The 142,977-nt window shown below is 46.3% G+C and overlaps 2 protein-coding genes and 2 long non-coding RNA genes across 14 annotated transcripts; all 4 read right to left on the minus strand.

Moving 5' to 3' along the window:
- Nucleotides 1-18,712: 18,712 nt before the first annotated feature.
- Nucleotides 18,713-37,455, minus strand: LOC137485457 (uncharacterized). 3 transcript variants are annotated; one of them, XR_011005314.1, is made up of 3 exons: nt 37,257-37,455; nt 35,923-36,076; nt 18,713-20,163 (listed from the first exon to the last, which is right to left on the minus strand). It is a non-coding gene; the product is annotated as an uncharacterized lncRNA (long non-coding RNA). The 3 variants fall into 3 exon arrangements; XR_011005316.1 differs by lacking the exon at nt 18,713-20,163 and adding an exon at nt 31,427-31,471; XR_011005315.1 differs by lacking the exon at nt 18,713-20,163 and adding an exon at nt 31,693-32,616.
- An 8,049-nt stretch (nt 37,456-45,504) lies between these two features.
- On the minus strand, nt 45,505-56,078 carry KCNJ2 (potassium inwardly rectifying channel subfamily J member 2). 2 transcript variants are annotated; one of them, XM_068209995.1, is made up of 2 exons: nt 55,631-56,078; nt 45,505-50,881 (listed from the first exon to the last, which is right to left on the minus strand). In XM_068209995.1, exon 2 carries the CDS (start codon nt 50,663-50,665, stop codon nt 49,382-49,384), a length of 1,284 nt encoding a protein of 427 aa, XP_068066096.1. In that variant the 5' UTR covers nt 50,666-50,881; nt 55,631-56,078; the 3' UTR covers nt 45,505-49,381. The 2 variants fall into 2 exon arrangements, with proteins under 2 accessions (XP_068066096.1, XP_068066097.1); XM_068209996.1 differs by having other exon boundaries at nt 55,451-56,078.
- Nucleotides 56,079-56,839: 761 nt separating this feature from the next.
- LOC137485462 (uncharacterized) lies at nt 56,840-58,201 on the minus strand. The gene is made up of 2 exons (XR_011005321.1): nt 57,688-58,201; nt 56,840-57,210 (listed from the first exon to the last, which is right to left on the minus strand). It is a non-coding gene; the product is annotated as an uncharacterized lncRNA (long non-coding RNA).
- Nucleotides 58,202-73,185: 14,984 nt separating this feature from the next.
- On the minus strand, nt 73,186-110,736 carry KCNJ16 (potassium inwardly rectifying channel subfamily J member 16). Of its 8 annotated transcripts, none has more exons than XM_068209982.1 (3): nt 110,600-110,704; nt 95,142-95,249; nt 73,186-76,430 (listed from the first exon to the last, which is right to left on the minus strand). In XM_068209982.1, exon 3 carries the CDS (start codon nt 76,373-76,375, stop codon nt 75,098-75,100), a length of 1,278 nt encoding a protein of 425 aa, XP_068066083.1. In that variant the 5' UTR covers nt 76,376-76,430; nt 95,142-95,249; nt 110,600-110,704; the 3' UTR covers nt 73,186-75,097. The 8 variants fall into 8 exon arrangements, 6 of the variants coding, with proteins under 6 accessions (XP_068066083.1, XP_068066084.1, XP_068066082.1 ...); XR_011005317.1 differs by lacking the exon at nt 73,186-76,430 and adding an exon at nt 82,206-82,412; XM_068209983.1 differs by lacking the exon at nt 95,142-95,249 and having other exon boundaries at nt 110,600-110,736.
- Between the last annotated feature and the right edge of the window lie 32,241 nt (nt 110,737-142,977).

Genomic DNA, 142,977 nt, shown 5'->3' on the forward strand with positions numbered 1-142,977 from the left:
TAATTCCTGCACACTCATCACACTCACATCACACTCACATCAAACACTCGTCACACTCACTCGTCACACCCCCTGCAGCCCTGGCATCCCGTTTTGGGAGCAGATGCAGGTGGAATAAACGTGGATCCTTTGTGATTCCTGCCCAAGGAGGTTATTTACAGCCTTGTAACCTGCCTGGTCACCAACACCCTCCAACAGCCACTTGGACATGGTGTTTTCATGAAGCATTTATAGCAGAGCAACTGCAATTAAAGATTCATAAATCCTATTGCATTACAGCATAGCCAGAGCAGGAACTGACCCTGGGTCAGCTTTCCTTTCTCTTTTCTTCCTTTCTGAGGACAATAACGAGCTGGAACCAGCTATCAGTTGAAAGTGTACATGCTGCTTGTTCAGGGGTTTGTCCCAGAGATTTTGGTGTTGATGGAGGAATTTTTTGGGACATTTGTTGAAGGGGGAAGGGCCTGAAAATTAAACTACAAGCTACAAGTTGGTTTGGGGAGATCTCCCAGGCACGTTTTCACCCTGACTCATTTCTTCCAGGTAGAAATGCACTTCAGACAGCTCACCTGAGAGAGGTTGGGGGTGCAAGGAGCTGAGCCCTGGTTTCCCAAAATACGGCACCCATCCCGACACTGCTTCTGGGCTGTCTCCAAACCCTCATCTGAAGGATTTCCAGGCTTCTTTCTGTTCTGGAGGGACATCACATCTCAACCAAGGAATTGTTGAACTCATTCATCCATGTCCAGTCAGGGAATTTCACTGGAAAGGGCATTGAAAGCAAGGAGTGAGTTTGGAGATCTGAAATGATCCGGTGAAATGATGGCATTGGAAGTATCAAAAAGAACTTGTCATGACTGGGTACATCCAGATTTGCAGAGCATTTGGGAATGAAGTCGTGTATAAAGAGTGCCCATGGGATTGTTTTTTTTCCCAAGATTTGCAAGCACTTTAAGAAAAACAGAATTTACCCTTTCTGCTACAAATTAGTCCAAGCCACCCAGGCTTAGCCCAGCTTGAGCTCTGCTCTTTGGGAAGGAGGAGGGAGGGATTGACCCCTTTGTCTGCTACAACTTCACCAATTGTTACACAAAATCCTTCAAATTACACCTGGAAATTCCCATTTACTCATGCAGGGAGTGAACAGACTTAAAACCATTTCAGCACTTCAGTGTTTCAGCATAACCATGTTTTGGCTCAGAGGAAAGTCCTGATCAATCCATAGATGTATTTTTCTCTAATTTTTCAGCCCTGGAGTATTTTTTCCCCTCTCTGGAAGCTATGAGCATACTCAGGCTGTGCAGCACACCCACAAATTCTCATTTTCAGAGGGAGGTTGATGATTTCCGGAGCAGTGACAGAAATGTGTGGCTCACAGATGAGCTTTGATATATTTGATGAACTTCAGCACAGCTGGCACAACGTTCTGCCTCTCCAAGGCTGGGGAGAGGAGGCTTTGCTGGAGCAGAAGGGCAGTGGAAGCTGGGACAAGGTTTGGGATTGAGATTTCAGATAGCAATTATTTGGGACCTTGGTCTTGTGTGAAAATGCTCCTGTGAATCTCACGCAAAAACTGCCCCCTCCCCATGAATATTAAACCCTCTGTGCAAAAACCCTTCCTCCTCCTCTCCACACTTGGATTTCCCAGGGTTTCAGGGCTGAGGGAGGTGAGTTGCTCAGCCCCAGCTCTGGAACCCCCTCCCCAGGCTGCAGCATCCACATTTTGCCCACTAAATTTCAGCACTGATCATTTCACTGCTGTCTGTGCCCGGGCTGGCTCTCCCCAGGGAGCAGCAAGAACATTTTGACTTGTGACAGATGCTTCCTTCACAAGGATATTTTCCAGGCTGACTTTTTCCCAGCCCTCATAAAAGTAGGTTTTTTGGTTTTTTCATTTGAAACGAGTTGTTTGAACTGGTGGGGGCTGCTGGAGGCGGCTGGGGCATCCTTTAAAATATGTCTTGTGATTAAAAATAAATAGAATTCCAAAGTAATTAATGTGTGTTATTGGATGTACACGGATGATTACATTATAGAACTGGTTATCAAAGGATTACAGTTAAGAGGTTTAATATTCTCCAGCTGATCCTGGAGCAAATTAATCTGCTCTGACCTTTACTGTTCTTCGTTATGTCACCAGAGTATCATTTGAGCTACATCATCCCTTACCCCTCTCAGGAAAGCTAAAGAAGGAAAGAATTTCAGAAATTTGGCTTTTAGGGGAAAGATTATCAGAGCAAAGCTTTGCTGCTTCAACATAAATGATCAGCTGAGAGAAATACATCAGAATGGCAAACTTTGCAATCTGATTGGTGTAAGAACAAAAAAAAAAGGTAAAAAATCCATTCACTGCACCAGGTCCACCACAGGATAAATCAGGAGCTGTGGGTGCCATGTTCTGTGTTAAGTGTCCTGTCCCTACAAACAAAGCAAAATCTGAGGCCAGCCCTTGGAATCCATCAGGTTTAATCCCCCGATGTCCAGATGAAATCCCCCCAATGAAGAATTTCTGCATCCCAGTGCAATCTCCCAGCCATGAGGTCATTCCCAGCAGAGTGGATTAAAGCCACGCTCCTTCAGTCCCACAGATTCCAGCTCCACAGATAAGGAGAGCTGCACCACCACAGATTTCTGAGCTTTTTGTCTGACTCAGCAGAGAACAAAAGGCTGAGCCAATTAAGCCACTGACATCTGCTTTTTCTGTGCTTCTGCTTGTGTCCATGTAAAGGAATTTTCATAGCTCTCCTCCACTGCTGTCAGAAGAGCAAATTTGTCATGGATCAGGGCTGGAAGGATGGACTTTCCTGCTAGAAGCCTGGAAAGGCACCGGTCAAACACGGCGTCAAACACACCCTGACAAGGGCAGGCACCCCAGGGATCTGTAAAATCAGGGGAACATCCAGGAAAATCTCCTGGAAACAGGGCCTGGGCCAGCTCTGAGAAATCCATACTCTTTGTGGAGAAGTCACAGGTGCACAAACCCCAACCAATTCCAAGGAGGTGCAGGAGGAGGGAATTTCCTGCTTCATCCCTTCCATGGCATGTTGAATTTCCTTCTGTTCCTTCCTGGGTTCTCCACCTCCTGATTAGGCATTGTTTTGGGTGGAAAAGCTGATTTTTCAAGAGGTTTTTGCAACTTCAGTCACTCAGTTTAGGATCAGTGCCATTCCACCCCCTCCCTGGAAAATGAAGGTCTTTAAAGGAAAACCCTTATCCATCTGCCACCGTTTTCACATTTCCAGCTAGATTTTCCACCAGAGCAGCTCCCACTTTTCACTACACCAAATTCCAGTTCTCCTTTGCTTCAGTTTTCCTCCTGGCTCTGGATTTGGCTTTCATTAGATAAAAGGACACAGCCTTCCCATCTCAGAACAAATTGCTCCTCTGAATTTCTCATTCCTGAGGAAGGTAATATTCATGTTTCCTAGGAAACTTAGAGCACTGCTCCCTGCAAACATCATCTTGGCGTATTTGAGGAATTAAGCTTTCTCTTCCACCACAGCAAAAAAAAAAAAAAAATCTATCAATTTTTTTTTTCTCTGTATGATCTTCCCAGAAAGGGAATTAGACCCTCATTGTTCCCTTGGACCTGCTGAGCCCTCAATTCAAAATTAGTGCAGATATTTGAATTTGTAAATTGCAGATATTTTGATTTGAAATTGTTGTAGATATTTGAATTTGAAATTATTGCAGAGATTGCAATTCAAAATTGTTGCAGATATTGTAATGTGATATTATTGCAGATATTTGAATTTGAAAGTATTGCAGATATTTCAGTTTGAAATTCCTGCAGATATTTCAATTTGAAATTATTCCCTACTGCAGAAAGCACCTTCCTGGTGGCACTGAGGAGTTGTGTCACCCCCAAAGCTCTGGAGGAATTTTTGCTGAAGTAGGAAATGCAAAATATTGATGTAATCCATATCCTGATGAATATTCTCCCAAGGAAAGCCTGAGCCTGGAATTCAGGGCAACGCTCCTCAGCCTTCACCTTCCCAACTGGAGATTGGGTTTGGGTGGTCCAGGGAGCTTCTTTGGCCACTTGAGAGCTAAAGAGCCTCTTCAGAGGGTGATTTATCCCCCCAGCCTGAATGAAACATCCCTTTCTCTCCTAACTCGCTCCAGAAAAAGGCTGGAACCACCTGGGACACAACATCCAACTCTCAAATATCTAATATTTAATAAAACCTTCATGGATGTCCTCAAAGGGAGGTCACACGTCTGGGAGGACCTCAGCCCTCACAGACATGGATTTATAACCCAGAAATTCTGTTCATTTTCCGTTTTTTCCTTTCTCTGTTTATGTGGGAGTTGTCAGTCCCGTTAAATCCAAGTGTTTGCATTTCAAAATAGAGAATTCCCAGCATTTATTCCAGGACACATGGAATGAGGTGTGCAGAACTCCAAAGGGGAAGGCTGTGCTCTGTGAAAATCACAGGATTTGGGAAGACATCCTAATGTAGGATCCTCCAGTGCTGCAAGAATGTTGAAGAAATGAGGATTTTCTGCAGATTCCACTCTTGATTTGTCCAAAAGAAACCAATTCTCAAGTTCCACCATGTTCCCACTCCCAAGTTCCACCAGGTTCCCATTCCCAGGTTCCACCATGTCCCAAGTTCTACCAGGTTCCCATTCCCAGGTTCCACCATGTCCCAAGTTCTACCATGTTTCTATTCCCAAGTTCCACCACTTTCCCACTCCCAAGTTCCACTATGTTCCTACTCCCAAGTTCCACCATTCCCAAGTTCCAGCATGTTCCCATTCCCAAGTTCCACCATGTTCTCATTCCCAGGTTCCACCATTCCCAAGTTCCACCAGGTTCCCATTCCCAAGTTCCACCATGTTCCCATTCCCAGGTTACACCATTCCCAAGTTCCACCATGTTCCCACTCCCACGTTCCACCACATTCCTATTCCCAAGTTCCACCATGTCCCCGTTCCTATTCCCAGGTTCCACCATTTTCCCATTCCCAAGTTCCATCACATTCCCATTCCCAGGTTCCACTATGTTCCTATTTCCAAGTTCCACCATTCCCAAGTTCCATCACGTTCCCATTCCCAGGTTCCACCATGTTCCCAGGTTCCACCATTCCCAAGTTCCACCATGTTCCCACTCCCAAGTTCCACCACGTTCCTATTCCCAAGTTCCACCATGTCCCTGTTCCTATTCCCAGGTTCCACCATGTTCCTATTCCCAGGTTCCACCATTTTCCCATTCCCAAGTTCCATCACATTCCCATTCCCAGGTTCCACTATGTTCCTATTCCCAAGTTCCACCATTCCCAAGTTCAACCATGCTTTCATTCCCAGGTTCCACCATGTTCCCATTCCTAAATTCTACCACTCCCAAGTTCCACCATGTTCCCATTCCCAAGTTCCACCATGTTCCCACTCCCAGGTTCCACCATGTTCCCATTCCCAGGTTCCACCATGTTCCCATTCCCGGGTTTGACCATGTTCTCATTCCTCTTTGTGGGTAAAACTCCCTAGGCTCTCCTGAGGATCGAGGGAGATTCAGGATGTGGGAGACCCTCGTGGTCTTTGCTGACTCCCCAAATCACAAAATCCTTGGAGTTCTTAAGGTACAAAATGGGAATTTTCCACATTTTCTGCACCGATTTCCCATGTACTTCATGGATTTGTGGGTCTTTCCCCAAAATCTTGCTGAAATTTCTGGAGCTGGTGATGCTTTACTCACATCCTGCTCTTCGTGGGGGCAGAACAGGGGCTACACAAAAATTCTAGTGGGGGAAAAAATCCCTTTTAATAATTTTTATCAAAAAAAAAAAAAAAAAAAAGAGAGAAGGAAAATTTGCTTTTTCTGGGATTATCCTGCTCCTGCTGAGAACCAGAAGCAGGATTGGTGTTCCCCAGTGTTTCCAGTGCCAGGCTCCGACTGGGAGCTGGGCTTTGCTCCTTTGGGTGCTGCCCACGCTCATCAAAGTTAATTAAGGACAAGATAATCTCCAGCAGACAATGGGGGCTCTGTTCCTGCAGATCTCGGGATAAATACTTTATTCCTGAAACCAGAGCTCCCAAACTGATTTGCCTTACAGGAGTAACTTTCCCTTATAATTAATTGATTGATTACTTAGTTAATTACTCGGTGACGTGGTCACCCAGGTGTTTTACGGGATTGGTGAGGTTGATAATGATCTCATTGAGTGTTTGGAGCTGCTGGAATCCCTGCTCCTAACAGGAGATGTTCATTTCTTTGGAATTTCCCCCACCTTGTTCTCATCCTTCTTTTAGCCAAGAATTTTATTTTGTATTTTTTTGGTGATGATTTAAATAAATAAATAAATAAATAAAATGTTGTGTAAAACAGGTGAGTTTTGCAGGTTTTCCAGCATTTCCTTCCTTCCCTGGGGCTCCATCAGGACAGCTCCTCCTCCTCCTCCAGGGAAATTTAAGGTCTGAAAATTCTGTGAATGAACTAATTAATTGGTGCTTGAAATTTTTCATTAATAACTGTGCTCCATCTAGATGTTTGTTCATGGTGTCTAAATAAAAAATAGTTCATTATAGCACCTAATTAATTCAAAATCTAGTCCAACATTTCTTAGAAAAGTTGCAGGTATTAAGGCATTTTCTCCTAAAAATGATTTGGGTATTTTTTGCTTCTCGCTAACATTTCCATAAGAAAAATATCATTAGAATAAACATTTAGCTCATAAAAGTTTCAGTTTGGATTTTGAATAGGTTTCATTCCCTCTGAGCAGCTCAGGTTTTGACAATTCATTTCAGAGGAGCAACAGAACCTGCCCATTTTGAAGCAAAAAATTTACAAAAATTGTGGTTTGAGTTGAGCATTTAATCTTCTTAACCAAATAAAAGGATTTTTTGCCATGAATATCAACTACAGCACTTCTAGAAATTGATTCACAGGCCCAAATTTAAATGTCTATCTTTAAAAATTATTTTTTAAAAATCCATCAAAAGGAAGAATTCACTCAGTTCCCTTTAATTTCATAGGAGCCGAACTAAAGGATGCCTTTTCTTCAGGGCTTCTTTTGCCCTGTGATCTTCAATTAAACCTTACCTTTGTTTTTTAACATGTCTGGCTCACAGTTAAAAGCAATAATGAATAAATCCTACCAAATCCATTTTCCAAAGTCTGATCTCAGAGCAAAAATTTAAGGAATTATATGAAAATCAAGGAATTTTCAGGAATTTTTGTGTCAAGTTTTTCAGGGCTTCCCTCTGGGTTTTAGCAGAACATTTCCCTTTCACTTTTAAATAATCTCCACTCCGAATCACAACACAGAAGGACATGGAAAAAGGAGCTGGTCGAAGAGCAAGGAAGGTTTATTTCATGGATGAGCAGCTCTCATTTTCATCCCTAAAATGAAATATAAACTTCTTGTATCTCTTTTCTTCCCTGCTTTAAGTGCCCTGCATTCACCTGGCCACTCAATACCTTCGGTTTCATCTTTCCAACACAAAAGTCCTTTTTTTTTTTTTTTCCCTCCTCTTTTCTCTTCCTTCTCCTCCCATTCAACTCCAGCGGCGTTTGGAAGAGTGGAAAAATTAATTGATTTTCCTTAATGATGTCTCAGTGAGCAGATCAGGTGAACTGTGGGCAGCAGCTGCACTTTAATTTGGGAGCGTGCAATTGAAAATTAGGCACTCATTGGGTTACTGCACCTGAGCTGGAGATTGGCCCCCTGCCTGAGTTGGTTTAGAAAGAGAAGACTCATTAAAAAATACAGAGAAATTCTAATATCCATGTGGATGTGAAGGAAAGGAGAATGGAGAGCATCCTGGTTTGTTTGGAAAATAATATGGAAGTTAGTACTTAAGGAAGTTCCAGAAAAGTTGGGTTTAGAGATAATGAAATGTCATTTTTGCACTTGGTGGTGTTAAACCCAGCCTCAGTGTTCTGGAATTGTCTCAAGAACCAGAAGTGAAACAGAAACATGGAGGAAAAAGCATAAATTTTAAATTACTGCAGAGTAATTAATAATCCAAAGTGCCAGGAAAGTATCAAAGTATTAACATGAAGAGCATTTGGAACATTTTTAATTTAAAAAGACAATTTCAACCCAATGAGAGCCTTGATTTTATTTTTACCTTAAAGCTGACAGTGTGTGTGAATATTATTGTTTTGTTTTGTATTGTTTCTTCTCATACTCCATGTTAAACTTGAGTCATTTCACTTCCAGGATCTGCTCAGATCCTCTTAGAAAACAACAAAAACCACATTTTAGGTGTTCCAAAAATAGAGAAGTGGAACCAGTGTTTGGCCCATTGGATTTTTCCATTTGAAATCATCGATATTTTGCAATCTGGATGAAGCTGGGGATGTTTGTACTCTGAAATGTCAGCCAGCATCTCCCAATTTCACATACTTGTCATCATTTTACAGCTTCAGGTTCACATTACAAACTGGCAGCGATGCTTTTCAGGTCATCTAAATATTCCTTTTTGTTTTTTTTTCCCCTCTCTCCTTTCACCTAAATTCTTAAATTTCAAAGGAAATCCAGAGGGAAATTGGGATTTCAGGGAAATCTTTTACCTTGGTGTTGCTGCTGGGTTTCTAAATCAGGTACAGCTCTGGAACCACAGGGCACTGAGGGGGAAAAAAAGGCACAAAAATTATCTGAAAATCATGGAATGGTTTGGGCTGGAAGGGACCTTAAAACCCATCCTTAAATCCATGGGCAGGGACACCTTCCACTATCCCAGGGTGCTCCAACCTGGCCTTGGACACTTCCAGGATTGGGGCAGCCACAGCGTCTGTGGGAGTCTGGAATTCCAGTGCCCCACCATCCTCATGGATTCACCTGGATGAAAGAACCCAGGGTTTGAGTTGTGGTTTAAACTCTGGAGTGAAGAGTAGCCAATACATTTGTTTGGAAAAGGTGGGAGAAAAATCTCCATATGGCTCCCATGTGATCCTGTATCCAAAGAAAAATCTCTTCTCCAAGAACTGGATGTTGCCTTCAAACTCAAGGTTTCCTCTGTATTTTGAAAATGTATTTTATGGATATCAGAGCAAACACTGTGCTCTGACACAATTCCAGCATCTCCCGGTGCAGGAGGAACTTCCACTTGGGCTCCCCAGACACTTGCACACCCCAAATGCACAAAAACCCTGCACCCAGAGCCTCAAAACTTTTCAAAATGTTTTCTCTTCTGGAAAACACGACCAAGGGTTGGGTTCCTGCAATGAAAGCACTTAAAGTCAAACAACACCACAAACTAGAGCCCTACAAACCACTAATTCCATTTATTCCTCTCCTCCTGGAGCTTCTCTGGGAGGGCAGGATGGAGAAAAAAAAGGGAAAATTCCCCACATTCTAAGTGCCCACGAGAGCAGAGGGGGAAAGCTAACGCAGGTCACCTCTCCTGTCCTCTGGCAGAGCAAATCCATTCTCCTTTCTGTATTTACTGCCTGAGCTAATAGAAAAGCTTTCCCTGCCCAAATCCAAAGATTTTGCTGCCCAGTACTCCGAAAGTGAGAGGATTTATCACTTGTGCCACCCTGGATTAGCGGGAAGAGCCGCGCACGCCGCCACCGTGGACATTCCTGGCACGGGTGGACAGCAGAGGTTCCATCCACGAGCCAGGAGCAGGAAGGAGAAGTTTTGTGAGCTTGGTTTGATGCCTTGAGAAGGCTGACCTGGAGCAGAGGCTGGACAGAGCTAAAGAATAAAGCAGGGATTTATTCAAAGGATCTCCATGGATCCACCTTGGGCAGCACAAGAGCCCAGCCAGGGCTGAACCCAAGATGAACCAAAATGGTCCCAAAATGCACGAGCGCTCCCGGGGGCTCTCACTTTTACAAGTTCTGCTCCACTGGCACATTGGAGTTCATTGTCCCATTCCAGCTCCAGCCCATGCAGTCCCATCCTGCTTGTTTTTCTCTCTCCAGCCCACGTTGTTTGTGCTCTTGGGCCTGAGGTTTGGATCATTTGTCCTTGGTGCCCAGCTGGAGAAGGAATTGTTTTGTCTCCCTGCTCTGTGCAGAGAGCTCAGCATCCCCTCATATGAAGCCCAGACCCACACACTAAAGCAGCACAGAATCTGGAAAATAGAAAAGCCAAAACCTGAGGCATCAGGTTTGGGACAGCTCAGCTGAGCAGCTGGCAGCTTTTTTCCTGCCAAGGAGGGGAAATCAGGGACTCGGCAGAATCCCTGCTTTTATCAGACTGTCAGAGTGAAAGGGCTCACTCCTTGCTTTGAGTTTGGTTTTTGGAGGACTTTTTGGGCCCTAGTGTCAGTTGGCATTTCAATAATGCCAATTCTTCCCCAACACCACCCTTGATGCCCTAATTCCTTCTCCAGCTGGGCACCAAGGACAAATGATCCAAACCTCAGGCCCAAGAGCACAAACAACGTGGGCTGAAGAGGGAAAAACAAGCAGGATGGGACTGCATGGGCTGGAGCTGGAATGGGACAATGAACTCCAATGTGCCAGTGGAGCAGAACTCGTAAAAGTGAGAGCCCCCGGGAGCGCTCGTGCATTTTGGGACCATTTTGGTTCATCTTGGGTGCAGCCCTGGCTGGGCTCTTGTGCTGCCCAAGGTGGATCCATGGAGGAGATCCTTTTAATGAATCCCTGCTTTATACTTTAGCTCTGTCCAGCCTCTGCTCCAGGTCAGCCTTCTCAAGGCAGCTGCCCCAGGAGCTGCAGTTCAGGACAGAATTGCAAAATCTTCATTGCTGTTCTTCCCTCTGAGGCCTGATTTCTCAGGGCATTGAGTCACCCCTGAAAACTCAGCCAGAGGTGGTTCATTCCAGGTGAGCACAGGGAGGAATTACCCCAGCAGGAGGGAAAAAAAGGATTGACAAAACCCCATCTGTCCCCATCCCTGAGGAGCAATTCCCAGCTCATCCCTCACTCTGCCTGCCCACGGATTATTCAGCCTTTGAACATAAGAACTCCACAGAAGGAATATTTTCAAAGGATTTCACAGCCAGGGATTCCGGATTAAATGGAACATTCTCCTGCTTTTACCAAAAAGTTCATCCCGTGCCAGACACAATTCCAAGAGAGACGGGAACACAGGGATGGGTTTTTACCTCAGAGCAACAACCAGAGCAGTGTGAGTTAGACTAAGACCAATCAGACTAAAACACTGATTTCTGTACTAGGATTTAGGGTCTCTCTGAGGTAAAAAACCCATTTCCATACATCAAAGAAGGAGGTGTAGGAACCTTCATCCTCATAAAAATGGGGTCAGGAAGATCCAGCGTTATCCAAGGTCAGAGTTTTTTAGACCTTCAATTATTTTTCAGTTTCAAGAGAACCTGTTGCCATCTCCTGTACATAATAAAAGGTCAGCTTAGGTATTAATATCAATAGAAAATAAGGTATAAACCAGTTTGGTTTTTTTTGTTTTTGTTTTTGGTTGTTTTTTTTTTTTTTTTTTTTTTTTTTGGTTTTTTTTTGTTGCAGACACTCTTTTTGTGGTGCCAGGAGTCTGATGTAAGGAGAAATGTAATTCAGATGGTGTCACCAAGGCAGTCTGTGCCACCCCAAGGGATCCATGTGTGTTTATATCGTTCCTTTCAGGCTGTAGATCCTCCCTGCAAGGAGTAAAGAAAATATTCCCAGAGAGGGAGAGGTGAAAAATAGAAATTGAAAATCAGTGTGGCTGAGCAAACTCTTTGCTGAGGGCCAGCCGAGGGGGCACCAAGGAAAGGGGTGTATGAAGATAAAAGATGCTGGGGGAAAACCATTCACAAAGTTGTTGAAAACCACAAAAACCTGGATCTTTGCCATTGGGAATGATGCACAAACTTGATTCTTCCCTGCACTACAAATATCGTACAAATTAATGGATGAAGGTGATGGGATTGCAGGGATAAACTCTTGGTAATGTCCAATTATTGCAAGAAAACTGGGGGCTGAACCAGGAAAAGATGTCCTGGCCATGGGGCTTGCCTTTGTTCCCAGTTTTTCAGTGGAAATGGTGTCTCTGAGCTTCCCTGTCCTTACAGCTTGGAAGGGCCCCTCTGCTCCAGCTGCCTGAATTTTGGAGAGCAACTTTGCAAGCCTGAACTTCCTGCCTTGTGGTTCCTGCAAACCCTTCCCAGCCATTCCAGCTGATCCTGCACGGCCTGGGACAGCTCCAGGGGAGCTTGCAGCCACAGAGAGCAGAGTTTGGTGACTCCACCACTGCCAGCATCTCCAGGATGGGCAATAAAACACAAAATCCAGCCCTGAGCTCCAGAGCAGGGTCTGGCTGCTCACCCCTGTGCCTCTGAACTGCTTTTGGAAGCCCTGCCCTGCCCAGTGCAAGGGAAATTATCCTAATGAGACACTTTGAAAGAGTCCCCAGGGAGCTGCTGGATCCTGAGCCTTCCCTAGGTCACTGTGAAACAATTTCACACGTAATTCAGATTGCCCAAAGCGTGATGAGCTCATAGAAACTCTGACACAGCTTTGTGTTCTCCCCAGTCTAGGTCACTTTTGGGGCTGGATGAAAGGCAGATGATGAACCTCCTGTTATTTTTAAAGTCACCCTTGTAGGTATTTTATTCTTCTCATCTCAGACCTGCACCCTCTGAACAAACAGAAGTAGATCTGCTCTTTTCTTTATTCCACTTTCAGATGATGATGAATTAAGCAAGTTCTGCTTGTCAGCTCTGTTTATTGAGATGGACCAAACCCAGAACCCAAACAAAACCAAACCAGAGGAAGTTCAGATTTGCAGCCAGACCTTTTACCTGTTTTCCCTTTCAAAGGACCCAGATCCAAATTTTAGGAACATTTCCATCAGGTTTTGATCTATTTTTAATCACTAAGACTCCCAGCCTCTAGCTCAGAAGGAGATAAAGCACAGATAGAAAGATCTGGCTGCTCATCCACAATCTTATTTCCAGAGTTGTGCAACCAAGGCAGCTTTTATGACCAAAGAGGTATAAATTAGCCAGAAACAGGCACAGGAAGGGGGATACAGCACCAGGAAGATGAATTTAGCACCAGGAAGATGGATATGACACCTTCAGCCATCATTTTCTGTCTCTGACCCATCCCATGACTCTTTCCCAGTAACTTTGCCCTAATCTCCAAGAGCAGAAACAGTGGGAATGTTTTTCCCTCAAGGGCTGTCTCATGCTCTGGGATTTTTTGCAGCCCTCAACATGTATTTAGAATTCCAATTTGGCACAACTGAGGCCACAAAATTAGAGAGCCAATGATATAAAGTGAGGATTGTTGGTCATGGGGATCTCTCACAGAGGGAAACAGGGACAAAGTGTGCAACTTGTGATGGATATTTTTCCAGGGCTGTTCATGATTTAATGTTTTGAAGGTTGAATTTTCATCAAAATCTCAAAAACCAGAAAATTTCAGCAAGGTCTGTGAACAGCTTGGGGCTTGGGGAGGTTTGGAGTCCTCATGACTGAAGGTGTCCAAGGCCTGGAGGTGGCACTCAGTGCTCTGGGCTGGGGACAAGGTGGGCATTGGGCACAGCTTGGACCTGATGACCTTGGAGGGCATTTCCAACCCCAGTGATTCTGGAATTCTGTGATTCCCACCCCGGAGAATCCCCAGACTGCATCCGTGGCCTGGTGGTTTGGTCTGATACTGAGCTTACAGGACCCAACTTCACACTGATCACCAGTGGCATCAAAACATGAGGTGAGGAAGAATAAAATCCAAAAGAACTGGTGATTCCTTCTCTCCCCTCTCCCAGTTCCACGCTTGGCATTTTTCCAAGATCCAAAGCCAAAAGGTGTGCTGGGCTGGTGTGATGACCTCACCTGCACAATTTTCAGGCACAGGAAAATCCAGTTATCCAGCACTGCCTTTCATGTTCTTTTTTTCCCCAGTAACTTAATCCATAGGAAAAATAGCCATGCTCTAGGCACCAATGGGATGGGCGTGGGGAAACATGGAAAAAAAAATCACCTTTTTGTCAGGTAGTGACTCTGATCAGCCAACAAACCAACCCAAATTCTGCCAGGTTGCACCTGCACACAAATTCAGGGTTTGTGTTTTTGTGGTCATGTTCCAGCTTTTTTATTCCCTTCTTTTTGTTGAATATTTTGGTATTTGAGGGAATTATTTCAATTCCAGTGGGGTAATAGGACTAAAAAGATAAGTAAACCTAGCCCAGGGTGAGTATTTTTGCTCTCTAGAGGATGCTCTGGCTCCCAATTTTGGGCAGACTCCATCCCAGACCAGGCTGGTCAAACACCAGGGCCCTGATGCCCTTTTGGGAAGTTTCTCTTGAGAACTGATTTTAGGAAAATCCTGTCTGCTCCCTGATTTTCCAATGGCATCATAAAAACTTTGGGGACAATGACACCTTGCCTCTTTGTAAAAACCGGTTCCATGCTCAGAGGGAGACTTTTGGATCTTCTGGAGAAGAATTCCACCCAAAACCAACTGTGGATCACAACATCCACGATCACAGCACTGATAGAGAAATCCCAAACCTCTCCCAAAAATCCCCTGAACCCCTCCCACTCCACCTCACAACTGAGAGCAGAGCTGGGTAGGAGAGGCTTTTGTTTTAAATTCATCTCGGAATGGATGTTTTGGTGAACTTGTCTGTTTTATAACAAATATTTCCCCCCTAAAATTATGGAATTGTCTGTTTCATTTCAAGCTCTTTCTTCACCCCAGGCTCCAGAAAGAGCAATGGTTTTTTAATGTGGAAATTTCTTGCACAGGTTCCTTCCTCCCTTGAGCCAAATCCCATTTTTCTGTTTCTTAAAGATTTATTTATTGATCCTTTTTTGGCCCACCTGATGAGTTACACAACCACATATCACAGAGGGGATGTAACCAGCAGTTTAAAAACCTTACAAAAAGGGTCTGGAAGCAGCCAAAGCAGCTTTATCAGCATCGCTCTGATTTATTTAGCACATCCAATGATTTACTGTGGCCTTTGCTTTATGCTCAAAGCATTTTTTCATTTTTTTTTTCAGCTTCCTTGGTATCTTCTGAAAAGTCGACACATGCAGCTGCTATTGTTTTCTATTCTCATCTTTTCAAACTTTCAGGGTTTAAATAATCTCTAATAAATAAAACACTTGCAGTTGAAAAATGGGAAGGAAAGTTTTTTTTCTTTCCAGCTACTCCTGACCATAAGGCACATTAAAGGCTTGGGGTTTTTTTTCTGCTTTCTGCTTCTGTTTGGTTTGTAATCAAGAAACTACTTGAATGAGAGAATAAATATAAATAATAATATAAATATAAATACAAATATACATATACATATGCATATACATATACATATACTCTATGAAATATAAGTATCTAGAATTATAAATATAACTATAAATATAAATAAAACTGCACAATAAATATAATAAATAAAAATAAATAAATATACATATGCATATGCATCTCTACACATATATACCTATATATTAATATATATAAATATATATTTATATAAATTATATATATATATATAAAAATACATCCAATCGGGATCTTTTATTACTTCCAAACCTAAACTTCCTTGAAGTTCCTGGCAGACCCCATAATTTTTTTCCCTTTTCCACACTAAATTTCCATTCTCAGCTCAAACTGGAAGCGCTGAACTGGCAGAAGGAGTGAACGTTTTAACCCCCATGAGATTTCCTGTCAAGTTTTGGCAGTCTGGAGAAACCTAAGCTCAAGATATTTAGGGAAGGTCCCTAAATTAATCTTTTCATGCCTCTGTCATCCATCAGTGGGACGGACTGTGAAGCTCTGTCCTTCATAAAGGCGTTGCCCGGGGCGTTTTTGGGGTCGGGGGAATTCCTTTGGTGTCACTGGGGAGCTAACCCTGCCAGCAGCTGCACAGATGGTGAAGGAGCAGATCCTCCTTTGCCTGGAAAAGCTGGAATTTTAACAGCTCTTTTTTTTATTAAGGATCCTCTGATTTTCACAAATCCTCCTGTGAGCCAGGGAAGGGTGGCTGAGCACGGTGGGGATGGGGCACAGCTTGGATTTGATGATCCTGGAGGGTTTTTCCACCATTAATGGTTCTGTGAGGTTGGGTCAGTCCTGGCTGAAAGGTGGGAAATCAAATTTGAGAGCTGGGAATGATTCCTTTAAAACATTGTCAAAGTCCAGGTGAAGAGGAAATCAAATTTGAGAAGTGGGAACAATTCCTTAAAATCATTGCCAAAGTCCAGGTGAAGTCACAGAGTTCTGGACTCCTCCTGAGTGCCACAACCACCAGGGCCTCGTTCCTTGTCCCTTGTGAGGAAGAGCTCCTGGCTCACCTCTCCTGGGACAGATTTTCCAGGGCTGGGATTCTTAAAAATGCTCTCTTGTGGCACCTCCACAAGGTTTTCCCAACAAGTCCTTCTCCATCACAAAAACCTTGCTCCTCATGGAGCATTTTGTGGTCTTGTGAAGGTTTCAGAGCCCTCTCCAAAGATTAAATTCTAAGATAAATTCTAAATTAAACGATAAATTCTCAAAGATTAAATTCACCCCGTTCCTAAAATGCTTCCTGTGCCAGGCATGGACTGAGCAGTTTGCAGGGAAAAACTGTTCCAAGTTTTTTCCTTTTTGTCCTCAAGTGCATCTCTAATCAATTTTCTAATTGATAAATGCACTGGATAAGTCCCACCCCTCCCATTTCCAAAGACATAAACAAGTCACAGACCATCCTGGGATGGAATCCCAACCAAAATCCTGAAATCCAGCACATTAGCTCATATTCAATACACTCCTAGAATCCCTCTGCTTTCTGTTTAATTGAAGTGTGACACACAAAGCAAAAGATGTTAATTGAATTTTATAGCTCCCAGAAGCTGCCAGGTTGTTCGGAGATAATTTTTACTGAGGGGAAAATTTATCTTCCCAGGCTTTATTTCTTTTTGGGTTGGAAGCACTGAAAAAACCCTTGCTTGGAGAGACACCACATTTATTTATTGGCTTTGCTTTCTTGCAGCTAATGGCTGGTTTATTTTGCAGAAAACAAGTCTAGCTTTGCTCTTAATGACACTTTCAGTAAAAATCTCATAAAATGAGGAAAAAAAAACCTGTTCAACCTCTGAACTTTAGCCTTATCTCAGATTTAATCTCGATTTGAAATGAGGCCTGACTCCTGACCTCTCTCAGCTGAACCTCCCATCACCTGCCAGGGCTCTTTGGTGAAACCCAGCTTTTATTTCTGCTTTATTTGATTTACAGTAATCCCTTCTAGGAAAGGCTGCTCTGAACTGGGGCTTGGCTGTGCCTGATCAATTAAGACAGAAAAAGAGTTGATTAGAGCTGCTCTGATAGTGGGGCCTATCACAAACCATTCTGCACCCACCTGGGCTGCTCAGGAGAGCTTTTTTTACACACTGGCTATTGGTCAGCACCTACAGATGAAGACATTGGAGAGGTAATTGCTTCTCCTGCAAGGCCCTGCAATAAATTTAAAACGTGGCAGCACTAAAAGTGGGATCCTCAGTAAACACATTTCACTGCCCCAGAGGTTTGGGGCTTATCAAAAACACTTATCTGGCAAAATCTGGGCCTGGAAGGTGCCATTTCACAGGTCCCTTTCTAATGTTTGTGTCACCAGCTTCAACCTCAGCTGGCAAAAAAGTATTAAATTAAAAAAAAAAATAGGGATTTGAGGCTTTGAGGCAATTTTGTTTATTTTCTTCATGCCACTGTGGTGGGTAGTTCAGGCCCCAGTCTGTGCATTGGGAGATAAATTTGAAAACTATTATACTTATTTCTAGCTATAAATATGCACTTATGTCCTCTCTAATTATATCAGTAATTTCTTGCAAATTATCGAGGAGCAGCACTTCTTGATTTCTTGTAGATTGGTTAATTTTGGATCCACCTGCAAGGAAAAACAAAGCCAGAAATGGCACTGATAACAGAGTTCACCATTTCCTGTCTAGTGAACACCTGTCTCCGTGTTTTCCAGGAAAAGACAGAAGGTTCCTTGGCAGGTCAATTAGAGGAGCTAATTGCATTTTTATTAATGGGCCTGCTAGATTTTATTAGTAGTGGAGTTACCAGGCCTGCAGCAGCCCAGGGCCTGTTTCTGCTTCTTGTTGTGCTCTGAGGGTTGGTGTTCATCAGAGGGACGAGGTGAATTTAATGAAATAAAGACTGTAGTCAGGATGGAACCTCTGGAACTCTGCATGGTTTGATTAAAAATGATTTGATAAGGAATCCTCTCTGTTGGGCACTAGTTTCACTAATTTAATACAGAATGTGGGAAGGAAAAAGAGAAAATTAAAAAGAAAAGCAGATAAGAGAATAACACAGAATTATAAAATTGCTGAAGAGACCGTGGGCAGGGACATCTTCAGCTGTCCCAGGTGGCTCAAAGCCCCAGTGTCCTGGCTTTGGACACTTCCAGGGATCCAGGGGCAGCTACAGCTGCTCTGGGAATCTGTTTCAGGGCCTCCCTACCCTCACAGGGATGAATTTCTTCCTAAAATATCTGTCTGTGCAGCAGCAACCACATCTCCCAGCATCTCTGCTCCCAGAAAAACTTCAAGACCCCTCGGAAGGGGACCTGACTTGACTCTTCTGTGGAGCTTCCCTGCTGCCAAAGCCAGCAGCTGGCAGAGCTGTGGGTTTTAACTGCATTCTCCTCATCCTCATGACAAGGAAATAGAGCTCCTCTTATCCCCAGCACACTCCTACCTAATTGAGAAGGATCTGCTGAGGTCTCCTGGGAGAAACCTGCAATCTGAGGTTGCTCCTGGCCAGTATTTGCATTAAAATCCACAATTGTTGCCTGTATTTTATGCAGAAATCTCACTTAATGTGCTTGAAGAAGAAACCCAGCCATTTCTACACAGAACATTTGCTTATTGATTATTTTGCTACGCATTTGTTGACGCCACAATTCCGTCTTCCACGGGAGAAAGAGGAAGAACAAAGGAAAAACAACACATCGAGTCTGAGGGGAGAATTCCTGATTCTGCTTGGGAATGGGAGCTGAGCAAGCAGAAAACAAAACCTTCTGTAGAAATACATCCCAGATGTAGCTCCAAATCATTAATCAGCAAAACTCAGTAGGATTTGATAGAGAAGATTTGTTAAGGGATCCTGTCTGTTGGACACAAGTTTCACTAATCCAGGGCCCTCGTGAGCAATTCCTATTTTTGAATTAATGAATAATGTGCACAATGTTTGATAAGCTGCCTCCACCAAGCCACACAAGCACAGAATGTACAATCCTAATTAGCTGCTTTGCCCAGCTACTTAAAATGTTTTGCACATGCCAGCAAATGTAAATACACAATTAGGACATGCTTAGTTAAAAGGCAAAGCAAGATAAAGTACAACTATTATTAGCCAGAACAAAAATCTTCATGATCTTCATCATAGCCAGGGCTAATTAGGTTGGTAAAATGTGCAAATGAGCTCAGCTGATTGTTTAGGGTTTGAAAAGCAGTGCCAGGCTGGGAAGTCCAGCACTGAGTGTGTTGAGGGGTGGGTTTGTGATTATTGTTTCTGGGAGCTGCTGTCTGCACAACTGTGAAAATAATCAGCATTAGGAGGTTGTGTTAACAGGAATTGGGAAAGCAGTCACAGGAGATCTTCATGGCAGATGAACCCCAAAAAATGTCAATGGTATCAGCTGGTTTGTGTGGCTGGGTGTCTTTCTACTTATATTTGGGGAGTAAATAAAATTCAGCTCGTTGTCAGCTTGGTTTAATGAATTAAGTTTGAGGGGGAAAATGGGAAATGTGTTTTTTCTTTCTCTCTTTGAGCATTTGCCCATTTCCTATCTCAAAACCCTGCATTTCCCAGTGCTCCAGATTGTCTGGGATTAGGAAATGCTTCATGAGATAGTGCCAGAGAAGATAAAGAGGAACTTTCTTCCAGGGAATTTGAAGCATCCTGCACTGCTGTGGATGTTTTGCTTTCAGGTTGGAGATGATTCCCCTCAAACTGAAACACAAGGTCTGCTACAGCAGCCTGACAACTTCTTTGCTGTCAAACACACACCAGGAGCTAATTAAAAGAGAGGCTCTTTAATTTCCACTGCAAATGTTTCAGTGTTTATCTGAAGGCTGCTTTTGCAGCTCCAATTGGTCCTGCTTCTCCCAGGAATGTGCACCCAAAATTTGTCCACCTAAATTCTTCAACTAACTGTGGACACCTGGTGGGGTTGGTCAGCGTGACACCAAAGTCACCAGCAGAACCCTGATCCAAGACTCTGCTGGTTCTCTCTGTGCAACTTGGTGGCCTTTTGGGTCTGTCCCTGTGAGGGCCATCAGCAGCTGGGATTCCTGGAGGAAGAAGCAGGAATGTTGTGTAAATAAATAAGTGGAGGCAAAGCAGAGACCACCACTCGTCCCCACAGTGAAAGCACTGGGGATTACCTTTCAAGCAAATTCATATTTACAGTCATGGCATTGTTAAAGCTATCTTTAATTACAGAAAATAAAATACTAATAAAGCTTAATTAGTGTTTCCTCTCTCCCTCCCTTTCTTCACGTCCTCGTGTGAATTTTAATTGCGGCTTCTTTCCCACCCCCCTCCAAATCCAAGGAGGCTCCAGCAAAGCCAGAGAGGAGCAGTTGGGAGTAGTCTGATCCCAGTCCAGATAGGCTGGGTTTGCCTCATTAAGCTTGCCTGCAAGCCTAACAAGCTGATTAAAGCTGAGCCCATTCTCAATTTACAGGCACTCGGCGTCTGTGGGATATGAGACACCAAAAAAGCCGCCTGTGTCCCTGATCCTTTAACTGCATGTCAGAGCGGCGTGATGAGCGAGGTTTCATCTTTCTCGAGGTGTTGCCAGGTGCTAATTAGCCTCGGGACCTTGTACAAAGGGAGAAAGTACAGGAAAAGATTTCAATGGAGAGTGGTTTCTTGCCCACCGTGTAGAACTCAGCCCTGCAGGAGTCTGTGGAATTTATTCCCATTTTGTGCTTTTTCCAGGCATGGACTCTGCACTTATTAACAGAAGTACCTGTTGCTGATTGAGTGGATATTTTAGCAGGCTGAATTTCCACATTCCCTCTCCAGAGCTGTGTATAACATCCCCAAAGCAGAGGGAAGACAGAGCAATGTTTAAACCCCCTCTGTTTTTTGGCTCAGTTAAGGAAAACTTCCATCCTGGACCTGATAACTGGTTTATTAGAGCACTCTAAAACAATAAGAGAGCACAGCAAGTTCCCCAGTCCCAGGGGAAAGTGGGCAGGGCTGGAGCAAGCCACAGCTTCTCGTGTCCCAGCTTCCATTCAGTCCCGGTGTCGTAATGGAAAGCGGTGGGAATGTCCTTGATTCCCCGATAGCCTCAGCCCTACGTGCTCCAGCCTTTCTAATAAAGGCCTTTGGGAAAATGCGTGTGGATTTGGCCTAGGCAGACACCCCGTTTTTATTTGTTTTTTTTCTGTTTTGCTGTTCCATTGGCGGCGAGGGAAGGAAGTGGTGGGAGAGCGGAGTCGGTGCCTGGCCACAGGGGCCCGGCCACTCACAGCATTCCCAGACTCCCTGGGATGGTCATACCCTTGGCAGGCTGCTGGATGCTGTGGGCTCACCTAAAAGTGCTTCTGGCTGCTGTCAAAGCCTTCCCAACATGCAGAGAGTCTTGTTTGTGGATAGCCAACCCTTCTTTTATCCCATTTCCGACTGTTCCGTTACCCCGGGCGCTCTTGGAACTGCGTAATCACCATCAATTCCTTCTTTGGGGGGATTGCATCCAAAGCTTTTGGGATTTTTCAGGTCATGTGTGCCAGACCTCAAAGTGACCTTAGCTAACAATCCCTTGTTTCTCTTCCTCTTTCATGTACTTACTTTCCAGGATCAATCTCTTTCCAACAATAATATTAATGTTGGCAGCCTGTCCCACTCTGGTGTGTGTCTGGAGCAGAGAGGAGAAGGACAAAGCTCCCTGTCTTTAAAACTTGAAAGCACTCCTCTTCCAGCCACACTTGGGGCCTTTTCTTTGCATTTGTTTTATTTCTAAGCTGAAGATTGAGGGTTTTGTTGTAAGAGAATCCTGTGCCCAGCACCAGTGACTGGTGCAGAATCCATCAGGGCTTTGCTGGGTTTGTTCCCATCACTTTTGATGTTCCTCACACATGAAGGGGGATTTATAGAGCTTGTTCCCATCACCTTCTGATATTCCTGACAAAAAGGGCAATTCAGAACCAGGAGCATTAATACACAATGACTTTGTTTCAACTTTTATTTGTCCAGTGCATTCTGTGTTAAAAAATAAATCACAAAATAAGTAAAGTGCAGAATAATGCACAGACAGGGGAGCAGAGTGGGACAGAAATGGGAGGAGAGGCTGGTCCTGGAATGCTGTGCTCTGTTCTGATGGCTGCAGCCAGAAGCAGCAGCTGGAAGCGACTGATTATAAAATTATAGCAAGAAATTAGATGGACCCATTTAATAGCAGGGAGAAATTCCTGCAGGAGTGAGGAGACCTTTTATCACCTCAGAGCAAGGCTGGATGCATTTCCAGACGATATTCCAGGCTCAAAGCCTGGACTCCACGAGCTACGAATGGAGCAAAGGGACCAAGCTAAGTGAAAGTTCACCTCTCACCTTAAACTTTCCTGAATCAGGAATAGAGAATTATTTCTTGGAATGAACAAGCTCGATGATAATTTTACAGACCTGCCTGGACTGCAGGGTGAGTGTGACATTACCCCAAAATTTATTTCCAGTGAAAAGAGGCAGCCAAGCTCTGTTTGCACACAGGGGTTCTGACAAGACCCTGCAGGGCAAGAGGTGCAGCTTTGTGCCTCGTTCAGTAGGAATTTATCCTGCAGTGAAAAGGGAAAGGATGTGGGCTCTAAACCCCACTGGGGGAGAAGATTCCCTGTTAGTAACAGCACCTTGTGTATTCACTGTGCACAACAAACGATGAACAAGACCATCAAAGAATTTGTTTCCGTTCAAGAGAGAGGGGGAAATGTGGGAAATGGATTTGTAGAGAATTCTCAAAGCCTGACAGAAGGCTCACACAGTCTGCATCTATATGCAAACCTTGAGACAAGAAATACTAACTTAGAAATACATAGAATAAGACAAACATTGGTGAGAGAGAAATGGAGCCAGAAACAAGATTCAAAGGATGGCCTTGCAAATAAGACTGGGTACTTTGGGGAAATAGAACTATGAAAGAGGCATTGTAGTGGGACCCACGAAGGGTAATTTCAGATGATTGGCTTTAAAGCCTTTACAACATAGCGTAGCAAAAATGAATAAGCCAAGAAACGCTTATAATATATTGCAACTAAAAAATAGTCAGCTTCTGATTGTGATGTCGTGAATTATAACATCTGTGTTGTCTCACCTTTCACATGAGACTGAAAATGGAATAAAAGTTTTTAAAACACCTCTTAGTTTGAGAGTTTTTGACATCTCTAAGTCAAAAACCCCCATAATCCACCACCCTGGTCCCTTTTCCCCATCACCAAACCCTTCCAAACCTCGCTGGACACGATCCCCGCTCCTCGGGAAGCATGGGTCCCATCGTGCCCAGGATGGAGAGCGCTGCTGTCGCTTGTCACCATCCCCGTTTTGGTGATTTAACAACAGGAACTGCTCCGTGCCGGCTGTGATGGCAGAGATAAGAGCGGGGCAGGGCGGGCAGCAGAGGCGATGTTCCGTTTGCAGAGGGCAGGGCAGGGCAGGAAGGGTGAGACAGAAGCGTTAGCGCTCCATTCTCTTATCTGACAGCTGGAATTGGGCTTTTCTTTTCGTTTTCCCCATTGACAAACACTGCTCTTCATTTTTCCCGTTGACAAACACTGCTCTTCATTTTTCCCGTTGACAAACACTGCTTTTCTTGCTCTTCCCCTCTCGGGAAAAGCTGATTGCCATCCTCCTTCCCTCCCTCTCCACCCAAACACCGCACGGCGCAGATGTTCCAGCTGCCACCAGCCCCAGCGCTGCCCAGGCTTCTCCAACATCATCCAGGCTCTGCATCCCGACTTTTGGGGAGAAATCACCCTGTCTGGCCTTTTGCAAGTGTTTATCCCCATCACCTCAGCAAGCCTGAGCTTTTTTCCCTGCCCGTGGTGCTCTGCTTTCTGATGCTGCTGTACAGTAAAGGGCCTTATCCAAGCCGTGTTTATTTATGAGAGACTTTTATTTAGGAGGAAAAAAAGATACTTTTAAGACAAAACAGATTTTGAGGGCAGTAAATCACTCGGTGTCTTTCTATCTAGAGGTTGCTTATCCCCTGGTGTTAAATAAATGAGGTCTTTTAGCCTTTTCTAGCAACTGCCTTGTTCTGGGCTGCTGCTGCCCTCCCAATCCAAGGGATGCCTCACACCCAGCTGGGACTCGGCAGCAATTTCAGTTTGGCTGGACCTTGAAATTAGCCCCTACCCTCGTGATTGAGTTGTCAGCATCTGCTGAGGGATCATTTATTGTGCTGTCCCTTCCCATTCAGACAGGAAAGCCTCACACAATAAGTTCACCTCGTGGAAAAGGTCATGCCCAGAGTTCACAGAACACTGTCTGTATCCCTTTATTTACTGCTTATGCCCACCCCGTAAGCCACAAGACAGGGGAAGACAGTTAAAAATACTCTGCTTTGGCACATTCCCCCTGATTTGGCAGAATTTGGGCTGAGGCTTTTGTATTTATGTGAAAAAGCAGGACAAAGCTCAGCTGGATTTCCCTGAGAGCCCCGAAACAGAATCAGTGCAGGATTTATAGCTCTGCATGCAGCCCATAAATCAGTTGAGGGGAACTTTAAACCCAACCCAGGTTTGCCAGGACAGCCTGGCAGCCCCAGACTGATTCACAGAGCCTTGTGCCCTGTTCCTGCCCTGCCACTGGTTTTCCACATCCCATCCTTTTGCCTCCATAGCTGCAACACCTCCTGTTTCCCTGTGTACTGTCCCCAGCGTCCCACATCAGCGATGTCCTGGTGTAACCGCAGGCAGAGCCGTTATCACTCGCAGCAAACGGTTCTTTCCCCTCCATGTATTTTTATTTTTGAGTGTCAGATGTGGAAAACCCAACAGGATGATCACTCAGCGTGTACCTTGTGTCTGCTGCCTGCTGGGAAGTCACAGCAGAAATGACAAATGAGAGAGGGAGGAATTCAGCAAACACCAAATGGCTCAAAAGGCAGCGGGGCAAAGCAAGTCCAACCCTTGCTGTGGTTTTGCTGGTCTTGATAGAGCTGCAAAACCAAGAGACAAATACTCAGATGTTCCACTGGTTTGTCAGCAGGCAATTGGTAAAAATCTTTTAGCACTTTTCCTTGAAGAATGATGATTTTTTTTTTCTTGCCACAGAACTCCTGTGGGCACGACGAGGCGTTCCCCAAAGAGCCCTGATGATCTCATCCCGGGAAACCTTTATCCCAAGCAGTGCTCCCTGCTCCCAGCACAATTGCTGGATGATTCTCCCTTTGCTCTGGCATCTACCAAGGTGTCTTGGTTTGAAAAGACAGGTATCTGCTAAAGAGGGAACATGGGACACTCAGAATTCCAGGTGCTCCATGCGGCGGTATTTGTTTTTTCCCCTGTATTCTGCTTGAAACAGCTTTTGAATCCAATGTGCAGCAATATCTGACAGCCACCAAAGGGGACTCACATCCTGGAGTGATGCCAGATCTCAGAATTACAGGAATTCTTCGTGTGCACAGTGTCCTTAGCAAAGCTGTGAGACCACAGGGATAATTTTCCTTCTTGTAAATTCAGCCCTAATCACAATTTTCCAAATTTGGAGTGGTCACAAAAGGCAAAAAGAGAAAGACATAAACTTTAAAATGACCTGGAGAAAAGAGATCAGAAGGGTACAGAAGTGTGAGAGGAAAAAAAAATAACGCTAAAAGGAAAAATAATGTTTGAAGGAAAAATAATGTTAAAAGGAAAAATAATGTTTAAAGGAAAAATATTAAAAGGGTGGGATACTGGTGGTCCAACAGCAGGATAAAAGGATGTAACCACATTGCAACACTCAGTGTAATATTTTAATTTTCACCTCATCTTCAAGCTGCCTCTGGTTTCAGTCACCATCCACCAGAAATACCCTGGAATTAACTCTGTTGTGGTATTTTCAGTAGTAGAAACACTTTCCTCTGAAATGAAGTCCTCCAAGAACAGCTCTGGTGATCCCATTCAGAGGAAGACAGATTTATTCCTGTGTTCACTGCTGTCAGTGGGATCTGCAGCTCCTGTCTTTATCCCAATTAATTTTGTCTCCTGGTGTTTACGCAGGTTTGTGTTGCAGGCACTGGAAGGTTCCACAATCCCTGCTTGGGGCAAGATAATTTCGTGTCCTTCTGAAGCCTCGGAAGGTACAGCAGGACCCCTGGAGCCCAGAGCACTCCCTGAACCACGTGTGAGAATGATGATCCCTCATTTGCCCTGCCCGGCAGTTTTCGTTTGCATTCCAAGCATGATTTGATGCAGGACTCTGGAATTTCTCATTAACTGGGCTACAACCATTTCTAGGAGTTTCTGAGGTGTTTTGCAAATATTTGCAGCTGGGGCATGTGGCAAAAAGGGGTTGAAGGGAGACGTAATTGATGTCTACTCAGTAACACTCATTCGTCAAAGGATAATTGTGCTAATCAAAATTTTAGCCATAAGTCATGTCCATCCCACAGATGGAGGCCCCATCCCAAGTGTCCAAGGCCAGGCTGGATGGGGCTTGGAGCCACCTGGGATGGTGGAAGGTGTCCCTGTGCAACTGGATAATCTTTAAAGTCCCATCCCACCTGAACAATTCCGCAATTCTCTCTCTGTATCCCCACAAATACTCATATTTGAACCAGCTATTCCTCACCTTCAGCTTGAGTGGTGAAACACAACAAACCCCACAAGAAAACCCATTCCCACCTGTTAATTTTGAAGCAGAGAAGCTTCCAGGAGGACTCAAATTGCGAACAAAGTTGTTTTCTCCTTGAGGAGTGAGGAGGTGAAACTTATCCCTTGCAGCTGCCTCAGTCAATTCCCTTGCAGGCACGTTCACCTGGCTCCTGCTGCAGCTCAGAGCTGGCACTGCCCCCCTGGCACTGCCTGGGATAAATTTGAGCCCAGCTCAGGGGGGACGAGCCCATCCCAGGCTTCTCTTGGAAAAGGGATGATGGCTCAGCCCTAAAGAAAAGAATCTGAATCACAATAGAGGCTGCTGGAGGGAGGGCTTTACAAAGCATTTGCTGTTTCTAATTTTGGTAAGGAAATAGGCAATTACTGCCTTAAAAAATTAAATGTCATGTCATTTCAAACTCTCTTTGTTTCTCATAAACATCTTGCAACTCGTGGCAGAGGTTGCTGGAAATCTCCCCTGATGGCAGTGCCATGTTGGCCAAGAGATGTTTGATTGGTGCTCCAGCCTTCTCTTCATGTGGGTTGGACTGGTCTGTAGTCAGATCATAAAATCATCTGCTCAATTTAGCTTCAAAATGTAAATTTGAGTGGATCAGTGTTCATTTTATAGCAGCTTTACCTCATCCATGCAGAGAGGCAGCTAAAACCAGGTTTGGCCAGCACTAAGTCACCATTTGCCAGCTGACTTCAGCAGAGGGAGCCTGGAATTTTGACATGTGTGTCCCCAGGCTTTGGCTGAGATCCAGCTCTACCTGCACCCCAGAGGGGCTGGGTGGGTCAGGGTGTACTCAGGTTTGCACACCCTGGGGTCTGAGTCACCTCCATGCTTCTCCAGGTTGGAATTTCTGAGGTAAAACATGATCTGTAGGCTGGGCTTAAATAACTGCACAGATATCTGGGCATCAGGCTGTCTAGAATTTGTCCCAGAAGGGTGAATTGATCCCTAACCCAGTTCCATGTGGACTTTCTGCCACTTCACGGGATCTGCAGTTACAGCTCCCTGGTGAGCTGGGAATGACACCCACTGGACACTGAGCACCAAAACCTGCAGTCAGATTTTCCCTAAAGGATGTCCCAAAGCCACTGCTGCTTTCCAGAGGGAATTCTAGGCTTAAATCCCAATTTTCTGATTGAACTCACTGGTCTCAAAGCCAAGCAGAAACTCCACCACTTTTACCTGTGCTGTTGGCCCAAACTCATAAAAGATCACTTCCTTGGAAGTTGATGTCTCATCAAAGGAATTCTGCCGTGACTGTTGTGCCTTTCATCCTGCAGAGTTCCAGTTTGGACAGTGACAGGGAATGCTTTATTCCTAGATCAGATCCTTTATTCCTAGAAATCTGTGAGGTTTGAAGACAGGGAATTGAAAGGCAAATGGGTGTCTCCCACCGTGCCGTGCTCCCGTGGGCTGGAGCTTCCTTAATTTTTAATGTTCATTGGAAAACTCCACCATGTGTCACTTTGACATCTCCATGGTTTTATCAGACCCTGGGAGAGTCAGCAGTGGTGGGACAGGGTCACCCAGATGGACACAGGCGTTTGTGCCAGAGCCCAGCTCAGCTGTCCCCGCTGATCCAGCCCGCCTGGGGCAGAGGGAATTCATTACAAAGCTTGGGAAGAAAAGTCAATAACAGGGTTGAAACATTCCCACAGGTTTCCCTTGAACGAGATCTCCCGGAGAACTTGTGCCGATGGTGAAATGCGGTGCCAGGTGAGATTTTATCAATAATTACAGGTGCCCAGACTTCAGCCAGCTCTTGGTAAGCTCCATGAGGTCATGGATGAATGGGCTCCAAGGAAAAAAAAAGCAACACAGATGATTTTCTCCAACAGATTCACTGTGATAAGCACATTCCAGTGACTCAGTGCAGAGCGAGGAGGTGCTGGATTTTTCACATCCATTAAAAAATCATGTAGCACAGAAAAATCCAATAATGCCTTTTTTTTTTTTGTCCACTGCTTGTATTTAAAATTAAATATAATTAATAGGAAATCTGTGGGCAGGGACTGTACATTACCCAAGAGTGCTCTGCCCATGAGGTCACACTTTGTAGTGTGACAGGAAAGAAAAAAAAATTAATAAAATTGCTCTTCCAGTCGGTTCTGAGGCAAGTCCTGAGTGACCAAATTCCCTGTCCTTTGAAACCAATCCAGATCACATTGGCTGGGTCCTGGTTCAGCGTGGAATTTGTTTTTCCCATCATGTGAGAGGGAGGAAACGTCCCGTCCAAGGAGGGCGATGTCAGCTCGGACGCAAACGCGCTCGGCACGGAGGCACGAGGAGAGGGCTCAGCAGCTTGAGAGCTTTCTGCACTGCCTCGTGCACAAAACCCTCTTGGAAGGACTCACAACAAACTGAAAGCTCACTGGAAACATCTCCCTTGTTTGTTTTGGCTTCCAGAGCTTTTCTAAGTGTAATTACCAGCAGTTGAGAAATGGAGAGGGTGAAAGAATCCTTGTGGTTCGTGCTCAGGGGCGGCGGCTCGGGAGACCTGTGTTGATTTCTAACCCTTGTCACGGTGTCACAGCAGGAAAAAGAGATTTAATTTATCTGCAGGTCAATTTGAACAAGCAGGGATGAGGGCTGCCCTGCAGCAGCAGCTCCTGGCACTGAGGTGAACCCTCTATGTCCTGCTGATTTAATAGAATTCAGGCAGACATATATATATAATTATACATCCATTTTTAAGGGTTTCCAGTGCTTATATATCAATATATAAACCTCTCTTGACAGCACCATGCTGCTTCAGAGGGGGAAAATCCCCCATTCCTGCACACAGCTGCACACCCCTTTAAACCAGCGGATGGGAATGGATTTGTGCCCTGCAAGGACCAACATCTTCATTAAGATCCCTGTTTGCTGGGCAGTGACAAATCTTTCCCTCAGAACTCGGTGATTAAGGTTTAATTTTATTCCGGATTATGGGCAGCTCCACTTGCAAAGCAGCCCTGGGCCAAGGTTGGGCACATATTGCCTGGAAATGAACGTTCCTCCCCAAAGTGCTTAAGCAGCTTTGGATAAGAAATGATGGTTTGGGGAAGATTAGGAGCATAAGAAAGATCTCCAGGCTAAGAGGACGTTCAGAGAAAGTGCCATCGTGGGTTCAGGAAGAAATGTTGAGGGCCTGAGGCTTCCAAATTGCTTGGGAGAGTTGGAGGAAGATGGTGGGAAAAGGATAGGTTGGTGAAGGTGGTGGATTTACAGATGGAGAAGACAGCCAAATTTATGGGGATGAGGTGGGGGTGTGTGTTTGTAAATCATCAGCAGGGAAATTCCCAGGCTTCAATTTGCTTAGAGAACCAAATCAGCATTTCTGGAGGTTTTATGATGTGTCAGCAACCAGGAGCATCACTTGAGATGAAGTTTAGGTGTCATCTTAAACACAGTGGGGAATAAAATCTGTCCTGCCCAGCCCAAGAGCTGAGTTTGGAAGGCAGACAGAGGGCTGAAGGAGAAGGAGAGGTAAAGGAGGAGAAGCCTCCCAGGCTTGGGATACAAATATTTGTCCTGATATGCAGGTCCCTGTTCCTGCAGATCCTCTCCCCTCTGCTTTCCCTCACAGGTACAGGTTTATTCTGCCAGAGAATGGTATTTAATACAAGCAGTGATGATTATTTGTTCTCAGACACATATGTTCTTCCCTCCCCTGAGAGCAGGGGGAGGAGGACAGCGATGAGAGCCGGCGAATGTTTCACCCTCGCTGCAGTGACAGCTTTGATTTGTGAAACAGCTTGGAATAAAACGCCGGTAATTTTTCATGGAAAAACCAGTGGACATAATTTTTGTGTGTCTCAAAGAGAACAGCAGAGAGCTGAAATGCCTGGACACACTATTGTGTGAGTGCCAAAATCCTGGATGGATATAAAACTCAGTGTTTTCAACCCAGAGAAATAACATTACAATCATCCCCGGTTAAGCAGATTCTGCTTGTTTATTGTTTTCCAGTATCTGCAGCTCTGCTCATCAATTTTTCACATTATTCCTTGGCTGTTTCCTCATGTTCTGTCTCTTTGCTGGTTTGATGTTTTGTTCTCTGGAGATTTCTTCCATAAATTTTTATTATTTCCTCCGAGAAATCTTTTTTTATGATTCCCAGTAAGAGCTGGGACTGTGATATGGTGGAGGAAGAGGAGAAAGCTGGGCAGTGGAAACTCCTTTAACTTAATGCCATGGAAAAACCCCTCTGGCTCCCTGTCAGCCAAAGAAGGTCAAAGGCAGTCCGAGCCGCAGCTGTGCCAATGGATCCTAAATCCAGTATTTAATATCGATCTCCAGCTTCATAAACACCACCCTGACAGTGCTGACAGCAGCCCTGACATCAGCGTGATGACACAGGGCACAAAAATGACTTCACACTGCCAGCTCTGCTCCCAGACAGCATGGGAACAGTGCTGGGAAAGAGCTTTTGTTTAATTAGTTATTGGTAATGAGTTTTGGTTAAAGGATGAGGTGGGACTGAGGGGAGCAAAGCTGGGCTGGCTCAGTGCTTGGGGCAGGGGATGTTTGACAGCGCTGGTGCAGGGCTTTAAAGCAGGGGTTTAAAGCAAACTTTGGGCTCACCTTGGCTGTGGGAGGAGGTTTTCCAGGCCCAGCCAACACCAGCCCATCACTCAGGTGGTGATCTTCAGCTTTGGAGGAGGTCTTTGGAGATTCATCTTCAGTTTTCAAAGAGATTTATGGAGATCTATTTGCAGGTTTGAAGGAGAGTTTTGGGAATCCATCTGTATGTGATCTGGAAGGGGAAGAGAAAGGTTCCCAAGGAGCAGAGTCAGAACCTTGGTGCTGCAATCACATGGAAAACCAGACTTAGACATTCCCAAAATTGCTGGGCACATCAACACCAGCAAATCACTCAGGTGATAAACAAAAATCTTCAGCTCTGGAGCTGACCTTCAGCTTTTGAGGAAGTTTTTGGAGATTCTTTTTCAGATTTAGAGAACATTTACAGAAATTTAGCTTCAGCTTTGAAGGAGATTTTGGAAATCCATCTGATGGTGATCTGGCTGAACCCAACCCTACACAGGGGAATAGGAAGGTTCCCAAGGAGCAGAGCTGGTGCCCTGGGGCTGAAATCACATGGAAAGCCAGAGTTAGACATTCCCAAAATTGCTGGGCACATCCCTCTGAAGATTGATGGACATGGGGTGTGCTGCCATCACTGCCCTGCCAGTGCTGAGCCTGTGGATGTCCTTTCTGAATTTGATTAAAATCTAGAACCACCACCATTAAATCATCCAAAGGCCAACAGAAATCTTTAGGAAAGGGGAATGTTCCAAGTGACCACAGTGGGATTCAGGGAAATGGTTCTGAGCTGACAAGAATTCACAGGGTAACGCCGTTTTTAATAAAATGAACGGGGCAGGGAGAGAACCATCCAGACTTGACAAAATTAATTTTTACCTACCTGAATGAGCCCCACCTTCACTCCATCCATGAAAATCTGTGCCCACAGAATGAAAATAAACCCAATCCAATGGGAGCAGCATGAGCCAGACTTTGGGATTGTGTAAATAAAGCACTGAGGTGACATCACGGGGGCAGCAGGGATTTATACCAGCTGAGGATCTGGCCCATGAAGTGGGAATAACTCCTTCTGCCCTATGATTTATGCTCTCCAGTTATTGACTGCTCCAAAATAAGCCTCTGTTATAAACAACCCAGGCAGCAAAGAAGGCAATTGTGCCTTAATGAGCCCATGGTTCAAAGCACTGCCCTGCCACATTGACCCTCCTATAGATCAGAAATTCTCCTTGATTTAATTACCTCACAGAACCCCAGACTAGACAGCTCCAAACCTCATTTATGCCCTGATCTTGTTATTTTTTTTTTATTTTGGTGTGCTTTATAGTGATTTATAATTCAGCCAAGGGACTCTTCAGGCAGCCGAGGAGAATTGTTTAGAGGGATTTGTGTGCAATTACGTTTTTCTGAAGGAAAGAAAAAGGGAAAAAAAACACATTTTGAGACACAAACGTCTTGTCTCCTTTCCCAAGCACAAATAAAAAGCATTTCTGCCTTTTTAAGTGTAAAGGACTAGAAACTTCAAGGGTAGAATTAAGGGAATTTAAATCAGAGGCGAGACACTGGAAATGTTCCCAATTGGAAGTCCCCAATCCAGTCGTGCACGCAGCTTTCAGCAGATATTACAGGATTGTTCCACCAGGATTATCTCAACTACCAGGGTATTTATTTTCCCCTTCCAATCTGTGGCACAGAGCAGTGGAAATAATCCAGCGTTCCCTTGCATTCACCAGTGCCTCGTCCCTCCTGTCTCAGGATGAGCCTCTCATTAGATGAGCCTCAAAACATTCCCAAAAATTAATCCCAAATTAATCAAATGACCAAGATTACATCTTGATTTCTTCTGGAGCAGTGCTGAACTGCAACCAAAGGTGCAGCAAACAGCCCTGGCTCCTCTCTGCTGCTTCCCTGGCACATGAGATTCCATCTCCCACTGGCAGGGAGGGATGGGACATAAAATTACAGATTGAAACGGAATCATGGAGCAGTTTGGGCTGGAAAGGACTTTAAAGCCCATCCAGTCCCACCCCTGAGACACCTTCCACTATCCAAACCTGGCCTTGGACATTCCAGGGATGGGGCAGCCACAGCTTCTCTGGAAGTTCTGCTGCAGAGAGCACCAGAGTTGGTCATGGATCCTGCGGAGGGCTGATTCAGGTCCAGAAAGGGACCAGGACTGGCTCTGCTAGGCTGGAGGTGGTGGCTGGGTTGAGCTGGGACCTTGCATCCACCTGCCCCAGGACAGAGCAGCTCTGGCATCTCCAATGCTGTCAGATGTCAGAGCAGCTCCACAGTTTGGTGGTTGTGTTTCACCCTTCACATTCTTGTTTTGTGACACAATAGGATCACTAAAACTGCCACATTATTCCCTTTCTTCCCCTCCCTCCCCCCTTGATTAGTAGAGACACTTATTACAGCTTTAATAGGGAGAAACAAGTTCCCTCTGTCCTTTTCCAGTCCTAAAAATACAAGAGTGTTTTTTTCCAGAGGAGCTGGTGATTGAGGTTTAAATGTTCAACCAGAATACATTAAAATGCTCTAAACATCAAGGAGAAAAAGGGAGCCCTGATACTCAGAGGAAAGTGGGGTGCTTGAGCTGAGTTACAGCACTGTAATTATTGGTACTGTCAGAGCTTCAAATCTAAATTATTTTTAGGCCCCTGTCCAATCCACAAAAAGATCTCTAAAATAATTGCAAAAAGACCTCACTTGAAGACTGTTTGTTTTGGAAAAATAGAAATCTTTGCTCCATTTCAGCATATTTCATCTTGGAGAGCAGTAATATTTTATTTGTGTTGAAAGAAGGCAGGGGCTTATTCAATATTAATAAATGGTTTACAGCACGGGTTAAAGTTCTTTTCTTATTCTGCCCTGCAACCCTGCCCAGGAGGCTCCACTCCTGGGGGAGAAGATGTTTCTGCTGAAGGGAGATGAAATTAAAAGGAAATAATATTCACTGGGTGTAAATCTGCCCAAATCGAGATGTTTTCTGCTCAATATTCTGCTATGTTTTGCACATTGGTGCTAATTAGTGGTGTCAGCTAATTAAGAGCAGAATGTTAATAGGACACCTGGCAGGGCAGTGTGCTCCTGGCCAGGACAAAGGGACCTGACCCATTCCTGGTCCAGGCTCTTGGTTTGGAACCCTCTGAGCCCCAGACAGAGCCTGGGAGTTGTGCCAAAGTCACTCCATGACATTAAAGACTCAGAGTCCAGCTGGCTGTGGTCAGAGACAAGAAAGGGATGGAAAAGAGGTACCAGGAGAGAAGGAAAAGGGAAAAACCAGATCCTAAACCAGGGGGATGCACTTTATTGGATGAGCTTTAAGGTCCCTTCCATCCCAAACCATTCCATGGTTCTGTGGCTTTCCCTTGGGGAGATTTGCAGCCTGCAGGTGACAGAAGGGATTGGATTTTGGCTACTCTTGAGGATGCACAGACCCCAAAAAAAGGATTTTCTGCCCTCTTGGTGTTTTTCTTTGCTTTGTTCAGTGGAACAAAGGGGAGAAGGGAAAATGTTTGAAGTCCTGGTGGCAGTGGCTGTGGCTCAGCTCTGGCACAACCCTTCAGGCTGTTCTTGCCCCTCTGGCTCCCTGGCTTTGTGCAGAGCTGTCCCAGCAGTCCTGAGCCACATTCAGGCCACCCCTCTGGCCCTGGGAGCTGCACAGTCCTGCCAGGTGCTCTCCCCAACCCCAGGGCTGGGCTGGAGCTGGATCCCACAGCACAGGTGGGATCTGCTGCAACCACCAGGGCTTTAGGAACCAAAACCCTGCAGGGCACAGAGCTCAGCTCGGACCTTCACAGACCCCCTGACCACCAGGGTGCTGCTAATTGTGGTCACCAATATCCCTGCATCCTTCCAGAGTGGCATTCAAATGGGTGGCAATCAATCAGTGACCCGGCTGAGGGACTGGCACCTGGAGAACCATCAGCAACACAGCCTCCAGGGACAAAACCCCGAAGGAAAACAGCTCTGTGGGAAGAGAAAAATGACCCCAGTAACAACAGCAGGGAGATGAAAGGGCTGCAGGCAAGTCCTGGGCATGATGTGCCCAGGTATGATGGGAATTGTGGCTGTGGGTGTCTCGAGGGGACAGGTTTGGAGCACAGGTGTCAGGAATTCCCTGTCCCTCTGCCGTGGGATTTGCACCTCTCCCGCCTGGGCACTGCCCTGGCACCACTCGCACCCGTGCTAAGCTCAGATGCCACTGGAGTGACTCTAAAACCCAACAAAATCTGCTTTTTTATACCACAAACAGGACAGAAGGAGCAAACCCCGTGGTGGTGGACACTATTGACCACGTGTCTGGGTTTTTGATTCATTATAAGTCAACAGGAGCCAGCAGAGTTTCAGAAAGTCAGATCAGTTTCGGTGTTGTTGCTTTAAACATTCCCCAGGCCCTGCTGCAGGACCCAGAGATGCTGAGGGGAGAAAGCTCCTTCCCTTCGATCTTTTACCTCAATATTTTTTTTTAAGTGCTGCTTTTCAGGGCTCCCAGGAGCTGGGGACTCCTCTGCAGGCAGCAGCTGAGCGGGGCTGTTTATTTATAAGAGTCACCCAGAGCCACACAAAAGGTTATGGCCATGGGCCAAATGTCTTTGACATCATAGCCTGTCATTAATGGCATAAATCCTCCGTGATTTCATTTCCCACTGAGCCAACCAGCATCTCTCCCAGATTATTTCAAAGGAAAAAAAAGTCTAAACATTTACCTTCAAACCCCAAACAGATCATATCGTTCCATTCTGCTTGCCCGATATTAAATATATTCTCTTGCACATGGCATTTTTATAGCAGGTTGTGACCACTCCTGGAGCTCGTTTCAGAAGGAGATAGGCTCAGAAAGAGAAATTTTCTTATTGTTCCCTAAGGGCAAAACCAAAAAGTGACATTTCATTCAACAAAACCTTTTCTAACCACTGCACTTTGCTGTTTTAATGTATTTTTGTCCCCGAGATCTCTCTCTGAAGGAGAGAAATATTTAAAAACTTGTTCTCTGTGCCACAGCCTCTTCAGTGTGAGAATATTTAATGTGGACAGGCTGGAAAAGTTTTCCTTTTCACCATTTTTGTTCCCTTTTTTCCATCATATCCATAATATGCACGTGGTTATGTGGCAAACATTAGGAAATCACTCTGAGCATGAAAGGTCTGAATATCCCTATAATACCTGAATATTTTAATTTAAATCCTTTGGGATTTTAAGTCTTCCTCGCCTTCTGCTGATGCACTGCTTGATAAAAAGCCAGGTGGAAAATATTTTGTAATAATATCAGATAATTTTGGACCAGTCATTGCTTGTTACTGAACTGGGCCTAAAATGCCCAGGAAAAGTTTTCCAAACTAGGGCTGGCACTAAGCCTGCTGGGATAAACCAGGAATTCTACACTTTTATGCAAAAGCAGACAGTCAGAGGGTTGGGTTTGCCCTCACTTTTTGGAATATTTGCTGAAATGGCTCCAGATTGGCCCGTTTGAGATGAAAAGAGCCTGGCAGGACTCCTGCCCCCAGGGGCAAATGTCCATAAAGTCAGGGAAGCTCCCACTTATCAGCTGGCCTGCGAGGAGAAGTTAATCATCTGCAATTACAGACGGGTCCTGAGATCCAGATGAGCTCAAAGAAAGCGAATTTAGGCTCAGCCCAAGCCCAGGTCAGGTCTGGGCATTAAAGGTGATTTGCTGCAAACTCCTGGAGCTGCCTTTGCTCAGCCCCTGAGGCTCCAGGTCCCAGGGACAGGAATCCCATGGAGCATCCAGTGCCAAGGAGGCTCCCCAGGCTGGAAGGATGAATGTGAATTTTCCCAGGGCAGGAAAGAACCCTCAGGGGCGAGAGAGAGAGAGAGAGAGAGAGAGAGAGAGAGAGAGAGAAAAGCAAAGTCCCCCCAGGCTCTTCTCTGAGCAGCCTCAGAGAAGAAAGGACAGAACAGGGCTGGACATGACAGCACAAAGGTCCCCTCTGAGCCACCACTCCTGCCTCCATCCCACCTCCACCCCACACCCCAGAGCCCTCACCGCCACCAAAGAACAGCAGAAGGACCTCCAGCATACCTGAGGAAATAAAAATTGGCCGTTTCCGCCTTTTTTTTGGAGCGGGCTGGAATCTCAGGAGGCACCAGCGAGCGAGCGCTCCCCGGCCGTGCTGACAGCGGGGCTGTGTCAGAGCTCTCCTGTGAGAGCCAGAGTTAAAATATTCCTGCAAAGCACCAGTAGCTTCATTCTTATGACTAACACATCCCAAAGGTGCCATAACATGCACGGAGGCAGGGAATTCTGGGGTGCTGGAAGGAGTACAGCGAGAGGAGGAGCTGCAGGCCAGAGGTTCTGAGGAAAGCCAGCGAGTTCTTTTTCCACAATTTATCATCCTGCTTTTACTCCGCTCCTCTGAGTGCACAGATGAAAAGTCCCACAACTCCAGCACGAACTGAGCCAGCCAAGAAAAAGAAAAGCAGCCTGCTCTGCTGCCCAGGGCAGATTATGGCTATTTGTTAATGTTTTTTGATACGTGGAGGAGACAAATTTCAAGGAAGGAATGTGGTCATCTCCTATCAGAGACAGAATCTGCACTGCTGGAACTGAGTGTGTCTCGTGCTGGGGGCAGGCAGGGGCTGGGGTGGAATGTGGGTGGTTTTTGGCACAAGTCACACAGTGCAGGGCTTCTTTCTGGGTAACTTGTGGGCTCTCACAGCACTGCTGGAAATAGTCACTGAACGGTTTGGGTTGGAAGGGACATGAAAGATGATCTTGTTTCACCCCCTGCCATGGACAGGGACACTTCCACTGTCCCAGGCTGCTCCATGCCCCATCCAGCCTGGCCTTGGGCACTGCCAGGGATCCAGGGGCAGCCACAGCTGCTCTGGGCACCTGTGCCAGGGCCTGCCCATCCTCACAGCCAGGAATTCCTGCCCAATATCCCATCCATCCCTGCCCTCTGGCACTGGAAGCCATTCCCTGTGTCCTGTCCCTCCATCCCTTGTCCCCAATCCCTCTCCAGCTCTCCTGGATCCCCTTTAGACCCTGGAATGCTGCAATAAAATCACCCAGGAGCCTTCCCCAGGCTGAGCAATCCCAACTCTCAGCCTTCCCTCACAGGAGAGGTTCTCCATCCCTCTGATCACCTTTGTGCCTGCTCTGGACTCTCTCCATGTCCTTCCTGTGCTGGGGGCAGAGCGGGGTGGGGTGAGCAGCAGGATCCCAAATGCTTGGGTCACAGATATTCCCTTGGATGATGAGCTGGGTGTCAGCAAAATTCCACGAGCCTTGAGAACAGATAAAGTCACCTGTAAAAAATGCTGGGCAGGTTCCTGCTGAGCACCCATCACCATCCAAACCAATGCAGTGCCATGAAAATGTCCATGGAGGGAAACCTGCCAGGCTTGGAGCATGTGAGGCTTTCAGGCACTACCTAATTAATTACACCTCAAACACATGCAAATGGTTTTAATGTGTAGCAAAACATCCAAATGAGAAAACACAACAGGAGTGTTTAATTCTTTCTGGAGCAGTGACATTGTCACTGATGGTGATGCCTTAGCTAAAACTAAGCTAAAACTTTTTTAGTTTTAGCTAAAAGCTAGCTAAAACTTAGCTAAAACTTTTTTTTAGTTTTAGCTTTTGTAGTTTTCAGATCCTGTACTGCATTAGGGCATGACTCTGAGCTCCATGCAGAGTGTTAGCGAGCTCTCCTCACATTTTGGGCTGACAGAACAACCCTTCCAGGCCTGAGACCCAAGGACATTCTGCCTCAGACCCCAAAAAGTATAAACAAAAATGAATCTGGGGGAAGCAAATGGGGGAATGTGACTTCATTACCTGAAGCTGTAATTGGACAATTAACCCCTGATATGCAAATAGACCAAACTTATATCTGCCCCAAAAACTCATGACCGTCGTCCATCTGGGGTGTAGCTTCTGTGTGAGAAATGAATTTATAGAAAATTCTCAAAGCCTCTCAAATTCTCACCTCTGCAAGGCTTTGCACTGCCCATGGTGCAGCTGTTGAAAGCCTTCAATAAAACCCCACTTTATTCTCTAACTCTGACCAATATCTGTTCTGGGTGCCCCTCCAAGGCATCAGTGGGGCGGCACGGCACGATTCCTACAGAGGACAAAGAGGAGGGACAAGACATGCAAGTGCTGCTCCCATTCCTTTTCCCTGCTCTCTCCCAGCGGTTCCATTTCTGCCTGCTGCGAGCACAGCCCCGAGCAGGAGGATGGCTCCCTGGGAAGGCCACTGGGGATGGAAGAGCTCTCATTATCCGCAGGAAAGCTGCGCCTCTGCCTCAGCCAGAGCTGTCACAACACGCTGAGCTCCAGGGATTCCTGGGGAAGCTGGGCTGACAGATCTCCTTCTGATTTGCATGGATTCATGAATCTCACACAGTCTTTTTGTCCAGAGGTTCTGAAGATGTTTAGTCAGTGCATACCTGGAGTTAATTCGACAGAAAATCTGGCAGACACAATGCCATGGGACAGGTGATGCCTCTTGGGGCTACCTAAAAACAGTGGCCAGACAGAATTAAGGGAATGAAAAGCAGTTTTATTTATTGAAGGGCCTTCAGTTACATTTAGGGCAGACAAAGCCCACCCAAAATGGATGAGTTGTCACAGGTTTTCACACTTTTATAAGTTTGGTCCATTTGAACACTGCGGGTTAATCTCCCAATTACAGCTTCAGCTAATGAAGTCATTGACCCCAAGTTTGCTGTCCCCAACTCACTTTTGTTTACATCTCTGGGGGCCTGAGGCAGTGAGGTGTCCTTGATTGCCAGGCCTGGAGAGGAATTGTTGTGTCTGCCCAAAATGAGGAAGCAGCAGCTCCCACTGGACATGGAATTTAGAGTTACACACTGAAGAACTGCAGGGTTACGAATAGATGAAAAATAGAAAAGCTGAAATCCTAAAGCATCACAGGCCCTGCAATCCTGGCAGCCCCGACCTGTTAAGCACCCAGGGCAGGGGCTGCAGCAGGATTTCATCACAGCACTTAATGAGCCATCAGTAAATGCCAGCACGCTCCAACTGCGGGGAAATGTTACAACTCTGAAGGTAAATACCAAAGCCAGCAGGGTCCTGAGATCACAGCCTGCTGTCACTGCGAGGAGGGAGGGGTGAGGAGGGCAGAAATGAGCTCCAGAGGGCACTGGGAGAAGGCCTTGGAGAATTAGAGATAAACGTTCTAATAGAGCTCCAGGACTGGCTCTAATTAGGATAAATCAAGGCTTCCCTAATTGCTTTTAATCCTCTGGTTTCTTGCTGACAGGAGTGACCATGCCCAGAACGTGGAGAAGAGGATCCATGGATATGGATCCATGGGGGGATCCACATCCTCTGTGTCCCACTGCCACTCCCAGACCCCAATTCCCACCTGGGATCAGAGCTGGGATGGGCCTAAAACAGAGGGAAAAGGGAGCCCAAGGACCCCCTGAGCCCCAGGAGCCCAAATCTGCACCAGAATAGCCTCTGCAAGGCAAAAGTTGGGACATTCTGCTCTCTCCCATGGAATTATTTGCTTCCCTTCTCCAGCTGTGCCACTGCAGTCCCCCAGATCCTGCAGACAGGGTTCCTTCCAATTATAATTTTGAAATGCAGAGTGTGAATTTGAGCTGCTCTGTACTTCTGTTTACTTTATTTTTCCTTTGAAGCTTTCCTTCTCTTTTTTTTTTCGTTCAGCTGAGGGGTTTTTATTAGAGCTCAGGCATCTCTTGCCAGACTCTCCTGCAGAAGGCAGGATGGAATTCCCTCTGTTTCCATCCCGGAGGAATCCTGAATCACCTGCAGCAACCAAAGCTTTCTTGCTTTAGGTGCAAACAGAGAAAAAGAACAACTTTTGATCTGCTTCCACCTTTCCAGCAGAAGTGAAGGCAGTGCAAGTATCAACGTGGGAAAGAGGGGGGAAAAAACAGGTTTTCTGGGCTGTCTTGAATTCTGTGAGTGCATGGGAAGGATCCCACAGAAGTCCAGGGAACTTTTCTCAGAGGTGACATTCATCCCTCCTGGGTGCAACAGCCACTGCCCCGTTCCAGAGCATTAAAAGGCTTCAGAAAAGAGCAGAGTATAGGAAAAAAGGCTTCAAAAAAGAGCAGAGAAATAACCCAGAGTTATTTCTCTGGGTAACCTCTGTGCCCCGGGGTGAGATGCAGCCCTGCCATAAAGACCCCGTGCTGCTCAGCTACAGAAATCCATCCTTTCCTATTCCCCATCAATTAAACACTGCTAATGAGCTCAGTGGAAGCAGGATCGTGGGGTTTGTGAGTCCTGGGCAGCAGCAGCAGCAGCCAGGTTTTTCTCAAATCTCAAGAATCAGGAGACTTCTGAGGTGGTGACCTCAAGGTGCTCTGGTTTGGTGTGCTCTTTGTTTAGAGCCCCAGGCCCAGCCAGGAGGTACCTTGCATGCGTAATTAATGTGCTGGTTTGCATATCAAATTACCTTCGTGCACAGCAGGATATTTGTAACAGAATTTTTGCAGGATATCTTGACCAAAAAAATGAGCAAAATAAAAAATCCTGGAAAGCAAGAGCTTACAAGTTCCCTCTTGCTTCCCAAGCAGCCAACACATCTCCAGCAGCAGGAGGGAGCAGGATTTACCTGATTTGCCTCCCTCCTGCTGCTGGGTACAAGGAATAACCAGAATTAGGCAAGGTTTGGTCATATGAGACCTAAAACTTAGTTTAGACCTCGGTTCCTGAGTTATCCTGAAATCTGTTGCAGCTGGGAGGTGGAAGAAGGAGGGGATCCAACCTCAACCCACCCTGACACAGCTCCCCAGCAGAGGATTCAGCAGGGACGTCACAATTTAATGAATATGTAGTTTGTACAAGGCTCAGTGGAGATTTTTAAAAATAAAACCTATTGTGGGTTGAAATCCAAGCCAGTAGGGAAAGGAAAGGCAAGGGCAGCATTTTTCTTTTTAAATCTTTTTATTTATGAATTTTAAAATGCATAAATTGCTGGAACAGGTGTGTTTGTCCTGCCCACCCAAAACTCCAAGCTGCATTTGCTTGCATGTGACACCCTGGTTTTGCATATTCAAACAAGCTGAAAACGTCAGTGTTGGATTATAATCTGTATTTTAGTGAAAAGTTTGGAAGGAGAAAAAAATACATCTTTTCAAGGCTTGTAAAGAATTTTTAAAAAAATAATTAATTTTTTTACAATATTTTTTATATTATTTTCTATAATTTTATTCTTGGCTTTTCTATAGTTTTATTCTTGACTTTTCTATAGTTTTATTCTTGACTTTTCTGTAATTTCATTCTTGAGTTTTCCATAGTTTTACTCGTGACTTTTCTATAATTTTAGTCTTGACTTTTCTATCATTTTATTCCTGACTTTTCTGTGATTCTCATTGTTTTCCCTTTTCTGCCCTGTTTGACAAAGCTGGCAGAAGAGGCACCGGCTGCTTCACGCAGAGATTTTGCGGTGTGATTTTATAGGTGTAGGACTTCAGTGGGTTCCAGTGAGGAACATGAATCATATCCCACACAAGCTCACCCCAACAATTCCACGAGCAGTGAAACGAGCACGCAGGCATGAACTGCACAAAGAGACTGCAGTTCATGCAAGATGTTCCCTGCTCAACCTCCAAAAACTACAAAACTTGAGGTTTATGTTGATGTTTGGGCTGTGAAAATTGTTAATGTCGTAGAGCTCTTTTGGCAATAGCATGGTGTCCATCGTGTTAGCAAGGATCCTGAGATATCCAGATTTGTAAAAATTGAATGTTAAATGGACAGCTTAGTCCCCTTATAGTTCACCAGTCCCTGAACAAATGCTAAAATATTTGCTTCGGAATTGTATGGATTATAACATCTGTATTGTCTTACCCTTCACATGAGACTGAAAATGGAATAAAAGATTTTTAAAACGCCTTTCAGTTGCCCCATCTCTGAGTCAGAAAATGGTTAAATCCTGTCGGAGTCCAGGCCATCCCTCTGGCTGCCCTGGCTGTCTCGAGACCCTGGCAGGGGGCTCGGGGACCGTGGCAAGGAGTCAGAAACATCTGTGGCTTTGATTTCAGCCCGTGGGAGAGGCTGCCAACTCTATATGAGGAATTACAAGCCAAAAGGGTTTGAGTAGTGTAATAGGTGAATTGACACAGGGTGGAAAAGCAGAATTTTGGGGTTTTTAGAACGTGATTCAGGGGTACAAGATGGAGGAATCTGGGCGTGCCCTAGCCTTTTCTTCCTTCTTCTTGTCTTCCATGTCTTGCTGTGATGGTGACACTTTTCTGTTGGTTTAGGATAGGGATACACTGCCCAACATAGATTTTAGGTATTGGTACAGGAACTGTGAACATGGTACACATAATTTTAAGTAAATAATGTGGGAGACGCTCAGGGCTCGGCAGAGACTGCCATGCCTTCTCTACTAGCCAGACCTCAGCAGGTCAGAGAGAGAATTTTATAGATAAGAAAAAACAAAAAAAAACAAACAAAAAAAACAAAACAAAAAAAAAAAACCAAAAAAAAAAAACCAAAAAAAACCAAAAACACCTTGAAAACTCGACCTCACGCATTCCAGACCTTTTCTTCGGCTGCCGGGCTGGGGAAAAAAGGACTTTCACACTGCTGGGGTCTTGCCAGTGACCCTGACAAAATCTGACACAGGAACACCCAGCAGCATCACTTCCACTTCCCCACGCTTTCTGTGGGCTTTTATTCCCTCTGCCTGGCTTGGGGCAGCACATCTGGAGCCTGCAGAGCATCTTCCTGCCCAGCTGGCTGCAGAGAGGAAGAAAACTTCAGTTATTGCCTTGCTGGCCACCAAAATCCTGTTGAATTGGTGCTGACTCCACCCGGGCGGAGCAGAGGAGGAGAGGCACTGACAGGAGAGGGTGCTCATGATTTAGGGAAGGGACAGGGAGTGGTCCCCAGCCTGTCCCTGCAGGGAATCCAGGGCAGGGCACTGAGCAGCTGTGTCCGAGGATGCCTTTCAGCAGCGGGGAGAAGAAGCAGATGCAGGCTGTGGCAGCTAATCTGTGCCTCTAAATCCAGCCCTGTAATTATGATGATAAGCTTTCCGAGACACTATTCGATTCGAAAAGTAAATTTGAATGTATAAATAGAGTCCTGCTCAGCGGGGTCAGGGCTCCAGCCGAGGCGTGGGTAAATAGCATTAGAGGCTGATAAAAGGGTTGGGAAATCAGCAGAGGGGGCAGAGCTGCGTTGAAATGTTCCCCTCAGCCGGGGCAGCAGCGTTTGATCCTCGCTGCATCAGCACTTGGCAGCTGAGTCATGGTTGTGCTGATGCCTCAGGTTTCAGCTTTTCTATTTTTCACATTCTGTGCTGCTTTAGTGTGTGGGTCTGGGCTTCATATGAGGGGATGCTGAGCTCTCTGCACAGAGCAGGGAGACAAAACAATTCCTTCTCCAGCTGGGCACCAAGGACAAATGATCCAAACCTCAGGCCCAAGAGCACAAACAACGTGGGCTGGAGAGAGAAAAACAAGCAGGATGGGACTTCACGGGCTGGAGCTGGAATGGGACAATGAACTCCAATGTGCCAATGGAGCAGAACTTGTAAAAGTGAGAGCCCCCGGGAGCGCTCGTGCATTTTGGGACCATTTTGGTTCACCTTGGGTGCAGCCCTGGCTGGGCTCTTGTGCTGCCCAAGGTGGATCCATGGAGATCCTTTTAATGAATCCCTGCTTTGTTCTGTAGCTCTGTCCAGCCTCTGCTCCAGCTCAGCCTTCACAAGGCATCAGTGCAGCCTCAGTATCTGCCCTGGAGGCCACACAAATCAGGATTTCATAGCTCTTTGTGGCTCCTCGAGGCTGCACTTCCCTGTGCTGTGTCTGTGCTGGTGGCAGCGGGCTCAGGGAAATGAGGGATGCAGGTTACACCCAGCCTATGTGGAACTGAGCGTTTCAATAAGGAGATGCTCCTGGCAGACACGAAACACAGGGATTTCAAGATGACTTTCCTGCTTAATTTTTGAATCCCTTGCTGATGCTCTGGGTGCTTTCATCCCTCCCCCATTCCCTGCTTTGGAGCTTTTCTTCCGTTTCCACTCCCAACAAGGAATGACCTCTGCAGTCCCAGGTGTGACCTCAAGAAAAGTCCTGGGGCAGATTTTCCTCCAGTCCAAGTCTCGCTTGTGTACTCCCCTGGGAAATAACGCTGGGATCACCTTTCCTCCTGCCTTTTATCGAGGCAGAGAACGAGCTGTCTGTTCCTCAAGCGCTCCAGACAATGCCTGTGCTCAGACAACCATAAACACAGCTCAATATCCCCCTCCAGACCCTTCTCCCTCCTCCTTTACACACGGGCTGCACACACCGAGCTCATCCTCAAGTGGTTTTTTTCTTTCATTTTTTTAATTATTTATTTAGAAATAATAAAATAAGACATAATATATAAAAATCTGTACAATCCACAATTTGTGCAGTACATTAGGAAGACTTCGATACAAAAAGGCTGCAAACAGGAAAATAGTCATGGACAACTGTGAGACGCCGAGATTGTTCGTCTTACAAGAGCTGCAGGCCAAAAAAAGTCCTTACAAAATCAGCTTCTGATGGGCTGTGGGGTGGTAACTATGCAGCACCTTCTACTCCACAATGTGTTGAGCAGCCAGAATTAAAGACATTACAGTACTTCTCAGTTTTACCTTGTAATCCATCATGAAAAAGAAAACCTCAAAGAGCAAATTAAATATCCGAACCCTTCGTCTTTGTCCGAGGGCTTCCGCCAACACAGAAGTGTTTTCACGGCTGGGAGAGTCATGAAATTAAATTAATTAAAGCCAGCTAATGAGTGAGGATTCCTACCCTGGCCACTTAACCCAGGAGGACTCGCACGGAAGAGATGGAGAGAGGGGAGCATCCCCACCCGCCTCTGCTCCTGTCACTGTACACAGAATTATGGGTCAGACAATGTGTCTCATTCAAGTATTTTCAGGGAAGGGCAGAAATAACATATTCCCCCCCAGCCCCTAAGCAAAAGACAGGATAAAAGCTTCCGTGCGAGCCGGCTGAGCCAATTTATCCCGGATAAAGAGGCTGAGCCGAGGCCTGGGGGAGGTTGCGGGTAGAGCTCCGTCAGTTTAAAGTTTGAGGTTTAAACTTTGAAGTTTAAACTTTGAGGTTTAGAGTTCAAGGTTTAGAGTTCAAGGTTTAGAGTTCAAGGTTTAGAGTTAGCCTAAACTTGGCCCACGATCAACGGGAACTGAAGGAAAGCTGTCAGTCACTGTCTAGTCCTTAAAAATAACAATTTTTTAAATGATTACTCCGATTTGCTGCTGAGAAAGCCAAAATTGATGGCGAAAAGGGGAAGGGGACCACTTGCAGGGCTCTTCCCAGCAGCTTCCCGGAGCCAGGGCTGAAATATGGGATTCCCTGGGCAAAGACAAAGGGTTGGGAAAGAAAGAACAAGCAGAGATTAGCAATGGATTACACCGACACACCCCCCTCGAAACGGCTCTGGGAGCTCTGCAAAAACGCCAGTAACTAGAATGTGTTCTCAAATGAGAAGTCCATGCTTAAAAAATAAATAAAAAGAAGTTCAGAGCATTAGGAATCCTATAAGGCTTGCAAGTAATTTGCTAAAAATCATGCTAACCTGTAGCATCTAGTCCTAGCGAGCCGAGACTGCTGAGCTGAATTGATACTCTTTTTTTGTGGCCTTTTCGTTGTCTTCTCCTTGTCCTCCTTTACAGACTTCTATTTACATTTGGCTTTAAATATGAAAATACTTGATAAACTTTATAAAATGTACAATTTTTAAAAATATTTCTGAAAAACCGACTTGAAAAACAAAACAAACAAACAAGAAAAGAAAAAAAAAAGAAAAAAGGAAACAAACAAACCCAAAACCTCTGCACCAGAAATGTTAAAGGGGAGGGGATTTTTTTTTTTAATTCTCTGGATTTCTTGTGTGTCAAAGAAATGAGACGAATCCTGCATTTTCCATCCCCCCCCCATCTCTCATCCCTCTCTCAAATATCTCAAGTATCATTTAGTGGCAGCTCTGTGCACCTGGGGGATGCTGATCTGAGACCAGATCCCATTTCTCCTGCTCAGCCTCCCTTTTCTCGTTGTGTTTTCGTGCCCTCTCTGTGTCACTGAATGCTCTTTGGTTTAGTTTTTCTCCTTTTGCAGGAACGTCACCGTTAGCAGCACTAGCAGCACCCCATTGTCTCCACCACTGTTGACCCAGAAACTGCAACCAGACCGCTTTTAAATGCCCACCCTTCCTTTCCTTTTCCATCCTCCCACCCCAGTAACAGCCTCAGTACTTGCACTTCATCCTTTGCCCTCTCCAGGAGCCAAATCTGTGTTTACAACATGGAATTCCCCCAGTTTCCAACCCGCCCTATGCTGTAGATAGCATCTTATCAGAAACCAGTTCATTGCAGGCATTTCTTCCAGGCAGGGCTGGCAGGGGCCAGAGGCTTCCACAGATATCCACGTGCAGAAGACACCAGACCTAGAACAAGCTGTTTTTTAATGGCATACAGTGATCCAATACTGCAAGAGTCATCTGGGATTGCCATCCCCACCGCCCCCACGAGCAGGGGCCAAGCACAGCTTTGCTGTCTCCTTGAGCTTAGAGGCACAAAGAATTTAAAGCCTTCTGGGTGAACGAGCCAAAATACCACCAGAGCTTTGCTGAAGGTGACAAAATCTGCTTGGTGACGAGTGATGGGTGAGTGTCACCCGCTGAGCTGGGGTTTGCTGGGGAGGGAGGGAGGCAGGAGATGAAGCTCCCTTTGCAGCCTCTTCCTCCCCAAAGAATCCCTCTCTCCACGAGATGGAAATCCACCTCCCTCGCACCCCTGCCCTGCTGAAGAGAAGCATTTTGCACAAAACATCCCTCCACCACTCCCGAGTGCTGTGCTGCCAAGGCCCTTTCCTCCTCTTCCTTCCTCCTCAAAAAACTCTTCCTGGGGACTTCTCTGCTGCTTGGCTCATCCGTGGCCAAGCTCCAGCAGCCTCTGGCATCAGCCAGCAGCTCCATGGCGTGTCCATGGCACAGTTTCAGGGAAAGCTCCTCTGCTCGGAGCTGGGGCAGGCCAGGGAGGACACGCAGATGATGCTGGTTTGCTTCCCCCAACTGAGTTTTTTCTCCTAGAAGGAAAGAGGGATTTTATTCCTCCCACAGAAGAACAGGGGGAAAGAGGAGGAGGCCCAGCTCACTTTAGATCTAAGCCTTAAGCCTTTAGAATAAGGTGCAAAATAAAGGTCTTAAAAAGAAAAGGAAAAAAAAAAAGAAAAAAAGTCAAAACCAAAAAAGTGTCTGAGGTTTGATATTTTTGTTGTTGTTGTTCAAAGCAGCCTGTTCTTTTTTTTTTTCCTTTTTTTTTCTTTTTCTTAAATAAACTCCACTGTGCAAAACTGTGCATTTTCTTTGGTATCCACTTAGGTAGTTTGAACTTAGTACTTTTTCCTATGTATACATATCTTTTGTCTTGTTTTTCCTTTAGACAGAGAATTAAATTCTCCCCCAAAAAAAAATCATAATTTTGCTGGAGGCTACTGATTGGCCTGATATTACATAATGCCCCTTATGTAATTGGAAAGAGAGAAATTGATTCTAGCTATCAACTACTGGCCTCAAAAGGAATTTAAACTTTCTGGCAACATTGGCCTCTCTGAACTGATCATGAGCTTTTCAACCCAAAACGTTCAACACTGACTTTTTTTTTTCTTTTTAAATTACACAAAAGAAAATAAAAACTACACTGCAACAAAAATAACCATTTGTGTTCATGTAGTTAGCAGCAGCTTTTTAAAAAATAATTATAATAATAATAATAATAATAAGGCAGATTCTTGCCTTTGTTATGCCATTAAAAACATTCTTGTTCCCTAGAGAGAAGCATTCTGGAAAAAGTTGAAAACAAAAAATAATAATAACCCAACCAAAGCTTGCCTGCAAGTTCAAGTTTTGTAAAAAAATATATACATAATTTATTCTACAACATATGTGCCTTCTGTTCATACTTAGACATGTTTAGTGCTTTGTGTTTAGAGTTCATCTCCTGTCGTCCCTCCTCTGAGGACAGCCCTAAAACCAGCCTGGGTTCCTCGGGTCTGCTGCCTTCACACCACTCTTCCACAGTACCGTTGTCTGCAAACTCTTCTGGGCCAACTTCTCAGGTCAACGAGCCCTTGCCCGATGGACACGGTGGGGATTTTGCCTTCCAGCCACGCGAGAGAGGCAGAGCCCGCCAGTCATATCTCCGACTCCCGCCGCAGCGGCCGCGGCTCCAGGGGCACCCCTGCCTGGTTGTGGTGCTCCATGTCCGGGTGGGTGTCCGTGCTCATGCTCTCAGGCACCCCCGTGTCGATCTCGTCCTCCTCCTTGCTGCTGAGGGCCACCTCGTTCTCGTAGCAGAAGGAGTTGGCGTTGGAGAGGATGTATTTCTTCTCCGCTAAGTCCCTGGCACTGCAGATGGGTGTGTTGGGCACTTCGTACGTTTTGTGGAACCTCGAGTAGTCCACTTTGTAGTAGTTCTTCTCTTCAAAGAGCACGGGCTCATAGCGGTGCCCCCAGAGGATCTCGTTGGCCAGATATGAGCTACGGCACTGGGTGGTCATGGCGGTGGCCTCCACCATGCCCTCCAGGATGACCACAATCTCAAAGTCAGCATTGTCCATGTCCTGTTTGCTCAGGTCATACAGAGGACTGTCCTCGTCTATCTCATGCACTATTGTAATGGGGGAGACCAGGAAGATGCGGTCGATGCCGCTGTCAAAGCCCACATTGATGTCGATTTGATCCAGGGGGATATACTCCCCTTCCGACGTGATCCTGGATTTCAGGAGCTGCGCCCGCACGTGCGCCTCCACCAAGTGGCTTTTCCTCAGGTTCCCCACGCGCCACATCAGGCACAGCTTCCCATCCCTCATGGCCACCACAGCATTGTGGCTGAAGACCAGAGTTTCGTTCCTCTTTTTTGGCTTAGCCATCTTTGCCATGACGGCACCAATGATGAAGGCATCAATGATGCAGCCCACGATGGACTGGAAAACCACCATGAACACGGCAATGGGACACTCGTCAGTGACACACCTGAAGCCGTAGCCGATCGTGGTCTGGGTCTCGATGGAGAACAGGAAGGCTGCGGTGAAGCTGCTCACCTGAGACACGCAAGGCTTGCTGTTCTCTTGGTTCTCCAGATCCCCGTGCAACAGCGCAATCAACCAAAACACACAGCCAAAAAAAAGCCAGGAGAGGATGAAAGTCAGGCAGAAGATCACCAGCATCCACCTCCAGCGGATGTCCACGCACGTGGTGAAGATATCGGCCAGATAGCGCTGCCCCTTCTCGCCCACGTTGATGAACTGGACGTTGCAGTGCCCGTCCTTCTTGACGAAGCGGCTCCGGCACTGCTGCCGGGTGTGGACCTTGCCCTTGCCGTTGCCAAAGCCGTTGGCCACGGCCATGGTGGACAGCTTCATGCCGTCCTCCTCCGAAGACACGATGCTGTAGCGGTTGGTTCGCACGCTGCCCATCACTACTGCCGGGGACTGAGGTGCTTCTGCTTTAGAAAACAGTCTGAGTTTCTGCAAAACCCTTTGGAGAAACAGTTTTGAAAGTTCTACCGGAACACACACACGCGGAAAAACCGGGCGGAGGCCGGAGTCCCCAGAAGCCCTCGGATCAACCAAGGACAGTCTTCTGGCATGCAGGGTGAGCTCAGCAAGCCACCGTCATAGAGAGGGCATGGTCTGCAAGAGAAAGAGAAATGGCACTTTAGATCCTGGAGGAAAAGCATGAGGGGATCAAGGAAAATGGCACCTGTGGGCCTGCAGGAAGTTTCCTCTTTCTTAATGACATTTTCAGCACTGCTCAACGTTCGCAGCTGTGCATGGACAGGGGTCACACGTGGTTACTGCAAGGAAGGAATTGCCCTTCCCGAAGGAAAGCACTGAAGGGGTCGTGTCACACCAGTCTGAGCAATATTCCCTTTAAAGCTGGGCATGAAAAGGATCTCTGCTATTTATAACTGTGATTTCTGCTTATTTTGAAGCAAACAACTCCCTTTAACATCCTTCTGTTCAAACACAAATGCTGAAGTGGTTTGTAGTGACTTATGATGTGTCTCATGGACTGTCTGACCCATGACAAAGCAGGGAGTGAGCAAAAGGGAAAGTGGAGACAGGGAATAAACTTGGGAAGTGCAGATAGCGGCAATTGCATGAAATTAAAGCACATACAATTGCTTTAATTAAGCTAAAAGAAGGAGTTGTGCATTCTCAGCAAATTTCAAGAACAAGAGCTGCAGTAGCTTCCCTCTAACTCCATTAACTCATCGAGATTTCTGTAGTTTTCAGGCTCAGGTTTGGATTAAGTTGTACAAAAACAATTAAACCTTTCAAACCTCCCATCTGCTCCTGCTAAAGCCACCAGTAAAACGTAGCAGAATCAGCTGAGTGCCTTCCTAACACCTTTAGGAGCAAGTTCCAGCACCTTCCCCTCGGGAGCCTGAGGCAGCCCCTTCCATCTCCAGCAGGTCACAGTCCTGAGGGTCCTGTAAGTCCGAAATGTCACCAATCAAGACTCAGCAGAAAGGCTACCAAATCTCCTTCCTCCGGGGAGAAGCCACCAAAAACTTGTTTCAGGGAGGTCTGGCTTAGACCCAGGTCTAGCTTTTAACAAGTGCGTCATCCATTAAGTCATGTACTGCATATCAGGAAATGGAATTGAAATACTGCAGAGGAGAAGAGATGCATTAAAGCAACTGCTCCAGCCACACATGGCCCACGGAGGGAATAAAGCTAAACCCGGGTGGAGAGGAATGTCTGCTGTCCCTTTGGCAAGGCACGGGAGGCTCCAAAACCATTTACAGTAGCAGGAGATTAAATCACAGCACTCTTCCTAAATTAATGTTATCAAAACTCATCTGAGTTTGTCCAAAAGCCAACAAAACTGCAGCCACTGTGGAGCACAACCCCTGCCCGCCAGGACCCCTGCTCTTCTCTGACTGGAATCTCACAACAGCTGGAGATAAGATGTTATCTCCTTTCCCAACAACAGCAGCTCCTAAAGCCTTGCTGAGGTGCTCCAAAAACTTGAGCGATTTCAAGCAACTCCTCAATCCCTCCCACATCCTTCAGCCACATTACAAAGGCTTGAGCTCAACAAACAGTTGTTAGGAAAAGAGCAGGTGAACAACAGCAGCATCATCAGCTGTGTGTGCAGGCTGCTTTTCCCTCCAGGATCTCCTCGGGGTTTACTTTCACCTCCTCTTTTCCCCTCGCTCCTGTTTGTTGTGCAAGAATGTGTCCCGATGCCTCCTTGCCAAGATTAGTCATCTGTGACTTCAGCTCAGACAAGACATTTTGGCAGCTCCAGGCGGGTTCTGTAATGCCCCTTTGAGTGCAGCTCTCAGCACCGAACACTTCTGGTGGAGCTGCCCTCCTACTTACTCTGGGCACTTATTTTTTTACAACTGTCTTGCCTCCACTGTGTAAGGATCCACTTTTTCCTCCCTTACACCTTTTTGTTCCCAGGGTTTCTCATTCCTGCCAGGATATCGTGCTCAAAAATACAAAAGAATTCTTTTAACGCTCACTTAAATGATTTGTTTTGGCCAAAACCCTACTTTTATTAGAAACCTGAACACAGCGGGGAAGTGAAATTACTGTTAATATATCCCACATAAAAAAACTTCTTGAAAAGCCATTGCACTGCTCTGCAAATCGATCACTTTCATAAACCGCATCCTATAATCACAGTCATGTTCGACTTCCACAGTCAAAGCCTGTTTTGTTCCAAGCTGATGGAAACACACAGCCTAGGAAACAGTTTCTTTTGGAGTTTGTTTTTTTCCCGTTTCTTTCCTGGATTTTAGACGAAAACTTTTGGTGGAGGGAAAGATAAGCTGTAACATTTAAAGTGTCTGAATATGCAGCTTCTCCCACTAAAGTCTCGACCTGAGGACACTTGTTTGAATCCCACAAATCCCTGAAATCCTAACGCCAGCATCCTGTGGCTGCATTTAGAAGTTTGGGACCCGAATTTGTCGTATTCCTCCGCTGCAGGATTGAGCACCTCTCCCCTCCTGTCCCTTGCCCGGATCCCTCCTTGCTGGCTGTGCTGTGGGAGTGCAGCTGCACCCCTTTGGTCCCAAGGACCCCAAAACCTGGGGGTGAGCCTGGGAGCAGCTCTGGAGCCTGCTGGAAGCTCACAGCACAAAGCTCTGGCACAGTCCAGGGCAGCAGAGCTGTCTGCCTGCTTTTCCAGCACAAAGTGCCTCTCTTCCTTTGAGTGCTGGGGCAGGGAGGAGGTTGGGATGGGAGCAGGAGCAGCACCACACACAGGGATCAGCCAGAGGGGCTGATCTCGCTCCTGCTCATGGAAATACAGACCCTGTGAAATGCCCTGTGCATCCACTGGCTGCCCCAGCACCTGCTCCGTGCTCACTCTGACCCTCACCACCACTTCCACCAAAAGTTCCCCAAAGAACCCAGGAACAAAGCAGCAGGAAAACTGAATGCTACTTCTTCTTGTGCCAATCCACCTGCTGCTCCAAGGCTGGACAACACTGCTGCTCCTCATTCCACCCCAGCATCAGCTGCTGGTGGCACCAGCAATTCCAGGCTGGTGTGGGAGCAGCCCTGCAATCCTCACTGGGCAGAGGGAGCCAACCCAGCACCACCAACCCAGCCCAGGATTTCCAGTATTTGCCTAACTGGGCCCAGTGCAGTGCAGCCAGACACAGAGCTGTAAATTCAATCATCACCAGGTGTGTTATCATTATTATTAATAATAATAATACTACCTTTCCTCCTGGAAGGGAAGATAAGCAACACGACTTGGAATTACCAGCAGTGGCAGGGACACGGGATTACTGGGAAGGGATGAGGTGGGATGGGAGAGCCTGGCTGGCTCTGCAGCGAGGGGATGCTTGGAGGAAGGAGGAAAACGGGGCTGTGCTGCATCTGCAGCATTTCTGAGCCAGCATTTGGGGAAATGCCACGATGAGGAGCCCAAACCTTCACCTCCCCCTGAGCATCCCCCTGCAGACCTTCCCTGGGGAAGGACGCTCACATCGCAAGGCACAGCAGGAGAGGAATTTGGGCAAAGGTTAAAGAGCGAGTGCAGAGGAGCAGGGGAGGGGTAGAGAGGAGCAGCAGGCAGCGCTTGGAGCGGTTATTCCCCGGCTGACGCCACCGAGCCCTGCGGAGCCAGCCGGGCACATGTTGCCAAGAGAGCACCAGCACCACCTCAGCCAAGCGCCCTCCCTGCTGCCCTCGGAAAGCAGAACAAAGCAGCTTCTCGCCGTGGCCCAGCCTGTTCCCACATTCCTGCTCCCTCGCTGCCGGGCACGGCCACCTCTGTAACCTTTCTCCTTAAAAGTCATTCCCCAGGGCTCCTCCGCTGCTCCGGGCGCCACTCAAGTTACACGGAGCTGCCTTCGGGAGAAAGATCTGACCTTCAGGGACAGGCAGCGGGGGGGGACAAAAAATTAAAAGAGAGCACATGATGCAGGGAAATGGGTGCGAAGAAATAGGAGAAAGGGAAGGACAAGTGGCGCTCGCATCTGCTGTCCTGCCAAGGAGACGGGCTCGGGGTATTTGTAGCTGGTGACAAAACAACTCCGAGCGGAGCAGCCATCACCAGGGGGTGTACGCGGCGCACCGGCTGCGAGGATGGAAAAGCAAACAAGTGTAAAGGTAAGGCTGAGCCACGGAGACAAGTGCGGGCAGCCTGCGGGGTGGGGACAGAGCTGCGGGGACAGCCGGGCTCAAGCCGGGCCAGCGGCACCTGCGGGTCCCCAGCGGCCCCCGCCCCGTCACTGACCCCCCAAATCCATCTGCCTTTGCTTATCAGTATTTTTTCCTTTCACTGTCATGAGCTAAGCTGAAACAATACAGCTCTTCGCTGCCTTCCCAGATGCTTTTTTTGTTGGTTTTTTTTTTTTTTTTTCCCTGCTTCCCATTTTTTTGGCAGGACGATCAAAAAGAAAGAAGCCCGCCCGTCTGCACCATGCCGATGAATGAAGCTACAGGTTCATTTCACAGCCCTCCAAACCATCCCGGGCGCTCAAAGCCACGCGTCCGAGTGCCGGGACTCGCCGCTTCTGCCCTCTCTCCGTGCGGGAAACAACAGGCGAGAAGGCGAAGCGATGGAGCGGTGCGCTTTGTGCAACACGGAGTTGTCATGCGAACTTGCAGCCCTTCCCCAGGATAAAATATCCCGAGGGGGGGGAAAAAAGGGGGAGCAGCTGGTGCATGGAAAGTTATGAGCACAAACAGATGCTGGAAGCAGATGCTCGGGCGCTCCAGCCATACCTATCGAATTATTTTAGGCGCTGAGAATAGCTCCGTGAGAAACGCAGGAGTTCCCCTCTTCTCCAAGCCGGAGGCTGCGGACGCTTTTATCGCGGGGGTATCGCGACAGCGCGCGTGCCGCGCATCGCCTCCGCCGCTCGGGGAGGCGGGGATAGACGGGGGGAAGGAGGCGATTCTTACCTGCGGCGGCCGCGAGGGAGGTGCCGGTGCGGAGAAGGGGTAAGATCCGTGGCGAGGCCGTGCCCGGTGCCCGCTCCGCTCGCACTGCGCTCCCGCCCGCCCGCGGCCCCTTTTTGCGGGCGGCCATGGCACGTTTAATACGGCCCCGCCGGCCCCGCCCCGCGCGCGCCCGCAGCCAATCACAGCACGGGGAGGGGCCCGGGGGCGGGGCCTCGCGGGGACCGGGCAGCGGGACCGGGAGCGGCGGGGCCGGAGCGGAGCGGGGATGGAGCGGGGATGCTCCGGGAGCGGAGCCGGGGATGCTCCGGAGCGGCGCACGGAGCCGGGGTTCCCGCTGCCAGGAGGGGCCCGGGAGAAGGCGCTGGGTCCCCCGGTGCCCGCTGGGGAGGCTCTTCGGGTTCCCCGTGCGGAGGATCCCGGGAGAAGGCGCCGGGTCCCGAGGTTCCCGGGTCCCCGGGAGAAGGCACCAGGTCCCGGAGTCCTCGGGTTCCCGGTGCGGATGGTCCCCGGGAGAAGGCACCGGGTCCCTGGATCTCCGGGTTCCCGGTGCGGAGGGTCCCTGAATCCCGGTGTGGAGGATTCCCGGGTCCCCTCCGTGGAGGGTTCCGGGAGTAGGCACCACCAGGTCCCCGGGTCCGCGGTGCAGAGAATCCCCTGGTGCCCGGTGCAGAGGGTGCCAGGAGAAGGCACCGGGCCCCCGCTGAGGAGGGTCCCCGGGTCCTCGCGGACTCGGTGCAGAGGGTCCCGGAGAAAGCGCCGGGTCCCTGGATCCCCGTGCGGAGGGTCTCCAGGAGAAGACGCCGGGTCCCGGGGACCCCCGATGTCCGGTGTAGAGGGTCCCGCGAGAAGGCGGCGGGTTCCCCGGTGCAGCGAGGGCCAGGAGAAGGCGCCGGCTCCGCGGGTTCCCGGTGCGGAGACTCCCGGGAGAAGCCGCGGTGCAGAACGGGCACGGCCGCGCTGCGGGGAGGCAGCGCCGCTGCGGTTTCGTTCCTCGGCTCCGGGACGCTCCGGTTGCGCTCCCGGGCACCCGGCACCTGCCGCCGGCATCCCCTCACCCTCCCTCGGCAGAGATAAAGGCTCTTGCGGGACTTCACCGGGAGTTTGGGATGGTCCCGTGTGGGAGCTGGCTGCCCGCTCGCTCCCGTTCCCGTGTTTTGGGCTGATGTCCCAGGCCCCGGGCAGTGAGAAAAAATACTGGAGACAGAAAAGTTTCCTTCCTTTTGTCCCTTTCTTTATTTTAGTGAAGGGGAATGCTAAGATGCAGGGCGTCCCATCCCCAACTCCCGACCCTAGCAGGCAAGAGAAGCCAGGCGAACACAGCACAACACCGCTCCCACCACGAAAATCCTTCTCTTTAACTAAATGTAACATCCCTTCCAAAACAAGAGCTTTGATCCCCGGACTAAGATCTTTTGGAGCAAGACTGGAAGCAAAGGAAGGACGAGCCTGGCTGCAGTGCGTGGGATCCACGGCTTTGTTCCCTGAGTCACCTGTGGCAGCTCGGCCAGGCTGGCCAGGGTTGAAATATGCAGAAATCCAAATGATTTTTAACAGCTTGTCCTCCCTACAGTGGACGTGGCCTAAGACAAAGAAAATAAGGATGAAATGCCTGGCCGGGAGCCTTGCAGGAACAAAAACAGCCTTGTAAGCACAGCCTGAAGTTTGCCAAGCCCCGGCTCTGCTGGACAGTGCAGGGGTGTTGGGTTCCAGGGCAGGTGTCCGCAGCAGGACGCTGTCCCTGCCCTCGGGGAGGGACAGCAGCTGAAATGCACGGGAGAGCCCGCGGTGTGCTGGAAAAACAAGGTGACTGCTGAATGCAGGGGGGCAGAGCACCCCAGGCTTTAGGAATTGTCACAAACACTTTGAATTGCACCCAGCACTGCTGCAGCAGCCCCTGAAACACCCCAAAAATGAGTGCTGGGGATGCTCCCGGGAAAGGCAGCGGCCATCAGCAGCAGGTCAGCCTGGAGCTGCTGAGGGATGGACTGCTCCAAGCGGGTCGGCCTCCAGAGAGCTTCTTACAATGTCCAGAGCAGGCTGTAAATATGATTCCTGACTTTCCACAGCAATGCCAGCGCCTGCAGTCGCTCCTCGTTGCTTAAACTGTCCTCCTCCTCCTCCTCATTTTTTTTTGCTAAGTTTCCAAGTCTGCCATGAGCTGTCTTTAAGCGCTCGCTGGAAAAGCTTTGTCCAAATGCTCTGTCCTGGCGCAGAGGCTCCAGGAACAGCCTCCCCGTGCTGCTGCCGCTCCATCCCACCAGCTGCCGCGCCTGGCACCGGCGGTGTTTGCCGAGTTCCCGCACCGCCAGTGAGGAAGTGCCGCATTGTTGCAGCAATAAACACAACGGCCGAGGGCAGCTGGTTCACAAGCGCCACATTTGTGAGTGCAGGAGGCGCAGAACTGACGTGGTGGGGAGGGGGAAGCAGGGACAAGTGCTTCTGTTCGTTGGGCAATCTGGCAAGTTGGGCAATCACGCTGGTTATGAGTTGTTCTTGGGTGGTTCTGTTCGTTTGCAAGGGGAAGAGAAGTCCAAAACTTACGAGTGACGAGTCTGGAAAGCGAAATCTATAAGGGGGATGACTGCAATCAGTTTATCCATTTAAATCCAAAGGATTTGAAAGACATGGGCACAGTTCATGTACCTGTATCAGAGAAAAAATATCCCTCATGTTTCCCTTTGTGTACTTCCCATGAACCACTAAAATAGCAATAATTTGAAGTATTTGCCCATTGGAATACTCAGAGTTGGAACTAGAGTTCCAACGTTTGCCCATCTATGTGTCAGTGAAATAAAGAGCTGTGATCCACTCCTGCTAAGAGATGCTCTGCTGGGGGGTGGGTGCAGCAATTCTCTGTGCAAAATCTCCGAGATATTCCAGATTGCAGCACGGCTTTGTAGCCTCTTACTCAGCCTTTACTCATGAGAAGTGGCTGATAAAAAATACAGCCCTACTACAGATTTATCTGCCCAGATGAGTAAGGCTTACTCAGCCATTCAGCATTTCACACGAGGCAGGGGGGAGCAGATCCATCACCACTGTTTCACAGCTTTCTCAGAGTCGGGGCAGCTCTGCCCAGAGAGCTCTCCTCTGAATGAAATATCGATTCTAAACCTATTGCACAGATAATGAAAACCATAACGGAGCTGCCTGCCTTCCAAACTTCCAAACAGGGAAGCTGAAGTTACAAGAAAAGTTTCTAAAAATCCCTTTCCTGTTGTAACAAGCCAGGACAAAGAGGGTGAGACAGCTGAAAACTTAACCCTCAGCACTGAGCGAGGGGTTCCTTTTTCTTCTCTCCATTAATGGTTTTGCAGTCTGACCCAGCCTTGCCTCAGAAATCTCCCCTTGAAATATTAGAAAAGCCATGTGAAATGGTCATGGGCTGAGAGATTTTCAAGGTAAGACCTTTTATCTACAGAAAAATGGTACTGAGGGAGAGGAAGGGCTCTGGGAAGGAAGAACATTCGAGAATTTTTCTCTCCTTTTTCTCTCACAGTTCTCCCCTTGGTTGTCAGCACACCCAGCCCTGTCCCTCAGCTTGCAGATTTCCCCTGGAAAGAAATTTGGGAGTTGGGTTGCAGGCCCAGACCTTGGACCAGAGGCTTCAGCCCCTGTCTCACTCCACGGGAGACGTTATTAAATTGCTTTTTCTGTCTTGGCGCTGAAAGGACCTAATTATCAGATTGCATTAGTCCTCATCTCTTCAAGTGGCCAAATCTGCTTTGGTTCTCAAGGATTTTATTGCCAACTGAAAATGGCTTAATTGTATTGTACTTGCAAAGAAAACACGGGCTGGGGGAATCAAAGTTTTCCACAAGAGGAGAAGAAATGCCATAAATAACACGCTGGGCTTTTATTTTTTTGGGTCTCACCATTTCCATGCATGTAAACTGGCATGAGTTTGCCTTTCTTCCCTAACCATGAAGTCAACTGGAAAAAATTCCTCAGGAAAAGGTGGTTTCCCCATTCCCAGAAACCTCCTGGGGTTTAGGCATTAACTGCATCTTTATAGGTCTAATGCTGGGATCTCCAAGGGAAAATGAACCCGCCTTGGTAACAGAAGGAATGGGCAAATCCAGTGAAAATTCCACAGGGAGAAGCTTGCACGTTTGATAAGACTTGAGAGAGCAAATAAACAGATTTGCAAGCAAATGGGATCTACAGATGTGCAGTTCTGCTCACTAAAAATGGGTTTGTCCATGGGAGGGATGAAGTTGGACAGAGGAAATTGAATTTAGGCTTTATGTACCTGAGAAGAGCTGAACTCACACCCCTGAAACACATTTGTTTTCATAACTGTATATTTTGTGTCCAAAATCTTCATTTAACATTTCAGGCTGCCTTAGTTAGGCTCATCCTAAAGGCAAATCACCATCTAGTCACTGTCTTTTGGAGAAAACAAAATATATTTTCAGTCCTTGCTACTGCAGCAGGGGGATGTGAGGACCAAGGTGAAGAAATCCTGAATTACTGAATTCCAAACAGAAATCCACTTCCAGCAGGAGCTGTATCGAACTCCCATTCCAACAGCAACCCACAAATTCTGCCAAGGAAAACTCCTTTCCAATGCTGTATTCCACGTGGCTTGCTTCTCACCAAATTAAGGCGCCTCATTTAAAGCATCTTTAGCTCCCAGCTGAACTTTCAGACCCAATAAAATGTGGTGTTGGTAAAAAGGGAGCTCTGAGCTCTCAGTGCGGGGTCAAAGGCCTTCAAATGTTCAGGAAATGTTCCTCTGATATTTCATGTACACCGGTACATTCCATATTTTCTCCAAGCACACAGGTCCAGCTCCATTTGGGGACCGTTCCCACCACCCAGGGTTATGGATAACCTTCCAGAAATGCAGTCAGTGCCAAGGACATCTGCCCTGTTTGTGACACAGCAATATTCCACATTTCTCCTTCTCAAGCCAGCAGTCAGCTTTGTGCTCAAAGACAGCAGTGGGGAGGTGGTTTACGATTAATGGGAAGGAATGTTCAGATTAACAAGGAGGAATTTTCAGATTAATGGGAAGGAATTTTCAGATAATGAGGAGGAATTATCAGAATAACAAGGAGGAATTTTCAGATTAATGGGAAGGAATGTTTAGATTAATGAGGAGGGATTTTTAGATTAATGGGAAGGAATGTTCAGATTAACAAGGAGGAATTTTCAAATTAAAGAGAAGGAATTTTCAGATTAACAAGGAGGAATTTTCAGATTAATGAGCAGGAATTTTCAGATTAACAAGGAGGAATTTTCAGAATAACAAGGAGGAATTTTCAGTTTAACAAGGAGGAATTAGCATGAGTGATCAAAGTGACCAAGAAACGTCATATTCCTAAAGCTAAGATTTTCTTAATCTCCCAGTCATCTGCCTGTCTCCCACAGCTCCCATTCTTCAGATATCTCCAGGGGAAGGGAGTTAATGGTTAATAAAACTCCCCAGAGGAGTGAGAACATGCTTCTGGAGCTGCCATGGGGATGCTGACAATTCCTGGAAGGAAAAGGGTTAAGAGCCAGCAGCTCACACACAAGTGTGGCACTGCAATTCCATTCTCTCCCTTTCAGCTCCCATTGCTCAGTGCCAGGTTTTCCAAAATTGGGATGAACACAGCAGGGTGAGGAGATCTTGGTGTTTTTAAACCAAGCTTAAAACCCCTGGGTTTTTTTTAAACCAAGTTTAAAACTTCTGTTTTTCAGACCTCTGGTTATGGATCTTGTCCGTGAGCAGGAGGATCTCAAGGACATCATTTGGGTTTTTAGTGGTTCCCTGCTGTGGGCAGTCAGATCAGAGTCATAAAATCCCAGAAATTGGGTTGAAAGGGACCTTAAACTCATCCCATTCCACTCCTGCCATGGCAGGGACACCTTCCACTGTCCCAGGGTGCTCCAAGCCCTGTCCAACCTGGCCTTGGACGTTCCAGGGATCCAGGGGCAGCCACAGCTGCTCTGGGAATTCCATCCCAGCCCCTCCCCACCCTCACAGGGAAGGATTTTCCCACAGTATCCCATCTATCCCTGCCCTCTATCAGTTTTATTCCATTCTCTTTGTCCTGTCACTCCATCCCTTCTCCCAAATTTCTCTCCATCTTTCCTGTCAGCTCCTTCAGGCCTACAAGATCACCACGAGGTCACGACGAAGCTTCACTTCTCCAGGCTAAGCAACCCCAACTCTCTCATCTTTTCCAACCCCAATTCTTCTCTTTCAGCAGAAAAGGCAAAGAGAATTGGGATTGCTCAGCCCAATTTTAGGAGAAAAGGCAAAGAGAATTGGGATTGTTCACCCAATTTTAGGAGAAAAGGCAAAGAGAATCGGGATTGTTCAGCCAAGTCAAGTCACTTGCTCGCCCCAGGGCCCTCGTGGTGCTCAGACAACTTCCAGAGTTCCCCTGCAGAGCCCAGGAGGCTCAGAGAGAGGGGCTGGGCTGAGTTTTTCTGATTGTAGCAGGCAGGGATAAAGCAGAGACCTGAGAGTGCCACCACGGGCAGAGCCGTGGAAAGCTTCCAATGGGAAAGGGAGTGGCAAGAAGGAACAAGAACTCGGTGGCACCAGAAAGAGCTGGGAGGTTTCTGCCTGTTCTGAGCAAACTGATCGCAAATCACCCGCCTTTTCTGCACCTCTCCTCCTGACCTGTTTGCATTCACACCTCGGGCACCACGGAACTGGGCAGCTTCGCCTACCCAGCTGGGGTCTGGGGGCTCCTGAGGGAGATGGTGTGGGAGAGGTGGGCACAGGGTGGAACCTGCTCCCAGCAGCCCCTGTGTGGGTTTTCCCTTCCCTGATCCCCTCCCCTGCCTGCCCTCTGGGCTGCCCCCCACAGTTCTGGGCAGGTCCCCAAGATCCCACCGCAGGTCTGTGGCTCCAAAGAAGCCAAGGCTGATGCCAGAAGTTCCCACCCCTCTTCAGAGCACAGACCTCTCTTCAGAGCTGTGCTTTGATAGATATTGCATCCTAATTTCATTTTGCTTTCATTCTGGGGGCCAAATGCCTCCTGAGGTCACCCGTGGCAGGCAGAGGGGACACCCAGCACCCTGCATGGTTTCCCTGCTGCATTTCTGCTGCTGAGCATTGATTACCACTGTAATTTATTCCCTATCAGGGCATCCACTCCAGTGAAAACTGCATTTATAAACCTGAAAGCATCTGATTTCTGCTAACACCACATAAATGACTGTTCTTCTCTCTTTCTCACACTTTTTATTCCAGTAGATTAGCTGAGATCAAATGTCCTCAGTGTTTTCTATCACTTTGTACCAGAGCCTCAGAATTCGCCTGGAGTCTGTGGCCACAACATAAATGACAATATCAGAGTTTATTTTCTCTCCTGGAAAGCAAATAAACTGTGCTAAAAACAGAGAGTTAGATCACTGGCCATTGTGGAAGGAAAACCACAGCAGAAAACATGCTGGAGTTTCCTGAGGAGCCAGCACTGAGGTTTTTACATCCAGTGGGAACTTCCATCCCCATGGCACTGCGGGAGACTCTCCCTGAGAAGGTTCTGGGTGGGTTTGCGTGTGTTTATGCTGCTTTCTGCCCATCAACAATGACTGGACTTCTCCACCAGGTGCACCAGGGATGGTCCTGGAGATGCTGGAGCTGGTGGGGAGCAGTCCCAGCTTTTTGGGAGCCTCAGGCCCTTCCAGAGACTTCACAGCATCTTTTCCCCTCTTCCCTGCTCAGGAAGCCAGGGAGATCCTGGCCAGGAGAGCCAGAGCTGGTCCCTGGCACGCGTGGAGCTCAGCCCTTCCCAGAACTCCTGCAGGACCGGGAAAGAGGAGCACAAATTAAATCAGCTGGCACCTCTCAAAATACCCCTCCAAAGTAAAACTGAACAGATGAGTACAACCAAACCGAGCTCAAAAGTGTTGCTTAAACTTCCTGAGATTGTTTTGGGCTGATTACTTGGACCAGCCCTCCAAGGCCCACCCGTTCTAACACCTCTGCCACTTGAAAAATCTGTCGTCAGAGGGGAAATTATCCTCAGCAAGTAAAGGCCACAGCTTCCTTTCCCCTGCTATCACCATCTTGTGCTGCTTATTTGCTTTTCTGATGCCATTTTGCGCCTCCAGGCCCAGCTCTGCCCTTCACCTACGCACAGGGGAAGGATTTTCCACCCACCCAGGGCATCCTGAGCTGGAATTTGGGCCAAACTGAATGTCCTGTGCTCTGGCCCAGCCTGATCTGGGCCCCAGGAGGGGAAGGATGGTGGCAGGAGGAGGCTCTCTCCTGGTTTTTCATACTGGGAAATCTGCACCTCAGAGTGAGCCATGAGTTTCTTTGTAATCTCCCTAATTCTTCAGGAGTTGGCTTTGATCCTCTGGTTTTATTTGAGCTGATGCCCAAACCCTATTAAACAACCTTGTGACAGGGGCTGGAGGGGGAAAGGTTGTGCTTTTTCCCATCAGATGTTGAGCAATCAGCATGGAAAGCTGATCAGTGTCAGAGCTGGTGGCAGTGAGACCTGGTGACATCGTACTGCTGTGGTGGCAGCACAGGTCCCAGGGTTCCCGTGGTTCCACAGGGCTGGGATTGCTCCCCACAGGTGGGATGGGAGCTGCAGGAGCATCCTGGGTCCCTTCCTTGATCCCTTCCCTGGTTCCCTCCCCTGGGTCCTTTCCCTGATCCCTTCCCTGGTTCCCTCCCCTGGGTCCTTTCCTGGAGTCCTTCCCTGAATCCCTTCTCTGGTTCCCTTTCCTGATTCCCCTCCCTGAATCCCTTCTCTGGATCCTTTTTCTGGATCCCTTCCCTGAATCCATTGCCTGAATCCCTTCTCTGGATCCCTTTCCTGGAGCCCTTCCCTGAGTCTGTTCTCTGGATCCCTCCCTGGATCCCTTCTCTGGATCCCTTCCTGAATCCCCTCCCTGGATCCCTTATCTGGATCCTCTCCCTGAATCCCTTCTCTGGATCCCTTTCCTGAGTCTGTTCTCTGGATCCCTCCCTGGATCCCCTTCCTGAATCGATTCCCTGGATACCTTCCCTGATCCCTTCTCTCGATCATTTCTCTGGATCCTTCCCTGGATCCCTCCCTGGATCCCTTCTCTGGATCCCTCCCTGAGTCCTTCCCTGATCCCCTCCCCTGCCTGCCCTCTGGGCTGCCCCCCACAGTTCTGGGCAGGTCCCCAGGATCCCACCACAGGTCTGTGGCTCCAAAGAAGCCATGGATGATGCCAGAAGTTCCCACCCCTCCTCAGAGCACAGACCTCTCTTCAGAGCTGTGCTTTGACAGATATTGCATCTTAATTTCATTTTGTTTTCATTCTGGGGGCCAAATGCCTCCTGAGGTCACCCGTGGCAGGCAGAGGGGACACCCAGCACCCAGCCTGGGACTGTCTTGGTTTGACAAAGGGCAGGGATCACATGGAGGGACAATCAGGGGGGCAGACAAAGAGAGAAAGAAAACGAGCAGGGCCTCGCCACGTCACCTGTGACAGTACTGGAAGGTGCTTGTGCTCTCTGCCACCAAGGGTGACATTAAAAACCCTGTGCAGAACAGACCAGAGCAGGGAACAACGGGCTGGCTTTGCTCCTCTCGCCTGGTGGGGTGACTCCAGAGCTCAAGTGCAAGCAATGCCAATCAATTCTGGCTCTTTTTGTCTAAAAACAAAAAAAAAAAAAAAAAAAAAAAACAAAAAAAAAAAAAAAAAAACAGAAAAAAAAAAAACAACCCAAACCAACCAAACCAACCAACCAAACAAACCCCTCAAAAAAAAAACAAAACAAACAAAACAAACAAAACAAACCCCAAAACAAACAAAACAAGCAACAAACAAAACAAAACCAACAAAAAAACACCCCAAAAAACAAACCAAACAAACAAAAAAAAACCCCAAAAAAACTCAAAAATAAAAAAAAACCCAACCCACAAATCCATCCTCCAGCTTTCCAGAAGTCAGAGTTCCCCTGCCAGCTCAGCTTTCCTTCATCCCCACCTGTGCTGCTGATGGCAGGGCCCCAGGGCAGGCAGGATGGGTGCACAGGGCAGGGTTTTACCCTGCAGGATGCACAGAGCTCTTTGCTTTGCATTATTCACACTCCTCAAGCCCTGGCAGATTGCTTTCCCTCTGACCGCTCTCCACTATAATTTCTTCAAGCTGAAGAAGTGTCTGTTCTGAATCTTCATCTGAAATGGCAATTGACTTTGAATCTTTTCTGGAAGGCCCAGAAAGGAATGAAAGGCTTCCAAGCATCTTTGTGCTGTTTGGGGTCTGGAAGTGGCCGCTCTCACAGGGGAGCAAAGAGAAGAAGCAGATCTGGGTGAGTAATTCAATCTTCAGCAGGTAATTTACTTTGAGGCAACACCTCAGCCCTCGATGCTTTTGGTTCCCAGCACAAAACATCCCTGGCCTCACTCTCCTCTGCCCTCAGCTGTGCTTCAGGTAACTCTGGGAAGGAGAAACCTCCCCAAGAAGCAAATCCCTGAGTAAAAACCGTGACTTCCTCCGCTCAAACAAGGCCCAGGAGGCTGGGGCAGGGCGTGCATCCTCCCCTGATGTGGAGAGGCTGTTCCAGGGCTTTCATCACCTCAGGTAAAATTAGCACGATGCTAATTACCCCAGGCCAAACACACAGCTGGGGCAAGTGCATTTTTTCAGAGGGGTGAGACTGGAGCTGGAACTGGCAGGGACCATCCCCTTCTATCAGTGTGAGGAAAGGGATGGGAGCTGTTTCAGTCCCAGTCCACGTGTGGAATGTATTCACATGTGACACCTCCCTGCTGGAGCTGCTCACCCCAAATCCTGAGGATTGCTAGCACCAGAGCTTTCCCAAACCTTTCTCCCACATTTTTGGTCCATAGCAAAGGAATTCTGTGGGTTTGGGACTTCTGTTCTAGCGGGGTTTGCTGGAGGGTGTTGTGTGGGATTGTAAAGAACCACATCTGACTGCTTTACCTGGGACTTCTCCAAAAAGAAGGATAAAATGGGAGGAAAGACAAAAAACATCTTCTAACAGAGTGGTTCCCTGTGGAAAAAGGAACCACTGGAGAGAAGTTTAATCAGTGCAGTGAGTAATTGCAGGAGCTGCCATAAAACACTTCCCACATTTCATTTCCCACTTCACATCCTACCACAGGTCACTCTGGAAAGCCTCCCATGGAATTGGTGAGGTCACATTTACTTCTCAAGAGTAAGGGCAGGGAAGGTTTCCCCTTGGGGATACTCCCTGGGCTCTTTCTCATTTCCACTGGGAGATCAGAATGCGTGGATGCATAATTCCTATTTTTCCTGCCCCACTCAGAGCATGGCTACCCCAAGGAAGCATTTACCAGCCAAAATTCCTGCTGGAGACACCCAGCACAGCCACTCCTCCGAGCCCCAGCACAGAGCAGCGGGACTGGGGTTGTTTAACCTGGAGAAAAGGAGACTCAGAGACCTTGTCACTCTCTACAGCTCCTGAAAGGTGGCTGTGGCCAGGTGGGGCTGGGCTCTTTCTCCAGGAACTGACAGAACCAGAGGACACAGTCTCAAGCTGCACCAAGGGAAATTTAGGTTGGATATCAGGAAAAAGTGTTTTATAAAAAGGGTGATAAAGTTCTGGAATGGCTGCCTGGGGAGGTGGTGCAGTCACCGTCCCTGGGTGTGTTTAACAAAGCCTGGATGTGGCACTGGGTGCCAGGGTTCAGTTGAGGTGTTGGGGCTGGGCTGGACTCGATGATCTTGGAAGTCTCTTCCAACCCAGTGATTCTGTGAATTCTGTGATTCTGTGATCCTGTGAATTCTGTGATACTGTTAATTCTGTAAATTCTGTGATTTTGTGATTCTGTGAATTCTGTGAATTTTGTGACTCTGTGACTCTCTGATTCTGTGATTCTGTGAATTCTGTGGCAGCCTTCTCTCTGCTGCTGCTCTGCACCACGGTCACACAGAGGCCACCAGCTCCTTTTGGCACCTGGGCCAAGCCGGGATCGTGACAGACCAAAAATAGTCCCTCCCCTGTCAGGCGAGGCGGGGAGACACCCTGTGATCAAAGATGGGGAAGCACGAGGAACGAAAGCACTGCCCAGTAGTCGCAGCAGAGCAGCTGCCTGACACTTGTGGAGCTTCCTAGAGCCCGGAGAAAGGATGTGAAGGAGGAGAAGGAGGAGGAGGAGGATGATATGGAGGGCTCAGCAGATGTTTCATTGGAGCTGCTCCCATGCGTGAGAGAACGCACGGAGCCGCTCGACGGAAAATGTGCATCCAGAAGTGGACATGGCACTGGAGATGAGATAATTATTAAGGCATTTCTATTCTGGAGCTTTTCTGTGTGGAGTTTTACACGATAATAAACGTTAGCGGTGCCTTTCTACACGCACACACGTTCCCTGGCTCATGGTCACTGATATGTCCCCAAGTCTGTCCCTTTGGCCACAAATAGCTCATTGCCCTATTTGAAAGGTTCCTGGTGGAGTGCAGCCAGGTTTGCCCGGCTATATTTACCTAAGCTGGCAAATTGGGCCGCGTCCCTCCGAGCTCTGCTGCTATATATAAAGGGGAACGATGCAAAACAAACCAGCAAACACCCGACCAATTCTAAAACAAAACGTGTTCTGCACTGCCTGACCGTGCTGAGTCTCAGAGCTGTGCCCAGGTTTCCTGGCGATGGTCAGGAAATACTGGGAATACTGGGAATTCACTGGCAACAAGTAGTCAGGTTATAACCCCGCTGTTTTTGGGGTGACACTTCGGGACGGGTGGGGGTCCCGTCCCGGGTGGTGCAGAACGGCCCCCGAGGGGCTGCTGGAGCCGAGGGCAGGCGGCGGGGGCTGAGCGCGGCGCGTCCTCGCCGCCGCTGTCGCCGGGGTCACCGCGGATGCTCCGGTGACCGCTCGGCGCCCGCCGCGGCTCCGGGCGCCGCCGCCAGGTGGCGGCCGAGGGACCGGGATCGGGATCGGGATCGGGATCGGGATCGGGATCGGGATCGGGATCGGGATCGAGACCGGGATCGGGATCGGGATCGGGATGGGGATCGGGATCGGGATCGGGATCGGGATCGGGATGGGGATCGGGATCGGGATCGGGATGGGGATGGGGATGGGGATGGGGATCGGGATGGGGATGGGGATCGGGATGGGGATGGGGATCGGGAGCGGGATGGGGATCGGGATGGGGATGGGGATGGGGATCGGGATCGGGATCGGGATCGGGATCGGGATGGGGATGGGGATGGGGATGGGGATCGGGATTGGGACCAGGACCGGGAACGGGATCAGGACCGGGACCGGGACCGGGATCGGGATCGGGACCGGGTCGGGATCGGGACCGGGTCGGGATCGGGATCAGGATCAGCACCGGGATGGGGATGTGGATGGGGATGGGGATCACGATCAGCACCAGTATCGGGATGGGAATGGGGATGGGGATTGGGATGGGGATCAGGATCAACACCGGCATAGGGATCGGGATTGGGATTGGGATCAGATTAATCAGGACTGGGATCAGCACAGGGATCGGGATTGATATAGGGATCAACACTGGGATCGGGACCAGGACCAGGATTGGGATCAGGATCAGCACCGGGATCGGGATCAGGATCAGATTGATCAGGACTGGGATCAGCACAGGGATCGGGATCAGGATCAGGATCAGGATTGGGATCGGCACCGGGATCAGGATCAGGATCTGGATCGGGATCAGGATCGGGACCGGGATCGGATTGATCGGGACTGAGATCAGCACAGGGATAGGGATCAGGATTGGGATCGGGATCAGGACTGGGATCAGAACAAGGTTCGGAATCGGCACTGGGATTGGGATCAGCACCGGGATCAGGACCAGGATCAGGATTGGGATCAGCACAGAGATTGGGATCAGGATCAGGACTGGGATTGGGATCAGGATCAGCACCGGGATAGAGATTGGGATGAGCACAGAGATCAGGATTGGAATCAGGATTGGATTGATTGGGATTGGGACCAGGATCAGACTGACTGGGATCTGATTGATCAGGATCAGGATAGGGATTGGGATCGGGATCAGGACAGGGATGGGGACTGGGATCAGGATCGGGATAGAGATTGGGATCCAGAATGAGACTGAAATATGGACTGGGATTAGGATTGGCACCGGGATCGGGATGGTATTTGGGATTGGAATTGGGATTGGTCCAGACTCTAAAAGGGGAATGGCAAAAAATAGGGAGAGTTGCTTGTAACATAGGAAGACAGCAACGGGAAAAGGGGTAAAGGTTTAAAACTGAAAGAGGGAGATTTAGATGAGATATCTGGGAGAATCTCCCCCACGAGCTGCAGCTGCCCCACCCCTGGAAGTGTCCAAGGCCAGGTTGGAGCAGCCTGGTCTGTGGACAGTGTCCCTGCCCATGGCAGGGGTGGCACTGGATGAGCTTTGAGCTCCCTTCCATCCCAAACCATTCCATGATTCCATGACACACCTGGGGGGAAAATTCTCGTGCATTTTTGACAGCCCAAGGTAACTTTACGTTACTTGGCTTGAAGAAAACATTGAGAGGTGTCGACATCAGGGCTCCAAACCCTCCTGGCTTCCCAGGGAGTAGCACGAGCGCAAAGCAGAACTGCCCAACCCCACACTGCCTTTGCCTGGGGTTCATCCCCAGCAGCTCCTCAGCCACCAGGACTGACCTCACAAAAACCTGGAGATCCTGGGAGCAGCCCCAACACTGGGATTTTGAAGCCCCATGAAAATGATGCCTTGAGAAGGCTGACCTGGAGCAGAGGCTGGACAGAGCTACAGAATAAAGCAGGGATTCATTAAAAGGATCTCCTCCATGGATCCACCTTGGGCAGCACAAGAGCCCAGCCAGGGCTGCACCCAAGATGAACCAAAATGGTCCCAAAATGCACGAGCGCTCCCGGGGGCTCTCACTTTTACAAGTTCTGCTCCACTGGCACATTGGAGTTCATTGTCCCATTCCAGCTCCAGCCCATGCAGTCCCATCCTGCTTGTTTCTCCCTCTCCAGCCCACCTTGTTTGTGCTCTTGGGCCTGAGATTTGGATCATTTGTCCTTGGTGCCCAGCTGGAGAAGGAATTGTTTTGTCTCCCTGCTCTGTGCAGAGAGCTCAGCATCCCCTCATATGAAGCCCAGACCCACACACTAAAGCAGCCCAGAATGTGAAAAATAGAAAAGCTGAAACCTGAGGCATCAAAAACACTGATCCTGATCCACAGTTTTCAGCCCAAATGAAAACTTTCAACTTCTTGCTTCAGCCTGGCTCTGTCACTCTTCCCCTTGTCTGCCTGGAAGTGACTCTGTTGTCAGATGCTTCTTCCTTTTCCCTGCTTTGGGGCCCTCCTGCCCACCACAGCCCCAACTCCTTCTGTTTGCAGGTTCCCAGCTCCAACTAGCAAAGGTGTAAGAGACAAAAAAAGCTTACAAGCATTTTTTTTTCCCCTCCTACACAACATTTCTGATGCCCTGAAAGGTACCTGCTATTTCCTGAAGTAAGCTCAGACCTCCTGCACAGCATGTCAGAAACAAGGGATAAACAAGGGGATAATATCCTGTCCCACATCTGAAACCCAACTTCACAAAAAATATGCACTAAATGACACATGATAACGGGGAAGGAGATGCCAGCTGCCCTAATGAATGGTGGTGAGGAAGGCTGGAAAAATAAATGATATAATAATATCTTATTATACCCCCTTTGACATAAATGAATCTTGACCCGGAACAATGGTGCTGCTTTCCAAGGGAAAATAACCAGGGTGAAGTTTTAATCATGAGTCAGGAGGCCAGTGCAGGGTGGTTTGTTAGAATTTTGCTTCAGCTGGTAAATTTTGTGGAAAATAGGGGATGGGGTGAGCAACTTTCACACAGAAATTCCAATTCCTGCCTCTTAGTGGTGGCTGGAAGGAGCTGCTGAACCTCAGCTTCAGGAATTGGCTTTTGGAAGCCCCAAGGAGATGTTCAAGGCCCTGGAAGAGCAGGAAAGTCCTGTTGTTTCACCACAGAACTGTCCAAAACATATCCAGGTTCTTCCCTTTGGGCTGGTGGGAACTTTCCTCCGATAATTGGGAATGACTGGAGGCTCAGATCTGTGTTCCTGCTGGGGGATGCACATGTTGTTACTTTGGTTGGGTTTCTGGGAGTCTTGTTTGCTTTTTTATTGCTCAGCCCTACAATGGGGATGGAAAAAAATCCCTGGGAAATCCTCATTGAGAAAGAGCAGATGGGGGAGGAAGAGACTCCCTCTCATTTATCCTATTTATTTATCCTGTTTTTCCATTGTCCAGTGTCCTGCAGGAGCCTTTCCTAGGGAGGAAGGATGATGAATTGCCTCTACCAGAACACAGGGCTCACCTAAATATAAACCTGGAGAGGAGAAGGCTCCAGGGAAACCTCAGAGCCCCTCCAGGGCCTAAAGGGGGTCCAGAAGAGCTGGAGAGGGACTGGGGACAAGGGATGGAGAGACAGGACACAGGGAATGGCTTTAAACTGCCAGAGGGCAGGGATGGATGAGGAATTAGGAAGAAATTATTCCCTGTGAAGGCAGTGAGGTCCTGGCACAGGTTGCCCAGAGAAACTGGATACGGAAGATTAAAACTTGTAGCTGAAGAGAAGAAAAGCACAACATGCTCTCACAAGGTGTGTGGCAGAGGAATGTTCTTTATTTTGATGTCTTTATTCATTGAAAAAAAAAAAAAGAAGAAGAACTGCATGCTTTGCTATTCATCATTATTACACATAGTGTTTGTACTGGGATAAATGAAATTAAAGTAACAAACAGGAAAAAAAGCCAGGCTGTTTGAGAGCAATGGTTCCTCAGCATCCTGTCTCCAGCACGGGCTTGGATAAAAGTAGAAGAAAATATAAAGTGGCTTTTTATGAATTAACATGCCCGGGAGAGAAGTTTCTTCCTGACCCTCATCAGCTGACCCAGGTACACCTTACCAGCCATACTCATGTATTTGTATTTATTATTTGTATCTCTCTGCGCCAAAACCCACAGCACAAATCCCTAAATCAGACACCTGGTGCTTTCACTTCCAGCAAAGCCATTCCAAAGGAAGATTTTTTTTCCAGAGGCTCACAGGGAAGAGAACTGGGGGAGGGAAAGGCAGCTGAGCCCCCCAGATCACAGGCACCCAGCACCTGGAATTGGCACCTTGGGAAGGAATGTGGGGGTTTTGGTCACTTATCTCAGGAACATCTCACCTCTCTGAGTCCCTTTACACCGTGGGTGAGCTCTTGCAGAGGCAGCAGTGCTGCTGTGTCCACGTGGGACATCCCCTGTGGGTGGAAATCATGGGATCACAGAGCAAAAGGCTTGGGAAGTTCCAGGCTGGCCTTTGTGTCTCACCCCTGACTCTGCTTCCTCCTCCACCAGGTTTCCCAGAGCCACCACAGAGGTTACAAACCCTCACCTCTGTCTCACTCACCCTCGTTAAGTGTTTCCTAATTACTTTCCCTCCCTTTCCCCCCAGTTTAATCCCATCTTTTCCTGTCCCATCCTCTCCCAGCCCCAGATTTCACCCGCTCCAAAAGCAATTTCTGTGTCTGAGAGCTCTTTGCCTCCCAACCCTTTTTAGGACTGACACACCATGAGCCATTTCCCTCCTTCCTCACTGAGAGCTTTTCCACACATCCCAATTGCTCCTCATCTTTCCCAAAATGGGGTGCCCAGCATTAAATAAAAGCATCCCAGGCAGGATCTGAGGGGAGTGGAAGGGTTAATTCCCATGTCTGGAAGGTGATATTCTATTTTATTCAATCCCAGTGGTGCTTTTTCCAACACCACAGAAGTACTGAGACCCTTCCACATTTTCCTACATTTTCCTACATTCCTTTCCATTTTTTCTAGACTATTTCCCCCATGTCTGCCAGTGTTTAAATCCAGGATACAAGAAGATGGTTTTTACTGCACTTATAAGTGGTTGCTGCTGATGAATCAGCACATAAAATAGGTTAATTAATGAGTTTTGGAATAACTAACATCCCTCAGGCTTCAGTTTTACCTGCAGGGATCATGTTTATCCAGAGACAAGTGCTAGCAAAAGAGAAATACATTAAAATAATCCAGCAATCCTACTACATGGAGTAAATTGCAGGGAAAAAAAAAACCAAAAACACTTAGCAGGCTATTTTTTCTTCATTAAACGTGATGAGCTCATAAAAACCCAATTAATTAGTCAGAATGATGTGAATGACTCGTCAGACCTAATTTTAGCAGCCTAAAGTTAGCCAGCATTTCTACAGCAGTCGTTTCATCTCCTTTGGCAATAAATGGAGAGGGATGAACATGTCCAGGAAAAACTCATCCTGCTGCCCTCAGCTCCCCAAAAACCTGCGGAAGGTGGAGTGAACTCTGCTGCAGAGACAGAAGAGCTCCAGTAACCACAGAGAGCAGGCAAACACTGAATTTCCCTGCTGCTAAGGGCAGGTGAGATCAACCCCACAAACTCCAATATGATAATTTTACGTTTGCAGGATAATTAAACACAATGCAAACGAACTGCAATCATCAGGGGCAAAAGCACGATGAGGCATTGCTCACTAGATAATTACAGAGATGTGCAGAGCAGGAACTTCCACGTCACAGGCACCCTCAGAATGTTTTCCTTTTTTCCCCATTTTGAGCCGACAGAGGAGTTGTTGGATTTCTCCATGAAGGATCATTTTTACACAGCCATCTGAGACAAGCACTTTTCATTTTGACAAAATCACCCTGTTTGTTCTCCAGGTAGATCTTTGTCTTTGCAAGGAAGTGCAACATGCTAAAAAGAAAAGTGAAATGAAATGAAAGAGGATTTGATATAAAATATTGCACAGCTCACTCCAGACACGATCTTCTCCTCAAGGCTCAACCTGATTTTGCTGATTTAAAACTGGAGGTCTTGTTCTGATTTTTTTTTATTTTTGACCTCCTGCATCCCTCCAGCTGCTGAGGGAGCGACACCTCAGGGAACGGCTCATGATTAGGGAATGAAAGCTCTCCAGGATCCCAATGTGGATCCCATAGGACTGGGCAGGGTGTGAACACGTGTCCAAAGCCACCCAGGATCACTGAGGTCACTTATTCCCTTGTCTCACAAAGAACAGCCCCGTAGATTCCGCAGAGGAGCTCTGGGATGAGGCTGCACCTGAGGAATCATTTGTTGGGATAATGGAGCTCCAGAGCCTCCTGGAGGGACTGGGAATGGGCTTTCCAAACCAACGAGGCAGCTTTGAAACCCCTACCCAGAGGGCCCAGGGCATGGTTTGTGTGCCCTGCCGAGGTCATTCTGTGTCTCTAGGCACAGCCAACCCTGGTCCCTACAGGGGAAGAAAGTTCACACAGGGCTTGCTCAGGGGGCTCTCTGGGCATCCCAAGTGGAAGCTGCTCCCTTGTGCCCACAGCGGCCAGTGCAGAGCTGTCCCTGGCAGCCCAGCAGGGTGTGACAGTGCGTGACAGTGTGTGACAGTGTGGGCACGCTGTCAGCGAGGTCTGGGACATAAATACTGCTGCACACGAGTTCATTGTTTGCAATCGAGGAGCTATGTGGGGACAATTTGTGGGGAAGGGTTTCAAGGGCAGGAAAGGTCAGATTTGGGACTCTATGGAGAGCCTGCTTAAGGTCACAGCTGCTTTCCTGTAGGAAACCTCTCCAGGAGGCTGGCTGGAAGTTGTCACTGGCACTTCAGGATCCTCACAACTGGTGATGAGGGCAATGGCGCTGAGGGGCTTTTGGTTGTACTTGATTTCCAGGGCTGACTTCTCTTGCTTGTCCTGTGTCTTCTCAGCACGGTTCCACTCCTGCTCCTTCTGCTCCAGCTGCATGGCGCTGCAGTGAGGGGCGTACACCTCCGTGGTCTCCTCAAACTGCAAGCAGTCCACCTTGTAGTACTTCTTCTTGACGTGCAGCACATCGTTGAACCTGTGGCCCCACAGGATCTCTCTGGGGACGTAGGAGCTGCGCGACTGGTGGGAGGTCCCCGTGGAGTCACCCGTGTAGACAAACGTCACCAAGATCTCAAAGTTGTCCTTGGCCAGAGCTTTGCGGTCCAGGCCGTACAAGGGGCTGTCGCTGTCGATCTCGTGGACGACAGTGACTGGTGTGACCAGTATGATCTGGTCATTGAGCAGCTTTAGGTCGCGGTACTCCATGGTCATCCTCCCCTCCTTGTCCTCCCTGTAGCGCAGCAGCTGCGCGCGCACCGAGCCCTCCACCATGTGGTTGGGCCGGAAGTCCCCGATGCGCCACATCAGGCAGAATTTGTCATCCCTCAGCCCAACCACGGCGTAGTAGCTGAAACGGATGGTCTGGGCCCTCTTGCGGGCCGTGGCCATCTTGGCCAAGGCCGCTCCGATGATGAAGGTGTCGATGATGCAGCTCAGCACCGACTGCAGGATCACCATGAGGATGGCGAGCGAGCACTCCTCGGTCACGCAGCGGTACCCGTACCCGATGGTGGTCTGGGTCTCCAGGGAGAAGAGGAAGGCTCCTGTGAAGCTGTGCACGTTTGCCACACAGGGGGTGACCTCCTCGTCACTGAACAGGTCCCCGTGCTGGATGGCAATCAGCCAGAACACCAGGCCGAAGAACAGCCACGAGAGCACGTAGGACAGGGAGAAAATCACAAACATGTGGCGCCACTTGATGTCCACCAGGGTGGTGAAAATGTCCACCACGTAGCTCTCCCACTCCCCAAAGATGTGCTTGAAGTAGACATTGCAGCTGCCATCCTTGTGGAGAAATCTCTTCTGCAGCCTTTTCACCTCCTTTTCTGGGCTCTCCCGACAGGTGCTGCGGTAACTGACTTTGTTTCCCTGGATATTTACAGGCCTGTAGCAGCCACTTTGGTCATTCACCTTCCTCATCTCTGCTTCAGCTTACAGAAGGTCCCAGGAGTTGTTTTCCTTGTTCATTGGAAATCTGTGAAATAAAGGAGAAAGTCTGTTTTTATTTCGATTTCCAAATCTGATCCCATTTACTCCGTGGCCATCATGGGTAATTTTTGAAAGGGTACAGCCTGTGACATCCACTTCACAACTTTGCTCAAAGCCAGGCCTAGAAATATGAGACAGCCACAAACTCAACCAGTTAGAAATGTCCTTATCAACCCTAAAATTTGGTCTGTAAATGAAAAGAGAAATCAGATCCTTTGTGGTGACCCTGTTGTGAGTAACTCCTTTAATGATCCCATGAAGCAACATTAAAACAGGATGAGCTCCCTGAGAAGTCACAAATGGCACAAACTACTTAAATTTGGCCAAATATCAGAGGTAATTAATTGGTTTTTGCAATTTTCCTTGTTTTCCTCCATTAGGGAAAAAAAAGGGAAAAACCCCTTATTTAGAGGTAAAAGTTCAGTCACATGGGCAGGGAAATTCAGTGCTGGTGTGTTTTAACCAAAAAATGCATCAAACACATTATTTATGTTCCAGCATTGCCCAGAAAAACCTGCTCTTGTGAAGTGAACTTGACTCAGCTGGTGCTACAGAGACATGTTTGTTCAATTTGGAGAAAATTATTTACATTTCAAATGGAAAAAAGAAAGCCCTCTGAGGTCCTGGAAAGCCTCTGAAATCCTTCCCTAAAGCAAACAAAAAAATATCCGGCTGCCACAAATATTTAAATCTTGATTAATGAGTTTGAAACCAACAGGGAGGGTGCTAATGGAAGTTGTGGGTGACACAAATTTAGGAAGTGATGTGGATTAGGAGATTCCTCTGTCAGAGCAGAGAAGAACTGAGCAGTGCCACTCCTGGGCCACATTTAGTGACCAAGAACAAGAATTACGTTAGAAATTGAGACCTCATCACCTGGAATCCAATAAAAAACACGTCATTTAAAAAGGCAAATCCTTTTCCTGCAGGTCTCCAGCTCATTTCATGATATCCCAACCATTAACACACAAACCAGTCAGAAGTGATGGGGACACGGCAGAAAAATTCCAATTTTTTGCTAATTTCATGCTTCTAACTGATATTCCTAAAGGGAAAAAAAAAAGCAAACTCATATTTTTGTGGGAAACCTGTCATTATTCTTCCACAAACTGCAAGTTTTTGATGGAAAAATGGCAAGCTCTTTTCCCATCTTTAAGCTGGTTTCAGAGTTCAGATGTAGGTTTTCAGTGGATCCAAGAAATCCATGGAAAATGAATTTTAAAAAAGCAAATTTCAGAAAAACCAACTTTCCTAGGGGAATGTTTTTCCTCAGGTCTTCACTCCCTTTGCCTGAGCAGAAATGACTGCACACACTTCCAGGCAGAGGAGAGTCAGGCCCACGGAGTGTGAAATATATTGGATGGACTGGATTAACAGCCCAAGAACTCTCCCTCATCCAAGGAACAATGACAAGCATGCAGAGACATTCATCCAAAAACACTTAAAAGCCAAACATAGTTTCCATTTCTTTTTTTTTCTCTTTTTTTTCCCCCTTTTTTTTTTTCCAGTCCAGAAATGAATGTGACATATGGTGTCGTAGCCTCAGAATGTGGCCTTCATTAAAAAACACAACATTAATGTTTCCAAAAATACTTCTTGGAATAGGGTCTTTGGAAACATTCATATGACTTGCTTTACTCAGAGTTTTAAACAAACAGTGCAGCCTGGTCTATTGAAGACTCTTGACCCAACATTTTCGAAGTTGTATTTAACAACAAACAAAAACTGGAAACTGTTGAGGGTTGGTTTTTTGGTGGTTTATTTTTAAGGACGTCATAATGTGAGGTGTGAAAATGAAGCAAACTGTAATCAGGAGCCAATATGATGTTAAATAAAAACATTTGTAGGGTTTTGTGTTGAGGGACAGCTCTGACCTCTCTTCTCTGACAGGGACGGGAACCAGGGAATGCTGGAGCTGTGCCAGGAGAGGGTCAGGTTGGATTTTAAAAGGTTCATCCCCCAGAGGCTGCTGGGCACTGCCCAGGCTCCCTAGGGAATGGACACGGCCCCGAGGCTGCCGGAGCTCCAGGAGCCTTTGGATACCACTCCCAGGGATGCCCAGGGTGGGATTTTGGGGTGTCAGGGCCAGGAGCTGGATTGGATGATCCTTCATCCCTCCCAGCTCAATATCCCAGGATTCTACTGCTTTTCTTATTGACTGCTTCAAACCAGAGTTCCTTGAAAATACTCCCAAAGATCCCAGGACTCTAAAAGGGACTCAACTTCATGAATCAAAGGCTCCTGAAAGGATTCCACTCTCTGCTGTCACCATCAGAAAATCCTTCACATTTCCAAAATCGTGTTTCGCTGGCAGCACCTTTGGATTTTGGTGGGGAGAACCTTGGATGGTGACACACAGAGCAACGGGGTAAAGGCCACTCTGATTTTCTGGTCATCTGCCACAACCAGGAGACAACTTTGACATGGAGGTGACTTGTTTTGGGAACTCTGACTCTACACAGGGTTTCTCCTAGGCATGAGCTGTATTTATAGAAATACTCCCATGGATATCTGGTATGAGTTTTGACTGGTACAGGAAGCCATGGACCAGGCTGGGATTTCCCAAAACAATCCAAAGTAAGTCTGCAATAAGAAAAGGGATGTGATGCAGAGCTCCCTAAACCAAAACCAAAAATCCAGCCCTGGAGCTGGATGCAGCAAAAAAGAACCAGTGCAGAGCAGGGCTACCAGACAAGGATTGCTCCCAGGACCTGAGCTAAGCTTTCTTGGTTTTGTTAAAACTTGGATTTCTCAGAGGCTTTTGGCATTGCATAGTGGGGACTGCCCCAGGTGGCCTAAATTACACAGTGGACACTGCCCCAGGTGAGCTAAAACCCCAAACTGCACAGTGGGACACTGCCCCAGGTGAGCTAAAACCCCAAACTGCACAGTGGACACTGCCCCAGGTGAGCTAAAACCCCAAACTGCACAGTGGACACTGTCCCAGGTGAGCTAAAACCCCAGACTGCACAGTGGACACTGCCCCAGGTGAGCTAAAACCCCAAACTGCACAGTGGACAGTGCCCCAGGTGAGCTAAAACCCCAGACTGCACAGTGGACACTGCCCCAGGTGAGCTAAAACCCCAAACTGCACAGTGGGCACTGCCCCAGGTGAGCTAAAACCCCAAACTGCACAGTGGACAGTGCCCCAGGTGAGCTAAAACCCCAGACTGCACAGTGGGCACTGCCCCAGGTGAGCTAAAACCCCAAACTGCACAGTGGACAGTGCCCCAGGTGGTCCAAAACCCCAAATTACACAATGGACACTGCCCCAGGCCACCTAAAGCCCCAATTAAACAGTGCAGACTGCCCAAGGTGACCTAAAATATCTGGAAAGAACCTCCTCAGCCCCTCCAAAGCATCAAAAAAATGTTGCCCAGTATTTTGAGTGTGCTTAAACATAATCCAAACCTGCACTTTACAAGACCACCTCTTCAAGTCTCTCGAGTGGAATAATAATAATAATAATTAATAATCATACATCATAATTCATAACTCTCTGACACTGCTGTTGCTCGGAACATTCAGGTCCAGCCCGACCCTTCGGTGTTCCTGGGTTATGTAAATCGGTTTTAGGATATGTCCCTCGTTCCTGGGGACACCATGGAGCAGACACATGATTTCCCTGTTCCAGACAAGCACAGGGAGTTTGGGAACCCAGCTATTTCTCCCTCTCTCTGCTGAGGCACTCTGACTTCTGCAGAACACTCAGGAGAACCTGATTATTACCAAATTATTACCAAGGACCACAGAGTCCCAACCAGACTGATGTCCTTCAACGTCAGAGTAATTTCAAAAACCTGATTTTCCAAACTGGAAATATTTGACACATCCCTCAAAAAGCCCCACGATTCCAGGAGAGGTCCTGTTACCTGGTAAAGATTAACAAAGGGGATGGGGGAGGATTTAGAAACATTCTCTACTCACTAAAGCTCAGGGATCTGTTGTTGCAAATGACTCTCAGATGTTGCCAGGAAGCGTTTTCACCTTCCTCTAACACTGACACATAAACCCTCCCCCTTTTCTGTCTTGCTTTTACTTTCTGTGGGTTTTTTCCTGGATTTCTGGGCATGTTTGTGCACATCATAAGCCTCCCCTCGCATTGCAGCACAGCTGAAGTTTTTTTGCTCTCTGTTCTTATAAATGTATTTCCTCTTTCAAATGAACGTTTGTCAGATATAAAAATAAAGCAACTAAGCCAGGCAGGGTGGTAGGAAGGCAGAAACAGAGAAATCTCAAAAGATTTATTTAGGGTAAATGGCAGAGAGCTGTTCTAAAGAATAAATGTATCAGAGTTCTGAAACCAGAATAATTCTTAATTACCTAAGCCAAGGCCAGGATTTTACTGTGCTGGATCCTGAAATGCTCAGGGAGATACAGAACTGCTCCAGACAGCTGCGTTCAGGGGCCTCCACACTGAACACCCAAACTGGTATTCTTTAAAACATTCACCCCAATCAGATATGGGGGGAAATTCCTGTATTTCAAAGGTCATAAAGGAGCGCAGTGGCAGAAGCAGTAACAAACCCAGCACCTACTTTTACCCATTGAAGAGCTGCCACAAAGCAAACACCAGCAGGAGCAGATTTTATCACATTTCTATTTTCATGTAGTTTCTCTTGAGCAGAGCAGCTGTGCCAGAACAACTCCAGCTCCTGATTGTCAGCTCGCTCAGAACAGTCACTTCAAAGCCTCGAGCATCAAGCTGAGCCTTTCAAAGACTTTCACTGGATGTAATTGTCAATTTAATCCCGATATTTGGAGTTCAGGGCTCAGTGTTTTGTGAGGATAATCCCTCTTGCACCGTAACCTAATACCTAACAAATTGCTGCTACACCCCTTTTATGACTCCCTTTTCCCATTGTGTAAACAATAGGGGTGAATTTTTGTTCGGTGACAACTTCACTCAACAGCCTGTTTGTAAAACATTAAGCAAAACAATGTGAAGATCTGGCTTCCAGGATAATTCTGTTCTGAGATCAAATCAAAAAGAAAACAGCCCCAAACCTCCAAATTAAATTGGGTCTCTCTTAAATTGGTAATAATCACTCTCCCCCCCCCACACTCAGAAGTGGTGTCTCTTCTCACCAGTGTTGCTTTAGCAATCACCTCAGTTTTCTGCTTCATTTTGGAAATGATCTGAAAGGTTTCCAGTTTTAGTCATTGTTGTGTAACCCTGGAAGGGTTTCAGCTCCGACCAGAAATGTGACAAGTCAGAACCTTCAGGGCTGCTTTGGGATTGGCTCAAAGACTTGTTCCTTAAAAAAATCCACCACCCACAAAACCTAAATAAATCTATTGCAGGACAGCATTAAGGCTCTTCCTTCTTTCCTTCCTTCCTTCCTTCCTCGCTCTCTTTTTGTTGCAAAGAGATTTCTCCTGGTACTCACAGCCGATCTTTCTGCTTCTGATCTGTCCTTCCACTGTCCCAGGTGGCTCCAAGTCCAGCCTAGCCTTGGACATTCCAGGGATCCAGGGGCAGCCCCAGCTTCCCTGGGCACCCTGTGCCAGGGCCTGCCCGCCCCACACCAGGAATTCCTTCCCAATATCCCATCTAACCCTGATCTTGGTCAGTTTAAGCCAACTGATTATCCATGAATATTCCAATATTCCTGTGCCACTTATCCAGGGACATTCCAACATCCCTGTGTCCCTTATCCAGGAATATTCCAGTATTCCTGTGCACTTTATCCAGGGATAGTCCAATATTTCTGTGCTCCTTATCCATGAATATTCCAACATTCCAGTTCTCCTTATCCAGGGATATTCCAACATTCCTGTGCTCCTTATCCATGAATATTCCAATATTCTTGTGTCCCTTTTCCAGGAATATTCCAATATTCCTGTGCCCCTTATCCAGGGATATTCCAACATTCCTGTGTCCCTTATTCAGGGATATTCCAAAATATCCTAGCCAACATATTTAACGTTTGTCCACTCAGATCCCCACAGCCACTGAAGGGCAGCTCTACAAGAGGAAAGGGAATACAAAATCCCCTGAATTGGGATTGACATGGGGGAGCAGGGCTGTAGGAGAGGGGTTCCCATAGCAGAGCACGACCAGGAGCACTCCAGTTGTGCCCTTACAGATGGAGCACAACCCTACATCCACAGTAAGACCTTGGATGCCACCAGAGTGAAGCTTCTAAAAAGCTCAAATTTCCCTTGAAAGCAGAAATTTTGTTGCTCAGCTGAGCCAAGTGAGTGCTGCAGGTCACCAAGGGCTCCACACAGCTCTGCAGACATCACCTTGCAGCTGACACCTGTCCCCTCCAGCATTTTTTGTACAAAACCCTTTCAGCAGCAGAAGAAATTATTGCAAGAACAAAAAATGAAATAATAATAATAATAATAATAATAATAATAATAATAATAATAATAATTATTATTATTATTATTATTATTATTATTATTTATTTATTTATTTATTTCTATTTTAATATAAAAATAAAATAAACACTGGATGTCTTTAAGGTCCCTTCCAACCCAAACCATTCTGATTCTAATAAACCAAACCCAGAGCAAAATATTATTTATTGCTTAGACTCCTTATTCAATGCCTCCATACAGACAGAGACCTAAAGTGTGAATATCAAAGTGTTTATTGAGCATTTTAAAGACCAGACGTAGACACCAAAGAGCAGCAGAGCTTTGCAGAGATTTTTGAGTCACGCAATGGTGCCGAGATCCCCACTGGAACAGCTCACAGCAACAGATATATTGACATTTAATTCATCTAAGTGAAACCAGATCTGCTTACAACAAAACCAATAAAAAACAAAAATAAAAGTGAAGAAGTTTGGCCCCTTAAAGTCAGAAAAGACAGACTGGAAGCTGCTCCTTGGTGAAGGCTGGTTGCCTGCTTTGGAGCCACAGGACAGGTTCAAGGGGAAGCACCTCCCTGCTTCCCACTCAGAGCAATTCCCAAAATCCGTAGAAAGCTGCAAAAGTCTATTTGAATTTATTTGCACTGCATGGCTCCAGCCAGGAGCCAGCAGTGGAAACACTCAAATGCCAGGAGAAATGGAAAGTGCTGGCAACTGGAAGCTCTTGATCTGGGGCCTCGCTGCCATTCCTTGTCCCAGACACTTTGGCACTGGGGAAACCTAAAACTGAGGAAGCTCTGGGGAGTCTCTTCCTCCTCTCCTGAACCCTCAGCTGCAGCAGCTCCTGCACGGAGGGGACTGACCCAGCAGGGGCTGGGCACAGCAACCCCAGCTCAGCCTCCCCTCCTGGGCTGCCCCAGTACAGCTGAACCTGAGCTGGGACTGAACTGGGATGGCCCAGCAGGGAAACAGAGTGAGCGGGAACAGCAGAGCCAAGCCTCAGGGGTGACCCTGAGTTCGGCTGTTTTGAGAGTTTTTTGGGTTTTGGATTTTAATTTTTAATTTTAATTTTTTTAAATTTTTTAGATTTTTTTTAATTTTACTTTTTTTATTAAGAATATTTTTGATGGTTTTGTTAATTATTTTTGTACATATGTGAGTAGGTAAGGTATTGTTATAAGTATAATTATGATGATAATTAATATATATATGTTTAATTTTTTTACCAGGGTATATAAGATTTCATTTATTGAGTAGATTATTTAATTATGTTTTATTATTAATTTTGATTTTAGTTATTCTTTAAATTGTTGTATGTTTTTATTTATTTGAATTATTAGATAGGTTTATGTAATATATTTTATTAAAATGTTTACATTTATGTATTAGTAAAAGAAAATTGATCATTGTTTTGTTTTGTAGTGTTGCATATTTTATATTTTTGTAGAGTTGCATGTTTTATATTTTTGATATTGGTTAATAAATGTGAGAGAAGTAGTATAATCCCACACTGGAATGGGGCAGCTGGATCCCGCAGGGCCACTGTCATCCCCTCCTCGTGCCTGGAAATTCCTCACCCAGGTTCTGTTCCCTGGAAATTCCTCATCCAGGTTCTGTTCGCTGGAAATTCCTCACCCAGGTTCTGTTCGCTGGAAATTCCTCACCCAGGTTCTGTTCCCTGGAAATTCCTCACCCAGGTTCTGTTCCCTGGAAATTCCTCATCCAGGTCCTGTTCCCATCAGCTGAGAGCCATTTGCATTTTGACATTCAGCTGGACACAACACAGGAGTCTCCATCTGTGCTCAAGCTGCTGCAGTTTCAATTCCCAAAGCTGCTACAGCTGGGACGCCTCCTAGAGCTGGACATCATGGAATGCTTTGAGTTGGAAAGCACCTTAAAGATCATTTATTTCCAGCCTGGGCAGGGACACCTCCCATGGACCAGGGTGCTCCATCCCCATCCAGCCTGGCCTGGGCACTGCCAGGGACCCAGGGGCAGCCACGCAGAGATGGAACAGCTGGAAAAATATGTTCTATATCCCGCTTCTCCCTTTGGAAATCGGTAACCAGCCTATTCCTTAACTCAGCAGGCCTCTGGGCTTTAATGCAAATTAGCTGTGAGGCAATCAAGTACCAGTGCCAGCGCTAATTAGCATTTCCTCCTCCCCTGGCTCACGGGTGTCTGTCCTGATGCCCAGGGAAGCTTCATTGCCATCCTTCTGCAGATTCCGTCCCACCCTGCACGTCAGGGATTTCCCTCAGCTTTCAGAGCCCCAGAAAATTCCTCGAGGAACTTTTCCCCCGGCCCTCGTTGGCCAGGAGCAGGAGAACAGTTTGTTGCAGCTCTGAATAGCCATGATGTAATTAATGAATTAATGTAATCAGCAGTGGGTGAGTGGCAGGTCAGGAACAATGACAGAGTGAGATCAGAGAGTGCTGAGCACTCATTTCACAGAGCCAACACCCCCAGCTCCGTTACTGCCGTTCTGTCCCTTCCCAAAACACAGCCGGTTATTTATTAATAATCCGGGGATCAGGGGGCGGGCAGGAGCTGATATTCCAAAGGGTTCTTCCAGGGACAGCTTCCCTAACGTCAGGCAGCGAGCTCCTCTCCTTCCTGTTTGCTGCCAGCTGGGCAGAAAGGAAGGGCCAGGGGACAGCACGGCCTGGAGCCACGGCATTCCGACCTGGGTCCGCTGGCCAGGGGAATTCCAGCATCCCTGGGCCTCTTCTCCTGGGATATTCCAACATTCCTGGGCAATTTATCCCAGGATATTCCAATATTCCTGCATCCTTTATCCCAGGATATCCCTGAGCCATTTATTCAGGGATATTCCAATGTTCCTGTGCCCCTTATCCATGAATATTCCAATATTCCTGGGCCCCTTATCCTGGGATATTCCAATATTCCTGTGCAATTTATCCCAGGATATTCCAATATTCCTGTGTCCCTTATCCGGGAATATTCCAATATTCCTGTGTCTCTTATCCCAGGATATCCCTGAGCCCTTTATTCAGGGATATTTCAACATTCCTGGGCCCCTTACCCAGGGATATTCCAATATTCCTCTGCCCCTTACCCAGGAATATTCCAATATTCCTGTGCTCCTTATCCAGGGATATTCCAGTATTCCTGTGCCACTTATCCAGGCATATTGCAATATTCTTCTGCCCCTTATCCAGGGATATTCCATCATTCCTTCCAGGAATATTCCAACATTCCTGTGCTTTTTATCCAGGGATATTCCTTTGCCCCTTATCCAGGAATATTCCAATATTCCTGTGCCACTTATCTATGAATATTCCAATATTCCTGTGGCCCTTATGCAGAGATACTTCAACATTCCTGTGCTCCTTATCCAGGGATATTCCAAAATTCCTGTGCCCTTTATTCAGGTCTGTAGATATGAACAATGTATATGCCTAGAAGTTGCCTTTAATAAAAAAAATTAAATATAGGGGCTGTTTTACGTTGGATTTTTCCTCCCTGTGACTTGCACAGAGGCTGATTTGTGCCCCTCAGGGCCCGGACAGGAGCTCTGAGGTTGCCCGTTGTGTGGAAGGTTTTCCCCCAGCACTCAGGAGCTCCTGGATGGGAATCCAGCCCATTCCGAGCTGTTTGCCACCAGGCTGCTCAGCCAGCCGTGTTTTTCCTGTTTTACTTCTCCAGGCAAACAGTGTGAAGGAGGGAGCAGATCTTATCAGAGCCCATGTTAACAAAAATACATCAAATAAAAACCTGCTACATTGCAAATGTCAACACTCCACACACACACAAAAATGATATCTAAACTGCACTAGGGTTGATTTTATTGCCAAAGCAATTCCCAAAGATTGTTTTGAGAGACAGCTTTTCTGTTTGGCCTCACAGGTGCTATGGGCCTGTGAAATAAATGTCTCTCTCATTTATTCCACAATACCATTACAGGGGTGCTGTCACCAGAGACAAGAGTGTGGCTAAAGAGAATTTCACCCTCTGGTTTGAAATTTACTGCCACTGTCCCCTGATTCACTCCAGATTAGCTGGGAGCTGGATAAATGATCGGCCATCAAAATTAAATTAAATTCAAGAGTGATGTACACGGCCTCAGTGGGAGATTTATCCTGTTTTCTATCCTGTATTTTTCATGGGTCGTTTTTACTCCTGTTTTCACTGAATAAAATGGAATTACAGCATCAATCCTTCTAAATTCAAACACAAATCTGAAGGTGATTAACGAAACCCCAAATCATTCCCAAGGCCTGCCTGCCCAGCCCCAAATCACCAGCTCAGGCTGGTGGCATTCCTCTTCTGGAGCATTCCATGTGGTGCTAAGCTCCAACACCTCAGGATGAGAGGGACTTGGGGAAGTGAAGTCTTTGAAGAACACAAAGTGGTGTTTCCCACAGGAAAAAAAAAACAAAACAAACCAACAACAACAACCAAAAACACCAACAAAACCAAACCTCCCCCCAACAAAAAAAAAAAAAAAAGAAAAAAAGAAAAAGAAAACCAAAACATCACTCGGGTGTCTTAATTTGGGAGCAACTGTGAGGCTGATCACGGGAGGGAAAGAAAGTTTGGATTAAGGAGAACGAAAAAGTGACCTCAGAGGTGCAGGAATAATGCCAGGAGTGCTGGAACAAATCTGAGATCTGAGATCTGAGAGCAAAAATGGCCCCAAACATCCCTGAGGATGGGCTGATGCCTTTTTGGGACTACCTAAAAACAGAGGCCAGGCAAAGTTAAGAGAATAAAATGTAGTTATATTTGTTGAAGGGCCTTCAGGTACATTTAGGGCAGACAAAGCCCACCCAAAATGGACAAAAGGTCAGGGGTTTTCACACTTTTATAAGTTTGGTCCATTTGAACACTGGGGGTTAATCTTCCAATTACAGCTTCAGCTAATGAAGTCATTGACCCCAGTTTTGCTGCCCCCAACTCACTTTTGTTTCCATCTCTGGGGGCCTGAGGCAGTGAGGTGTCCTTGATTGCCAGGCCTGGAGAGGAATTGTTGTGTCTGCCCAAAATGGGGAAGCAGCAGCTCCCACTGGACATGGAGTTTAGAGTTACACACTGAAGAACTGCAGGATTACAAATAGATGAAAAATAGAAAAGCTGAAATCCTAAAGCATCAGAGCCTCCAGCCCATGGCAGAGCGGCAGGGATGGAGCGATGTCCCTGCTGCTGTCCTGCAGTCACCCAGGACTCTGCTCCTGGTGTCTGCAGGAGCTGCCAGGGGCTCCAGCCACGCTGTGACGTGCGTTGATAATTATGTTGATAATTATGATCTTATGCCATGGGTGTTTTTCCAATCAGGCTCGGAGATCTCTTTGTTCTGCCGTGTAAAACCCAGCCTTGAGGTCACTTCCACACCCTTGGCTGTTCATGGACCAAAAGCTCCCAGCCTATTTCCCACTGGGGAAGACAAGAAACAGGTTGTGTCATTGTCTGGCTCAATTGTTCTCCAGGACTAATTCCAAGGAGAGGAACAGCTCACCAGCTTGGGGCTTTATTGTGGTAAAAGCCTCCTATCAACAATGAAAGGATGTGCAGGGTACCAGCTGTGACCGGGAAAAAAATCTGCTTTTCATATTAAAACATGAATGGGAACCACCTCCATTGATTCAAAAGGAAAATTGGTAAAAGGTTCAAGGGCCACCTACTTAAAATTAGTATTCCAACATTCCTGTGCCCCTTATCCAGGAATATTCCAACATTCCTGTGCCCCTTATTCAGGAATATTCCAATATTCCTGTGTCCCTTATCCAGGAATATTCCAACATTCCTGTGCCCCTTATTCAGGAATATTCCAATATTCCTGTGTCCCTTATCCAGGAATATACCAATATTCCTGTGTCCCTTATCCAGGAATATTCCAATATTCCTGTGTCCCTTATCCAGGAATATTCCAACATTCCTGTGCCCCTTATTCAGGAATATTCCAACATTCCTGTGCCCCTTATCCATGAATATTTCAATATTTCTGTGCCCCTTATCCAGGAATATTCCAATATTCCTGTGCCCCTTATTCAGAAATATTCCAACATTCCTGTGCCCCTTTTCCATGAATATTTCAATATTTCTGTGCCCCTTATCCAGGAATATACCAATATTCCTGTGCCCCTTATTCAGAAATATTCCAATATTCCCATGTCCCTTATCTAGGAGTATTCCAATATTCCTGTGCCCCTTATCCAGGAATATTCCAATATTCCTGTGCCCCTTATTCAGAAATATTCCAATATTCCCATGTCACTTATCTAGGAATATTCCAATATTCCTGTGTCCCTTATCCAGGAATATTCCAACATTCCTGTGCCCCTTATTAGTGAATATTCCAACATTCCTGTGCCCCTTATCCATGAATATTTCAACATTTCTGGGCCCCTTATCCAGGAATATTCCAATTCTAAAGGCCATTTCTGATGCCACCAATACAGGTGGCTCTGGATTTCTATGTGTGACAGAGGTCTGTAGGGACATCCCAAGGGATGCCAACCTTTCTGTGTGTGTATATTAGAAGACTGAATTATTTAAATTTGAAATTTTAAATAATTTCAATTTAATAATTGAAAATTTAATTATTTAAAATCTGTTGGGTTTTGGCATCCCAATCTGCATTTCCTTAAAGCTGCAGGCAGCACATTCTCCTCTCCCAGTCCTGGGCATTGTATCCATTTAGACAGAACTCTGGGATCTTCCAGAATAAAAGGATCCTTATTGCAGGAGCTGGAAAAATGTCCAGGCAGGAGGGATGAAATATTGCCCCTCCACACTGAACAGGGAACCTTTTCTTCCCGTGCCGCTTTAGGTCTTGCTCCTGCAAGGTCTCATCTGTCAGCAGATGCAATCAGGTTTAAGAGCCTGAATTACCATCCTGGAAATCACTGGGAATTGTTTTGGCAATGTAAAACCCGGCAAGTGCGGAAGTTCTCCAGCAGATTCGGACCAGCACCCTGCAGAAAGGAGCCTGTGGTTCTCAGAACCATTCCTGGTGTCCAGGCCAGCCTCTCATTAGTGCAGGGAGCTTGGGTTTCACTCCATTCCTCCCAACCCCTGGGACACGAAGGCTCTGGCTGATTTGGAACACAAAATGATTAACGGCATTTCCCGAGTTTTTCCACTGAGCAGATTTCAGAGAGGTCTGTCACAAGCTGAAGAATTTGCAGGAATAGTGTCAATCTGATGTCACAGTGGCAATAAATCCTATTGTGCTGGATTGCATTCTACCCATTAAAACGCTGCGACCTATTGTCATCCAAGTGGAACCACATTCCACTGGCTGCTCAAAAGGTTCTGATTTCACTCCTGATTGTTGCCAGGGCAACTGCACCTCCATCCAAAACTGCCTCACCAATCACTGAACTCCATTTGAACAGACTGGAGATAAAGCAAAGCACTAATTACTTATTCCCATTGAAAAAGTCCAAATAAAACCTTTTTCTGAGGCTGAAATAACAGAAACTCGCAGGAGCTGTTGGAGGGTTACTTGGGGTTTTTTTGCATGAGACACCAATTGCCTCATTTATTTGTGGAATAACTGGTTGTGGTGACAAAATACCATGAAAATATTAATATTCTAAATCTATCCAGAGCAAGAGTTCACTGGAAATCTCACCACAGGCCGCTCCTGGAAAGAGTCCTCACTCAGTTGGGGAAAACTGAAAGGATTTTCATGAGCAGCCCAACAGCTGGTGAAGGCTTGTGAGTGGAAAATAGAAATATTTGAGTTTCCCCGTTGAGATTTCTGGTGGAAAATGGCCTGTGTTTTATGGCCTCTGCTTTTATTAAGTGAATATCATCTCCGTGGCTCAGATTTGTCCTAATCTGTCTTTGAGTGGGACAAAGCCAGGTAGGAAATTGCTCTTTCTCCCAGGATGAAATGCTGGGGATCAGCATTTCCTGGAGAGCAAAAGGGGCCACTTGGCCATCCAAAATCAGGGCTGTGAAATCAGGGGAGAGCAGGGCCAGGTGATGCAGCTTCTGCCACTCTGCACTGTTTTGGAGGGCACAAAATTTGGTGCACAAAATTTGGTGCCAATTTGAAACCAGTTTGGGAGAGAATATTTTAAAAGGAACGGGATGAAGATGTTTTGTGAAGTTGTCTCAGGAATGGAGACGCCTTTATTAAACATGGAAATTCTCCATCTGTTTTGCAGTAAAATTTTACTCTTTTATCCCGGTGAGTCCTTTCACACAGCTCTGTGAGCCCGTCTTGGTTTTCCCTTGAAGAAAGCTTGTCTGAAAAAATGTTTTTTCACCAAAATTACCTTTTTTCCCCCAGTTTGTTTGCCAGATAAACTGAAATGTCAATCCTTAAATCTCCTGTGGGAAGTGTTGACCCTCTCTTCTAGGAAGGAGAACCCCAAAATTCAGTGGTTCTTCTGATTAACCTTTCCACAGGAAATTAAGGGCTGAAACCCTCTTCCCTCTCCCAGTTCTCCACCCCACCATGTCACCACAAAGAGCAGTTGAGAAATTGAAGAAATTGAAGATTATCCCCTGGATGCACCCTCAGAACATGAATTTATCTGCTTTAAAAAGAGGAACCAATGATGGAATCATGATGGGGAAACACAAAAAATGAGCAGTTCCTTGTGAAATGCAGCACGGCCACTTCTTGAGTTCCGGCTTTGCCTCCTGCCAGGCAGGACAGACAAGTTCTCTTTTACAACTGAAGATGAAAAGATGAAGAACAAATGAAGCCCTTGCCCTGGTTTAAAAGCAGGCAGAAATGGGAGGTGGTATTTGCGTGTTGGGCTCGTTTGTGTTTATCACGTAGCGGTTTAATTGCACAATGAATTACTGGAAAGGGGTGTTCTCTTACCAAACTTTCTCACCAAAAGCTCGGGATGAGAATATTGGGCAAGAAAGGTGACTAATAACAGGAAAAGGGGCAGAGCATCAGTCTCCAGAATTTCAGGCATGCCAGGGAACACTGGGGTGAGGGAGCAGCATCCTGGTGAAAGGTTTACAGTATCTTAAAAAACCAAAGCCCCCTCTAAAACATATCCTATAAACTCAAATGAAACCCATCTAAGAGAAAACACTTTAAGATAAAAAGATGTCACAGTAGTCATTCAAGCCTCTCATTAGAGCATCTTTGTTAAATATGCTAATTTGCAAGGTCTACAAAATTATGTATGCACTCTACCATATATGTGCTTTTCTGTGTATTCCATAATAAGTTGTTGCACCATAAAAAATCCTTATCAAGTACTGAAATACTTTATCCCTTAACTGTGTCTAGATCTTAATTTCCAAACTGAGGTGAGGGAGCAGCGCTGGTGAAAGGCAGAAACTTCCTCAGTGTGGAGCGTTTTCCACCTGACCTTTCCAGGAGCTGTTCAGAACCTCTGCTGGCAGAGGGGCGGCTCAGATTTCGCCCTTTTTGTCTGGGAACTCATCCTTTGCTGAAGTTTTCCTTCTTTAGGAGACGCTCCCCGAACTAATGACCCATCCATCAGTCTCTGCAGGTACAGAAATCCTGGCGAGGACTTGGCTGGAAATTCCGACACTTCTAGCAGAGTTGTTGCTACCCTAATGGAGCCCATCTGAAATATGGATTGCCTGGGTATTACCTGAATTTAGCGAGTTTGCAGCTGGGTAACTCTGATTGATCAGCTGATATTTGCTAAGCGCTGCCAAACCATCCATCAACAAGTGCTGTAATAATCCCGGTTTGGTCAGTAATGAATAAACTGCCCCAACTCTGCGGGGTGGCTGATTTAGCAGCACCCATCCCCTTATCTCACTGCATTCACACCTTTTCCAGAGCAGGAATTAGGAGAGAGCAGCAGAATGTCTGCTCTGGTTCCAGAAATGCATCCTGGAGTGTGGCATGAGGAAGGGAAGGGAAGGGAAGGGAAGGGAAGGGAAGGGAAGGGAAGGGAAGGGAAGGGAAGGGAAGGGAAGGGAAGGGAAGGGAAGGGAAGGGAAGGGAAGGGAAGGGAAGGGAAGGGAAGGGAAGGGAAGGGAAGGGAAGGGAAGGGAAGGGAAGGGAAGGGAAGGGAAGGGAAGGGAAGGGAAGGGAAGGGAAGGGAAGGGAAGGGAAGGGAAGGGAAGGGAAGGGAAGGGAAGGGAAGGGAAGGGAAGGGAAGGGAAGGGAAGGGAAGGGAAGGGAAGGGAAGGGAAGGGAAGGGAAGGGAAGGGAAGGGAAGGGAAGGGAAGGGAAGGGAAGGGAAGGGAAGGGAAGGGAAGGGAAGGGAAGGGACAAAAAGATGCAAAGGTGCTGTGAGGTTCATTAGTGAACTCTTTGCAGATCAGGAAAGTTAATTTTCCTCCTTTCCTTCTTTCAGTGACTAATTTCTGTTACTGTAACAAGGAGTAAAAAAGTTTATCTCCACCAGAACTTAAATATTCACTTCCTCTTCTCCACCCACTATGTTCACTTGAAAAAGCACTTCCCTTTCCAGTCCAGCTCTGGCAAGAAAGCTCACAACAATACACAACAGAAAACACTCCAAAATAAGGTTTTTCTGTTAATTAAATGTTTATAATCACACTCTGTATCATCATCCCCAGAGAATGAGTCAGGGCTCCCAGGAGAATACGATCCCAGAGGAAAGGAAAATGATGTAACACCAAGACTTTGCAAAGGTCCAGACAGAGCAGCCCTCCCAGCCTGGATCCCCTCTGGATTTCCAGCCCTCCCAGCATGGATCCCCTCTGGATTTCCAGGCTTGTGGTGGAAAAGAGCTTTGATCACAGCACAGGCACAAGGATTTGAGGAAGTTTGACAGCAAGGAAGATGCAGAAGCCCTGGCAAAGCCTTGGCAGAGGCATTCCAAGCCTTCCAAGGACAGCTGCATTGTTTCTCTGCCACTTTCCAGCTTGCTTTGTCTGCCAGGTGAGCTGCTCTAGACAGGTAACTTGCACCTTGCTGCAGGAGTGAAAACCGCAAGGAGAGGAAATCCTGCCCCCACTCTGCCTTTGCTGTGACCTTCCCAGATCCTCAGCCTGCTCAGAAAGGTATCACAGGGTTTTCAGGACAGCTTAAAATGTTGGCTCAGGGTTTAGAAATCTAGAAATAGAAGGATTTCTGAGGGGGATGAGCAGGATTCTTGCTTTCTCACCTTTTTTTTGTGAATTTTTATGATGTAGAAGGGGGAAAAGATATCTCAGCAGGCTCCTTGCACAGACACATTTGTGCACAGGTAGGGGTTCACACAGGTGCTCATGCGCAGACACTCAGATCCAACAAATTGTGAATATTCCTGTTTGCTCCTCGGCCCACACTCACCCAGTCAACCCAACAAACCCTGAGCAGGCTCCCCAGGCAGAGTGATCCCTCTGACTTATTCCAGCCACCCTTTCTCACACTCTGCAAGCCTCAATTTCCCCAGGGTGAGCTGAGAGTGCCTGTGCTGCTCTGCCCTCCTGGCTCAGGAACCCCGAGGGCAGCTCTGAGGGTGCTGAGCTCCTCCAGGAGGGGATAGAAAGGACAAAAGGAACGGAGGAGCTGCCAAAATGGGTCAGCCCCACGGCTTGGGTGGTCCCACAGCCCACCCCCACCTGGGGCCACGCCAGGTGCTCCAGGAGAAGGTGACAGAGCCCTGCAGCTCTGGAAAGATTTCCCTCCTCTCCTGCTGGATTATGTCTTTTACTGACCCAAGGATGGGGTACCTGAGAGGTGTTTTCCAAACTTTTATTCCATTTTCAGTCTCATGAGAAGGGTGAGGCAATACCGATGTTATAATTCACGCCATCACAATCAGAAGCCAATTATTTATTAATTACAATACACTATAAGCGTTTCTTGGCCTATTAGCTTTAGCCACACTATGTTGTAAGGGCTTTAAAGCCAATCATCTAAAATTAGCCCTCGTGGGTTCCACTCCAATGCATCTTTCACAGTTCTGTCTCTCCAAAGTACCCAGTTTTATTTGCAAGGCCATCCTTTGAAACTTGTTTCTAGCTCCATTTCTCTCTCACCAATGTTCGTTCCTATTCCATGGCATTTCTAAGACAGCATTTCTTATCTCAAAGTTTGCATAGAGATGCACACTGTGTGAGCCTTTTGTCAAGCTTTAAAAATTTCCTACAAATCCATTTCCCACATTCTCTGACAGGTTCTCAGCCTGATCTGCGGTAATTAGAGCCGGCTCAGCCCTGCAATTACACAGCCTAGCACCCTCCCTAAACATGGGCTCGAGCAAGCTCTGCCTTTCTTTAATATTCAAATTAACACGAATTCCAGGCACTCAAACCGTGTTTCCAAACAACAACTAACGAGCTGCCAGGTTACACTCAAAACACCCCTCCAGCTGAACGATAAGCAGGTTATTCCCACCCGGGCTGTTTAGTTAGTTTAAAGCTCTCTATGGCAACAGAATTTCTGTACAAACACAGGGAAAAGAGTAATTAAGAAAGTGAGAAATGGGCTTTACCTTAATGTCCTGCTGAGGTTTGAAAGAATCTCTGCTTCACTCCCTCCTTTCTTTTGCTCTGTCTCTCTCCCTCTCTTCTTGCATGGCTGGACTGACAGGTTGGCAGAGCTGAGAACGACAGGTTGGGTTTGTTTTTTTAGACACAACTCCTCCCCCTCTCAAAGAGAAGGAAAAAAAAAAAAGAAAAAAAGAAAAAAAAAAAAAGAAAGAAAAAGGAAAAAGAAGGCAAGAGTGTTTGGGAAAAGTTCACAGAAAATCCCGTTCTTTCATTACATTCGAACTGGTGAGAAAAATGCTACTTTGAGGAGCCCAGCAGTTTTCCAAGTGTTTTTCCCAAAAAGGCTCAAGGTCTGCTTTGCAAGAAGCGTGAAGCAACCAAAGGATTTACACCAGGAGCCGACTGACCCCAAACCTTCCCCATTTCCCTGAGAACTGATCCAGAGGTGATTACAGCCCCCTCAGTGCAGCCTTTGCAAGAGGGCTGTTGAAAAAGTGGAAAGGGCTTTTTGCAGGCAGCACAGGTATCTTTGGACCTTGGATTTTATCCTTGCATCCCAGCACCAGTCTGTGGAATAAATGTCACCAAGAGGTGTCTGAAGACCTGATTTTCTTCCCTCAGAGCCCCGTGCTGCTGCTAACCTGCCCCCAGAGCAGGTTATTTTAAATTCTTGCTTTACTCCATGCTCTGAATTGGTGGCACAGGGACCAGCTCAGCTTCTGTCCCTGTCCCCTGGGAGGTGAGAGGATCCCAGGGAGCTGGGGGAGGTTTTTAACAGGTCACAGTGACCACAAAAATGGGGTCAGCGTGAAAAGCTCCCACTTCCACAGGCCTTCCCAGGTGTTCAGGCTCGGGTGGACAAACCTCATCCCTGGGAATGTTCTAATACAATGTTTTTAGAACCAAGATGCAGACACTGATGTTACCCTGGGTTTATCAATAAATTCTTAATTAGGGCTGTGTTAAACTAATTCAGGGCTAGTGCCTGTGTCCCCCTGGCCATGGAGCTTTGCTCCTGGCAACCCATGGCAACGCATGGAGTATCTGCTAATAAATGCCAGGACAAAGCAGCCAAGAGGTGGCCGGTGGTGAAACAACTTCCACCCTGCCACTCCCCGGCAGACTCCAAAAGAACTGACACTCAGTCTCTTTCAGCCTCTAAAGCTTTTTTAAGTTGGCAGTTTGGGCACAAATCTGCAATTTCCAGGCCTGTTCTCTGCAGAGTCGCTGCCTCTTCCTTTCCCAGCAAGCAGAAAAACAAACAGACTAATGACTGTCATCTGCATAAATTTGCATCACAGACTCCTTGAATAGAACCCCATCTCCTCTGGGTCAGATTTGCACCTGGGCTGGAACAATGAGGATTCTGAGGCTCCCTTTACCTGCCTCAGTGGTGCTGGTGTCCCAGCTCTGCAAAGCCAAAAGGGTTCCAAAACTTTTGGAAAAACTCCCCAGCCAAAAAAAAAAAAAAAAACATTACATTAATGTTTAATTTAACATTATAGCGAGCTAGATTAGAGGTGAAACCAGTGGGAGTCGTGACGCCTTGAGAAGGCTGACATGGAACAGAGGCTGGACAGTGCTAAAGAATAAAGCAGGGATTTATTCAAAGGATCTCCTCCATGGATCCACCTTGGGCAGCACAAGAGCCCAGCCAGGGCTGCACCCAAGATGAACCAAAATGGTCCCAAAATGCACGAGCGCTCCCGGGGGCTCTCACTTTTACAAGTTCTGCTCCATTGGCACATTGGAGTTCATTGTCCCATTCCAGCTCCAGCCCATGCAGTCCCATCCTGCTTGTTTTTCTCTCTCCAGCCCACGTTGTTTGTGCTCTTGGGCCTGAGGTTTGGATCATTTGTCCTTGGTGCCCAGCTGGAGAAGGAATTGTTTTGTCTCCCTGCTCTGTGCAGAGAGCTCAGCATCCCCTCATATGAAGCCCAGACCCACACACTAAAGCAGCACAGAATGTGAAAAATAGAAAAGCTGAAACCTGAGGCATCACTCACACGGAGTCAGAGTGACATCATATCCAAAAACGTCTCCTTGCACTTCTTGCAAGCTCAGCTTTGTCTCCTGCACCAGGGGAGAGCCACATCCAGCTACTCCATCTATTCCATCTCTTCCAGGACTGATTTCCATCCCTCCTGCATTCACACCCTGCCTCTGTCATCAGGCCACTGCTCTCAGCTGTGCTCAGCTCCGCACTTAAGATGGACAGAGAGATAACACAAAAAGCTCAGAAATCCTTCCTGCCAGTGGAACCAGTTCCTCGAATCCAGACAAAACTGGGCAAAGTTCAGTGCTGACGGGTGGTGGCTGGAGGCACCACTGCCTGCTGAGGGAGGCGAGGAACTGCTCTTCAGGTTACAGCACGGTCACAGACTGCAGCTTTCTGCATTTCCAGGCTGAAATTCCAGCCTGAATTTCCAGTGCAGATGGATGGGGATAAGAATTTAGCACGATTAAGCACACAGCAGTTCCAGCACTGCTGTATCAAAGGTAGATTTCCCAGCAGAGATCCAACTGCAGCTCCCTTGGGCATTGATTTAGGTTTTTCTCAGTCCTCCCTCCTCAGCATTATGAGGTTGGAGATCCGGACTCTTCACAGGATTCGCAGCTTGAAAATCTTAAAGATCTTTTAGCAAAGGGGTTTATTGTCTTTATTGATTCAGGTTACTTGCCCTGGCACCAAGAAATCACCAATAACATGCCCAGCATGATGCTCTTGCTTTACCTCTAGCATTTTCATCCCTCATGGGACTCCTGAAGAGGGAGAGAAGCTGAACAGCATCACCAATCTGCCAGCCCAATCCAGTCCAGCCCTGGAGTTTGACAGGTTTTTGTCAAGGCTGTGTCTGCTGAGGGTGAATTAAAGCCAAGGGCCCTCAGTTCTCAGCAAACACAGTTGCCGTAAGAGCTTTAAAGCAGTCAATAAATGCACTTCAATTAAGCACTGCAGTGAGGTCGGATTTCTTGTTTTTCCTGTTTCACCAGCAAGTTTCAAGACAGCCTCATAATGAACCCTGGGAGCACAGCTCGTTACAGCATCAGAAAAGTTGCAAAATTGCACCCAACTTTGGGTTGGTATGTTCTGGTAGTTACACTCCCTAAAGGAAAAAAAAAAAATCAAGGAGGAAGGAACATGTCTCAAAATGTAGGAACTTCCTCCCAGATGCCGTGCTGCCAGTGACAAGACTCCCATGGTTTCAGTGGGCTGTGGATCAATACTAAGGTGTGGAAAATTAAATGACTCAAGCTGCTGTTTGCAAATAGACACCTATCAGAGTCGAGACCTCCCTGAAGAAACAGAGATAAACAAAGCAGCTGAAAGCCAGAAAAATGCCCAGAGGGGAGAAAAAAAAAGGAAAAAAAAAAGAACTCGAAAATCCCTAGAGACTAGTAAAACAGTAAAACCAAAACTGGTGACTACAAATCAATCACAGAACAGAGGAACTGAAGAACAGAAACCAACCACAAAAGTCAAATACACTTCAGAGTTAATCAAATACAGTTATAATAAAAGTAATATCTAGATCACAAAGAGACAACTTAAATCTCCTAGACTCAATGATCAAAGAACATCACATTACTGTCCCAAAAGACCAACTAAAAAATCTTCTTCACTAAGTAAACAGACAATTTCCAAATACAGGCCCAAGGACCCTTTTCAATCCCTTTCTCTGAGACTCTGTGAATCTAAGATTATATCTATTTATCCATCTATATATCTATATCTATATCTATATCTATAAACAATTTCCAAATACAGGCCCAAGGACCCTTTTCAATCCCTTTCTCTGAAATTCTGTGAATCTCAGATTATATATATACATATATCTATATCTGTGTATATATATATATATATCTATATATATAAACAATTTCCAAATACAGGCTCAAGGACAATTTTCAATCCCTTTCTCTGAGACTCTGTGAATCTCAGATTATATATATATTTATATATATATATATATATATATATATATATATATATATATGTAAAGAATTTCCAAATACAGACCCAAGGACCCTTTTCAATCCCTTTCTCCAAGACTCTGTGCACCTAATATTATCTATATCTATATCTATATCTATCTATCTATCTATCTATCTATCTATCCAAACAATTTCCAAATACAGGCCCAAGGACTCTTTTCAATCCCTTTCTCTGAGACTCTGTGAATCTAAGATTATATCTATCTGTCTATCTATCTCTCTCTCTTTATATATATATATATATATATATATATATATATATATATATATATATAAACAATTTCCAAATACAGGCTCAAGGACCCTTTTCAATCCCTTTCTCTGAGGCTTTGTGAATCTCAGATTATAAATATAAATATATAAAAAAAAAATATATATAAACTATTTCCAAATACTGACCCAAGGACCCTTTTCAATCCCTTTCTCTGAGGCTCTGTGAACCTAATATTATCTATCTATCTATCTATCTATCTATCTAATCAATTTCCAAATACAGACCCAAGGACCCTTTTCAGTCCCTTTCTCTGTGACTCTGTGAATCTAAGATTATATAACGCTGCTACACTTACAAACACAATGACAACAAAACCTCTTCCTGCACACAGAGTAGTTGATGAAGCAATAACCAATAAATACAATACACAAAACCATACAGAAAATACCAAGGAAATAATCACTGCATTACAGAGCCCACAACCTCAACTCAGGGAATAAAATGTTAACTCATGTGCCAGTCTGAACGTGGAAAAGATGAGAATGGGACATGTTTTTGTGGTTACCTGGTGGATTGTGGATTAAATGAGGTTTTTTTCCTCTTATGTGCTGTAGAAACTCTCATCTTTTTACCATGCATGATCCCTTGCTTAGTGCAACTTATTCAATATATGATCAAAGGGTGGAAAAGGTGGAAGCCATGCCTACAGACCCAGAAATGGCTATAAAAGGACAGAAAATGATGGCACTGTGAGTAACTGCAAAACAAAAAAGGAGCCAGGAACAAAAATTTTAAAAAGGAACAAAAATCCCAAAAAGTTTAAAGGAACAAAAAGCGAAGTCAATGATAACTAAGGTTTGTAAAGACAATTATTGAGAAAATAAGAAGAGGAGGGATTGAAAGGAATGAGGAGATGTCTTTACAAACAAGCTGTGATGGTAGATAAGGCCAGATACTGAGAGGTGAAAGAAGCAATATTTTTTTTTCATAAAAAATTATAAAAAATATTTTTAAAAAATTGAAAATTAAAAAAAAATCCATAATTGACACAGACTGTTACTCACTCAAGACTGTGCTACATCTCTGGATTTAGAGAAAAAGAACAGAAACACAAGATAAAAGAAAACTGGGGGGATACACATTAGAAGGGGGTGTTAGGTGGTTTGGGAAGTCTGTACCTCTCAAGTACCTCAGCCAGTGGGGAAAGAGAGAAGGAAATGTGGCCAGGTCATTGGGATAAACAGGAGGCTGCACCCTGTAAAAATTTTGAGAGACCCCAGGGGAATGCCCCATGGCCTCTCCCTTTATTCAAATAAAGTTACAGGACTCCTCTGTCTCCTTTTTGGACAAAAACCTCTGGTGTTTGTGGATTAATTTTCCTGACAGTAAGACAGATCCCATGTTTCCAAGTGGATCTGTGTTCCCTGATGCCCTGTCTTGCCCTGAAAACCTCTCCCTCAATGCCTGCAGACATCCCTTGTCTCCACAGGTTCCTTGGGCTGCTCCAGCTGGCAGGCACTGGAGCCATCCGTGTATTGCAAAGGGAGAAAGGGGAAAAACCGCATTTCATTCCCCAGATTTTATCCTTTGAGAGTGTGCATCCCTCAACCCACCCTGCAGTGGCCACTGACCCCAATCCATCACCTCAAACCCCAGCAAACACATGCAGAACCCTTTTTGTGACCTGTCTCAGGCTGTTGCTCTAAATTTCCACCCATTCCAAGCCCAAACTCTCTTTTAATCCCATAAAAACTGCAGGTGCTGAATGCTCGACTGGGCAGGGAGGAGCTCCCTGCAGAGAACAGCAGCTCATGGGACCTTCCGTGCTCACAGAGTGGTGGTCCCACGAAAACCAGCACAGAAGTCCCTGTTTGGGGACACAGAAAAGCCCTGGGGGTGTCACAGAACCTCTGGCACTTCTGAGAGGTTGTTCAGGGCGTTGGGAATGACATGAGGGCTCCAGTCCTTCTCCATGTGCACAGGGACTGAATAATTCACCAAGAAATCAGCTGGCCAGCGTGGAAATAATTTAAAATTACCTGAGCCCTTAGGTGTTACATTAAGTGGATCTCTAGGGAAGGATGTGGATTACTGCAGCTGAATAGAGCCCTTATTTATCAGATGGAAAAGGTTAATGTCATTTCCTTTCCTTTCCTCCATGGTTTTCCTCACCACACCCCCGTTTCTGGCGAGCAGGAGGTGCAGACAGTGTAAGAACATGTGCTTGATTGTTTAAATCACCAGAGCTGTTACCTGGGGCAGGGAGGACGGGAAGAAATTAAGATTTCTGCTGGTTTCCTGGGGAGAATTACAGGGCTAGGAAACATAAAACACTGAGGAAAGGAAATGGGTTGTGGAGCACCTGGGCTTTGATTTGACATCCCAGAGCCCTAACTCAGGGAGGGAATTTGTGTATTCTCATCTACTGTGGTGCCTAATAGGAACCAGGATCAAACTAACCTAATATTCTTATTCCATACTTTATAAAGCAAGACTGCATTAAGAAGGGTCGTTTTTTTTTACTCCTTAATGAAGTTTGAATACTGTTAAATTAAGTTCTACTAATAAAGAGCCTTTGCTTTTTTCTAATTTGCCTCTGGAGTCTCATGGGCTGTTGACCTAAAGATAAATATCAGAGCAGTTCAGCTATCTATTATGTGCTCTGCTAATGATGTCAACAAGTTAATTCTGATGTCAACTGAGGAGAAAATTTCCATGTCAGGACTTAGCTTGGGCTAAGAGGGAAAAAAAAAGCTCTTTTTGTGGTAAAAAGCTCAAGACACCAAGGTTGTTTTCCCTGTCTCTGGCACAGGATATCCTTGCAGGGATATTCCCACCTAAACCCCACTGAATTCAGACTGGAAGAAAAGGATAAATGTTTCTGAGCATTTGGGAATGTCAGGATTCCAGGTGTCTCTCCATGAAGAAGGATGTGTGGCATTGGGCTCTGGCTGCTGACCCCAGCTCTTCTCCCCACCAAGGTCTGCAGGTGCTCACTGGGCATCTCCTGCACATTTCCGCTTGCCTTGACAGAGGTCAGGGATGCTTTGAGCTCCTCACCACCCTCTTGTTTCCAAAGCCTTTTAATTCAATTCCTTAATTCCAGCTAGGCCCCATAAAAAGGCACCCGAATGCAGCTGTTGGTCTCTCTGACTACACAAGGTGTGAAATTACCTCCCAGTTTCCAGCTCCAGCTGCTTCCCTGCACCCAGCTCCAAAATGAACAAACCCCAGGCACGCTCCTTCCCTCTCTCCACATCCCACTTACCCATGGAAAGAAATCCTGACTGCAGGGACAGTGAGGGCCAGGACTTCTGGGTGATTCTGAGGTCACCTCTCTAGCCCCAGCTTTCCATCCCTGACCTGAGTCCGTGCCTTTACCTTACCTTGCAGAGGTGCCTTGAGGACAAAAATAATCCATATTTCAGGGCACAGCAGCGGGGCTGGCTAATTCCAGCTCTGCAGGGAACGGGGACAGAGATGCCCATTGACTCATGTGGGATTTACAATGAGCCCTTATCCATTTTACATTGGCCCCGAGCAGCCATCTGAGGATAGCAGGGACTGACTATTAATTCTTCAGCAGGTAAACAATCAGCATCCCTGTTAGAATGGAGTAAATTAATGGAGGTAGCCAAGACAACCCCCGTGGCTTCTGAGTTGCCTCCACGGGCTATTTGCAGGCTATGAAAAGAGGCTGAGTGCATTTTTTGCTCCTCCATAAAGGAAAAGCTTTCCTGGACAACCAGGCAGCGAGGATAAAGTAAATAGCCTTTCCCAGAAAGCCAACCTTGACTTTGTTATAATTGCTGTGCAAATATAATCCCACTCATCAATTAAATGCTGCTCTCCAGGGCTGGAACATTATCCATGTTCATGGGGATGGAATCCCTGTCAACTGGAACTCCGTATTCATGGGCATTAGCCTTGGCAAGGAGAATGTGATTGCTTGAATAAATTCAGCTGCCACCTCCAGCACCCCTGGATCAGCTGACAAGCGTCAGTCTGGCTGGAAGAGGGGCTCAGAAATATGTTACCATGGAAATCCTAAATATTCAGCCCTCAACAGGGAGTTCACATGGGATATTGATAAATAGAAATAAGCCCAGCCCTTGCCAGCCTCAGAGATGACCCCTTGGTCCTACAGGTGTTACTGAGGAACAGAAAGTTGGGTTTCTTTCAAAAGTGTTTGAGCAAGAAAAACTGAATTTTCACCAACAGATATGTTGTTGTGAAAATCCTAAATATTCAGCCCTCAACAGGGGGTTCAGATGGGATATTGATAAATAGAAATAGCCCAGCCCTTGACAACCAAGAGATGATCCCTTGGTCCTACAGGTGTTACTGAGGAACAGAAAGTTGGGGTTTTTCCACAAGTGTTTGAGCAATAAAAACTCTGAATTTTCCCCGACATCCATAACTCCAGGTCCTGAATTCCTTGCAGCTCTCTCCCAGAACCTGCTGCCGCCTGTGCCCAGCCTCTGCAGGGGGTTACATGATTTTTGAGCAGTCTGGATGCAGGTGGTTGCACAGGCCGGAGGGCAGCTGCTAATGAATAAAATGCTAATGAAGGGCTCAGCAGCAGCCCTTGCCCTGAGGGTGCCCTGTGCCCCTGTCCCTGCCCAGCCAGCAGCTGACCCCGGGGTTTATGGTCCTTGTTCTGTGCCACTGAACATTCTGAATAATTCAAACGCCTCCGTGGCTCTGCTGTTTCCCCAGCCCGGTTGCGAACTTTACAACCCCGAATACAACCCGGGAGTGGATTTCCCTCTCTCGGGCAGCATCCAGCAGCTGTTCAACAACAGCCAACACCCCCGCTGCAGCAGTTTAGCAGCAGGGCTAACGTGTGTCCCACCTCATTAGGCTGAGGCAATTCAGGCTGGAGATGAATTCTTGGCCCTGTGCTGGCAAAGCAGCACAAGAGCCCAGGACTGGGGGCATTAAAGATTCCTGGTGTTTAAAATCTGTGTTTTTCACACAGGAGGAGAAGTGGTGCTCCATGGAGCATAGTGGACATTGTCCATGGACATTGGGGTGCTGGAGTGACCCCAGAGAAGAACAACTGAGGTAGAGAAGGGTCTGGAGCACCAGGAGAGGCTGAGGGAGCTTGTGAGGCTCAGCCTGGAGAAGAGGAGGCTCAGGTGGGACCTCCTGGCTCTGCACAACTCCTGCCAGGAGCGTAGAGAGAGGTGAGGTGTGTCTCTGCTCCCAGGTAACAAGCGACAGGACAAGAGGAAACAGCCTCAAGTTGTCCCAGCAGAGGTTTAGGCTGGATATCAGGAAGAATTTCTTCCCAGAAAAGCTGCCCAGCCCTGGCACAGCTGCCCAGGGGAGTGGAGGAGTCCCCATCCCTGGAGGGACTTAAAAGTCTTGTAGATGTGGCACCTGGGGACACGGGGCAGTGGATTTGGCCATGTTGGATTCATGGCTGGACTCAGCGAGTTCAGAGGTCTTTTCCACCCTCAACGCTTCTGCAGCTCTATCCTAAAACCAGCTTTGGGGCAGGAATGTTGTTTTGAACAACTTCTCTTCCTGAAAGCAGCGCTGGAGCTCTTGGACACTGCTGCCCTTTGTGGAAAATGACTGGGAAATTGGGGCAGGAGGAGGGGTCAGGTCAGGTGTGGGGCAGGAGTGCGTTGGACACTGGATGGGCGTGGGTCAGACACAGGATGGACATGGGATGGACACAGGATGGACATGGGTCAGACACTGGATGGACATGGGATGGACACAGATAGATATGGGATGGACACGGGATGGACACGAGATGGACATGGGATGGATATGTGATGGACATGGATGGACACGGGATGGGCACGGGATGGACATGGATGGACACAGATGGACAGGCATGGACACAGATGGACACAGATGGATATGGGATGGACACAGATGGATACGGATGGAAATGGGATGGACACGGATTCACATGGATGGACATGGATGGCCATGGATGGGTATGAGATGGACATGAATGAATACGGGATGGACACGGATGGACACAGGATGGACAGGCATGGACACGGATGGACACAGATGGATATGGGATGGACACACATGGACACGGATGGAAATGGTATGGACACGGATGGACAGGGATGGACAGGGATGGACATGGATGGATACGGGATGGTCACGGATGGCCATGAGATGGACACGGATGGACACGGATGGGTATGGAATGGTCACAGATGGCCATGGGATGGACATGGGATGGACACGGATGGATATGGGATGGTCACAGATGGCCATGGGATGGACATGGGATGGACACGGATGGACACGGATGGATATGGGATGGTCATGGATGGATATGGGATGGTCACGGATGGCCATGGGATGGACACGGATGGACACGGACGGACAGGGATACACACAGACACGGATGGATATGGGATGCTCACGGATGGCCACGGGACGGGTGCGGGCGCTCCGGCGCTATCCCTTCAGCACCACGGCGGCTGCGGAGCGGCTCCGGCAGCCTGGAAGGGAAACCCCCGACATCCCCCGGCCCCAGCGGGAGGAGCTCAATCCTCCGCCGTGCAGAGCGAAATGAAAAAAGAAAATGCCCTTCTCGCGGTTTAGGTTTCGTGTGGGTTTGTGCTGGAAAACAAATTAACCTAAGAGGATTTGGGGAATTTGAGCCAGCAACAAAAGACAAGGTGGAAGTGTCTGAGTTTTGAAAATGTGCCCAAGGCCCCGAGTGGCAAATCCTTTCTCTGAATGCTCTTGCTAAGCCCTTTCACAGCACTAAAAGAATACAGAGAAAAGGTAGAAAAGGTGGGGTTTTTTTGCTGCAGAAGAGATTACCTAGAAATTATTTTCAGTAAAATATTGGTTGTGCTTTCTCATCTTCTCAAAAAAATGTTTCTGTTCATAGAATTACATCAGAAGAAAACTTAGAAGCCACTTAATCTGTGGATCTGATCTGGTAATTAATTTGGTTTAATGGAGATTGGAATTAATTTGTCCAAGGCATATCACTTGAACATTAATAATTAATTTTGGGCTGAGACTGTTTCATAAAATCATGGAATAGTTTGGGTTGGGAGGGACCTTAATGTCCATCCCAAGACAGAGGGAATTTCTAAACACTGGTGGAAAAGTTTGCTTAAAGGACTGGATTTCTCTTCCTCTAGTAGTTTGTCATTTGCTTTGGGCAACTTTCAAGTCTTTGTGCTGAACAAAGCAAAGAATTGTGCAGAGTGGATTAAGAATTAAAAAAAAAAAAAATCACCATCAAGAAGGGCTGAGAAACAGGAGCAGGGAAATGTTTTTGCCAGACAAAGCATCCTCACATCATGAGCACTAAACCTCAACATTTCATGTGCTACAATCCCATCTTGGTGCACTTTAAAAATCCTAATTTTTAAGATCTCTAAATAATATGTCAGTGTCATGTATTCTGTGCATTGCAGTGGCTTCTAAAAGGATGTGAGACAATCTTATCTGCATCAATAGTCTGTATTTTATTTATTTAGTGTTTCAAAGCATAAGAATAATTTAATGCTTTGTTGGTTTGGTGATGGGATCTGATTTGGTCTATCAAAGGAAGTGTTGTAAAAACCTCAGGTGCCCTTCCTGAACACTCCAACAATTGCTGTCTGCTCAGCCAGGTGTTCTGAGAACACCTGGGACAGGTGTCCTGGGACCAGGGACAGCCTGTCCTTGGTTCCACAGCTAGAAAAGCAAACAGACACAGCTCAGGCTGCTCAATCCCTCCCAAAATGCTTTCATTCTCCTGCTTTCCATCACCCCGGAGGTGCCGTGGGTGCTTCACCCTCGGATCAAGCGGGGAGTGTTCCTTGCTCTGGGATTCCTGCAGGGATTTTTTGGAGCTCCTGTGCAGCTCTGACAGCGCTGCCAGCAGAGGGGGAGAGTCAGAGACACGGAGGAGTTGAGATTTCATCCAGCATCCACCCAACTCAGTGGGAATATCCTCAAAAAAAGAAGGAAAACCTTGGTATTTCCCAGCTCCACAACCCCACCTTTCTTTGCTCTTTGTTGTAAAGCATTTATCACTTTATCAGAACAATCAAAAAAAAAAAAAAAAAACAAAACCAACCCTGCAAAAGGCCACATCGGGCCTCAGGAATCACAATGAAGATGGGAAAAAACCCTCCTGGAGCAGAACAAAAAGGCCCTGAGCAGCTCTGAGCAGAGGCTGCCACTTGCCAGCCCTCATGTCCGTAATAAATCTGCATTTGATTGTGAGTTCTAAGTCCTTAAGCACATTGTAGAAATGGGGCAAATCCTCTTTGGGAATTTACGGGCTTAAAAAAAAAGGAAAAGCAACATAATTCCATTTATTTTAACATCATTAGATGCTGAAGAAGAAGCCCTGATCATACCATGGGATATGTTTCTGTTTTTATCTGTGAGTTTTAAGACTTGATTGCTGGGACAAAAAGGAGTCTTGTGCTGTGGAATTATGTGGGAAATAAGCTGGAGTGAGGAAAAAAAACAATTCCTACTTTGCACTTTTTATCCCAAGAAAGTCTAAGGTATTTATTGTCAGGATAATGGCACCAAGCTTGGATAGTAGTGCTGGAAAATGAGGTTTTTCTGCTCTCTGTTCCTGTGTCCACGAAGGAAAATAAAGGAAAATCCAGTGTATCCTATCATTCTGTATCAGCAGTATGGTTTGAGGACTGGCTTTCCCTAAAAACCAACCCAAAAAATCCCAAAAAATCCAACTAAACCCTAACCAAACAATGAACCAAAACACCTCCACTGCTCCAGGTCCCATTGGACTGGGAATTTTACTGCTGGTTCTTGCACCTGACCCAAAAAAAATCCCAAAAACCCAACTAAACCCCAACCAGCCAACCAACCCAAAACTCAACACAGCTCCAGGTTGGACTGGGAATTTTGCTGCTGGCTCCCACACCTCAACCAAAAAAAATCCCAAAAACCCAACGAAACCCCAACCAGCCAATGAACCAAAACCCCTCCACATCTCCAGGTGCTGCTGGACTGGGAATTTTGCTGCCGGCTCCCACACCAGCAGAACCAGAAGTTACCTCAGGCACAAGGTGTTTGTCTGCTTTTAATATGACCAAAATAGAATGAAGCCACTTCTCCTTTCCCTCATTTTTCTCCAGAAGATCCCTCTGGGAAGCTTTTTTATCGCTTTTTTTCCTTAACCACCTCAGCTCTGAAGCTGAGATGAGGCAGCTGGGCTGGCCTGAGGGATTATCCAGGACAAAGGCATGGACTTGTCCCTGTTCCCTTCCTGAGGTGTGTGTGCTCTCCCCAGCAGGCAGTGTCCTCTCCCGAGGATTCCAGTTCTTCCTGGTCCAGTGGCTCCCTGGCTTCCTGACAAGATCTGCATCTTCAAAGCTTTCCTTGCCCTTTTGATGCCATCATCTGTATTTGCATTTCGTGGCACCCAGAACAAGCCAGGCAAATTCCTTTAAAGTCCAATTTATGCTTTGTAGAATTGCCAGATTGGGGAAAAAAACACTCAGGAAATGGAGAAATCTCTGGGCTCTTAACAAACACGAAACTCCTGATAAAAAACGATGATAAATTCATTCTCTGCTGACCCAGGTCACCTTTGAACAGACACAAAGTTCTTTATCACTTTGCCAATTCCCCCATTCTTTTAGAGGCCAGGTTTGTGTTTCTGGCTTCTTTTTTTTTTTTTTTTTTTTTTTTTGCTTGTTTATCTCTTAATCTAAAATTGCAGCATCTGAATCTGGTCATTGTGGAAAGGGGTTCAAAGCTTCTCACTTAATTCATCGCCAAGGTTTCCATTTCCTCAAATCAGGCAACTCTTCATCTATTTTTTCTGTGTTATGATTTAAATGTTCAGGGTCACTTGGACCTGTAGTGACAATATTCCAATAAATGCTAATTCATACCACCAATACTCCCATTCATTCCAGGATTCTGTAGTGGGGGACTGAACCTCTCTAGATGTGGTGCAAGGCTTGGAAATATCCATTGGCCACATTATCATCCCTTGAAAATGGAGCCACAATCCCTTAAATAAACAGCTGGGGCTGGACTCAGAAAAATCCGAGTTTTCCTCACCAGGCAGAGGACAGAGAGGAGAATGTCCCCAGGTCTCCCCAAAGGATGAGCTGGGGCTCAGATGTTCTCTACCTTCATGGGGGTCGCACCTGTCCTACAGGATTTACTCATGGAACAAAATGGAATTCAGAGCAGCTGGAGACAGGAAAGATTTGGCTCTTTTACTAATTTTTCAAACGCTGTTTCTGTTAATATTATATACATTATATTATATATATATATATATATATATATATAATATATTGTTTATATTATAGATAAAATATTATAGTTTTATATAAAATATTATAGTTTTCAAAAATGCATAATATTTGTCTAATACACAACACAATGATCAGCTACTTTTTGGATGAACTTTCTGCAAGTACCTGTTTAAACTTTCAATAATCATTCCAGTTTCCTTCTTTGCTCTACTCCTATTATTTAATTCAATTATTTTCCATGTCAATTTATGTCACAACAAATACAAAAAAACTTATTTAAGCAAGTGAATCCTTCCCTCTGCAGACCAGTTTTGAGCCACCACATAGCACACAGATGAAAAATTATTTAAAAACAAATATTCATGATTTAAAAACAAATACTCATGATTTAAAAACAAGTATTCCCACCACATTTACACAGCAACCAGAACAAATGTGAGATGAGTGTCCCTGTCCTTTTCTGTGTTGAGCTGAGGGAGTTTGCCTCAGCAAGAAGTTTTCTGCTAGAATTCACTTTACTCAAGAGCGGAGAGAACAAATCAAAGGCTCTGGGGGAGTGTAAATGGTACAGCTGGACTGGGTGAGCTCAGTGAAAGGACTGATGGAAATGTAGATTTTCCCTAGTGCAGTCCTGCATCTCCACAGGGAGAAAAAGAAAAACCTGCACAGATTTGAGCACAAAACATGAAAATATAAAAAAATCTTAGGAGATGAAAAAACCAGTTACAGAGACAAGGATGTTGGTGTGGAGAAAGAAGCAAGGGAAAAGAGTGTCCCAGGGAATGAATAAATTCTCAGTGCACACTCTTTAACTATGGATACTGACACTTCAGTTTGGGCCAAATTAGGATGAAATCATCTGGATTTATGCAGCGATTTCATTAAAAAAGGCACAATTTAGCCAAGCTGGCTGCTGCCCGGTTGTTCTGCCCCAAGAGAAGAGCAGACCCAGGAATGGGCCGCTGCTTTGCCCCGTGCAGGAATGGAAAGGAGACAAAATGAGCTTTACCTTTGCTCAGGCTGCCAGCAGGGAGATCTCTGGAGGCTCCTCAGTGTCTCACTGCCAGCAGCTCTGCAGCTGTGCAGAAAAACAGGGGCTGGGTTAATAATAAAGAAAGGCACAAGCTGTGAACTCCAAAGACTCGGGTTAAACATTGACTCAGGTCCTTGGAGCGAGCTCCGAGGGGCTGCCCGGGGCATCTTGAGGAAGGGAATGTGCCTTGAGAAGGCTGGCCTGGAACAGAGGCTGGACAGTGCTAAAGAATAAAGCAGGGATTTATCAAAGGATCTCCTCCATGGATCCACCTTGGGCAGCACAAGAGCCCAGCCAGGGCTGCACCCAAGATGAACCCAAATGGTCCCAAAATGCACGAGCGCTCCCGGGGGCTCTCACTTTTACAAGTTCTGCTCCATTGGCACATTGGAGTTCATTGTCCCATTCCAGCTCCAGCCCATGCAGTCCCATCCTGCTTGTTTTTCTCTCTCCAGCCCACGTTGTTTGTGCTCTTGGGCCTGAGGTTTGGATCATTTGTCCTTGGTGCCCAGCTGGAGAAGGAATTGTTTTGTCTCCCTGCTCTGTACAGAGAGCTCAGCATCCCCTCATATGAAGCCCAGACCCACACACTAAAGCAGCCCAGAATGTGAAAAATAGAAAAGCTGAAACCTGAGGCATCAATGAACACCCAACCTGGTCCTCAGCAGCCTCTTCCCAGCTGGGACGCACGGGGCAGACAGATGGGGCCACCCTGCACGTCCAGGTGAGGCTTTCTAAGGAGAGAAACAGGAAATTCTCCCAGGTAATAAAAGCCCTTCTTCATTCAAATGGTTCAGCAAATATTTACCCATGAGATTGGATTTGGAGTAAGCCACTGATAGACAACTTTAGAATAAACATATTCAGATTTATAGTAGAGTCTATTTTATTTTTTTTTTTCCTGTAATAAGTGTTTTGTTTCTAGATTAGCACGAGGTTAAGGTAAGGACTTCCAGCCTACACAAGAAGTGCAATCTCATTTTCTGTTGAAGTCACAGACCATGTCCTTTTCTGTGCTGATGGAATTTGCCTCGGCAAGAAGTTTTCTTCTAAAATTCACTTTACCCAAGAGCAGAGAGAAAAAAGAAAATCAGAGGTGCAGGATGAATGTAAATGGTACAGCTGGACTGGGTGAGTTTAGTAAAAGGACTGATGGCAATACCCAACTTCCCAGAGTCCTTCCTCTCCACAGGGAGAAAAAGATACCTGGAAGAAGATGAGGGTGGAGCACAACCTTCATCCCTACCCAGGAGCTCTGCAGCATCGTGACCATTCAGAATGGTTTCAGCTCCTGCTTTTCCCTTCTCACATCATGTTCAGGCTGTTTATTGAGGATTAATATGGGCACCTGAAGACGAATTTAAGCCATTTGGATTTCTGGGTATGGTTCATGCAATCCCTGCACAGGCACCAGGTCTGAAGCTTGGATAAGAAATGAGAAGAGAACCCCAAATCTAAAGGACTGAACAGGAATGAGCTGGGTCAAGGTGAAATGTGTCTACATCCAAGGTGGGTTTGTATTTAGATAAGAAAAGGCAGATTTGACTCTTTTCATGCCAGCTCAGCTCTCCAGCCCTGCCCTGGCCCAGGAGAGAGGAGTACAGAAAAGGCAAAATTCCCTTTTCTGCCTGCTCTGGTGCCACTCTGGGTTCTGTGAAGTGACACCAGTCTCTGCCTGTGCATTTTCACAGCCCCAGGTGCTCTGGAAACCCAGCCCCACTTTGGTGGTTCTGCAATACAAATTAATAACAATAACTAGACTTGACTGCTTGACAAAAAGCAAACAGTACGGAAAAAGCTGTCTTAAATCTTTCTATCCCACTTCCCCAGACCAAAAAAAAATCTCCAAATGTTATTTCTTTTGGCAGCTGAAACCTAATCCTACCTTGGTTAACAAAACAGAGAGAACAGGAAGCGCTGTGAAGGAATTTTTCATTCCCTGGGACGTCTTTGATCCCACTCCCCTCCCTTTTCCTATCAGGTAATTTTCAAATCTCAACGTTTCCAGTTAGTCTACGGATCTTCTTGTTTTGTCTACTTCAGGCAAGCCTTATTTAACTTCCATTTCAGGCATGAAAAACTGCCCTGCATTGAGACTTTGCTGTTGTGTAAGCTGGAACCTGAGAACTCCTGAATCCAGGAGGGAGTCCTACTAAAATTCACCAATTTTTTGGTGGAAAACCAATCATGGCTTTGCTTTAGCACAGGCAAGGGGCATTCAAACTTTACAGAAACCCTAAACAAACCCTTCAAGAATTTTCTCCTACAGCCACCCATTTTGCTCACTCAGTTCAACTTCCTGACATATGGAGGGAATTTTTTTCACCATTCTCCTTCTCAATTTGTGCCCATCTAAAATTTGCAAAGCTCCAACCAAATTAATGTCTGATTAATATTTGGGGTTCTGGAGGAATGTCTCGACCCTTATTCCAGTCTCACATGGAATGCAAGGGTGCATCTCTGCCTTGGACAACAAAACAATAAAATAAAATATAATTAAATAAAATTTGTTTTGAAATTGATTTTAAATAAAACACAATTAAATAAAATAATTCAAATATCGATGATCCTGAAGGGGCTTAATTACCACAGAGCAGCCTCCTGCTTGTGGCCAAGACAAGTCTGGAGCACTCCAAAGCAGGAGGGGACATAAAAATCATAAAAATGTCACCAAGAGCATCTCAGAGCAGATAACACAACAGCCCCTCTGCCTAAAAACCACACTTCTAAAATAATGCAATATTTCTGTGGAAGTGAGAATATTTCTAGCTTTATTTATACTTTTTATACTCTTCAGCTACACTTTTGCTGTTATAGTTTCACTTGTCCCACAGATCTCCATGAAATAGCATTTCCTCCTCAACTCCTCACTTTTTTTCACATTAAGGAGTTTCTTTGCCATCACCTTTGAATGATTCTCCCCCATTCCCACCAGTTCCCTCCTTGGGTTTTTAAGGCTGTGAGAGAAAAGGAGATCAGAAAGAAAGATGTGGCAGCTTTTTGTTGTTTTTAAGGGAAGGAATAAGCTTGGAAAACTTTTGCATCCCAGCATCTCTAGGACTGTCAGATCCTTCTGGTGCACAGCTCCACTGTCCTGCAGGTCCCCGTGTTCCCTGGGATCTTGCAAATATCCTTCTGGGATTCTGGGGTTTCAGACAGCACAGCTGACAGGAAAAAGAATTTTAGAAATTCATTGGGACAAACAAACAAGCAAAAAACTTTGGCATGGCTCTACAGATACTAAGAGTTAATGACTTTTTATTTCCAATTTAATCTTTGTGCTTTCTTATGGAAACAGTCTATTTTGGGGTGAAAGTCCTTCATTAAATATATTTTAAAAAGAACAATTAATGGAGTGAAACTGGAATGCCAAACTGCCATTTTCAGACCCTTTTATGCAGCTCTTCCAGTAGCCCTAATAGTAAAATAATAATAATAAATAATAATAATATTTTTTTAAAAATAATAAAAGAGCTGTAGGCTGTGTTTTCCTGCCTGTGTGCCTTCCCGGCTTCGAAGGTGCCAGGGCAGGAATTGTTATTTTGGAAAGCAGCACAATAAATTTTATTAGAACAGGCTGGTTGTGTCCTGGGCTGGCCCAGGGGCAGCTCTGGATGGAAGAAGCCCCAGGCCAAGCACAATACGGAGGGAAGCTCTGGAATGTCACACTGGCATTTGTCTCCAGTGGATTCCTCACCTTGCAAGGAAGATTTCACTCCGCAGGAAACTCTTTCTTCTCGTTCATTGACAGCTGCAAAATAAGGGAATTGTTGATCCACCACTTGTGGGATTCGGAACCAGCTCTGAACCCCAGCAGGAGCCCCATGGCAGCCCAGGGGAGCTCCCCTCGCTGCTGTCCTGGGCTCTGGGCTGCATCTTCTGATGCTTTGGCTAAAATTTCAAATATCCTGAGACCTGTCACCTCTCTCATTTCCCTCTGCAGACTCCTGCAGCCTAAGAAATAGTTTAAAAAGTTTTCCCTGCCAAATACTAAATACTCTCACCCCTTTACAAACAGTTGTCGAGATGTTTCCTTTCCCTTTCACCTGCCTGATTTTCATTTTTCCAATTCTTTGGCATATCTAGTGGGTGGGAAATGTTATAAATTAGTAAATTCCTTTCCTGTACAGAGCTGAAAAAGGAGCTCCAGGTTTCACACCACTGTGGCCAAGCCTGGTGCTCACCCACATATAAAAATGCAAATTATATTTACCTGCCGTGAAGAGGCAACACTGAGTAGCCAAATTCCTTTTTATAAGTATTCATAAATGCTGTTTGCATAACACATCACCACAATCAGACTTTTTTAGTTGGGCCTTGTAAAATGGCTGTTATCTGAAGGCTTTGTTTTTATTAAACAAGTAAATAGCACAGACCAGCAACTTTCCTGTGGCCAGGCTGCCACCTCTTCACAAGCTTTTTTTTACCTTCCAACAGCCCCCTTTTGGTGCCTTCCTCCATAGGGAATTCCTGGCTCTGTGCAAGGAGTTCAGACACCTTTCCCAGGAGAAAACTCCAGCAGGTGAAACCACAGAAATCCACATTTTTCAGGGATATCTGACACAGTTTATCCCAGGCTAGGCTTGATACCCACATGTTTCACAGCAAGGGCACACTGGGACCTTTTCAGACCTTTAAGAGGAGGATACAAAACCCCAAATCGGAGTCACTGAATGAATGTGCAAGAATTTCATGAAGAAGATGATTTTTAAGTTTAACATCACTTTAATCATTGCATTTCTAATAGAACTAATCAAAAGCTGCAAAAAATATTGTCTGAAGAATATATTTGTAACATTTAACTTCTAGTAACTGCTGCTTTAGTGGAGGTCATCACTGACAAACTGGCAAAGCCCTGATTTTAATTTTTCTTGGGATCTCAACGCTTGTCTCAACATCCCCAACCCAACAGCTCTCCTTATCAAAACAAAACACACCTACAGGGCTGTAAAAACTGACGGCGGGGGGTGGGGAAAACGGTTTTCTTTTGAACTGGAGGAGATTATTCACCTGGATTCTGGGAATAAATGTGACCTGAGCTTTCCCACAGAGCCTGGAGCAGCTCCTGTACATCCCATTCTGTCTACATTTCCCAGAGGTTTGAGGGCTCTTGCCCAGGGATGTTCTCATGGATTAAAGAGCTAGGCCAAAACCATGGATCCCAAAACCTCTTCAACTTCCCAAAAATACAGTTCTTGATGGGAATTCAGCATCTGTCTCCACAATGAGCTGAGCCAAAGCCTGTTCTCCACCATCAGTGGTGAACTTTGGGAAAGTTGACCTCATCACTCTGTACAGCTCCTGAAAGGTGGCTGTGGCCAGGTGGGGCTGGGCTCTGTCTCCAGGAACTGACAGAACCAGAGGACACAGTCTCAAGCTGCACCAAGGGAAATTTAGGTTGGATATCAGGGAAAAGTGTTTTATAAAAAGGGTGATAAAGTTCTGGAATGTTCTGCCCGGGGAGGTGGTGCAGTCACCGTCCCTGGGTGTGTTTAGCAAAGCCTGGATGTGGCACTGGGTGCCAGGGTTCAGTTGAGGTGTTGGGGATGGGTAGGACTCAACAATCTTGGAGGTCTCTTCCAACCTGGTCATTCTGTGATTCTGTGGATTCTGTGATTCTGTAAATTCTGTGATTTTGTGATTCTGTGGATTCTGTGATTCTGTGACTCTGTGATTCTGTGAATTCTGTGAATTCTGTGAAAGTTCTGTGTCCTGCTCAAGGCTGGGTTTGCTCCTCCAGAGGAACCAGTCCAGGAAATCACTCAGGGTTTTGATAAACCTACAAATAATTCTTCTAGGTGTTCTATATCCAGGCTGTTTGGTGCCAAAATGTTGTATCCAGCTGCCTCCAGATGATATCTATTTAGTGAGCAGCCATGTGCGGGACCTCGTACACCCAAAGGGATTAACAGCAGTGGAAACTATTTGAGGAATTGCAGGTGAGGCATTTCACTGTGCCCAGGGGGATTTCTGACCTGCTTTTCATAATGAAGAAGTGTTTTCACAAGGTCACCAACAGCATTCAAACCTGTCCCAAGAAATGCAGCCAGCAGAGAGCTGGGATGGAGGAAAGAAACAACAGGAATAATCTTATTGTATCCCTCACTCTGTAGATAAAGCAGGCTGGGTCTCCAGCTGCAAACATCCAAGGGGTGATTGAGGATCACGGGGATGCTGCAGGCCCAGCTGATCCCAACTCTTTCTTTCAGGATGCTGAGGTGGGAAGGCTCTCCAGAAAAAATCACATTTGTCTTGTATGGTGTGTGTGATTTTAGCAATGTTTGCAGGCAGAACCCCTGGGCTGCTCAGCATCCTTCCTGTGCCTCAGCCACAGCAGAGAGCAGAGCCCTGCAGGCAAGGAAAAGGTTTAGCAACCACAGAGAAGTGAATAAATAGAGATGAAACGAGGCAGAGAGTTCATCTGTTGGCAAATCATTTAATTAATGCAAAGATTTCAATCTCCCACACACCACAGACAGGACTGAGTACACAAACACTGTGCAGTGTGACCTCCCTGAGAGGAAAGAGGAATTCTGTGTGCCACTAATGAACTGTTTAAATAGCCTGGGGTGGGTGAAATGAGTGGCTCATTATCAGGAATGAGGGAATCACCAAATCCATGGTTTGCTCCTCTGTTGTGGGGAGTGAGGGGCACTGCATCCCCGGGGAGTGCAGGGCATTCCCTGGCTGCTCCTGGTTCTGCACCAGGGACACCCAGCCAATAATCCCAAGTCAGCCACGCGCTGCAATTTCCATTCCATAATTGCACAACGAGTCACTCCAGGCCGTGCTTTTCCAGGGGATTATTGCACTCCACTGAGAGCTGCAGTGGAGTGCAGTGCTTGGCCTTTGGCCTCCCAGAACCACCCAAAGCTCTCAATAATCTCCAGGGCTCTGCTCCCTGTTGTGTCTTTCTCAGACAAATGGAAAACACATTTTCTCTTCAAACTAATCCCCATTAAACAGAGCTGAGACCAGGCAAACCCTTGGGCTGATTCTAATAAAATAAAGTTAAAAAAAAAAAAATTTAGAAACAAATTAGCCTTGCAAGTGAGGCACTGCAGGATCATTCTGTGAAACCACCACTGGGCAGATGGGATTTGCTGCTCCACAGCGTTCCTGGGCCTGAGTGACACCAACCCCAGGAAACTCAAACACAGGGATGACCTGGGCTCTCACAGCCAGCTCAAATCATGGTGTCAGTTGGAGTGGGGGCTTCTCAGTGCTGGGGTTTGGTGAAAGAGAGGAATTCTGGACAGGCTGGTCCAGAGGAGGGAACTCTGCGTGGCTCCCCTGGGTGCTGTGAGGGGTACCCAGCACGGGAAGGACATGGAGCTGTTGGAGAAACTCCAGAGGAGGCACCAGGATCATCAGAGGGATGGAGGAAGGCTGAAAGAACTGGGATTGTTCAGCCTGGAGAGGAGAAGCTTTGGGGTGACCTCAGTGTGGCCCTGCAGGGCCTGAAGGAGCCACAGGAAAGGTGGAGAGAGAGAATTTCCAAGGGATGGAGGGACAGGACAGGGTGAATGGATTCAATCTGACTTAGAACAGGGTTAGATGGGATTTGGGGTTGGAATTGTTCCCTGGGAGGGTGGGAAGGCCCTGGCACAGGTGCCCAGAGCAGCTGTGGCTGCCCCTGGATCCCTGGAAATGCCCAAAGCCAGGCTGCACAGGGCTTGGAGCCACGTGGGACAAGGGAAAGTGTCCCTGCCATGGCAGGGGTGGAATGGGATGATCTTAAAGGTCCCTTCCAGCCCAAACCATTCCTTGATTCCATGATTCAGCAAAGTGTGTTCTGTGATTTACTGAGACACTGAGTAAAGTGTTAGGGGTAAGAACCTCAGCTTTGGGGTTTTTTGTTAGTGAAGCCCAAGGAAAGGACTTTTTTAGCACGATCCATTGAGCCCTTCCATCTCAGTGCCATTTTACCTGGGCCACCTTCACTGTCGCACCAACGCTGCCCCAACGGATGACAGCTCCTGGTGTGGAATCCAGCCCCCAGCAGCACTCACTGCTCCCAAAGGTGAAGCATTCCTGTGCAGCACCTTTGCCAACATCCCCCTGTTCCCCAGGGAATCCACATCCCCCGGTCCCTCCACTCAGGGAACATTTTTGGACTCATGTCTCCAGCTGTGGTGCTTGGAACGTGGAGCAGAGCTCTCCTTCCTCGCCAAGCATTGTTTTGAAGATCACTTGTGAGGGCTGGGGTTTGTTTGGGGCTGGCCTTGTTTCTGTTGCTGTTTTTGGGAGCAAAAGGCTGTGCATGGAAAACGGCTTGGTGAGCTCTCTGTTCTGCTCCCACTGGAGCTTGTTTGGAATTCTCCCTTCTCCACTCCAGGCACTGGTTCCATCCAGAGATCATTTAGGATGTGCAAATGTCTTAGCAGCCCATTCCAAAGCCCACTGAGGCTTTCTCTTTCCTTCAATCAACTTTGATTGGGCTACAAGTAAACAACCCGGAAATCTGAGTTGTTTCAACCTTTGTTCCACCTTTCTCCTTTCCTGCACTGACTGCGTTACTTCATTTGTTACCTCACACCTATTTAAAGATAAAACTTCTTTCAGTTAAGAGTCATGCCTTGAATTTTTCTCTTTTTAACTTTTACCAATTTTGATTTATTACTTCTAACCACCTTCAAAGGCTTAGATTTGTTGAGTAAGTGCAAATGCTGACAGATTTAATTTTTGTCCCCACGCCTTTGCAGGAAACAAGAATGTGGAGGATAAATCCCTCTGGGGTTGGGCTTTATTTCCCCTGGCTTAGGAGATGGACAGCACACACATTCCCCCTGTTATCCCAGCCTCAGGCTGTGGCTGAGGAGGGTCTGTGCTCTCTTTTCTGAGGAGGTGAGGAACAATATCCACCTCCTTTGCTCCATGGAAGATGTTTGGGAGGGCTTTTGCTGGTGAATTTTCCAACTGGCCGTGGGTGTCCACCTCCATTCCTGTCCCTTCCCTCCCTTCCCTGCCCATTCCTGCTGCTCCACTGGGCAGCAATTTCCAGGACTATGCCACGAGGTGCTCAGGGAGCAGCAACTGGGGAAAAAGGATCAAAAAATGCCAGATTCAGTCTGCCTCACCTGCCCTACTCACCACGTTCAGCTTTGTATTTTCTGTCCCTCTGCACAGGGAACTTTTCCACTCATCCAAACACTGACCTGCATTGTCCCATATATTTTAGGAATTAGGTGCCAGACATTTGACAGTGTCTTCATTCATGCTGCAAAGAGGAAAGTGGATTACAGTGTGTCATGTTACCTGCAGGCCCTGCTTGGCCTTCCCTGGGGCAGAGAAGAGTACTTTTATTCTTCTAGGCAATCCTTTCTGGAAAACAGAAAAGTTTCCAGCTCCCAAAAGTCTGTGAGGGTCACAGGCTTTTCTTTGCAGTGGATAAATTCAGATCAGACTCAGTGTTGTACCCTGCAGCTACACTGGGGCCACTTACTTGGGATTTAATGGCTTTTATGATGGTCTTAGTTGGCTTGAACAGAAACAGTTAGCAAATAGTAGTTAAAATTCAAACAGCCATTAAAGTCTGGTCCTGACAAGATGCAACTACTCTGTTACTAATGGACTTTTCCCCACAAGGACACATTTGTTAGAGGAAAATGTTTGAAATATTTGGCCGGTTGACAGTGGAAAAAAAAAAAAAAGGAGAGAGCAAATTCTAAAGTTCTGAGGAAGCTGTGGTGGCAGGATCAGGCTGCACACATCAGCAAGATCCCTGGTCAGGAGGGGCAGCAGTGCCCCAGGAACATTTTCCATGAGTTGTCTTTATTTAAAGAGATGTACACTCACACATCCCCGTTGGCTGTGGGGAATGCTCAGGGAAAAACTGCTGGGTGTTGGAACCCTAGACACTAAGAATTTTAAACTTTCTGTGCTGAAAGACACAGACCCACAAGAGAACACTATATTTGACCTGAGGCTGTAGAGAAACAGCCAGGAACTCCAGCTGGGAGCTCCAGGAATAATGTTTGACCACTCTTTCAGTCAAATAAATCCTCTTGTTGCTGCTGGAGCCTGCAGCAGCTCAGCACTGCTCTGGAACACCAAATTATCCATTTTGGGAGGCGAAATCATGTCAGAAACACTCAGGGGCCTAAAATTTGATGTCTAGAGGTGCACACGATGTGGCTAACACCGTATCCAGAATTTGGGGCGAGGTTTGGGAAGTTTGGCATCAATTCATGGAGGCAGAAACCCCTGCACAAACTGCAATGTGTAGGTAAAGATAATTTTGGTTTACTTCTTCATTTAGGAACACTGAAGCTGGAAACAAGCAGATATTTTCCATCAGAACAGAGCTGATTTTTAGTTTTACACTGGATTTACTCCCTGTTGCTCCCTTTAAAGGTTTGGAACACAAACCTCCCTGAATGGATCAGCACCTGGAGGCCTCCCATGGATGAGCAAAAGGGTTTAATGAATTTTCATTATTTGCCAACACAAAGACATATCCTAGAGGTGACAACACTCAGAATTTTCCATCTGACCCACCCAGACACTGAGATCTTCCAGCTGTTCCACAAGCTTTGTTGGGTTAAATGCAGAAAGGGCTGGAGGCAAAGGTGTGTTTTGTACTCCATGATATCACTTTGTTCAGACCAGTTAAAAGTGTAAATAATAGAAACAACTTCTTTTAATACTGCAATTAAAAAAGAGGGGAAAAAAACCACCTTGGAGTAATGAAACTTATTTTTTTTTTTTCTAATTGGCTGCTGGTTCTAGAAACCACTCTTTGCATGGCGTTTGCAAGCTCTCTTTAGCAAATGAGCTCTTGGAGTGACAGGTGAAGATCTAATAAACCTCCTGATCCTGCTCTGCCCCTGTAATGAAAGAACTCCCAATGCCTGTGTTTGTTGATATTTTTAATTAAGTTTTTTTTTCATTCTTCTTGCTCCAGTTCATCTCTCCAGCATTCCACATGTGGATGTTTTTCCTGCCATTCAACCTCAGTTTCACCCTCTCAGCAGCTGCCTGTACCTGATCTAAGTGTGTCATTTATGGACTCATGCCCAAATTGCCCAGAGTTTTAGAACAAAAATGCGAAGTTCCTCATCCTTTCTCTCCCATGACACCCACATTCCAGAAATCTCAAAGGAATCTGAACACCTTCCAAAATGAGAACCTGTTGGTTTGTATTTGAAATATTAGCCCCGACATTTTGGCCAGGTTGAATGTGATTTAAAGCTCATTAGGCAAATTAGCATCAGTATTAATGATTACAGGTCTCCCTGGACTTCCAACCTCAGCAGCCACTTGCTTATTTCTTAATTTTACTGCATTTCTTTATAGATTTTTTTTCACTCAGCAAAGACATTGTGCACTAACAATATTTAATATTATTAACATTATATATAATATTAATAATATTATTCATAATATTCTAATATTAGAAATATTAAAAATATTTTTTAAAATATTTCTTCTTTTCATGAAGAACCAGGTCCTGTGAGCCAAGGCCACTTTTTTTCTTCCATTTTCTGCCCACCCTGCATCCATGCAAGCCACGAGTGATAACAAAAACATCTGGAATGGCTTTCTGCATTTCGTTTCACGTCAGCTGGAGGCTGAGAGATAAAACTCAGCCCTGACAGACCACACTCAGCCTTTGTGTTTCTCCCCCCAAAACTCATTTTGAACTTCCCCGTGATGAAGTGGACGTTTAGAAGAGGGAGAAACCTTCGTTCTCACCTATAAAAGCTGCAGCTGTTTTCCTGTTTTTATAGAAAGCAGCGGGCAGATTTGCTGTAAAAGAGTCAAAGCCCTGCTGCAGGGAGCTATTCACCTTGAGGGGTGATGTCAGAGCCATAAATAACACCACAGGAACACGGAGATGTCCTTAAAGGCCCATTAAGAATGATGTGAAAAGGAAGTGGGAAACAGAGAAACGAGCGTGCTCTGCGCAGCAGGCACATGCTAAACATCACTGGAATAAGGGAGTCAAGAAATAGCAGGGGAAAAGAAAAACAGGAGGGAAGGAAATAACAGAATTTCTTCTTTGGAAGTCAGTTGTGAGTTCTGAGACTTGGCAAAGAAGGATTTCAAAGGAATCAGTGGTTAAAGAGCTACTGATGCATCCACCTTTTCGAGCCAATTTCATGTTTGATGCTCAGTTCCACTGAGTAAAAAGAGTTATGCAGAATATCAAACTAATTATTGTATTTGAAAGGAAAAGGTCATCGTCTCAGTTAGAAAGAGTAACTTGTAGTAATAGAACAGTAATAATTTCCTGTCTGGGAATATTTCCTCTGATGGAGTCTAGAGCTGGATTAATCTTTTTCCTCTGTTCATAACCACATCTTCCTCTTTTCCCTTTTTTTTCTGTTATATTCTGATCGTGTAGCAAAAATGCTTGCTATTGCCATTTCTTCTCTGACACTGTGTGTTATTAAATTTCCATCTCACTGTCATTAGTCAGTCCCTTGGGACTTCTGGGTTTTTCCCCTTTGGTATTTCCCTCCCTCATCATCTGTGTTTCAACCCTGACTTTTCAAGAAGTTCAGCATCACTGATGAAAATTTTAAAATCAGTTTAATTTGAGGATTGATCCCAAGGAGATTCATAGTTGCATTCTTTCCTTGTGTGTTCCCTTTGATTAAAACACCCTTTCCTTCCATGTCTTCCACTAGGCTGGATCTTTGGTTTAATGAATATCCTGGATTTTTAGTTGAATGAATATCCTGGATCTCTGGTTTAATGAATATCCTGGATTTTTAGTTGAATGAATATCTTGGATATTTTGTTTAATGAATATCTCTGCATGTGGTAGTTCAGGTAAATTTGCCTCCCCTATCTGGAGAAGCTCAATAAACACTTAACAGTAAACAAGTTCACAATTAACCACAAGTGACCTTGGGAAAACCTTCTCTGACTCTGATCCCTTCTCCTGGACAAGTCTCAGTGCCTGGCAGTGACACTCCAACAAAATATTCCGTGTACTCCACGTGCTCCCCTCTGCTCCTGGTGCAGCTTCCCCAGGATAACAGGATGAGAACTCATTTACCTGCCCCATCCCACCACTTCCACTGATGCCTCAGGATTTTACCTTTTATATTTTTCATTGATTTTTCATCTATTTGTAATCCTGCAGTTCTTCAGTGTGTAACTCTAAACTCCATGTCCAGTGTGAGCTGCTGCTTCCCCATTTTGGCCAGACACAACAATTCCTCTCCAGGCCTGGCAATCAAGGACACCTCACTGCCTCAGGCCCCCAGAGATGGAAACAAAAGTGAGTTGGGGACAGCAAACCTGGGGTCAATGACTTCATTAGCTGAAGCTGTAATTGGAAGATTAACCCCCAGTGTTCAAATGGACCAAACTTATAAAAGTGTGAAAACCCGTGACCCCTCATCCATTTTGGGTGGGCTTTGTCTGCCCTAAATGTACCTGAAGGCCTTTCAATAAATATAAATGCTTTTAATTCCCTTTTATTCTGGCACCCAAATTAACCATTTTGGGAGGCGAAATCATGTCAGAAACACTCAGGGGCCTAAAATTTGATGTCTAGAGGTGCACACGATGTGGCTAACACCATATCCAGAATTTGGGGCAAGGCTTGGGAGGTTTGGCATCAATTCATGGAGGCTGAAACCCCTGCACAAACTACAATGTGTAGGTAAAGATAATTTTGGTTTACTTCTTCATTTAGGAACACTGAAGCTGGAAACAAGTGGATAGGCCCTAATTTTGTCTGGCCTCTGTTTTTAGGCAGCCTCAAAAGGCATCGGCACCACCCAGGATGGCTGGAGCTGCTCTGCTTCCACCTCTCTCCCAAGCCAGCCTGGGATCTGCAGCTCTGGCAGTGTTGGGCTCCTTGGAGAAGCACAAAAGGGAAAGCAGCAGGGAAGAGAGAGGGTAAAAAGCTGAGCCCCGTTCCTAAAAACCAGCAGCATAGTCAGAGGAGGTGAGCTCTGTGGACAAGGCTTCCAAATGGCATCATCAGCTCATTTTTGTGGTTTTGACTTGAAAACTCCCTCCATGGCTCTCTGAGCAGAACAGCTGTCTACCAAATGCTCCAAAGGCCTCCAATGAGCTCCTCAAGAGCACCCATCTGAAGGGAAGAGCTGTGCTGGCACGCGGGAGCGGCAGGCTTTTATGACATGTCATTCTCTGCTCTGTCCTCGTTCAACCTCGCATTGTTTCCCAGGCAGGGCAGATCTTCTGCATTAGAGCAGGATTCGTTATTGGGAAAACGTTACTGGGACTCCAGAAATTGTCCTTGCTTGTGTGACCTCGGCCTCAGCTGCATCCCACCCCTTTAGCACCAATGGTGACATCACGTTCCTCCAAGGAAATGGCAGCAAAAGGGTCCCAGGGCAGAAAGGAGAGACATCCTCAGTGCTGGTCTGGCATTTTTTGTAACAGAGCTGCCACACAGGAGAAGCTGCATCCTAAAGTTTTCTGCAACCTGAACATCCTCTTCTCTGATGGTTTCAAAGCAGAAATTTGCTCCAGGTTTCCCATCATGAGGACCAAGTTGCTGGTTAATGACAGGCATGTTCAGAGTTAAGTCTTTCCTTCCTTATCATGGTCCCACTGGGGGTTTTCTGAGCCAAAAAGATACTCAGGAAATCAGGACTCATGGAGCAATCTGCTGTCAGCCAAAAGCACCAACCCTCTGCTGATTTCCACAAGTTTTTGCCCTGGGAATGGGGTCTTTCCATGCCAGGAGCATCTCAGCAGAGGAGTAGAGCAAAGGGGACACTCACATGTGCTCAACTTTAGGCATCAGGAGTGCAAAGGCCTTGCAGGAACATGGACCTCGGAATGTTCACTTTGGATGGAATTGGCTCTTCTGCTTTTGTTTGGTTCAGTGCCTACTGGCCTTTAAGGGGCTGGGGTTTTCTGCCAGGCACAAATGGAAAAAATGGCCTCTTCCTTTGGGAGAGGGAGCCAAAATCTCTACTGGTAAAAATAGTGGTTTGTTTATTTAAACATCATCTCTGTCAAAACAACAGGGTGATCTTATACTTGTAACTGACACTTGTTCATGAGAAAAAGTGCTCCCAGCAAAGCTGGAAGCTGCTCCAGTGCTCCTTTCCAGCAGACATCCCACCAGTCTGGAAACCTCTGCTCTCCTCTCACCTCCTGGTGTGGCCCAGTGCAGATCCCACTGTGGCCCCAGGCTCAGCAGGGAATTCTGCTCCTACAGAACAATTCCTGTTTCTCCAGGCAAACCCCACCAGATCTTTAAAAACAGCCATGGAAGGGAGATTTAAGTTACACAAGTGAGATTTTTTTTTTGCAAGTCTAAATTAATCAGTGGTCAGCTCAAGCCGTGTGTGACATGAGGAGTTCCAGCAAGCTTAAAAAAATCATGCCAATATTCTATTTCCAGAGACTCATTATGCACATATCATTTTCTTAATCCACTAAATCTGTGATGACAATGATCTCTTATCCTTTTATTTGTACAAGGCAGAAGAGTCCTTATTCATCCCAGCAGCTTAAAGGCACTGGATGATAATAATAGCACTAGTAATTTGTGCCTCATAGTAACGAATTTCACGGGTTGCTTTGTTTTCTGAAAGCTGCCTTTTATCCTTGCTGATTTTTTCTGCCATAAAGTTTGTGGCAGGCTTATTATTTTAATATTATCACTTTGGGTGAGTAGGAGCTAAGTTTGGTGCATTCAACACTTCCAGGCTCTGACTTCACTGCCAAATATCCTGCGTGGATTCCAAAAAGACAAAGGCTATGGAGCAGGAGGATCTGCAATTCAAACTGATTTTTCTCTGTGGGATAGCTGTGAAATGTTTGTTTGCAGATGCAGATGCAGTGCCCAGCTCGTTTGTTCACAGCTTTTTCAGAATATCAAAACCATTGTGACCCACGGATCTGATGAGCTGCAAAACACAGACAAGGGAATTCTGCCCAGCAATTTGGGTATTAATTCAGTAATTTATGTTTTAACTGCACATCAGAAATCCAGGCAAGAGTCATTTTCCTTCAGGAAACACTGGATTTAGAGATACATTTAATACTAATTTATTTCACACTATTCACAGCTATTCATACAGACTGTGTAAGTGCTAAAAAAGAATTTCCTGAGATCCTTGGTTGTGACAAATGTTTCCAGTTCTTGTCATTTGATCAGCACTTTAATAACCCCGTAGATAAACTGGTGATGTAATGAATGAGCTCATGCACTTTAAACTTGAGCTGAATATAAAAACCTCACTTAAATCAAATGAAATGTTGTAGGATGGGGAGGTTCTTAGAGGAGAATGCAGACAGCACTTCAGCCTTTCCTCAGAGAGCTGCCACATAAACTTCTGCTGGAAGGAAACATTTCAGGGCTGGAAAGCAAACTGGGATTCCTGGTAATGCACTGGTTTGTGTGTGCGTTCACCTCTGCTCTCGCCTCCTTCCCCAAGGTGAGGAGAGAGATAAGCACCAGCTATTTTCCCCCTCAGAACTGCTGCCTTGGCTGCCCTTGAGCTCAGCAGCCCTTGTGCACATTCCAGACCCGTGTGGGATCCAAGGGACACCTGCCCAGGATCTGAGGAGCTCTGTGAGCACCGCCAGCACCTCCTTGCTCCTCACCCTCAGCCTTCCTCCCCCATCTCATCCATCCTTTCTCTCTGCAGGGACTTTACAGGAAGGTGACTCTGGGAAGTGTCATTGGGAAGGGTAACTGGTGATTATGATGTGTCCCTAACACGATTTGACAGCCTGGGCCACCTTCCTGTCCCTGCAGAAAATACATGCTCCTGTTTTCCCTCCCCTTGCCTAAATACTGCTTTTCTGAGCCACGTTCTCCATGGTGGGGCTCCTTTATCCAGATCAGTGTAGACTAAGCAGGATTATAAAACCAGATTTATCCAAGGCCATAATACTGTAGTTGCAAGTGGCACTTTCCAGTGGCTGTGTGGTGCTTAATCTTTTAGATTAACTAGAAATATCTATGGCTTTAAACCGCTGGTTTGCGTCACGTCCCGAAAGCCGCTTTATGTTGGGAAACATTAGAACAGTGATTAAAAAATTGTCTCTGCCCATGGATTCTGCACGAAAACAGGGAGGGGAAAGCATCAGGTCTTGACAGCTGAGTCCATCTTTGTCCTCCCAGGTAGCCAGGACTCCTTGTGTGGTGGAAGCAGCAGCGCTTCCAGGGATGATAGAGTGTCACACTGTGCCATGAAATAACTCACAGAAGCAGGTTAGATGTAAAAGGAAAGAAAAAGAACTCAAAAAAGGCAAACTTTATTTTTTGACACCACTATATACACAATAGCAAAAATGACAGTGGATTGGAGGGTGAAACTGCCACCTCTCCAACCACACTGGTCAAACCAACAGTCCATCAATTATTTTTACTTACAAAGAAGAATGTAAACCAACCATTTGTTACATGAACATGTGTGAGAAAACTCAGTTGAAATATGTAAATATCAGAAAGCATAGGAACTTTTCGAAGACCTTTAAAACTCCCAAAAGAACAGGGTGACATCGGAGCATTTCCTGGGGATGTGGGAAGAGACAAGGGAAACACCAGGACATGCACTGGAGACACGGGACAGCACTTCCCTTACCGCTACCCAGATGCCTCCTTGGCTCTTTAGAGCCAAATATTAGCCAGAAAATCAAAAATTACCTAAATAAAGCAGCTGTGGCCCAGCAGTAAGAGCTTCACTGCAGCCTCCCTTGGCTTCACCTTTCCCTTCCTCCCTCTGCTAACTTCCACATCCTCCCACCTTTTCCCACCTTCTTCCGTTTGCAGAGATTCCTGATTCCAGTCCGTTCTGAGACACATCAGGTCACAACAACAGATGTGGGATGGATTTCAGCTGCAGGAATTCCCACACCAGGGAGCCTGCCTGGAGCTGGAGAGTCCTGTGGAGCATCCTGCTCCTGAGTGTCTCCTGCCCTGGTCTGGCATGGCTTTTCCACCTCGAAACACATTCCCTTCTCCCTCCAGACTGTTGGGAAAGAGGCAGCAGGGCGTCTTCTGTGCCTGCAGGATGCTTGCACAGGGCTTGGAATTTTTGTGAATTAATAAAGTCACCCACAAGTGCCTGAGGCTTTTTATTGCCTGTGCAAGCACTGAGATCATCGGGACAGCAGTGAAAACTCTGTCCAGGTAGGAGAGGCTGGGAGTGCTTCTCCTGGTGATAATATTCTAAAAAAGGAAACGACCAGGAGAAAAACACTTCTATAAATTTGTTTAGAGAACATCCAGTGACCGTGAATCCTGCTATAAATATCCCAGGCTATAGGTTTCAGGGATTCTGTACCGGATTGGTGCCGTGCCTTGTCACAGACCTTGGTAACAGGAGCCTCATGATGGTTGTGATAAACTGTTTTTATTCCTTATCTCTCTCTCTTCCCTCCTTCCTTCCAGTTCCACGAGGCTTTTGCCCATAATGTTTATTCCTCACCTCATGGAAAATTTTTGACTGAGAAAAAGATCACTTCAGTTGGAAAACCAAAAATGTCCAGCCAAAACCAACATTTTCATTGTTCGGCTGAAAATGAGAGGTTTGCCATTTTAAGCTTAAAGTTTTTGGTTTGGAGCCAAAATAGTTTTTCTTTTTGCCCAAAGTCTGCAGTAAAAATTCCCAATTTTTCAGGGAAGCAGACACTTGTTTTTACATCAACAAGGGAAAAGTTAAAAACCTGAGTGTTCACCAGAAGTTGCTTAGACAAAAGCAGCTCTAGACAAAAGTCCTTTTTCCTTTAAATACTGAATGAAACATGTTTCAGTTCTTCTGCCTTCTTACATGGACATGGCAAAGCTGCTGGAGGTCCTGTGCCAAAAGGATTCATGATTGGAACAGAGGTGATGTCTCCATGTGATTTCCATGTTTGATGACAACTGGGGCAGTCCCCACACTGTCCTTGTCCTGTGTGTGGCCAATCCCAGCTCCAGATCTGTGAGGATGAGGAGCCTGGAGCTGCGTGGTGGCTGCAGCTCCAGAGCTTTGATCACAACCCCACAAACCCTGATTTTTGTGGGGGGACACCCCTGCTCACAGCCATGGATTTCTGTTTCACTGGAGATTGGGATTTCCCTTGTTGCTACTCCTGCAGTGACTCCTAAGCCCCAACAAAGAATTAAAACAGTGAAAGCTGCTTTATTTCTGACACCATATCAAGAATTCCTGCAATTCATGTCAATGAAACTGTCCAGGATACCCAGGGGCTCCCTTGCCTGGTGCCTTTCTGCACATATCTGTTTCCAAGGATTTGCTATTTTCTGGGAGGAATGAAGCAACATCTAAACCCCTGATTTTAGCTGCAGAGGTGAAAAGCGGAGTGTTACTGCTCCAGGTGTCTTGGTGCAGAACTCCAGGCTCAGCAAATGCCAACAAAATCAGTTTGAAGTAAAGAACAGGAAAAAGAAGCAGGAACTGTAAATTTAAAGCAATTGGAGGAGTTGGGCAGCCCATAAGTGATGATTATTAAATCACTTTTCAATAAACCAGGCTATTGTTTGATTTCAGAAGGACACAGGAGTCACCAGGATGGCAGAGCCATGGCATTCCAAATCAACTTTTCAAATGAACATTCCAAGTAAACATTCCCAATGAACATTCCAAACGAACATTCCAGGGTTGTGGAACCTTTGCTGCTCCTCTATGACAGGGGGAACTTAGTGATGCTTTTTATTCCATGAGATCTGTGTGGAAAGGACCGAGCCAAGGAGGAATTATCCACCATGGGTGAGCTCCAAAAGGATCCTGAGCCCAGTGAGTGCCCAGTGCCCTGATGGGAATCAGGTAGATCATGGAGAAAATCTAAATACGGCATTTTTGTTTGCCCTGCATTTGGCTGGTTTTTGAGTGGGTGCCTTTATTTTGCTACTCGTGTTTGTTCTCTTGAACTTCAGACACATTTCAGCCACACTTCTCTCAGGAAATTACCACATGGAAAGTCAGTATTTTCTAACGATTTCCACGGAGCAGTTTCCAACTGGATGCAGATCCTGTGCAACCCTAGACCAAGAAATGACAAAGCCTTCATTTTCTTACCAAGGGGCCTGTATTTGTTACCCTCCACAGCAGTGCTGGTCTGGGGCTGTGATTTGTGTGTGTTTCCATCAAACCCCACGTTGTTGTGCTTGGCTGGGGCTGGAGGTGAGTAGTTCATCAGGGGAGGCACCAGAACACATCCACCAAAAAACTGACTTTGATATGTGAGGGTGGCTGAGTCACTCTCCAGTGGCACCACAAAATCTACTCACATGAGCATCAGAGTGACTGCAAAGCTCTGAACTTCATCTGCAGGCATTTTTGGGGCCTGAGATGAACTTGAGATGAAGAATGGTTTGATATGGATTTGATATCAGCAACTGGTCTGATGGAAGGCATCCCTGCCCATGGCAGGGGTTGGAATGAGATGAGTTTTAAGGTCCCTTCCAACCCAATTCTGTCCTTCTGTGATTCTGTGAATGCTGATTTAAACTTCAGGCTTGGTGTTTTGGTGGAGAATGTTAAAGATCAGCTTTGATCTCTTGGAGAGAGTCCAGAGAAGGGTCACTGAGTTTATTTGGGGGATGGAACTCTGGTCCTGTGAGGAAAGGTTGAGAGAATTGGGGTTGTTCTGATGCCTTGTGAAGGCTGACCTGGAGCAGAGGCTGGACAGTGCTAAAGAATAAAGCAGGGATTTATTAAAGGGATCTTCTTTTAATAAGGAGATCTTGTGCACCTTGGGCAGCACAAGAGCCCAGCCAGGGCTGCACCCAAGATGAACCAAAATGGTCCCAAAATGCACGAGCGCTCCCAGGGGCTCTCACTTTTACAAGTTCTGCTCCATTGGCACATTGGAGTTCATTGTCCCATTCCAGCTCCAGCCCATGCAGTCCCATCCTGCTTGTTTTTCTCTCTCCAGCCCACGTTGTTTGTGCTCTTGGGCCTGAGGTTTGGATCATTTGTCCTTGGTGCCCAGCTGGAGAAGGAATTGTTTTGTCTCCCTGCTCTGTGCAGAGAGCTCAGCATCCCCTCATATGAAGCCCAGACCCACACAATAAAGCAGCACAGAATGTGAAAAATAGAAAAGCTGAAACCTGAGGCTCCGTTCAGTTCAGAAACCTCAGTTCAGCCTGGAAAGAGAAGCTTTGGGGTGACCTCACTGTGGCCCTGCAGTGCCTGAAGAGAGGTGAAAAGATGGAGAAGGAGCATTTACAAACCATGGGATGACAGGACAAGGGGGAATGGCTTCACACTGACACAGAGTGGGTTTAGGTTAAATATTAGGAAGGAATCCTTCCCTGTGAGGGTGGGCAGGGCCTGGCACAGGGTGCCCAGAGCAGCTGTGGCTGCCCCTGGATCCCTGGCAGTGCCCAAGGTCAGGCTGGATCGGGCTTGGAGCACCCTGGGACAGTGGAAGATGTCCCTGCCCGGGCAGGGGTGGCACTGGATCAGCTTTAACGTCTCTTCCAACTCAAGCCATTCCACAACTCTATAATTCTATAATTCCATTATTCTATTCCTTTCTTTATTGTACTGCATTATTTTCCAAGTCGCCTGTATATTAATATCAAAATAATGAAAAAATATGTTCTGCTGTTTGAAGAAACATTATCACTGGGACCAGATAAAAGAATCGAAATAATCAATCATTGCCCCCTGGTATGAACAGTGGTTTCATTTACTTCATTTGACGTATCTTTACTGGGCACTCTGGGACAGGGGAGCTTAAAGATAGGATTTTCTTTTTTTATCAGAAAAATTGGTTTAGACATTTGTAGGTTTGGGGTAATTTTCTCTTTTATCCCTCTGTTCTTTTCACTGCCATGCATTTCTCAATTAAGAAATCTTATCCCTGCATTCAATATAAAGAAAAGGGGAAAAAATATCAATCTGTGGGTTCTCTTTTGTAGAAAGTTCTGGTTTCCTACATGATTTTCCATGGAATTTGTTTGGAAAAAATGCAGAGTGCACCAAAATGAGGTAATGACAGGGTTTGATATTTATCAAAGCCCTATCCCCCCTGTCATCAAATTGCATCAAACTGTCAGCAAACGTCCTGGAGCAGAGGAGCTGCACAAGCCACAGTGGGAACACAACTGATCCCTTGGGAAGGTTCTTCTCTGCAGAACTCAGCCCAGGAACTTGGGACTTCTCCAGGATCTGGGACTTTCTGCTTCCAGGATAATTTCAGGTGAGGTCAATGAGGATGTTCATTGATGCCTCAGGTTTTAGCTTTTCTATTTCTCACATTCTCCTTTAGCGTGTGGGTCTGGGCTTCATATGAGGGGATGCTGAGCTCTCTGCACAGAGCAGGGAGACAAAACAATTCCTTCTCCAGCTGGGCACCAAGGACAAATGATCCAAACCTCAGGCCCAAGAGCACAAACAACGTGGGCTGGAGAGAGAAAAACAAGCAGGATGGGACTGCATGGGCTGGAGCTGGAATGGGACAATGAACTCCAATGTGCCAATGGAGCAGAACTTGTAAAAGTGAGAGCCCCCGGGAGCGCTCGTGCATTTTGGGACCACTTTGGTTCATCTTGGGTGCAGCCCTGGCTGGGCTCTTGTGCTGCCCAAGGTGCACAAGATCTCCTTATTAAAAGAAGATCCCTTTAATAAATCCCTGCTTTATTCTTTAGCACTGTCCAGCCTCTGCTCCAGGTCAGCCTTCACAAGGCATCAGCATGAGCACACAGCATTGAGGGTCAATCATGGAGTAAATGTCATAGAGATCCCACGTAAATATGAAAGATAACTCCATTCTGCCACCTAAATACCCTGTGGGGTGGATATCTCTCAATTAAGTAAATTAACGGCTTCTTGTCACTAATGAGTGTTCTATTTCTGTCAACCTCTGTGCAACAGGATGTCTCATTTTCTCCAGGACTTCTCAGTGACTTTTTGAGAAGTCGCGTTTCAATGAGAGTTTTGCTCGTCTTACACGTAACATCTTAATTATTGTCACTTTTACCATTTTTTTAATCTTGAAAAACTCCTTGAAAACTCTGTTTGACTCTGTACTTCAGGGCAATGCAATCATGAGGTTAATAATAAAATTGGTCTCCTGGCTCAGCTGTGCTGGATTATTTCTCTCCTATTTTTTCTTTCTGTCATCTTCAAACCCTAAACTTCAGTTCTTTACACATGTTGTCATTCAAAACTGGATTTCACAATGAGAAAGGTCTTTCTTTCTTTCTTTCTTTCTTTCTTTCTTTCTTTCTTTCTTTCTTTCTTTCTTTCTTTCTTTCTTTCTTTCTTTCTTTCTTTCTTTCTTTCTTTCTTTCTTTCTTTCTTTCTTTCTTTCTTTCTTTCTTTCTTCCTTCCTTCCTTCCTTCCTTCCTTCCTTCCTTCCTTCCTTCCTTCCTTCCTTCCTTCCTTCCTTCCTTCCTTCCTTCCTTCCTTCCTTCCTTCCTTCCTCCCTCCCTCCCTCCCTCCCTCCCTCCCTCCCTCCCTCCCTCCCTCCCTCCCTTTTATCCCCATGAAAAATATTGAGTAGTTAATATTTTTCCCCTCTTGCTGTGGGTGAAAACCTGAAGGGGTATAAATCAGCACAGGCCCACTCTACTTCCACTTCCACCAGTGAGGATCACCTATTGAATTTAGCATTTTTCACCAATTATCCTGAGTCAGAAGCATTTCCGATTCCCCTTTATCCCATGGATAAAATGAGGTTTTATGTGTCTGACTCCTGGGGTGATAATAGCAGGGAATAGTTTTACTGCACACATAGAACTTTTCCCAAGGCCAAGAAAAGCAGCCACAGCTTTTCATCCACTCCCAGCAAAAATTAAGCAGGATTTAAAAAAAAAATAAATCCAGTTGATGGGGACAGAAAGTGGTGGGAGAAGAGAAGCTGAAGTATGAAAATTAACAACATGAAGTACAGAAAAATCACCCTGACTAGTTTGCCCTCTCTTTTAAATGTTTCTAAACTCTTTCAAATTACACATTCAGCTGAATGATTACATTTTCAGGCTTCCCCTGCCCCCAGCTACACGAGATGAAAATCAAAGAAGGAAAAAGAGAAACAGGAATGTTTGATCTGCCTGTTGACAGAATGTTTGATCTGCTCTTGCTGACTTTTCCAAGTGCAGTTTCCTGGCTGCAGGGTGGAACAGCAGCAAAGTCATTCCTGAGGGCATCCTTATCCAGGAAAGCTCATCAAACTGACATTAATTATGGAATAGGGGATCCTCCATCTGCACAGGAACTGTCCTGAGAAATAAAAAATCCCTGGAAGTGTGCAAGGCCAGGTTGGACAGGGCTTGGAGCACCCTAGGATAGTGGAAGGTGTCCCTGCCATGGCAAGGGTTGGAATCAGGTGATATTTAACGTCCCTTCCCATCCAAAGCATTCCAGGATTCTATGAAAATGAGCCCTTTTCTGGAAAATAGAGGAGAACAAAAAGCAGATTTGGGTGAAGAAAAGACCAGGAAGATCCCCCTTGGAGCAGCATGCCCGGACACCTGAAGTGTTTTGTGGGATTCAAGCTGAGAAAGAAATTTAAATTTGAGTTTATCTATTTCCTTAAGAACTTGGTTCAGCAGGAAATTGGGTTTTCAGCAGCATTCCACGTTTCCACACACAGACAAGGAGGAGGATTCTATAATTTATCTCTCTGCCCTTTTCTGCAGAGCCATCTAATCACAGAAAGAAGCAGGTTGTTCATCCCACTCTGCACTCGGTAAATCAACGCTGACCTTTGCTTCTTGTCTCCTCCCTCACGTGCCTGGGTTGGCCTCCAGGACTCTTTTTTAAGGAACTGTCCCTCTTTTCCAACAGTGTGGAGAACTGAAATAAAAAAGGGAAGATCCCACAGTGTTTGGAAACACAGTCTGTGTGGTTTAGAGTCCTGAGAGCCACAAACACTGTAGGGTTTATGGGCAATAATTAAAGCCCCAGGACACAATCACGCCCTTGCTGGTTCCCTTAGCAGTTATTAAACAGAAATTATTAAATAGAAGTTATTAAACAACATTTATTAAATAGAAGTTATTAAATAGAAGATATTAAATATCTTTGATTGTGATTTTCCATACTAAATATGGAAAGTCACAACTGGTTCCAGGTAAAGCAACGCCAACCTCAACCTTTTATTCAGCAGCTTGGTGGAAAGGATGGGGCATCGAGTGTGGATGATCCTGGGGCTGGGGAGGGAAAATGGGCAGCACTAGGGAAGGAAACAGCAACATCCACCTGAATAAATGTCAGAAGGAATTTTGGGGTTCCATGAAATGAGAGAAGGTCCTGTCTGTTCAGGGAGCAAAATGCAGGTGGGACCAATAGGAGAGAAATTCAAGAGGTGAATCCATATAAAACTGTCTTTAATCCCATTAAGGATCCCTAAAAGGCTGAAAGTCTCAGTACAAAAAGAACTGAGCTCCTCAGTGTCCTGCCTGTTGGACTTCCACAGGAAACTTCCAGAGTTTGTTGATGATTAAAGAAATGCTGTTTAAATTTAAAGACATGACAATATTTTAATCACCCTCTTGGACAGACTTCATATTTTTTGAGGGAGTGCTCATGGCAGGTGTTTCCCAGCTCTGGCAGAAGGTTGAGGTTGAATTTTCAGCCTGATGATGCCCTTCTGAAAGGAAGTCAGTGGTGAATCAGGAAGGTGCATGAGTGAATTACTGACTCCTGGTAAAGCTGGGATTTTTTGATGCTGAACAATGGCCCCAGGAAGATGTCATGGATCAAAACGTTGCCTTCCTCTGTGCTTATTTCCCCTAAAATGTGTTCTTGTAGTCTCATGAGGGACACAGCTGATCAAGTGACATTTATAAGCCTATAGGAAGGCACCCCATGCACACACAAATGGGATTTTTGTAAGGTTGTGTGTTCAAAAGAAAGTAAACTTGCTGATTTACATAAGACTGCCTCTTCCTTAAAGGCTGAGCTATTTTAACAGTGCATTCCACCAAAATGAATAATATTTGGCTTTTGGAGGCAGATTTTTCTGTGGTTACAACCTCTTTTGCACATCATAAATGTCCAACCCCATCCCCTAGCTTTTCTTTGATTAAAAAGAGCAACAACTAGCCTTTAAAAATACCGTAATTGTCATGGGCTCGCTTGGGTTTCAGCTGGTGTGATTTATGTGTCTGCCCTCAGAGCAAACACACTCATTGAGGAGAATTAACAAGGGTATCACACTGCAGCAATGAAGATTTTGGGTCATCTCAGAGGACATCTCAGATTCTGCAGAAGACATCTCTTGTTTCTGCAGGAGTCTCCTTGGAGCTGAGGTTGAGGTGGGTCACGAGTCCAAGGTTGGAACTGGAAAACCTCCAGCATTTGCAGGTGACCCGTGGATCCCACAGGGAGCTGAGGTGACAGCAGAGCCCTGCTGGGAGTGTCATAGTCATGTTCTGTCCCAGGATGGGCAAAGCCAGATTCCTAAATCCCAAATCCTCCCAGATTTTACATATTTGTGCTTCCAGGCTGCCTCCCATTCCAGCCTGACTGGGCATCAGCACCTTCCCTTCTTCCACCAGATCCTGTCCCCAGTCTCACCACCCTCAATCACCAGTGGGCAACACTGGAAACCAAACAAGTAGCACTGAGAGAATCTGGCCTGGCATAAATCAATTTTACTTCTGCCCCCAATCCCACCACCCTGAATCACCAGTGGGTCCCGCAACACTGGAAACCAAACAAGCAGCACTGAGAGAATCTGGCCTGGTATAAATAACTCTGTCCCCTGTCTTCACAATGACAACTTTCAGCTGCTGCAGATCTCTTTAGACCTGGAGGTGTCCCCTCCTTACACAAGCAAGAGATCAGATCCAAAACGAGCAGGATTTCTTGGAAGAAGGGGAAAACTATTTGAGGAGGGAGTAAACGGCTCTGTATCGTTCCAACTGCTCAAAGATTTGTTTTGCCAAGGGAACAGGAGAAAGCTGTTAAAAAAAGATCTTAATTTTAAGCCGCTTTCGGCTTTCCCTGTAAGAAAACAAGGAAGAAGCAAACACAATGGCTAAAGAACATGAAAAGATCCCAAAGGTTAAGAATGCTCCAAGAAAAATACACTCTCAATCTTGACTGGAAACATTATTTTCAGCACTCTTGGGGCTGGTGCTGGTTGCAAGGGGCAGCAAAGGCTCTGATTCCGAGGGCTCCCGGGGAAGGGGCAGCAGCAGAGCAGGAGCAGAGCTTTGTGCTTTGGGCTGGGCCATTCCCCCACCACAAAGGCTGTGTTTGCACAGCTCATTTGCAGGGTGAGTGAGAAGGCTCCAGTGGCAAATTGGATATTGATAACTTCCAGAAGCCCTGCCGGGGCCGTGGTGTTGTTCCGCTTGCTGTCTGAAACGTCGGCAAATGCTCGCGGCACAAAAGTTCCCTTGCTGGCAGAAGAGCGTGGCTCCAAATGAATTAACTTCCAAACCTGGTGTTTAAGGATGTTTTATTGGTCTGATGTCTCTCCAAGTCTTGCCAGAGCCATAATGTCAAAGAGCTGTGGACTCAGTTGTAATAAAAGAGACGTTATTTGTAGTTGTTTCCTCTGGGCATTATCATGGAAGGAGAAGGCAGTGGAAAAGCATTTTCCAGAGCTCTGATCCATCTTCCCACTGGGAGCTCCCCAGGAAGGGCTGAGCAGGGAAACCTCGGGGTGACCTGTGGGAAGGGCTCTTGGGGACACTCCTGGCATGGAGCAGAGCCAGCACAGGCACATCCAACTCTCCACACTGGAATTTTGTCATTTTTAACAAGGGGGAGAAGATTTTCCTTGCTTTGCTTCTCTTTGTTTTGCTGTTGGTTTGTGTCATATTTTTATTAAATAAGGATGGGAATTTTTTTTTTTAATGATCCAAGTTTAGTGTTATTTTGCATAAATATTGGCAGAACAACTTCAGTGGGAGAAGGAAAACAAAGGTTATCGTGATCAGCACGTGATTGTGCTTAGGCAGAGTATCAGTTAAATTAATCTTGAAATTATAACATTTCAGCTGCTGGTACTTTTCATATTAAAAATCAAATTTAATTTTCCAGTTTTGCAGAAACAAAAATTCCAATCATTTGTTACTTTCTACCACCAGGAGGGAAGAAGAAAAGGGGAAAAAAATAGAATTAATCCAGCCTAATCCTCCAAAATAAATCTCCACTGCAGATTTTTCAGCCATCCTTGGGTGGCACCTCCCAGGTGGAAGTGGATGCTTCACTCATGGTCTCAGTGGGGACAAACCTGGCCTCAATCTTCCAAATTCTGGGATTTACCCTGAAATTACAGCTGCATAAGCCAGGTCAGAATATTCCATTTATCCTGGAATATGTGCAGATGCTCCTCATTCCCCGTCAGTCGCTGGATGTGAGGAAAGATTTTGGGAAGCAGCATCCTCAGCTCAGGAGCTGATCCATTCCTGACCATGTGTGGCAACATTTTTCAATGCTTGGTTTAGTTCCATCCAGGCTACAAACCAGAGAACCAAACCTAAAACAGAGAAGAGAAAAAAAAAATTTAAAAAAATAAAAAGAAAGGAAAAAAGTTCTTTCTGATTTTCAACATAAAGCTAGGATTACCACCAAAGAACAATAAAAATTCCTTTATTACCAACAACAGGAAGAGCAAAGAGAAAAATAAACCACAGAAAATCTTTGTTATAATTTTTCCATAACAAATAAGGTCTTTTCTGGTCATGTTTGGCTTTTTTTTTTTTTCTCCTTAAAATTGTATCTGTTTAGGAAAAAAATAAGAATCTTGTTTAGAATAAAAACAAAACTGCAGAGGAAAAAGCAGAGCTCTTATTAAAGAGTTTGACATCACAACCCATCTATTAAATAGCAGGATTCTTAAAGGAAAGTCCTTTCCAAATAAAAGGGAGGAAATGAAAGGTTCTATGAGTTCCCAAGCCCATTGTTGATGCCGTAGAGCACAGAAAACTTCCACTATCCATGGTCAAGGAAGTAATGGAGGAACAGGAACCAGCTCTGGAGGCTCCCACAGGGAGAAGATCCTTGGAGAAATATGGCTGGGACTTGTCCTGGTGCTCCTTTATTCCTCACATTTTTTGTAGTGTAACTGGAGGGGGGATTAAGGAAGATAAATTGTCAGAGGGGAGGGAAATGTGCTGTTCCCTTGGCTGGCAGGAGGGATGGAACCGTGCCTCTCCGTGTCCTGCTGTCCCTGCTCCACCCCAGGTGACCCCACCAGGAGCATCAGCTGGAGCCCAGCTCATTATGAGGGGGTGTGAGCTTATCTCCAGGAGGTTTTTATCTTTCCCTGGCTCTGGAGGCTGGTTTTAATGCCTTGTGAAGGCTGACCTGGAGCAGAGGCTGGACAGTGCTAAAGAATAAAGCAGGGATTTATTCAAAGGATCTCCTCCATGGATCCACCTTGGGCAGCACAAGAGCCCAGCCAGGGCTGCACCCAAGATGAACCAAAATGGTCCCAAAATGCACGAGCGCTCCCGGGGGCTCTCACTTTTACAAGTTCTGCTCCACTGGCACATTGGAGTTCATTGTCCCATTCCAGCTCCAGCCCATGCAGTCCCATCCTGCTTGTTTTGCTCTCTCCAGCCCACGTTGTTTGTGCTCTTGGGCCTGAGGTTTGGATCATTTGTCCTTGGTGCCCAGCTGGAGAAGGAATTGTTTTGTCTCCCTGCTCTGTGCAGAGAGCTCAGCATCCCCTCATATGAAGCCCAGACCCACACACTAAAGCAGCACAGAATGTGAGAAATAGAAAAGCTGAAACCTGAGGCATCAGTTTGGGCTTGTTTTCCATGGTTTCTGAGGGACAAGGCTCTTTTTTCATCCCAAAACCTGGCACACTTTGTTCCTGCTCCTTTGCCCTGTGGATCCATCCGAGGCTGATTAGGGGTGATAAGGGCTGGCAGTGAGTTATTGCCCAGCCAGCCTGAAAAGCCAAACCAGGCAGTTTTGACATAAAACAGCCACAAAAGTGGCTTTCCCCCACTTATCTGGCCCTGCTCTTGATAGCAAAGGCAGCCTGGAACAAAGGCTTTTGTTCCTGGTTAATCTGGAGTGAGAAGGAGCAGGGATTGACGCTCCCATCAAAGGGGTTTGCCCTCTCTGATCATCTGCCATGGGCATGGCAGCAGGAGCTGCTGAGCCCTGGGGTCCCGGGGCACATCCCAAATGACAGCAGCAAGGCTCTGCTGGGATTGTCCCTTCAGCAAACAAGGGATGTTTTACCAAGGGGACACTGAGGGCGGAACAAGGAGAAAAGTTCTCACCAAGTTTTAGTCACAGAATCTCAGAATCGTTTGGGTTTGAAGGGACCTTAAAGATCACCCAGTTCCACCTTGCACTAGCCCAGGCTGCTCCCAGCCCCAGTGTCCAGCCTGGCCTTGGACACTTCCAGGGATCCAGGGACAGCCTCAGCTTCTCTGGGAATTCTTTTCCAGGGTGTCCTCACCCTCACAGGGAACAATTCCTTCCCAATATCCCATCCACCCCTGCCCTTTGGCAGTTTAAAGTGAATTTGAATTGAGTTGAACCAGAAATAATTTCCAGGTTCTTTAATAAAATTCCTAAAATTATAAATAAAATGCTAAAAAGACCCTCTTAATCATGATATATCCTTATTTTCCTTCCTTGTTTCTCCTCAGCTCCTTATTATTTCAGGTCACCCTGGCTCTCCCTTATTGATTTATTGTGAAATTATGGCCTGAAGTAAGCAGAATTGTGAACAGGCTGGGGTCAGACCCCAATTCCCTCTTACAAGATAATTTGGGATCACATGGCCATGAAATCCAAGAAAAGCCTGCGTTTTCCTGCTCTGGATATCCACAGAATTCAGGACTGGGGGTGTTTGTGCAGCACTAAAGGGATAAAGTTCTTTTGACCTCCTCTGTTGAACTGCACCCCCTGTTCCTGCTGTTTTCACAGCCCAAGGGGTCAGAGCTTCTCCTTTTATTTTGATAAACTGAACCCAGAAATCATCATCCAATCAATCTAGAAAAAAAAAAAAGACTACTCTGTTTCCATCTGCATTTTTCCAGATGTAAATACTCCTTTAATTTAGTACAAAATTATTGTGCTGTAAACTCTTTCATAACATTGCTAGGTTTCATTTTTGGTTTTGTTTTTCATTTTCTGATGTCTTTTGTGGATTTGGGATACAAACAAATGACAGGGTACTAACAATGACTTGAACCAACTTCTGAAAAATGGGTTTCTGTTGAGGTTTGGGGGGTTTTTTACCTCCTTGCACCACTGTTTTGTTGTTTTTTTTTTTCTGGCTTCTTCATCCTGGACTTTCTCAGGAGGGCAGCATGTTTTGGGATTAGAATTCCCATGGTCAAAATTTTTCCTGAGGTCCATTTGTGGAAATATTTGAGTATCCCTCAAGAGGAGTTCTGCAGTGTGGTCTGGGAAGATCTTTGTGATTAAATCGTGCCACATCTCAGGTAGAATCCAAAGGAGGAAGATGCCCCAGAAGGAAAAAAAACAAGAGCTAAGGAGTTATTCGGAACACAGGGATCACACATAAAATCTCCAAAGGGAATAAAATTGGATATTTTCCTGTAAAAGTGCTGCTGGATACAAATGTAGATCTAAGAACTCTACAGGGAAAAAAAAAAAAAAAGGGAAAATCAAGGCACAAAGTGAGTTTAGTGGAAGGGAACTTGATGTCAGGCAGGGCTGGGAAGGGCCAGGCCAGCAGGGAATGTGGCCAAGGATTGGAGCTGCATTAGTGGTGGTGATGGGATGAGGAGCAGAAGAGCTCCATGACTGGGGAAACATTCCCGTGTTCTCTGATACAGAATAGAAACCCTACACTCAATAACCCAACACTCCAAACACCCATTTTCTGTTCCACAGGAGGTGTTGTAGCACCAGAGTTTTCCAGGACAAGGAGCAGCTTTCCCTCAGGTCCACCTCATCCTGAGCTTCCCTCTGTCCATCCCTCTGTCCATGGAACACAAAACCATCCAGAGCTCCATTCTGATTCATCCTTTCCCAAATCACTTTCTTTTGAGAACAGTGGAAAGTACCTCTTGTTTTCTTTATTTTCTTTTTTTTTTCCCCTGGTGGTTTTTTTGTTTTTTTTTTTTTTTTTTTGTTGTTGTTGTTTGTTTCCATGGCCATAATTTAATTCTTCATTTTAACCAACTTGCTACGTCCTTTCTCCTTGATAACTCCTGAGCTCGAATGTAAAAAATGTATTATTACAAGAAACAATTATGGGGTTCAAAGCATTCTGAAGAATTCCACGCTCCCAGCTTCTGGTACTGATATAAGGAGAGGAATATTTGTGGTTTTTTGACTTGCATGAAGTGGAAGGGTTCCAAGAGCTGGTGGTAAAAGGCCTAATGAAAGTCTGCCTTCATCAGACACAACAAAGCTCCTGCATCCTGGGAGGTTTAACTCTTTCTGTGGACGGGATGCCCAGGCCCCAGCACTGCACACAAACAACCCTTGACCATGTAAACTCAACCACTTCATGCTCAGTCAAAAACAACAGCAGCAAAAGAG

The sequence above is a fragment of the Anomalospiza imberbis genome, chromosome 19 (assembly GCF_031753505.1).
Source record: "Anomalospiza imberbis isolate Cuckoo-Finch-1a 21T00152 chromosome 19, ASM3175350v1, whole genome shotgun sequence".
NCBI classification, from domain to species: domain Eukaryota; kingdom Metazoa; phylum Chordata; class Aves; order Passeriformes; family Viduidae; genus Anomalospiza; species Anomalospiza imberbis.

Bases quoted from the DNA above. Each gene is read 5' to 3' on its own strand.
- KCNJ2 (XM_068209995.1), bottom strand. From the start codon at position 50,665: ATGGGCAGCGTGCGAACCAACCGCTACAGCATCGTGTCTTCGGAGGAG.
- KCNJ16 (XM_068209983.1), bottom strand. From the start codon at position 76,375: ATGAGGAAGGTGAATGACCAAAGTGGCTGCTACAGGCCTGTAAATATC.